The sequence below is a fragment of the Lynx rufus genome, unplaced genomic scaffold (genome assembly GCF_022079265.1).
Source record: "Lynx rufus isolate CCGP_SWC_20201006 ecotype Redwood Valley unplaced genomic scaffold, mLynRuf1.p SCAF_6, whole genome shotgun sequence".
Lineage (NCBI taxonomy): Eukaryota > Metazoa > Chordata > Mammalia > Carnivora > Felidae > Lynx > Lynx rufus.
The window spans coordinates 130,030,886-130,175,064 of NW_025814878.1; positions in this window are offsets into that span (position 1 = coordinate 130,030,886).

The following is a 144,179-nucleotide window of genomic DNA, read 5'->3' on the forward strand; positions in this document are numbered from 1 at the left end:
CCTGAGCATTTCTCTTGCCTAAGGTCCCCATCTTGGCTACATGCGGAAGGCCCCTCCAGCGCCATAGTCTGCCTCAGATTAGTTTCCTGGTACATGTTACCTGGCCGTGTCAGGTCTTGACGCCATCCTAAAGACGGTGAGATGAGCCAAGTGATTTCATCTCTCATGGCACACCTTGAGGACATTACTTGGGCACAAGCCAATTTACTGCTCACAGCCTGAGAGACGTATTTTTCCCACGAGCTGGCCTACCTCCCCCTCTTTCACAAAGAACTTCCTCCATGGGAAAGGACACACCAGAGAACGTGGAGCGTTGTAGCCAGTGGGAAAGATGCTTGACATGGGAGATGCTGTCCCCACTCCCTCCTTCCCCACCCACTCCACACCGACGCGTCAACTCAAAGTTCTTACTAACGCTTGGGTTTCACTCAAAGCTTTCTTTGCTTGCTCGCGCCCATCAACAAATATATCCAGGGAAAGAAACAGCATCAAGAAAGACTGGCCTGTGTGTGTGAGCGAGTCTTTGTTGTTGCTGATTTGCTTTGAGCGCCTGGGAGAATTTGACTCCCTGCACCCTTCGACAGAAGTGGGTGCCCCGTGAGCATGTTTCCCTCCGCCTGTGACCTGGAACTAAAGGCAGTGACGAGCACCAAGTGGCGGGAGGTGTTTGTTGGTTGACACATGACTTCAAGTCCAAGCTGAGCACTTGCATTCTTTTGGTTAATTCCACTGGTCCTTCCACTCGGTCAGTTCCATGACTCTGATCCAGGGCCCAAGGAACATAGCATCCTGCTAAGCTAGACGCAAGTGCAATACCAAAAAGGCTTGTGCTGAAGTACAACGCCAACCATCAGCCTTTTGTTAGCTGGTAAGAACGTTGCAGGCAACTGTTTTCAGGAAGTGCTGTCTTTTGTTGTTCCCCCCAAAACAGTTTTAGGGATCTCGCCTTTGGTTTTTCAAGCAGTTTTAGAAACTGTAAATCTTTTATACTTAATAAATTTTATGAAGTATGATTTCTATGCAAGAAAAATGTGTAGACTTGAATTATACAGCTTGGTGGGATTTGACCAAGTTTACACCCTATGTAAACCAAGATGTAGAACATGTCCAGAGCATGTAAGCAAAGAAGTCATGTCCTTTTTCAGCCAGTACCCCCCCGGACACACACTCTCTCACACCACCCTACCCCCAATGGAAGAGAGAGCAAAGCATTGTTCTGATTTCTCTCACCATAACTTAGTTTCGCCTTTGTAAATTGGAGTCCTACACTATGATGTGTCTTCTTTTGGGTCTGGTTAATTTTGCTCACCGGGATGTTGTTGAGATTTGTCCATGTCATTGTTTGCAAGGGCAGCCCATTCTACATTATCCCTGTGGAGTGTTCCATTGTATAAATAGATCACAATAAGTTCATCAGTTCTCCCAGGTGGGGACCACTGAGTTGTGTTCAGTTTGGCGCCATTACTAAGACTGCTGAGAACATGGCTGTAAAAGTCTTCGTGTGTTCATTTTTTTCCCCTTTCTCTTGTGTAAGTAGAACAGTGGGACCATAAAAAGATGTATGGTAACTTTGTAAGAAACTTCCAAGATTTTTCCAGAGTGGTCATATTATTTTACCCTCTTGTTGGCAATACATAAGAGTTTCAATTGTTTTATGCACAGAACTGTCAATATTTTAATTTTACAGATGCCAACATGTGGTATTTTCACTTTTCATTATTTCATCTATCTTGATTTATGTGAAGTAACATCCTATGATGGCATCATTTGGCAGGTCCTCGATAATCTATGATATTAAGCACCTTTTCCATGAGCTTATTGGGATTCTGTTCTTCTTTTGTGACATGTCTGTTCAAACCTTTTGCTTTTTTTTTTTTTTTTTTTTTTTTTTACAAACTGGGCTGTTTTTTATTTTTGTTTTTTAAAGGTATTATATATATTCTGGATATGAGCCCTTTATTGAGTGTGTGTATTACCTTTATATTTCTCAGTCCATGGATTGATAATTCATTTTAATCATGAATTTTATGAATACAAATTGTTAATTTTCATGACGTGTGACTTAGCAATGTCTTCTTTCATGATTCGTGCTTTTTATGTACTGTTGAAGAAACCTTTGCCTTTCCAATGGCTGCTATATTCTCATAAGTTTTCTCAATGTTTTATATTTTGTCTTTACATTCAGGTCTATGATCCATATCAAATAAATTTTTGTGTATGGTATGAAATAGAAAGTTAAATAGGTGTCCAAGGAGTTCAAAAGATTCATTCGAAGACTTATGTTTCCTATTAGAATGACTTGGTGCTTTAGTTGAAAGTCAATTGGTATATACATGAGTATGCCTACTTCTCAGTCTTCTGTTCTGTTCCATTGATCTATTTCTGGACACTCTGTAGTTCCACAGTATATTCTCTCAATTCCTGTGGCTTCAGATTAAGCCTGAAAATTGGTTAATGTAAGTCTTTCAACTTTTTTTTTCTTCATCAAAATTATTTTGGTTATCCCAAATCTCCCGGATTTCTATATTATTTTAGAATTGGCTTGTCATTTTCTTTAAAAAAGTCAGCTGGATTTTTTATTAAAATTATGTTGAATTTATCATCAATTTAGGGAGAAAGGACATCTTCATAGGTTGAGTCTTCCAACTTATAAAATAGTGTGTCTTCTCATTTATATAGGTTTCTTTTCTCTTAAATACGTTTTGTAGTTTGCAAAGTGTAGAGATTTGGCACACCTTTCATTGTATTTATTCCTATTTAACTTCTTGGTGACACTATCATAAGTAATGCCTTAAAATGTTTTATTTGCCAATTGTTTTATTGCTAGGGTATAATGACTTTATATCCTGCAACTTTGCTAAATTTACTTATTAGTTTTAATATTTGTGCATATTCTGTAGTGTTTTCCATGCACCAAATTGTTTTCTTTGAATAATGGTTTGATTTCTTCCTCTAGAATCCTTATGCTTTTTATTGCATTTACTTGTCTTAGAAAATTGCCACATCTTCCAGAATATTACAGAATAGGAGTAGGAGTCGATGTTCTTGCCTTAATTCCAATCCTTGAGGAAAAGCATTCAGTCATTAGTTTGAAGAATAGCTTGTAATTAGACGGGGGAAAGGTTGCTTCTATTTCTAATTTGCTGATGTCTTTATCGTGAATGATTGTTGAATTTTGTCTAGTGCATTTTCTGCATTTATTGAGATAATTCCTTTTCCTTATTCTCCTAATAAATTTATTCATTTGAATTACATTGATTCACCTGCACATGTTAAACCAATCTTGCATTTCTGGACAAACCCCACTTGGTCATGACTTTTATTTATTTATTAAAAAAAATTTTTTTTTTCAACGTTTATTTATTTTTGGGACAGAGAGAGACAGAGCATGAACGGGGGAGGGGCAGAGAGAGAGGGAGACACAGAATCGGAAACAGGCTCCAGGCTCTGAGCCATCAGCCCAGAGCCCGACGCGGGGCTCGAACTCACGGACCGCGAGATCGTGACCTGGCTGAAGTCGGACGCTTAACTGACTGCGCCACCCAGGCGCCCCTTTTTTTTTTTTTTTAATTTTTTTTTTCAACGTTTATTTATTTTTGGGACAGAGAGAGACAGAGCATGAACGGGGGAGGGGCAGAGAGAGAGGGAGACACAGAATCGGAAACAGACTTTTATTTATTAATTATGACATTTTGTGTGTTGCTGGATCTCATTTGCTAATATTTCATTAAGGATTATATATATACACATATATATGGATCTAATATATATTTAAGGATATATATAATTTTATTTATTTATTTACTTACTTATTTACTTATTTATTTTTAAGTAAGCTTCACACCCAGTGTGGAGCCCAACGTGGGGCTTGAACTCACAACCCTTGAGATGAAGACCTGAGCTGAGATCAAGAGTCAGACACTTACCTGACTGAGCCACCCAGGCACCCCAGATACATACACAATTTTATCGACTCTTTCTGCAAGTACCAACACTTCTTGAGTTCTGGTTATATTGACTATCTTTCTCCGATATATTTTTTTTTTTTTGCTTGCTTGTTTTCTTCCTTTTTCACGTGTTCTTTAATTTTAGGTTTTCAGTGTTTCTTAATTTTAGATTTAATGCTAGACATTGTGCTTTCATCAGAACACAAGAGACCCAGACCAATTATTTTACCCCAAAAAGAGGGTGTGTCTCCTCTTCTGTCAAACTTTCCGTCTAGCGGTTTGGTCGGTAGACTCTGTAGTTGAGGCGGGCTGAGGCTCTGTTGTTGTTTTAGTTCTTCTGTCCTGCTCCCAGTCTTTTGGCAGGCCATTGTGTTGCTCTTAGTGAAGTCCTGGCGTAGCTCAGAGGTACGTGTAGTTCTCCCACCCTGCCTCCGGTAGAACCCAGGAGCGCTTTGCCGGGATTCTATCAGCTTTCCTGCCCTATCTCCGGCCTTTGGCAGCTTCTGCCTTGTACTAGTCACAGGCCCCATGTATCTCATATCTCATGGGGAAGATCTCTGAGGACTGTCATTGTGCCTAGCCTTCTGTCTACCGTCCCTGTGCACAGGTGACAGCCCATAGGCAGGACCTGGAGAGTGAGTGTGAACTTCATTTGTTACTAGGGCTCCTTGAGACTCCAGTCCACCATCCCAGCCAATCGGTGAGCATCAACAGTCCATCAAAATTTCAACTGACTTTTCACCCCACCCACAGAAGACTCCTCCACTCCCCACCCTCAGCAGCACCCTCTCTCCCGAAGCTCCTTGCATTTAGGTTTTCTTGCTCTACGGTTCTCTGATAGGTTTCTTTAAGCGATAATTGTGTAGCTTGTCTGGATGTGTTTTGCGATGATCTCTTGCTTTTTATATTCTAACAGGAAGAAAATGCTTAAAAGTGGTGTTAAAAAATCATTAGGCAACTGGAAGTCTACACCACCCTTTCAAACACACACATACCGGGGCCCCTGGGTGGCTCAGTTGGTTAAGTGTCTGACTCTTGATGTCAGCTCTGGTCATGGTCTCGCAGTTTGTGAAACTGAGCCCTGCATCGGGGTCTGTGCTGATAACATGGAGCCTGCTTGGGATTCTCTCTCTCCCTTTCTCTGTGCCTCTTTCTCTCCCAAAAATAAATAAACAAAAATTAACAAACTACACACACACACACACACACACACACACACACTATCCATTTCCCAATTTCTCTTAACTCTTGCTCTACTAGCCATCCATATCACTTCCTGTCGCTCACCTCTTGTAACTCAGTGGCTCTCCATTAGGATGGTTTTGCTCCCCATGGGACATTTCTTTTTAATGTTTATTTATTTTCCAAGAGAGAGAGAACACGCGGGGGAGGGGCAGAGAGAGGGAGAGAGAGAGAATCCCAAGCAGGCTCCATGCTATTAGCACAGAGCCCAACGCAGGACTTCGTCTCACGAACTGTGAGATCATGACCTGAGCCTCAATCAAGAGTCGGACTCTCAACCAACTGAGCCGCCCAGGCGCCCCACCCCAAGAGACATTTTTGATTGTGATGGTTGGGGAGAGAGTGCTATTGGCACAGAGTGGGCAGAAACCAGGGATGCTGCTAAACACTCAACAATGAGTAGGACAGTCCTCAGCAACAAAGACTTATCTGGTCCCAAACGTTCATGTCGCTGAAGTTGAAAAGCCTTGTTCTAAAGGAATATGAACAAATGCCCGTAGCAGATTCAGACTTCATTCAGGTGGCTACCAAGCAAATCAAAGAGGAATGGAAGGGAAAGGAAGGATATATGGATTATATATGGCTTATTTCCCTAACCCCGGGAAGGTAGTGAGTGAATTTTACACATTGCCACATCTCCTGTCACAATGATACAGTGACTTACCACGGTAGGGCCAGCAATAAATGCTTGATGAATGACTACGTGGATGAAAGTGAGTGAAGTGTAGACACCACTTGCTAACTGCTAAGCCTCTTGTATGAAGTCTCTCCCTGAGCCACCCTAGTACTAGTCAAAGGACAAGGGCATTTGAAACATGTGTCCCAAAAGTTAATACATTTATGTTCTGCTTTTGGAAGTTAACTAGCCCGAGCAGCCCCTCATTTACTTTGGGTGTTCTTTCAAATATCCTCCCGTTTCTGTATCTGTGACTGGCCAACGCCATAAAGCACCAGGTTTAGCCCTGAGATAACACACTGAGTATTGCATGGACTTTGCCTCTGCAGAATCCTTCCCAGTATGTGCTGGACAGAAAGGCATGTATCCCTGAGTCACCAAAGTCATGTTCATGATGGCTATTCTGAAAGCATAGCCTCAAATACCATTTAAAAATCTGAAAAGATAAAGAGAATTGAGTATGCTATACTCTTGATTAATAAATTTAATTCGCTGAAACTCAACATTCCCCCCCCCTCCCCGATTATCAGTAGAAATTTATATTTTCCAAAATCCCTTTGGGAACAAGATACAAGCCTTAGACACAATTTACCCAGACAGAGAAGTACGATGAGTTAGACTGATGTGGGTAGCTAGTTTTTATTTATTTCTTTTTCTTTTTCTTTTTAAAAGAGAGAGGGAGTGGCTGGGAAGAGCAACAAAGAGAAAGAGAGAGAGAGAGCTGGGGAGAGGGGCGGGGTGGGGGGGAAATCTTAAGCAGATTCCATGCTCAAGGCAGATCCCAATATTTTTTGTTATTTTTGCTCTAGTTGTCTGATGCAAATATTTGGAACGATGATTTTTTACCATGCTTGAGTCCTGGGGCTTGAATAGTTAGTGAGGAAATGTTTTTCAAGTATACAACGATTGAAACGATTTAAATAAATTATGTGTGTATGTGTGGGCACGCATGTTTGTGCTTTGCAGTGTACAAGAGAGCCCCAGCAGTTTTCCTCTCCTTCTAAAAAGCTTTTCAGGCTAATCAATTATGAAAACCTCACGAAGGGATGAAACACAATTTCTTCATCTTTTGGATCATCTCTTTTTAAATTTTTTTAATGTTTATTTATTTCTGAGAGAGACAGAGCATGAGTGGGTCAGGGGCAGAGGGAGAGGGAGACACAGAATCCGAAGAAGGCTCCAGGCTCTGAGCTGTCAGCACAGAGAGTGACACGGGGCTCAAACCCCCGGACTGTGAGATCACGACCTGAGCTGAAGTCAGACGAGCAACTGACAGTCACCCAGGTGCCCCTGGATCATCTTTTTAATTTTTCCCCCCTTAATTACTCATTTGATGGTTTGATAGCTACCCTGGGTTTGTGAGATTTAGAACTCTTTCTTAAAATTCCTGTAGTTTTAAGAGTGCTGGTTCAGCTGGGGATCAGAACATGGCATTACCAGGTCCCGGGCACGGGTGAGTATTTGGGACACACTCCTGTTTCCAAACCCACCATGAGGTAGGGCCCCAGCCAGCTCGTGTTCATCACATCTTTATGTATCTGCCTCGAGTTAGGTTACTGTGGATAAAGTCCTCTTAGTGACTTGGAGTCAAAGAAGGGAAACCCATCTCACATGAAGAGGTCAATCTGTGGAAGAAGCACAAAGAATGAAAGGTACTGCCTAGTGACTTGCTTCTATGGGGCTGGAGAACTTGGCACTAGGCGTGTCCCAGGTATGACTCACGAGCATGGAATTTGTTAAATTAGCTCAAGGAGGCCACAGACAGTATTTACTATCCTAGTATCACCCTTTATGCAGCCAAGAGCCCAGCTTGCCAAACAGGACTGCGTGACTCTGAATTGGAAAGAAACGATCTGTAAACTAAAAGGCTGGAATCTTTGTTGACCTTGGTGTACCGCCTCTGCCCTGGCTCATGGGGGACTAATTTCCCTTTTATTTCTCACAAGATCTGGACTCAGGAATGTTGATATCGTCAATGGGGAATGGAGCCCACATCCATATGTCTTCCTTCCCCTCCGTCCTGGTCTCTTTTCTCCTGCACTCAGGCGGAGGGGACAGGGGTATCTGCCTTTCCAGCTGTCACTGTGTAATCATCCTAAGGATAAGGTCAGCAGACACCCGCTGAGGCTGTGCGCTTGTGGTGACTAACTGAGGCTTCACTTCTTTCTACCTCTTCGCCATTCGCCAAGGACGCGGTTAGGAAATACACGGACAGGGAAGACAGGTTTTCCCACTCCTCTGGAGGTGACCCTGCCTCTGTCTTCTCCATTGGCAGTACCCTGAGGGCAAGACAGCTCAAGGGGGCCTGTCTGTCACTTTCTGGGTGGTAGGAGTCCAGCCAGCTCCTGGTTCGAGCTTCACAGCCGAGGAGGGACCTTAGGGGTATTTCTTCTTTTAAGTGGTGTAAGAAAAAGGAATGGAAATGGGGTGGCTGATAGGAAAATCTTTAGGCATGTATTAGCTGCTGAGACCAAGAAGAGAATAATAATTCCCCAGCAGGAGGAATTACTAGGCATTCGATGCTAAGACAAAAAGAATATCGTGAGATTTGATTCCCTTGCTCTCTTAAGGAACATGATGAAGCATAAGTTCTCAACAATTCGCATGATAAAGTCAGCCTAGAGGAAGCACACAAGGCACGATTCATTCATTCACTCAGAAAAGTTAAGTTAGCACCTGCCAAGGGACAGGCGGGTGCAAGGTTGTTCTGGGGAGTACTAATTGGACCCAGCCTTTAGCCCTCATGCAGCTCAAAATCTACTTACCAGAGAATTCGGCAATTTATTGAGCCTTCTCATTTTTTTTATTTAGTGCAGAAAACCACATCCAGCAAAACTGAGAAACTAGATTTTTAACGGTTGGCATTATACGGAGAGCAGGCTAAGATGTGAGTGACCACTATGCATGGCCGCTTGCTTATTTATCTATTTATTTTTAAAGTTGATTTATTTATTTTGAGAGAGAGAGAGAGAGGGAGATAAAGAGGGAGAGAGAGAATCCCAAGCAGGGCTCGAACCCATGAACCGTGAGATCATGACGTGAGCTGAGATCAAGAGTCAGGTGCTTAACTGACTGAGCCATCCAGGCGCCCCACAGCTTGCTATTTTATTTTATTTTATTTTATTTTATTTTATTTTATTTTTTAAATATAATTTATTGTCAAACTGGTTTCCATATAGCACCCAGCGCTCATCCCAACAGGTGCCCTCCTCCATGCCCATCACCCACTTTGCCCTCTCCCCCGCCCCCCCCCATCAACCCTCAGTTTGTTCTCAGTATTTAAGAGTCTCTTTACGGTTATTTACTTATTTATTTTTAAATGTTTTCTTCATCTCTGAGAGCAAGAGAGACAGAGCATGGGCGGGGGAGGGGCAAGGAGAGGGTGAGACACAGAACGCGAAGCAGGCTCCAGGCTCTGAGCTGTCAGCACAGAGCCGGGTGCAGGGCTCGAACCCACAGACCGTGAGATCATGGACCTGGGCCGGAGTCTGATGCCCAACCGAACTGACTGAGCCACCCAGGTGCCCCTCACAGCTTGCTTTTTTAAAGATCTGGCTCACGATGAGTTTGCTTGTTGGTCCCAGCTTAGCCCTTCAGCTCCCAGGGCTGCTGCCTTGTGGCCACCTTCCCTTCCCAGCTGCATCCGAGAGCTGTGGACGGGGAGGCGGTAAAGAAGATCACGTGACAGTCAATCCGCAGTAGTTACTGGGCGCCCGGGGTACGAAGCACTGTGACCAGGTGCTGAAGGTCAGTGGGAGCTACCGATTTAAGCAATTCATCTATATTCTGCTCAGCGTGATTAGACAAATCGCGACGGAAAGTGTATATCCTGGAGCGGGACCAAGAGCAACAGGTCCCAGGTGCCCAGCAGAACATGGAGAGATGAGATCCCCACCCCTGAGAAGTTTCCGTTCTCCATTCAACACTGATATCCCTTCCCCTTTCCCCCCAGAACACTGCCGGCGAGTTCATGGGCAAAGCAAGAGAAAAGCTCAGGACCCTGGAACAAAGGGAAGGAAAGGAAGAAGAAGGTGAGGGTTTGATTACTGTTTCCAGCAAGAGCTACAGATACTTCAACTTCTATACTCCCTGTTGAAATCAGAGGCTCTTAGCTTGCCTGCAGTTTACAAAACGCAGAGAAAAACTTCAACTTCTCAGTCCCGCATCTGTAGAGTGTGGTTCATCACAAGGGAGCAGGACGGATTTCTGCTTGTTCAGGTCTATTTCCCCTACATTTGCAGAAGACAGACTGCCAAAACATACTCCGGTAACAATGGATGGTTTCTACAACACCTTAAGGGGAGAGTAGATCTTGTTAACTGAAGGGCAATTTATTTTCCAAACACTGTGGGGGAGTTGATTACGTGCTTTGTGTGAATAGAAGCTGAGGCAGTGATGAGTTTCTTTGCATGGTAGGGAGGAAAGAAGTCTTTTTTTTTTTTTAATGTTTATTTCTAAGAGACACAGAGGGTGAGCAGGGGAGGGGCAGAGAGAGAGAGAGAGAGAGAGAGAGAGAGGGAGACACAGAATCTGAAGCAGGCTCCAGGCTCTGAGCTGTCGGCACAGAGCCTGACGAAGGGCTCAAACCCACGGACTGTGAGATCATGACCTGAGCCGAAGTTGGACGCTCAACCGACTGAGCCACCCAGGTGCCCCTAGAAGTCTTAAGTCTATAAGGAGCAGGGATCTGGAAGGGAGAAGAGAGCTGTTGACCAACCAGGAGCTTGGGAGGGTGTCATGGTCACAGATGCTGTCAGCGTGGCTTACTGTGGTAATTGTGATAGAAATTGTTCCCTTCTTTAGGCATCCCAAAGGAATCTTCAGTAAAATAGATGATGGTTGATATGGCTTTGTGTATCTTTTTGAAGAACTTGAAACCCCACCCGAAATTCTGTCTGGATTGGTGGGACGAGAGGGTGAGCAAATGAGCCTTCATGGACTTCATGTCCACTAATGACCATCAACCTTGTCAGTTGCCTTGACTGTGGAAATGGGCGTCTGACTGGTCTTCCTCTGTCACCTTTGCTCTCCAGTGGCCTTTTCTCCTCCACCCAGCCTAAATGATCCTTTTAAAACACAAATCAGATTGCATCTGACCTCTGTTTAAAACTAGAATAACATCCCTTTCCTTTAAATTTTTTTAATGTTTATTTATTTTTGAGAGAGAGAGAGAGAGGCAAAGCGCAAGCAGGGGAGGGGCAGAGAGAGAGGGAGACACAGAATCTGAAGCAGGTTCCAGGCTCTGTGCTGTCAGCACAGAGCCCAATGCAGGGCTCAAACTCACGAATGGTGAGATCATGACCTGAGCCGAAGTCCAATGCTTAACCAACTGAGCCACCCAGGCGCCCTAAGAATAGTGTCCATTTCCTTTAAACAAACTCACTTTCCTAATCATGGCTGACATGTCTCCCCTTGACTTGTCTCTGGCTTCTTCAGGGGGCTTATCTCCTGCCACTTTCCTTATTCTAACCTTGCTGCAGATAATATCATTTCCTTCTTCTTGTTGCTTCAACGCGTGAAGCCCTCTTTGATATCAGACGTTTGCATTTATTGTTTGCTTTGCTGGGATGTTCTTCCTTCAGAAGTTCACCTAACTCCCTTTACTTTCCTTTTCTTTTCTCAAGTGTCATCTTCTTGTTGGTAACATCCTGTCTCCCTTTTCTTACGGAGCATCGCTCCACAACCATCCCCTCCCCTGACCTGGGACTCTTTCCAGAATTTGTACATTTGTTCATGATTTGCCCCTACCTCTTGCTAGAATGTAAATCTCATGGGGGCATAGGTTTTGTCAGCATTGTCATGCAGTGTCTCCATGCCTGGTACAAGGGAGGTAATTGATGAGTAAATGATGGACAAGTGGATGAATGGATGGATAGATGGACGAATGGATGGATGAATGAGGTTGTACAGGGAAAGACCATAGAATAAGAAGAGAAACTTGAAATAGAGTGAAAGCCTAGCCGAAAACTATGACTCTTTGAAGGATTCCTAACAAAAGTGGTGAGGAATTGTTTCCAAATAGTCCTGTCCATTTTCTTTTATTTTTGGCTTGGCACACGGTACATCGGTGATGTGTTTTGTTTTATCACACAAACCTTTTGGAGGGAGGCAGAGGAGGGGGGGGGCCTGGCCCCTTCCCTGAGGATGCAAAAGGGGCCTCTGAACAATAGAATTCTTGGCCAGGAGGCCCTGGGGGAGCAACTCAGGCTTGCTTGTCCTTCTGTGCATGGGGTTCAGGTAGCTCCCCAATCTGCTGCCTGACTAAGGGCTCTTCGGGCTGGAAGTGTAGAGAAGAAATTATAGTTGTGACAACCCAGGGAGGAGAGCAGAGAATGAGGAAGAGGGAGAGGAAAGAAGAAAGGAAAGTGGTGGAGTTAAGAAAGGATTCTGGAATAAGTCTGGGTATGTATAAAAACACGTCAGGGTAGACTAGTAATGTGGACCTAGAATTCACTCATTTTTTGCTCTACCAAGGGATAGCTACTGGCCCCCTTCTCTCTTGTCCCTCTTACTTTGTATCACCATCTGGAAGAAGCATAGCAGTGGCTTGGATCTGTTTTTGTTGTTGTTGTTTGTTTTGTTTTGTTTTTTGTTTTTGTTTTGTAGAATCAAAGATACTTGAGCTACGATATAAATGGTAAAGAATAAGACACTACAAGTGATATATGTGATAATGATAATGTCTACCAACTTTTTTTAAAGTCTATTTATTTATTTTGAGAGAGAGAGAGAGAGTGAGAGAAAGAGAGAGAGTGAGAGAAAGAGAGAGAGAGAGAGAGAGAGAGAACTCGAGCAGAAGAGGGGCAGAGAGAGAAAAACTACCAAGCAGCCTCTGTGCTATCAATGCAGAGCCCGATGTGGGGCTCAAACTCACAAACTTTGAGATCATAACCTGCGTGTAAACCAAGAGTTGAACACTCAACAGCCTGAGCCGCCCAGGTACCCCTGTCTACCAGTCGTTGAGTGTTCCCACTTATTCAGCTCAATAGAAGGCCCTTTCCATAGGTTACCTCCATTCTCACCCAGCATGGTAAGGTGGAGATTATTCCCATCGTACATCTGAAGAAGCTGAAGCTTGAGAAACACGAAGTAAATCTAGACCTTTTGGGGCATAGAAACAGTCCTCTCTGCTGTTTTCTCTCTCGCAGAAGCCCATATACAGCCCTGAGTAGAGTTGATAGTCTAAGCAGTAATGAGCTGAAGGAAAGTAGAAACCCTACCATACTGGATCCTAATTATCTTTGACAACATAGCTGTGCATAACACTGCCCTTCAACAAATGCCTGGCAGATGGGAGTTAAGAGAATGAATGAAAATCTCAAAGATGGATGAGATCAGACAGGGTAGTAGCAGGAAGGACTCACGCTCATATATCATCTCCCCCCCCGCCCCTCCACACTTTACCCCAAACCCGTGTTAGAATGGCAATATTACATGGTGAAAAGTGTGAATTATTAAACACAAAGGGACGATTTTTTGAGGAAGGAGGTTCAAGTGTTGGCACTGCAAAGGAGACCCTATAGCAAGCTTTAAAGTGGTTGCTGGAGGAAAAAAAAGGAGGATATGAGAGACCATTCCAAGGGGGCTGTGAAGAAGCAAAGATCTGCTCTAACACCCGCTCTTGCTTACTCATCACTAGGGGTCCAGAAAGGGGGAGGGAAAAGAAAAATGCAAAAAAACAAACAAAGAGAAACAAAAAACCACCCACAAACCCCACAAAACCCAATATCAAAACCTCATCTTGATTTCCTACAGCACATCTGCTTGGAAGACTGCTCAAAAGTAGCTAAATTCATAATTTGCATTTCACTTTCCTTCTCTGTCTTTCTTCTTCCTTTCCCAACACGAGGATGGACAGACAGACAGAGCCCAGATTATTCCAAGATTTTATCACAAAATGATCAGGATTTGGTTGCTTGCAGTTTGGGGAGCATAGTTTCCATTGTGTGTGTGTGTGTGTGTGTGTGTGTGTGGCTGAAGGCTGTGTGACCTATCAGGTGACCACGTAAGAAGCTAGCTAATTCCTCCATTAAAATATTTGTCAGCTAAGCAGCTCACCACATAAGGGCTGCCCGAGGCTTCAGGGCAAAGAAGCCAAAATAAACATCAGTGGGGCCCACGGGTTTGGGTCAGTGGGATCAAAGGAAAGGAAATTTCTAAGGTGCCTGGCCTGTGTTATCTCTTCCCAGGCTGCCGCTCTTGGCATTGACTGCCGTGAGGCCCAAAGACTGAGAAGTTCCTGGTTGAGAGAACCAGATCATACGCTCATCCCTCACTTCTTTTTAATTCTTTGAACCACTTACTACTCATCCGTTCAACCATCCATCTAGACTGACGTCCTCTGTAACTCTAAGAGGTGGGTCTGAAGGGAGTTTAGAGCTACCCTGAAGAGTCTCAAAGGAACTGGATTACAGTTAACATTGCTATGACTTTGAATATGAAAGACACTCTTTGGTTAAAATACCTGAAAAGTCCTTGGCAGGGGGGCGGGAGTGAATAACCTGGAAAAACCATAGCAGCTGAGGCCCCAGTTTTCACCTACTTGAGCTCTATCATACTCACGTCTAACCCCCGATTTATTTGTCTGCTTTCCACTCTGCAGTCAGCTCCTGGAGGAGAACCCAGCACCCGGCATAGTTCTTGGCAAATAGTAGGAGCTTGACAAATATTTGTTGAGTAAATTGAATGAGATTGGGCGGATTCCCATGATGTCAGCCCATGAGCTCTTTTTTCATGACATAGGTGTACTCAGCGGCTCCTCTGGAGCATTCTAGAAGGGTGAGTGAGTATCTTGGGGCCAGGGACAGCCTCTCATTCATCCCTGTATCTGGAGCACTACGTTTGCTTAAAGAATGAGTGACTGTGGTATAGCTCAAAGGGTGGGCGTGGGACAGTCTATTGGGATAGTACCACCCTATTCTCAGCTTGGAAGGTCCTCGGGAAATCAACATAGAAATGTCTCCGACAGATGCCCGACCGTTGCTGAAACACCTCCAGAGGGACCTGAATGGGGGCAATTTCTACAGGCCATGCTTTGAGTTTGTAAGCTCCTAGTAACAGCTCAGACACTCAAGGAGGTAGTCGGCAGGCAAAAGGCCAAGGCCCTGTTAGCCAACGTGGGGACACAAATAACAGAAGCCAGAAGGAATGGTTTTAGCAATAGTATTTTGTTATGACTGCAAGAAAACCACCCAGGAAACGCATACCCTGCTGTTGATAACTACAAAAACAGGAAATGAATAAAATGACAAGATGAAAGGATGAGCAGGTTGATGGGAAAAACAAAAAACAAGGCTCATACAGGTACCATGACTTTACCTTACTTAAGATCGTTCATAAAACTGAAGTCGGTACGGACTTGTGTTAAATACGAAAACGAAAAACGGATAAAACATTACAAGAAAATGTAAGAGAATTACTTTTATCTGATCTCTTGGAAGGAAAACCATTTCTAAGCACAAAAGCAAAACCAGAAAGCCAATTACAAAAGAGCAACTTACATGCCTTAAATTAGAACACATACAGAAAACTCGATTTCCTCTGTGTAAGCCGTCGTTTCCATATTACACACAATAAATGCGTGACTCCTGAAATCAGAAAAAAATAAAAACACGTGTTTAATAATTAAACCAAAGTGAACATTTTTAAATATGCATTTGTTCCATAACATCTCATGCCAGGCAAAATACCACCTTTCACCCCACCCACCCCTGTTGCCGCTTAGGTTGACTTTTTTTTGTGCTTGTTAAATTTCCAACCTATTTTCAAAAACTTGCATAAATACATGTGTGGAGGACTAGGGAAGGTTGAAAATGCACACAGCACCATCTGATTTGTCTCTGGTCCTGGGACTCTTCAAGGAATGATCTGTAGACTTAGATGTCCCCTCTCTTAATTATCCCACTGTCCCAGCGCTTTTGTCTTGAGAGACATCCTTCCCTTCATTGGACCTAACTCCTCCCCTCTTATGTTTTACGTTTATTTTTCCTCTTTCTTAGCATGGCACTCTAAACTTCTCACTGCAGATTCCAGCCACCCATAGGCCCAGCCACGCATCCCATTTGGCACATATATCCATAATATGCTTCATCTACCATTGCTATGCCTGGGGCATCCATGGAACTCTACACTTGGATGTTGGAACAACACTTGGATGTTGTTCTCTCTACTTATATTTTTGTTTTTTCTCTTTTCCACCTAACAAACTCCACTCATTCTTATTTTGAGACAGAGTGAGAGAGAGGGAGAGAGAGAATCCCAAGCAGGCTCCACCCTGTCAGTGCAGAGCGCGGTGTGGGGTTCAATCCCACACACCATGAGATCATGACCTGAGCCAAAATCAAGAGTCAGACGCTTAACCAACTGAGCCACCCAGGCGCCTCCAAACTCCACTCATTCGTTAAGAATCAAATCAAAAGTGATTTCATGCATTATGAAGCCTTTCCTAATGCCCCTGTTAAAAGGCACTTCCCTGCCCCTCAGCTGTCACAGAGGAGCACCCACACACCCTTGTGTCACTTTATCACATTAAACCCACTAGCTATATGTGGCTTTACACCCCGGATCCCACCACAAGCTCCTTGAGGGCAGAAATCATGTCTAAGTCCTGTCTAATTCAGCTTCATACCCCCAACATTCTGCATGGTGCCTGAAATGGAGTAAATATTGTTTTATGATGAATGAATGAGTGAGTGAATCAATGAATGATATTGTAAATGGTAAAATATAAACTGGTTGTTGTATTCTCCCATGAACTATTTCTTTTTTAATTTGTTTTGAAAGTTTCCTTATTTATATTGACAGAGCAAGAGTACGCACAGGGGAGGGACAGAGAGAGAGAGAGAGAGGCAGAAAAAGAGAATCTCAATCAGGCTCTGTGCTATCAGTGCACCCTATGCGGGGCTTGAACTCACAACCGTGAGATCATGACCTGAACCGAAATCATGAATCACATGCTTAACCAACCGAGCCACCCAGGCGCTCTTCGTGAACTACTTTTTAGTTCCTTAAGGCAGAATATCAAATTTGGCTCCTGAGGGAAATAATTCCCACATCAAGGCATATCTGTTTTGTGTTTCATTTTTCAACCTCCTGTATTTTGGGATCTGATACGTCTAGGGTCTGAAGCATAGGATTTACGATGAAGAGTCCATAAAGACGGTCAAAGAAAATTTCAGCCGTTGGATGCTACTCCTTGTTATTACACGTTTAAAGTTTCACGAGGTGCCTGGGTGGCTCAGTCGGTTGAGCATCTGATGCTTGATTTCAGTTCAGGTCATGATCCCAGGCTTGTGGGATCAAGGCCAGCAACGGATTCTACGCTGAGCATAGAGCCTGCTTAAGATTCTCTCTCTGCCCCTGTTCCTCTCCCACCTTGTGCTCTCTCTCTCTAAAATAAAAATAAATAAACAAATAATAACGTTTCAGGTATTTCCAGTTATTTGAACGCGAATAATAAAACCCTAGGCGTTGCAGTATTCGTCTGGGTTCGTATGTTTATTCCCATTGCCATGACTATATTATTCCTATAGTTTCAAACAGCGGCAGAAAGCTCCAGAGTCAGCATCATGTTTTTAGTAAGTAACCTGTTTACTTAGCCCCAGAAACTGGACCACTGTATGCTAATAGGCTGCTCGGTTTTCTTTCTTTCTGGAAGCCTACGTGTGAAGTCCAACCAAAAAGCTTTTTGCCGGTCTGGGGGCAAACGGGGTGAAGGCCTAGCCTGAGAGGGCCAGTTTGCTAAATGGTGACGCACAGGTGACTTTTACGGAGGGTCATCCTGAGCCAGACACTGTGCTGAGTACCTGCCGTCCATGATCTCAGGTTCAATGTTCCCAATAGCCCTGTGTTACGTATGATTATGATGGTTTTAATTTATCATTATTTTCAGGTAATGAAAGAGAGCCTAAGAGAACTTAAATCATTTGCCATAGCTCGTAGAACGAGTAAATAGACAGTGACAGATTCCAAGACTTTTTCTCTTCACTAGGCCCATTGTCTCCTGATGGTAGAAATTTCATTAAGTCAACAAGGGGTGTTAGTGGGGTTTTATCAGAGTCCTCTAGGCTCCAAAACACCGCACTCACAGTGAAAGGGCACATGGTCAGGACTTCCAGGCTTTCCCTTAGGCCAGGAAAGAGCCCAGAGGAGAAGGTGTGAACTGATGCCTATCCCCCCTCCCCACCCCTCTACCTCCCCCCCCACCCCCCGTCCCAATAGGACCAATAGCTGGTTCAATTCTGCTGCCAGTTTAGGGCTTTTGTTTTCTCAGTAGCCCCAGGATTTTCCAGCTGTCCCTTTTTCATAGGCTTGCAGTCTTTGCTGCTTTCCAAAGCTCCTTATTTGTTTGTTTCTTCCTCTTTTGCTTATTTGGGCAGGAATGAGGAAAGGCCCCGTACAGACACTCCCCAGGTGGCTCAGGGGTGGCCAAGTGACCCCTTTCCATGCAGGGCCTTCAGGGCAGAGTCTGGCTGAGAGCTAACATAATCTCCCATACCTACGGACAAACAAATAAACAGAGGAGGAGTTTTTACTAGCAGCCACGACAAAAGAGCAAACAGAGAAGCAGCTAGAGGTGAAGAAATCACCGCAAACTGCTTCTGCAGTCACAACCGGCAGCCCAGCTGGCCTTAAACCTGGAAGATTCTCGAAACAGTCCTTGAAGCTAAATTTTACCTGCTCTGGCTAAGGCCGTAAAGATGGCCCCCCGGGCACAGCAGGGAAGAACATAGGGTTTGTGTCCGGACCTTTGCCCCACACCCCTCGCCTCATCAGTGTTATGGTGTGTGTCACTTGCCAGCTGATAAGGGCTTTCCTGTGTCACTCTCCTGCGGGGACAATTTCTCTTTTGATGGTGGAATGGGGCATCCTCCCGTACTCATGTTGTGCTGTTTATTTCCTCTCATGCAGTTCTATTTCACATAGTTTTTTCTTCCCAATTAGGACTGATGAATTATTTAATCAAGCAAGCACTTAACGAGACCTCTTCCATTCCAGACACTGTCACTTGTCAACTCCAGTTGCCTGGGCATGTTTTACTCAGGCAGTTCCGGGTGGGATTCAGGTAACACCTAGAGATTCACGGGCCATTCAGACTCAAAGGAGCGTTGGAGAATCACAACGTTAACAGCGGTGATAGGATTAATAATAACAACATTTATCGCGTGCTTGCGATGGCCAAGACTTTTGCTCAATTTTTATGTTTTCTTGTTTTGTTGAAAACTCACAATAGCTCTGCATGATCTCCACTTAAAGGAGGAGAAGTGAGCTGAACAGACGGTGGTAAAAAACTTCCCCAAGCCCATATTTTGCAGCCCATTCTGGAAGAATCGTGGTGTTATCTTTCCTCATCCAGTCCCGCCCTCCTTAACAGAAGCAAGGACGTTGGGCGACGGCCTAGGGTCACAGAGAGGGTGACTCACCAAGCTGCTTCCATTGTTAATTGACCGAATAAAGCCCACAAGCCTCTGAGAATTAAAGCGATGAAGGTGTAGGGGCGCCTGGGTGGGTCAGTCAGTTGAGCGACGGACTTCGGCTCAGGTCCTGATCTCACGGTCTGTGAGTTCCAGCTCCGTGTCGGGCTCTGTGCTGACAGCTCAGAGCCTGGAGCCTGCTTCCGATTCTGTGTCTCCCTCTCTCTCTGACCCTCCCCCATTCGTGCTCTGTCTCTCTCTGTCTCAAAAATAAAATAAAACATTAAATAAATATATGAATATATAAAGCAATGAAGGTGTATATTTAGAATGATGGGTGTTACGGTTGCTATTTAGAAGTCGAGGGAAACCGTCTGTCTCCTTCAGAAATCAGACCACCTAGGTAGCACCTTCAAAACTGTTTTTTTTTTTTCCTAAGTTTTTACTTATTTGTTTTTGAGAGAGAGAGAAAGGTAGAGAGGCAGAGAGGGAGAGAGAGAATCCCAAACAGGCTCTGGGCTCTCAGTGCAGAGACTGATGCAGGGCTCGATCCCATAACGATGAGATCACGACCTGAGCCAAAATCAAGTCAGACACTTAACTGACTAAGCCACCCAGGCGCCCCACCTTCAAAACTGTTGATGGGCGGTGGGGAGCGGGGGGGAGAGATTTGCAAAGCTGATGATGCAGACATTATCAAATGTAAAGAAACTGAGAGAGAAGCAAGGAAAGAAGGGAAGAAATGAGAAGGAGCCCCAAACGCTGGGGCTGGGGGAGGTCATGTCTTTGCAGAAGGCAGGAGCAGCGAGCTTTGAGAGGGGATTCAAGGGTAAGAGGTTGGTAAGCAGCAGTAGGTGTGGAAAGGAGCAGGGGAGAAGAGGACAGGAGTTTTAAGGAGAGCTCATCGTGGTTGTGAAGTGGACCTTCCTCCTTGAAAGTTTCTCAGGAGACACAGCAATGGTTGCAATTAGTTTAAAATTTTTCCTGGTGGGTTTCGCTGGGTAGATTGGCAGGTCAGGCCACACGGAGCCCTAATTTTCAGATGATTTTCGCAACGTTTTCCCAGCACTTATCAATGTGCATTTTGTCCTAAGGATGCAAAGATAAAAAGGCAAGAGCTTGAAGATTAAGAATCTCACAAGTAGGTGTCTATCCTCCTATCTGGAATGACTGTTAGACCTTTGCCCTTGGATCGCACCCAAGAGGAAACAAAACAAAACAAAGTCAAGGTCCTTGGCTTGGGGAGGGGTGGACTGTAACTCACAATGCCGGAAGTGAACTGTAAGGGACCTTAATTCAAACCCTTCATTTGGCAAATGAGGAGAACCTGAAACCCAGAGGGTGGAGTGACTTGCCCAGGGTCACGGTGCAGGAGGACCCCAAAGGGAGTGGAGACACCTTAGCAACCGTCTCTTCCCACAGTGGGTTCTTGGGCATTACTGGGGTGAGCCCAGGGGCCTCCACATGCAATTCCATCTCACTTATCCATGTGGAGAGTGGACAAGAGTTGTCAGGGACTGCATGAGGGGCTGCACAGAAGCCGGACGCTGGAAGGCCCTTGCACATTCCCATGGTAAACGTCTGTGATGCAAGTCACAGCCCTGGTCTGTGGGGAATCAGTTTAGGAATTCCCTGAACTTGCATCAACGGAGTAACAAGGCTTAGGATGAGAGCGTCCAGAATAGGTAAACAGGGTGAAAGCGCCCCCAGCATAGAACAAAAGTGTAGGGCTGCTTCCGCAGGAAGAAAGTATCCAGAATAGGTAAACAGGTAAACAGGGCGATAGACCTCAGCAGCAGGGTGAAATTGGTAATTAGCTAAAAGAGCTAATTAACAAAAGAAAGGTGCCTTGTTGACCCTGAGGTATCACGCTCCATCTGTCTCGTCCCCTAGGCAAGTTGAGATAAACAGACACGGTGCCCCATGCCTGCTGTAAACAGCCATCTGCTAGGCTCTGGGATTTTGTTTTGTATTGACCCAAACCCCTACCACCGCATATCTTTGAAACCCCCTTTCTTTCGCACACTTGAGTTGATGATCACTGTTTCATTGTCTCTTTGCGCACGTACGTCCATCACGTCTGTAAGCCTTCCGATCCTAATAAGTACGGAACAAGGACCCTTACTCTGGGCTCTTGTCTCCTCCTGGACATTAGCCTCTCTCGTATTTAATTCTGCGTCTGCTCTCTTGCTGGACAAGAGAGAACTCCAGACTCAAAATCTGCAATGCTGGCCCAGGCAAGACCTCCTGGCTGCTCTTATGTTCCATGTCCCCTTGAATTCTGGTCTTGGAGCCCCTACCAAGCAGGTCAGGGGACTCTGGTCATTCAGTGTTACCTTTCGTTGAGGAGAGAGGGACAGAGGACTAAGAGACTCTGCCCTTTTCCAGAGAGTATTGACTTCCTGCGTGTCTCTAGAGCCTCATCAGTGGGAGGCCCACTCATCAGAGATAAATTGACCCTTGGAAAGGCCAAAGGTTCATCAGGATGCCCGTTTGCCCCAGTGATCTATCGGCCATTTGGGTTTGTTTTGGTGGGGAAAGAAACAATAGTTCTGCTTCAGATGCAACCAAAATGCCGTATGGATGGCAGTGGAGCCAAGGAGGCTGGGCGGCTGAACGTGTCCCAACCTGGTCATTCATCACTGGTGTCAGTCGTCCTGATACCTGATTTACTTGTTCTTCGGTGCGTGGGGAGGAGACATTCTACCCGGCGCGATGCTGGGTGGGCCAACCCTTCTCTGTCAGTGCAGCAGTGAGCCTGCTATCCTCCCGTGGTGCAGCTCAGTCTCTGGAGGGCACTGGGAAGACAGGGGAAGAATGAGGCTGGTGGCAGATTTCCTTGTCCCCAGTGAGTCCTCCAGGCTCTGGGTCTGTCAACGCCCGGAGGCTGGAGGGGTAAGTGGGTTCTTCCTCCCTTTCTCTCAGACGCACAGGGGCCCCGAGGCTGTTTCGCAGGGTGTTGTCCTGGAGACCTTGTGCACTGGGGCTAACCCTGGGCTCTAGACACCCCGCTGTGGGCCAGTGCAAATGACTGTGTTCCTGGCCTTTCCAACTCCCCTTCCAGAAATGCAGGCCATCCCATGAATTTACTGTGTGATCTTGAATAAGCCCTAAAACTTCTCTGGTCCTCAGTCTCTGCATCTATCAATAATGACTTCTACCCGGGCATAACAGATCGTGTGTTTTCCAAAGCGTGGTTTGTGCCCACCTTTGCCCCCACTCCCTATCAGAAGTCCTGAGCACATTTATTTAAAACGTGTTGCTGGGTCTCATGCCAAGGAATTCTGATTTAATGGTACTGGGGTCGGCCCAGGTATCTGCATTGTTACCAAACTCCCAAGGTGACATTTTAATGCATTTCGCTTCCCTCAATTCATGTCGCGCTGGCAAACTGAACCTTTCCATTTAGCACCGGATCATGTCATTTATTGCGTTGATCTTCAATTATTTCAGTGACATAATGTAGCCTGCTTTGACCAGCATGCAAGCTCCGTGAAGGCCAACCTTCTGGTCTTTTCCTTTTTCAAAATCGCCCTGCAGGTTGATTAGGATGGAAGAGGAAGGAACTTTCTAGGGTGACAGCAATATCAGGGGTATAGGTGACACTGATGTAGCCATTTGCCAAAGCCCACTGAATCGTAACACAAAAACCCTTGGCATGGAATTTCACCGCGTCTGAGTTAGACCTCAATTCCGCAAATTAAGTCAATTAACGTTGAAGAGAACAACAACGGAACACTGATTCAAAATTCCCCTCTAGATCACAGAAAGGCAGTGGGTGTGAGTCAGCAATGCGTCCTTGGGGGGTGGGGGGTGGGGGAATGCTGTCAGCAACGTTTGAAAATGTTCTGCAGCCAGCAATTTCTTTCTAAACTAAAGCCTCTCGCACCCTGATCGCCAATGGTGGCAAGGCCAATCATCGCAGGGGCAGCCCTTGGAGTGGGGGCTGGCAGGGGTTCTGGAATGACTCAGGAAAGCATCCGGAGAGGAAGGAATGCCCCGTCCGTTGTCTATTCCCTCCTGGCAACCGGTACTGAGAGGCCCTGAGATACGTGTCTGATCTGCAGCCAATCAGCCCCAGCCTCTGCCCTCTGCCCCGCCTACCACCCTCTCCAGGATAGAGCCGTGAAGGTTGCCCAGCTTCATTCCAGACGTATCTCGGAGGCTGCTTTCATACATGAACATGTGCATTCCTTCCCTCCTTCATCCTGCATCGTCGATCCAGCATCTCCGTAGCAGGCACCGGGCTGGGGGCCGCCGTCGCTACAGTGAATGAGAAGCGGTTGTCTGTCCCCAAAGCCCCACAGTCAAGGGGCCAGCTAAGTAAATGCGCGATTTAAGGGCGGGATGGGAAGCACGGTCATAGGTCCTTGAGTCTGTGACCCCAGAGGAGGGACTCGCCACTGGGGGAAGGGGCTGGTGGTGAGCTCCGAGGGCTCCCTGGGGACAGGGGGATGGCATCATTTGGCTGGGGGCGTGGTGAAAAGGGAGACCTGGGAACAGGCTAGACCACGAGCTGTCTAAAGAGTTCGGACTTTACCTCGAAGCTGCCGAGTCCTGTTGTTGTTTCTCCAATATAGGAAGGACACGCTTTGAATTTTATTTCGCTCCCCTTTTAACCCAAGGAAATGCACAGTAATGCCTGCCTCTCTGGTCTCCGCCCCACAGCGAGAGGAGCCAGGCCCTGAGCTCCAGCGGCCAGACGTCCCTGGGGGTCGCCTCCTTAACTACTGCCTTCCAGTCCTGAGGAAACACAGAGGCAGGGCATACGGACCTCAGGTTCTCCAAACCCCAGCTGAATAGCTGAATTCTGGTCTTCCACGATTATTCTTGGGGCTGTGAAACTGCTAGTGACTTCCACGCTGGCTTGTTCGATAACTGGTTCTACCTGTCGAAGGAAGCAGCTGGGATACCTGGTACCATCTCATCCATCCCGAGGTGTTCTGTCTGATAACCTCAACTCTACCAGAGAGACCTGGGAATAAAAACATTTCCAAGTGTAGAAAGTCAATGCCATCAGATCCATGCTGTAGGCACCTGTTGGCACGTATTCAGTTACCCGGTCCTTTACATAGGGGCTGATCTGTTCATGTTCCACGCGATCGGGACAAGCCTGGAATTATCCATTTCCAGCCCAGGGCAGATTAAAAGTAACAGCTCAGAGTGTGGGCAAGATCCGACTCCACAGAAAGCAGGTGAAGGGGAGAATTTATTTATTTTTTAATGTTTATTTGTTTATTTTTGAGAGAGAGAGAGAGAGAGAGGCAGAGGAAAGGGGAGACAGAATCCTAAGCAGGCTCTGTGCTGTCAGTACAGAGTCCGATGTAGGGCTCAAACTCGTGGGACCCCAAGATCATGACCAGAGCCGAAATCAAGAGTTGGACACTTACCTGAATGAGCCACCCAGGTGCCCCCAAGAGCGAGGATTTAAAAGAAACAACTTCTAGGGGCACCTGGGTGGCTCAGTTGGTTAAGCGTCCGACATCGGCTCAGGTCATGATCTCGCAGTTCGCGAGTTCAAGCCCTGCATTGGGTTCTATGCTGACAGCCTGGAGCCTGCTCTCTCTCTCAGGGATAAAGAAACATGAAAGAAAGAAAGAAAGAAAGAAAGAAAGAAAGAAAGAAAGAAAGAAAGAAAGAAAGAAAAGAAACATGAAAGAAAGAAAGAAAGAAAGAAACATGAAAGAAAGAAAGAAAGAAAAGAAAGAAAGAAAGAAAAGAAAGAAAGAAAGAGAAAGAGAGAGAAAGAAAGAAAGAGAGAGAGAGAAAGAAAGAAAGAGAGAAAGAAAGAAAGAGAAAGAAAGAAAGAAAGAGAGAGAAAGAAAGAAAGAAAGAAAGAAAAAGAAAGAAAGGAAGAAAGAAAGAAACAACCTCCTGCAGCTACGGAGGGAGAGAGAGACAAAAGTCCTCCTAAGTCCCCTTGGCCTGGGGGCACTTCTTTCCAGTGGAGCAAACATTTTCATTGCTGCAAGGAAACAATCATTTTAATAGTCATCCTGTAAAGTCTACTCAGGTTTGCTGTGCTCTGTTTAATAAGGCTGAGACATGCGCAATATACGTCAGAAAAAAATACCATCAGAATCATTACAGTATCGAAATGTTAGTGCTTCAGGGAACACGTTGCAGTTGTCTGGGAATTTCGTTCACAGGACAGCGTCACTGTCCAGTGGTACAAAAATGAATGAAGCGTTTTTGTGTTTGTAAATTACACCGAGCGAGTATCAGGCGACACAACCAAAACAGCCTTTACAGGGAAACTTACAAACAGAATTCTAAGTCTTTCCCTTCCCACAGTATCAACTTCCCTCCATGCATAACAAAGAATTTAGGAAGGGCTCCTTTACCCTTTTTTTTATCTGAACATTTTTTTAATGTTTATTTATTTTTGAGAGAGAGACAGAGAGAGACAGAGTATGAGCAGGGGAGAGGCAGAGAGATAAGCTGAGCAGACAGAATCGGAAGCAGGCTCCAGGCTCTGAGCTGTCAGCGCAGAGCCCAACGCGGGGCTCGAACCCACAAACTGAGATCATGACCTGAGCTGAAATCAGATGCTTAACCTACTGAGCCACCCAGGCGTCCCTTTCTTTCTTTTTTTCTTTTCTTTTTCTTTTTCTTTTTCTTTTCTTTTTTCTTTTTTTTTTTTTTTTTACAGTAACAAGCAGTGAAGCTCTTTGGTGCTGACTCAAGGGTCAGCAGGTTTGACGAACCTTGGGAAACCCAAACCTGCCACACCTAGACGACACCATTTCTTCCCCGCCCCTCAGAACCACACTGGGAATGGTTGTTGTCTTCGTGCCCAGCAGTACTTGTTCTTAAATCAAGGGACCAATGAATCTCATAGATGTTAGCATCCAGTGAGAGTCTGCTAGGATCAATAAAACTTTGGGTAGGTGAGGTATCGGGGCAGTATTTGGTGCAGGTGAGATTCTGACCCCCTTGAGGCTGGATAGAGCTGGGACCCTTGGCTGAAAGCCTCGAAGCTCGAAAAGCATGGTTGGGGGGAGCTATTAAGAGCAAACTTACGAGCTGTTATTTAGTTGTTTGGTAACACTTGACGCTGGTAAAAAGGTCTCAAGGTCTATTTTCTTCACCAATTATTCTTTGCAACTTATGAAATGCTTTCACATGTACTACCTTAGTTCTTACGTTCTTCCCAATGCCTCCAAAACTTCTGCTTTTTTTTTTTTTTTTTTTTTTTTTTTTACTTTGGCTTCATACTTAAAAAAAAAAAAGAGAAGGGGCGCCTGGGTGGCTCAGTGGGTTAAGCAGCCGACTTCGGCTCAGGTCATGATCTCATGGTCCGTGAGTTTGAGCCCCGCGTCGGGCTCTGTGCTGACAGCTCAGAGCCTGGAGCCTGTTTCAGATTCTGTGTCTCCCTCTCTCTGACCCTCCCCTGTTCATGCTCTGTCTCTCTCTGTCTCAAAAATAAATAAACGTTAAAAAAATAAAAAAAAAAAGAAAAGAGAAGAGAAAAGAGAAGAAAAGAGAAGAAAAGAGACAAGAAAAGAGAAAAGGAAGGAGAAGAAAAGAGATGAGAAGAGAAGAGAAGAAAAAAAAAGAAAAGAAAAGAGAAAAGAAAAGAAAAAAGAAAAGAAAAAAGAAAAGAAAAGAAAAGAAACACATTGAGAAGAATAGTTCTGGACATTGAGAAGAATAGTTCTGGGTTTCTGTTAATTGAGTTAACGAAATGGAAGCCTCTTCGATTGCATAACTTGGGGTTTTTCTGAAGTCTCCTCCTGATGAAAAATTAGCGAAACCAAAAGGGGAAGATAAAAGCATTATTTTTCTTCTTCACGTTTACTGGTATTTTCCAAATCCCTGCAGTGTTACTCCTGACAAACGGTTTACTTGGTGAGGTCTATGCTCTGGTTCAACTCAGAGTTTTGGATTTTTTTTTTTTTTTGATTTTTTAGTTTTTTTTTAATGTTTATTTTTGAGAGAGAGACAAAGTGTGAGTGGGGGAGGGGCAGAGAGAGAGGGAGGCACGGAATCCCAAGCGGACTCCAGGCTCGGAGCCGTCAGCCCAGAGCCCGACGCGAGGCTCGAGCCCACGAACCGTGAGATCACGGCCTCAACCGAAGTCGGACACTCAACCGACTGTGTCACCCAGGCGCCCTGGATTATTTTTGTTGGGTGACACTCCGTGTTTTCCTACCTTGCTTTGAATTAAATCCTAGCAGCCCGAGCAGGGAGAACACAAAGGCCAGGAATCAAGAGAAGCGAGCTAGGGCCACTTAATACCTTCATGCCTTGTCTTCCTCGACCACGGGCAGCGAGCATCGCCTCGCTCGCAGGTGGCTTGTGACCGGTGGAAGAAGACGCGTGGAGCATCTTTAAAGGACGGACCCTTAAATCCCACAGGACCTCAGTATCCAGGGCAGCAATCAGTACAGCTCACTGGAACAGAAGACGCTATTGCTACTCGTTGGGAAAGCATCACGGCTAACTTCCAAACTAGAAAATTCGCAAGGGTCCGCCGTGTGCTCGTTTGGTTGGTTGGTTTTTTCCCGGATATAATGTCAAGTTCCGTGCTTCTAATCACTTTACCCCAAAGCAGCTCTCTTGAGAAATAGTTGGCATGATGAGAATTATTGGATGTGTCACCTTAGACATCCATCCCCGGGCGTTGTCAGAAGCCAGCGTAAGGGGAGCATTGGGAAAGCCCACTTACATTTCCTCCTCACCTGGAATATTCTCTCTCTGCAGATTTCCTGATGTCAGTGCGTTTGCTGGCAAGGCAGCCAGCTGTTCCTGGTGGGAACTCCCGGGGACACTGCCGCAGTCAGGCCCACTGTGTGTAAAGACACTTTCGGCCACAGTTCTTGGTGCTGTGCAACCTGTAGCTGCTGACACGTTTCCGGGGTGGGGTGGGGTGGGGGGGTTGCAGAGCGATGGCCGGAGACCGCGTGGGGGTCTGTGGTATGAATTCCCCCCTGCTGGCACCGGTCACCTCCAGAGTCTGCGGACTGGGGAGGATGCTTTCTTTTGCCTTTATGCGTCTGCCTTTCACCTGCTTTCCCAGCCAGCTGGCATCTCGGTCGCCTTCCCTCTGTTGACTGGAGCTGGGATGTGTTTGGCTTTTCACGGATTGTGAGTAATTATTAACTCTGTGGGGTAGGTTGTTGTTTTATGTTCAGAACATTATTAGGGGGCTTTGAGATGCCGCAGCTCGATAAGGCCTTTGGAGGCTGTTCTCCTGGGGGTTCCCGGGAACCCGACGATGGTGCCCTGGCCCCACAGGGGGACCAACCCAGTTTCCCGAGAAGGAAGTGCTTTGCACTGGAGGGCAGAGAGAGCACTCTGTCATCAGCCTGGCTTCCTGATCTAATGCCAGGAACCTCAAGTTGCTAAAATCCTCCGGGAGACAAGGTTCAGGTTTCACATGGGGCTGTCCCGGTCGGTGAAGGTCAGCCGCCTGTCCACGCACGTATGTTTTGGACCCTTCCTCTGAGCCATCGGAGGGCTCCCTGCAAACTGCCTGCCACCGGCTTGCTCAGGAGAGCTGGGAGAAGAACGATTCTAGAAAGGCGCCCGCAGTCCATCGGCGGAGGTCATATATTGAGAGTTCTCTTGGGGCATTACCTCGTGGATTCTGGGAGGCAGGGAAAGGGGTTAGGGGACCCTAGAGAGAGGGAGAGAGAGAGATGTTGACCAGAGAAGAACGAAAGTGGAGCGATGCTCGCCCTCCGGTAGTGAGAACTTAGCACACGATCAGCACCCGTGCCCACGGAGCCTTGCCGGAGGCCATGCGTCACTCCCGCTGTGGCTGTCGCACACGGTCTGAGCAAGACAAACAGGACTGAACCCTTTCCAGGGAAGCTTGATGCCCTCGAGGGTCGATGCCACTTTGGACATAAAGCAGAGATCCTTGTCTGATTGGTGGCAACTTGTTCAGAATTTCCAAGCATTCAGTACTAGTTAACATGAAAGTGAGTAGACCAGTGATAATAAACACTGGTGGGAAACTGGCTTGCCCTTTCCTATGGCCTAGGCCTCACATTTTGTGCATCTGTTGACCCTTCTGGCCAGTTCTCCTTCCCCTCTCTGTAGCTGCTCGGGATTGTCTTGTCACCTTTTCTGCAGTCCCCACCTCCAGCCAAAGTCTGCTCATAGGAAAAGAGCCCACACCAAGTCTGTTCACACTGGAAAGGCCAATATATCCCCTCTTCCAATAATATCGGCATGACTATTATCCTTACCAGGAGAAAGAAGTTTCAGTCAAAGGAAATCATATCTAACTGAAGTTTTAAGAGAAGTAGAACGAGTATAAGCATTTATTGAGTGCCTACAATGGCCCAGGTATCATGCTGTGCACATGCCTCTGGGGAGACAGTCTTATATTCATTTCCTCAAGAGTAACCTCTCTAATGGTACATAGTGTTTTCAGCCTGAAATGACTCACGGACTTAATTTTTAGACCCCTCGCTCATCAGAATCCAGAAATGGAGAAGCCGAGTAAGAACAGCGAATCGAGGCCTTTCTCCCCGGCTTTGGCCAGATCACTGTCACTTGTGTTCATTTTAAATCCTGAACTTCAGGGGGTGCCTGGGTAGCTCAGTTGGTTGAGTGTCTGACTTCGGCTCAGCTCATGATCTTACAGCTCATGAGTTCGAGCCCTGCGTCGGGCTCTGTGCTGACAGCCCAGCGCCTAGAGCCTGCTTCGGATTCTGTGTCTCCTCTCTCTCTCTCTCTCTCTCTCTCTCTGCCCCTCCCCCACTAGTGCTCTGTCTGTCTCTCTCTCTCAAAAATAAACATGAAAAACTTTTTTTTTTTTTAATCTTGAGTTTCAGGAAAACTTCTGCCTTCAGAGTTCAACTAAAAAATAAATTTTTAAAATATCTTGTCTGGAGGTGCCTGGGTAGTTCAGTCAGTTGAGCGTCCGACTCTTGATTTCAGCTCAGGTCGTGATCCCAGGATCAGGGGATTGAGACCCGAGTAGATCTCTGCGATGTCTGTTTAGGATTCTCTCTCTCTCAGAGAATCAGAGAATCAGAGAGTCTCTCTCTCTCTCTCTCTCTCCTCTCTTCCTCTCTCTCTGCCTCTCCCCCGATCATGTTCCCTCTTTCTTTAAAATAAAAAGAAATAAAATAAAATGCCTTCTTTGGCAAAGAGGAATCTTTTGAAAGGATTTAAGCAGGGATATACGTGGTTATATTCATTTTTCAAACTATCACCCTTGGGCCGTGTGGAGAAGGGATAGAGCCTAGAAACAGTTCTGCAGAGGAGAGACCTAGAGGGCCCAGACAGAGGCTTAGGACGTCATGAAATTTGCAAAGACAAGAGAAGGGATGTGAGAGATGCCGAGATCGGGCTTCCAGGCCCTGGTGACTCCAAGCCTGGTCTTTGGACCGGCAGCCTCGGCACCCCCTTGGGAGGCCGGGAGAAATGCAGAGTCTCAGGCCCCACCCTGGAGCTGTTGTGACAAGATCCCCAAGTGATGCCCACGCCCCCTTGAAATGTCCGAAGCACTGCTTTAGAACTGTTTCCCTGGCCAGGGCAAATGATGAAAGACCGTATGATGACTTTGACCTGACTTTCAGGCATCACAAAATAGGTGACCTTTTGGAAGAGTGCTTTACCGCAGCAGCTCAGTTTTGACAAGGGCTTTCTGGGGCCAAGACATCAATCACTGAGTTGGCAGGTAATGATGCTGTTTGAAGACCTCATTGCTCTTTTATTCTATCCTCCTTTTCTCTGCAGGCACAGGTTTCTTCAAGCATCTAGAACCATCTCTCCCGATTTGAGGTGTCCTACTGAATTGGTTCATGGTAAACCTTTGATGCCTAGACTATTCTTGACTTTGTTTTATTTTCTCCCAACGTTTTCTTGCCTAATGTGTTTTTTTTTAATTTTTTAAATGTTTATCTATTTTTTGAGACAGAGAGACAGAATATGAGCAGGGGAGGGGCGGGGAGAGAGGGAGACACAGAATCCGAAACAGGCTCCGGGCTCTGAGCTGTCAGCACAGACCCCGACGTGGGCTCGACCTCAACAAACCGTGAGATCGTGACATGAGCCGAAGTTGGACGCATAACGGACTGAGCCATCCAGGCACCCACCTTGTCTAATGTTTTATTCTCTCTGAGCTTGCTACTTTCAGGAAAAAGTCTGATGGCAAGGTATTGTACTTCTTCCAAGAAATATTTCAGTATTAGCAGAGTCTTAACTCACAGACATTAGGGATGAGACTCTTACAAGCACGGAGTTAATGAGGTAATATTTGGAGGCCCTGGGGGGGAGGGGCTTGAAGATCTGCTAAGTTAGACAGCACGGTCTACTGTTGTTCCTCTACACATACCTTGTGCTCCTGAAATTCTTGATCTCAAAGGACTGTGCTCCTTCTTAGGTGGAATGCGATTTCCCAGCTTCCCTCATGCCTCCAGGCTGGGGTAGGTGCCCCCCACCTGTGTGGTCTCCTCGGGCATACCTCCGCCAGGGCCAGGGCGTGCAATCACTCTACACTCTGTTGGTTTACGTGTCCCTCCCTCCCTTGATCTGGGTCTTTTCATCTTTACACCCTCAAAGCATAGCAGAGTGCCTAGCTCATACCGGAGGCACAATAAATATTTGTTAAGTGAGTCAATGAAAGAATGTGTGACTGGGAAGGAGGCTGGTTTGGGGTGTAGGATGGGTTTGGGGAATCAGAACTACAGTGCATTTAGCAGTTTGGGATTAGAACTCGTGAACTTCTTGGGACGCCTGGGTGGCTCAGTCTGTTAAGTGTCCGACTCTTGATTTCGGTTCAGGTCACGATCTCACGGTTCGTGGGTTGGAGCCCCACGTCGGGCTCTTCGCTGGCAGTGCAGAGCCTGCTTGGGATTCTCTCTCTCTCCCTCTCTCTCTGCCCCTCCTCTGATTACTGTCTTTCTCTGTAAAATAAATAGATAAACTTTAAGGGGAAAAAAAAAGCAAGAAAGAACTCATGAACTTCTTAACTTATGCTGAGGTCAGGAGCTACTCTGTATTCTCACCTGGGTTTTTGAGTATCTCTGAATGACTCTTAATACCCTAATGGGCTCTTCTCGTGAACAATAATCTAGAACATTCCTTCCCACCTTAACTTTATGGGCAAGTGTAGAAACTTCTCCTCAGTTATTTTCCCTAAGGGACTTGAGTACCACAAACTGTAAGGTGGGTTTGGTCACTTATTTTTACTTTAATGGGTGATTTATTCTTAGTTACAGAGGTATTTTTAGTATGCTTTTACTTGTTGACCACTGAGAGCCCAAGGAACAATAGACTGGCATAAATTGACTCTGGCCAACTGTGTTTGTGGGGGAATTCCTGGCCTTAAGAAATGATACACTCATACCCAGTCTAGCCACCCCAAGCAAATTCCATGACAATACAAGGAATGTCAGGAATACAAAAGCAAGAAGAATACTTCTGTTCCAGCTTCAAACTTGGGGGATGCATTCCTCCCCACCTGAGCTTCATAATCTGTCTACAGAAGGAGGAAACAAAGACAGAGCCATGGGAATAAAGAATAACAGAGTATGTGTGTACATGAATGGACACGTGCTTTTGGTCATCGTTTTGGTCATCAATGATCCTCTGTTGTGGCAAGCAGGCCTCGCAATTAATCTTTCAATTCTTCTCTACTAACGATCCTCTGAACAGAGCCTACTGGCCAGTGTTTCCTAGCCCTTCATTCTTCATTCAAACACCTCTGAAATGTCATTCTCATTCTGCGTGCTCCCAACGCCCCCACACCCGCCCATGGTGGCCATCTCTTTTTTATTTCATTTTCCCAAAGCTCCATCCAACGTCACACAGTTACACATGGTGGCACGCTGGTCTTTTCTGGTCACTGTCACATGTATATTATGTAAGAACATTGAGAGAGTGTCTTTGACAACGAACCCCAAACTTATTTTCAGCCCTTTCTCCCCCGTGCCATGGAAACATTCTTTGGCTTACTCTAAATCACAAATGAGCCATCCGTCTGGATCAAGATCATGTTTCTTGCGCTCCATCACACAGACTGAGGCTGGCTCCTCTTCCCACGTTGGAGGGAAAGGCCTTAATTTTATGCTCTGATCATCAGAGTTATATAGCATGCACATGGTCAAGACTGAGACAATCTGCGCATGAATGGGGGGCTCTGGAAATGACACTTACCGAGAAGAGGAAGGCACCAAAGACCTTCTTCGCCTCTTTTCAACATTTCTTAGAGCCAATCCTAACTTTCGTTCTAGTACTTTTAATTTAAGAGACTTCACTGGATTTCCTCTTGTGTTTGCCAAAGCTTTGCCGACCTGAAATGATTAATGCTTTTTTCAAGTTTGTAAGTTGCGTTTCTTGGGTTCAAATGCAAGATTCATAATCTATTGTGAATGTAGGTTACTACTGACATTTAACCAATGGAGTTGATCGAACTAGCTTCTAATACAAAAGTGGGTGCCTGGCTTTGGCGTGATCATGGGAAAGCAACAAGTTTTCATTATGTGAACCATTTACATGCTCTATTGAATAGCCAAAAAAAAAAAAAAAAAGGAAAAGAAAAAAGGGAGAAAGAAAAAGAAAGAAAGAAAAGAAAAATGAAATGCCACGTCTAAATTAAAAATCCATTACTCAGGGGGCGCCTGGGTGGCTCAGTGGGTCAAGCGTCTGACTCCTGATTTCAGCTCAGGTCATGATCTCATGGTTCGTGGAATGGAGCCCTACATCAGGCTGTGCACTAATGGTGCAGAGCCTACTTGGGATTCTCTCTCTTGCTCTCTCTCTCTCTGCCTCTCCCCTGCTTGTGTGCACATGCTCTCTCTCTCTCTCTCTCTCCCGCTCAAAATAAATAAACATTAATTTTTTTTAAAAAAAGCATTACTCAGATCTTAGTGACAATACAAGATTTTTCTTTTTTTTTTTTTTAATTTTTTTTTTCAACGTTTATTTATTTTTGGGACAGAGAGAGACAGAGCATGAACGGGGGAGGGGCAGAGAGAGAGGGAGACACAGAATCGGAAACAGGCTCCAGGCTCTGAGCCATCAGCCCAGAGCCCGACGCGGGGCTCGAACTCACGGGCCGCGAGATCGTGACCTGGCTGAAGTCGGACGCTTAACCGACTGCGCCACCCAGGCGCCCCTCTTTTTTAACATCTGCAGGATGGGCACAAATATAACATCAGGGCCAACTGCACTTAAAGTCCCATATTGCAGAGAATATTATTTCCTAATCTAATTCAGTTATTTCTTTTCTTCTCTCTCTCTCTCTCTCTCTCTCTCCTTTTGTATGTGTGTGTCTCATTTTTTTGCTCTCTGAAAGATGGCAAATCGTATAGTTCAGTGACGTAAATTATCTGAACAATTTACTGGACAAGTTCCTGGCAGAAAAGGCTACTGGCTCCTATGTTCCCTTTCATGCTGCCCTGAGGAAGCAACGTGCCCTGAGGAGCCTGGGGTGGCCTGATTGGGCTGTATTGTTTTCATAGCCATAGCCAGCTGCTTAGGGGCCGAAGGAGTAAAGCACAGTCTCCCACTCTCTCTAAGAAGGCTCAGGCCGGATCTCGTTCTTGCCCCTTCAGTTCTGCTGCTCTGCCTCTGGTAATGGTCCGAATTTCATAATTCAGGGAAAAGAGAACACCAATTACGCCCCTGGACAATTACGGAATAGCTGTCCGTGCCATGCCAGGATCTTACCAATTCCGGCCTGCGATCGGTCCCTACCCTGAAGAATGCGTTCTGGTGTGTCTGCCACGCCGGCATGTTTACAAATAAGATATGAACACAGTTGTTAATCATCTGGCACCTTTTAGAAAGACGCAGTCATCCTGCTGTCTAGCTTTCGGTGTTGTGAAGGTCTGACATGGCAATTGTGAGGCGTTCTAGTGCTTTCCTTTATTGGCTCTAAATCAGGGATGTTCAAACGTTTGCAGACGAGGGCTCAGCCAGACCCTTGAGCTGCAAAGGCTCCTTTTACCTGGCCAGAAAGGGGTGGCCCTGCCAGTTTCTCCAGGTTCGCCCTAACTGTCTCTTTCGTATTTCTTATGGAGGGCACGTGTGGATACATGCGTTAAATGTACCTAGAAGGTAACAGTTGTGGGTAAAACAGTCTCAACTTCAGGTCGTAGCGAGCCTTACCGATTCAAGACATCTCAGGCCAGAGAACGGAATGGGATTATCCACCTTTTCCATTCGCTTTTCTTCCTCACGTTCCACATGTGTGTTTGGTGTTGCCCAAACACCAGCCACCAAACACGCCCGACGCCAAACAGAACAGAGTTAAAACCATCAGTTTCTCTCCCCGGGTGATCACCCAGGTCCAAATTTCCCATTTCTGTGACTACGTGTGATTTTGAACGCCTGGCTTTCTTCACCGGCGGAAGGTCTCGGGACATCCGCTCGCCACCCACCACCGGGTTCACAACTGGGCTGGGGAAGCAGCCCCCGATCAGTGTACCTGCGTTCAGCCTTCCTCTCTGCCCTCCCCGTGATTTCCAGAACAGGCTCCCGCAGACGCTCTTGGCAGCGCATTCGGTCACACAACAAAAAGTTCAGTCGATTACCTTAGACCTCTGACAACTGGCTTTCTTTTTGCTCGTCTCCTCCTCAACACAGCCTCTTTCCGACTCAGATGACGTGCTTGTTCTTCTTCCTCACAAGAATGGCTAGATGGTTGCCCTTAAGGCTTTGTTCAAGTCTGTCCACTAACCTGGAATCCTCTCTTCCCTACTCCCCACACCCCTGTCAAGACTGGAGCTTCTCATCCAGGAGAACACTTTCTTCAATTAGGGGGCCACTCTGATGACCTCTTCACTCTGCTTCCTCTGCCCCCGGAAGGTTTTAGTCTGTTGAAGTCTGAGTCAATGTCAAATCATTTTGACCTAATGATACGTTGCTTTATAATTACTCACAGAGGACTCCTGGTACACTTGGAACGTACCTTGTCCAAACTCTCCCCAACCCATCTGCATGGTAGAAAGCTTTTTGAAGTCAGGAGCATGTATCTATCCTATTGTCTTTTATGCCCCTCCCCCCAACAGTCATGTGTCTATCCAGCATTCATTCAACAAATGTCCATAAGCATGTAAGGGCAGCAGACACAGGAGTGAGGAGGATAGACCCAGCCCTTGGCGTTAAAAGCCAGCATGGAGTGGGCTCATAGAACGAATATCCTGGCACATAAAGGGAAAATTAGGCATCTATTTTCCAAAGGAGTAAGAAAGCATGTGTGATAGCTTCACAAATAGTGGCAAGAGAAATGGGAGAATCACATCTGATTATTTATTTTATGACACAACAACACAATTAGAAAATAATATGGCAGGCATTTACCAGATTCTGCAGACCTTCTATGTCCTCTCAAAACAGTAGGGCCAGGCTTCTGGAGTCCTAGAAGTATTCTACCTCTTGATCTGGGTAATGACTACACAAGTGTGTACAGATATATAAATCCATCAAGCTATACATATGTTATAACTCAATAAAACAGATTGTGTGTGCGTGTGTGTGCGTGTGTGTGTGCTTAAAGAAAAATGGTAAGAAGAAAAGCAGAGTAAAAACTTGGCTTGGAGCGTGTCCTCTTATTGCCATAAAAATCCCTCCAAATCAGCCCTGCCTAGATCCCTAGGACCCAGGTTGGAGATATCTTTGTGGGCATAAAGTGCACAGCCATCTGAATGGATTCTTGTTGCATTCCATGCAAGCCTTGGAGTGAATAAGTGATTCTTAGATGCTAGAGGATTGGTAATGAGCCTGAAAATCAGTGCAATGTTTCTGAACTTTGGTAGCACATTGAGACCAGCAGGGCATTCTTAAAGAAACACCGGTGCCTAGACCCCACCCTCTGAGATTCCGATTTCATTGGTCTTGGATGGGGTCCTAAACCACTACTGTTTGAAAGGTGCCCCAAGAGTTTTTAATGTGCAGCAAGAATTCATAATCCCTAGCGACTCCCATGCTCTCTTTATAGAGTTAAGGGAACGGGATTTCACAAAGTTTAAGTGATTTGCCTCCGGCTGTGCTTCTGGGCACACCTCTCAATTACCGGGGTACAGTGTGGAATGTACCCATGCCTGGGAAGAACCCACTGGCTCAAGGCTACAAAGGACAAAGTGGTCAGAGCCAGGAATAAAGTTTAAATGTTCTGGTTCCTGAACTCTACTTTGTTCTACTTCTCCCCCAAATGGAGACATGATTATTGGCAAGAGCTTTCGAAATAAAAATTTTAGCTCTTGCTTTAATCTAAAAATTTGAACTCATCAGAGAGACTCCCCCCTGGCTGGAAAGATTAGAAGGAATCTAGAAGGGTGGAATTTACTCTTTAAAAATTCTTCTTGATGTGAATAAACAATGTCAATGGCTCTCCCAAGTCTTACTTCTCATTTCCCTCCTAAGCAGCCTGTCCCCAGCCCCCGCCGATAAAAGCTGTCAGTTGGGTTCATACATTTGACATAACAGACATTGTGGCATCACAGTGGCACACTTCCATACTAAAATATAATTCAAGAAACCAGAAAAATGAGGGAGAAATTAGTCAGAAAAAGACCAATGAAGAAACTGATGGATACTGAAACATCTATTTGAGAGAGAGCATTAATGAGCTCTTTGCAAGCTAGCTCAAAACTTTCAGCAATCTATGGGCTGCCCAACTAAGATGACGTCAAGACTCTATAATGGTAAGTTGAAATCTACAAGGAGCTATTTAAGACGTTGAATAAAATGTTTTTAACAGCCTACAGAAAATTCATTAGTGAGATCCCCATTTAGAAGCAAACGTAAAGGACTTTCTCAGAAATCCATCATCTAGACAAGTTGAAAGTAGTTCATCTTCCTACGGTATTTTTTTTTATCAGTGCTTTCCTTTGAGACAATCAGGCAATTTCTGCATTCACATGTGATGACTGATTTTTTTCTCTTTTTTATGGCTTTCATCTGGATAGTCATGTACATTTTAGATGGACGATCATTCTGTTTTTAACAAGAGTGCACAGTATATTCAAACACAAAAGAAAGATACATCTATTTGGCTTTGTGTCAGTGTGGTTGGATAAATGCACGTAGATGAGAGATTGGTGTAGATCAAATCTAACTTGTTTTTAGGGTTGGAAAATGCAGGAAATAAGTGATAGTGGAGCTCTGATGTTGAATAACACTGAATACAGCTATGGTCTGATGTGGAGAAGGACAGCATGGAGAATTTTTCTTTAGGTGCTTTCATCTTTCCTTTTTTTTTTTTTAATTATTTTGTATTTTAATTCCAGTTTAGTTAACAGATAGTGTGATAGTAGTTTCAGGTGTACAACGTAGTGATTCAACAACTCTGTACGTTACCCATCGATCCTCATGGTAAGTGTGCTCTTAATCCCTTTCATCTATGTAACCCATCCTCCCACCTACCTTCCCTCTGGTAACCAGCAGTTTGTCCTCTATCATTAAGAGTATGTTTCTTGGTTTGTCTTTTTTCCCTTTGTTTTATTTCTTAAATTTCACTTATGGGTGAAATCATATGGTATTTATCTTTCTCTGATTGACTTATTTTGCTTAGCATAATACACTGTAGTTCCATCCACGTCGTTGCAAATGGCAAGATTTCATCCTTTTTTATGGCTGAGTAATATTCCAGTGTGTGTGTGTGTGTGTGTGTGTGTGTATACACACACACACATATATATATGTACACACATATATATATGTATAAACACATGTACCGCATCTCTATCCATTTATCTATCGATGGACACTTACTTGGGCTGCTTCCATAATCTGGCTATTGTAAATAATGCTACGATAAACATAGGGGTGCATATATCCTTTCAAATTAGTGTTTTCATATTTTTTGGGTAAATACCAAGTAGCAGAATTACTGGGTCATATGATAGTTCTATTTTTAACTTTGTGACAAACTCCATATTGTCTTCCACATGGCTGCACAGGTTTGTGTTCTCACCAATAGTGCATGAGGGTTTCTTTTTCTCCACATCCTTGCCGCCACCTGCTGTCATCTTTCCTTTCTGAGAGGAAGAGTTGCTTCATCTTCCTTTCCTGAACTAGACTCCTTGTTTTCTATTCTCCCTTCCCTATCCTACCTCTTCCGGGAACTTGCTACTTCAGTCTTCACTTTTTCTATTCTTTTCCATTTCTACCTCCATAAAGGCTTTATTCTTTGCTGAAAACACAAATAGTCTACTTTCATTTGAGGGGGAAAAAAAACCCCACACAGACCACACCAAACCAATAAGCTGATGGCTGGTCATGCTGACCCTTTAAGCTCTCATTTATTTCATCTCTTTCATTTGTTGTCGAATCTCCAAAGCACATTCTCCAAACTCTTTGAGTTCTCTGCACTGGTCGCTATCAATGGCCACTCTCTTCTTGAAATTCTGTTTTCTCCTGGTCTCGAGATCACCTCCCTCTTCTGATTCTCATCTTTTCCTTGTCTATTTCTTTTATATTTTCTTTATCTGTGTTGCACATTTAACTTCACTTTTGTCTTTTTCCAACTTCCCATCCTAGATTTCATACACTCTCATATCAAGACCATCTCCAGCCCTGAGCGCCCTTCCTAAGGGCTGAGCTCACTTTTTCAAAGCAGAATTGACAAACTTCTGCCTAATGGACTAGCTCAGTTTCTTAAAATCCTCACTTTGGCAGGTGGTACTGTTTTTTCCATGCACCCAGGCTCAAAACATTTGAATCATCTCGCACCTTACTGTTGCTTGATATCTGGGACCAATTAATGGCCTATAGAGTACCCATTTTTAAAGATCTGACTCTCATTTTCCTTCTATTTTGTGACCAGTGTCAGCCCCTTATTACATCACGTAAGGACTATTGTAGTAACCTCCTTGCTGATCCTATTGTCACCAGGCTCTTACCTATTAGTACCTTTTAAGCAACACAACTGAGTTTCTTTTGCCTGTTGTCATTTGTATAACATTTCTGTGACTGGACTGCAAACATGGAAAGTCTTTAACCAAGTGCACACATTTTAGATATTCAATAAATGTTTTTTCATCCGTTTATTCACTCATCCAACCAATATTATAAAGTTGCCAACTGTTTAACAAGTTCTGCTAGGTGTTAGAGTATACGTGTGAATAAAATTTAGTTTGTGACCATAAAGGTTTTATGGATTCCTTATTGAACGAATGAATATAAGGAGGAAAGCAAAAGCAAAAAGTGTCTAAGGGAATAAGATATTAGAACAATGTTGAGAAGGCATGAGGTTTTGAGTTAGGCAGATGCTCACTCAAATCTAAACATCACTTCTTACCAGCTCTGTGACTACAGTCAAGAATTCAGAGTAGCACAAACGTTCGGTAAATGATGCTTATATGACTTGGGGTTCTCTGGGAATCAAAAGGCAAAACAAGACTAGATATGACAGATTTATTGAAGAAAACACCTGTGAAGGAGGGAGAAGGAATGTGTAGGGAGAGTTCTCAGACCATGGTGTAGGTCTGATGCCTGGGAAGCAGAAAGAAAAGGAAAGGAGGATCAGATAGGGAGAATCTGAGATTCCAATGCAGTTGCAAGAAAGTCTTGGGCAATTAGATGGGAGTCTTTGAGCCAAAGTCACCCACTGGAGGAAACCTGCGTCTCACAGGAATGGCACCTATGCTTAGCCATTGGGTAAGAGCAATTTACCTGAAGTGTGGCTTCCAAGAATGTGGTCATGGATCTGGAGGGTAGCAGCTGGGGTTGTCATTCAATTATGGCTCCCAAAGCAGGACACCCAAGCAGCATATGACCACTACAATGCTTTTGACTAGAAAAAGAAAAAAGAAAATTCAACTAACAGTTGCTTAAATCAAGAGTTGAGAAGCTGTTTCAATAAAAGAGCAGATAGTAAATCTTACAAGCTTTGTGATTCATACAACTCTGTTGTAGGATAAGAGATGCCATAGACATTATGTTAATATGTAGGTATGACTGTATTCTAATAAAACTTTATTTACAAAAACTGGCAGGAAGCCAAAGTTGGCCTGTGGAGCATAGTTTGCTGATACCTGGTTTACATGGGTAAGGTGATATTTCCTCATCTGATGAGATGTCTAGAGATAAGATTACAGGCAGGTGATGCTTCAGTGACTCAATGTGACATAAGACTTTTCCATCTTTTGATCTCTTATTCTCAGCATCTTTTTTTTTATTTTTTTTATTTTTTTGGGACAGAGAGAGACAGAGCATGAACGGGGGAGGGGCAGAGAGAGAGGGAGATACAGAATCGGAAACAGGGTCCAGGCTCCGAGCCATCAGTCCAGAGCCTGACGCGGGGCTCGAACTCACGGACCGCGAGATCGTGACCTGGCTGAAGTCGGACGCTTAACCGACTGCGCCACCCAGGCGCCCCTATTCTCAGCATCTTAAAAGATAGCAATGACTTCTCTGATGCCTATCCCTTACATCAAGGATAAAATGATTTCTTCCAAATCACCGAGCATCTGTAAGCTAATTAATGAATCACATATTTATGGAGCAGTTATTTCAGATAATGTGTTATTCTAGGTGCTCCCACAGTGAACAAAACAGAACAAATCTTTGTCTAAATTAAATTCACATTCTAGTTGGGGGGTGGGGGAAGGGACAGACAGCAAATAAGATACATAAGTAACATACATAGTACTAGATGGTAGTAGATGCTATAGACAAAATAAAGGCAGGAAAACGGAAGGATATTCCATGTGGTGTCAGTGGGGAGAAATTGCATTTTAAGTGGGGTAGGTCAGTAAAGGTGTCATTGAGTAGGTGGTATTTGAATAAAGATGGTTGTTAAGAGAGTAAACTATAAAAATAAATTATGGAAAGATTTTCCAGAGGGGGGAATCTGTCAAGTGAAAGTTCATTTTCTTTTTTTTTTTAAGTTTTTTCTTTATTTTGAGAGAGAGAGAGAGAGACAGAGAGAGAGAGAGAGAGTGCACACGTGCAGAAGGGGCAGAGAGAGAGGAAGAGAGAATCCCAAGGAGGGTCTGCACTATCAACACAGAAGCCAATGCAGGGCTCTAACTCATGAGCTGTAAGATCGTGACCTGAGCTAAAACCGAGAGTTGAGGTTTAACCAACTGAGCCACCTAGGCACCCCTCAAGTGTGAAGTTCCAATGCGAGATCAGTGTGGCTGGAGCAGAGTGAACCAGGGGGAGAGGGTGAGATACAAGGTAAAAGAGGTAAGGAGGCCAGGACCCGTAGAGGTTTCTGAGCTTCCGTGATGACTTTGCTTCTACTCTGAGTGAGATGTGAAGCTATGAGGCCATTGTGAGCAGAGAAACGACATGATTTACATTTTAATGGACTCACTCTGGGTACAGTGTTGAGACTACATGAAGGAGGGGACAAGATGGAAGCATGTAGCTTCATTTAGATGCTTGAAAGCAAGAGTTGCTGGTGACAGAGCAGGACAGCCGCCGTGGAGGTAAGGAGAAGCATAGAGTTGCAGAATCTGAAGATTGATTGGATATGGTTGGAGCATGAGAAGAAGGGAGGCAGTGATGACTAAGTTCGCAGGCTTGCATGCTGGGGACAATCGAGTAGGCATTTACTTAAATGGTAAAGACGGGCAGAGGGAGGCTACACCAGGAAGGCCGAGAGGACAAATTGGACACGACGGATTGAGGGTCTTATTGGCTCCCTGGTCTAGGATGTTGTATAGGCAATTGGAAACATAAGTCTGCACTTAGACTCAAAGTCCACACTGTAGATGTAAATTTGGGAATCTTCCACATAGGCTTACACCCCATTAACTGGCATTTCGTCACATAAGCAGGCTATCCTAGCTGCAGAGAAGGTAGATAAGCGTATGTTTACCTTTTCTGTCTTCCATAGAGAAAGGCAGCAAGAGAGAAAAGGATTGGTAATGTCTGTGGGTCATTCAACTAGCAATGTCTGTACTTAATGTCTCGTAGTTCTTCAGGTACAAAATAGGGATAATGAAATCTACTTTACACGATGATGGTGAAAATTTACCAGAGGTGGGCTATGGAAAGCTCTGGCCATACTTTAATATGTTCTTTGAATGTACAAATACCCTTTCCTTTCCTTCCAGTGACCTGAGATGCCATGGTAAATTGTTAACTCAGTCTAAAATACTTATTTTTGGACTTCCTCATTTAATAAAGCAGTGACATTGCTATTTTTATAATCACTGCTATAGCAGAAGAAAGGAACTATTTCTTTCCCCCGTGACAGTCACCCACTTTCCAGCGTCGGGTTGGTTAAGCTGGGTTGTCTTCCTCTCACTCACTTTCCTTTCTCTTTTCTTAGGGTAGGGGATTTGTTTTCACTTTTACATTTCAGTTTCTGCACGTAGTAATGGCCAAAGAACTTACAAATTCTTAGCAATGATTAACCATCACAAGACAGGCACCACGCTCCCCCAGTCTGAGACTTCCCTGGAGTGTGTCTGGGAACAACATTCACAAAACATGAAGAAGTACAAGGCAAAACAAAGGGCGTCTACTTAAAGGCCAAGTGGAGGCATGTGTTTGGGCCCCTTTGCAGAACGAAGTCAGTGCGAACCCAATGGCCATCAGAAGGAAACTAACTCTGGAGAAGTTATTCTCCACTCCCACATCTGGCAGAAAAATATGTAGTAGCATTCCTAAGCGCTTTCTCAGCCTAATCAGTCCATTTTATATTTGCTTTACACCCCCTCCTCTCTCCCAGTGCGAGGATAAGGCAAAATGTTTGTGCATGTTTATACCTATAGAGAGTGGCCATAAAGTCTTGGCTTAGGTAATATTATTTTATCAGTTATTGTAGTGTGATAACAATAAACCTTTTACAACGTGTTTGTCTGCTTTTCCAGACTTTGTGGCCACTGTGTGTGTGTGTGTGTGTGTGTGTTTGCATGTATTAGTTAGCTATGGCTGCCGTAACAAAATACCACAGAGTGGATGGTATTTATTTATTTCTTCACAATTCAGGCTAGAAGTCTGAGACCAAGCTGTCAGCAGGGTTCGTTTCTTCCTAGAGCTCCCTCTTTGCCTTGCAGATGGCCACATTCTCCCTATGTTCTCATATGGTCCTTTCTCTGTGCATAGTCTATATCCTAATTTCCCCTTGGAAAAACCCCAGTCATATTGTATTAGGACCCATCCTTATGGATTTCTTTTAACTTTGTCATCTCTTTAAAGATCCTCTCTCCTGAGGTATAGGACTTCAATATATAAATCTTAGAGTAACCCAACTCAGCCTATAACAGCATGTGTTTATACATAAATATAATATATATATAAAAATACATTCATAACGTATTACATATTATATGTCACATATTATATTTATACTTCTTATGCATATACACGCATATACATGCACGCATGTATTACCCACACAGGATTCTGACATATCGTCCGATTTGTCCTTGAAACTTCCTCCTGCCTGTAGAAATACTAGTCCCCTGACTGCCTGGGACAGCTTCCCTCTGTAACTGTAGATATCTGCCAGGGGTGTGTTGTCCAGATTAGTTCATCTTTGTAAGATGCTCTGAAGGGCAGGCTACCTTAACCTTCTAATCTCACCATGTCTGTTAAGGAGGAAAGGAATTGCTTTGCTCCTGGGGCAACTTCACCTGTGGAGTCTAGGAACAGAATCTCAAAGCAAAAAGGCCTCCTTGGATGGGGAATGGAGGGGATGGGGGGGGGGGGGAGTGGACTCATTGCTTCATTGCTTTTGTTTCCCTAAAATTCCTTTAGCAGCAGGCAGGAAAAGTGACCACAGCAGGGTAGGCTTCTGTTTAGGCTGAGGAAGCAGGGAGCCAGCCAAAGACCAGGAAAAGGCCCATGCTTCTGAGTTAAAGATAAACTGAAAAGGTATTTTGAGAGCTAGCTGTTGGTCCAGTGGGAACAATAGATAAGTTTAAAGGCCTGGAGATTAAGCCAATTTCATCTCTGAGTAATTTTCTTAGGAAACTATAGATGACATAAAGGTTGGCAACAATTATTCACTGGAAAAGAGATTTTCAAGAATCTCGACTTTTCCCTTGATACATGGTCAAAACGGGCAGAAGCAGCTTAGCTATCATTGTAGCTCATACCTTCCCTCATTTGGAGTGACTTCTCTAGATTTTATTTTCATTCATGTATAGGTGCTTAAGGCTTTGCGGCTCAAAGTAGTTAAGTCTGGACCAGCAAAGTCCACACCTCCTGGGAGTTGGAGAAGTGCAGTCTCCTGCCCTCCTAGGCAAGACCTGCTGAATCAGAATCTGCATTTAAAAAGATCCCAGGTGATCTCTATTCATAGTCAAGTTTGAGAAGCAGTGGTCTAAGGGCCTCACGTACTATTTCTGACCTTTCCTGGAAGGTAGAGGTCACATACGAAAGTATCATACTCTGTTAAAGATTTGTTTGCTACAGCACTATAGTAGGCAATAAACAAATAGGTGTTTTGATGATCTACAGGTCTAACTTCATCCTGCTTTTTAGTCTGTGCATTGGTAGTGTTATTATTCACCTAGTTACACTACTTTTTAAATTTGTTTCATTTTTATTTTGAGAGAGAGAGAGCAAGAGCAAGTGGGGGAGAGGGGCAGAGGGAGAGAGAGAGAGAGAGAGAGAGAGAGAGAATCTTAAGCAGGCTCCATGCTCAGTGCAGAGACTGACTAGGGACTTGATCCCACCATCCTGGGATCATGAGCTGAGCCGCAATCAAGATTCAGATTCTCGGGGTGCCTGGGTGGTTCCATCGTTTGGCATCCGACTTCAGCTCAGGTGATGATCTCACAGTTCATGAGTTCGAGCCCCGCATCGGGCTCTGTGCTGACCGCTCAGAGCCTGGGGCTTGCTTTAGATTCTGTGTCTCCCTTTCTCTCTGCCCCCACCCCTGCTCATGCTTTCTCTCTCTCTCTCTCTCTTTCTCAATAATAAATAAACATTTAAAAAAAAAAGATTCAGACCCTCAATCAGCTAAGCTGCCCAGATACCCCGAATTACACTATTTTCATGCGGTGTTATTGCCAGTCCATTACTTGACCTCCTGTGACTCAGTTTATCTTCTGTAAAATGGAATTTAAACTAGTATTTATCTCATAATGTTCTTGTAAGCTTTGAATGAGTTAATCCCCCTGAAATACTCGTATTAGCATGTTGTGTCTGGCATAGTGTAAGAGCCCAATAAATGTTAGCTAAAAGTACAATACACCAAGACCTCCATAAATACTTACGCTGTTAAAATCTTTCCAGATGTGAATTGCTATGATGTTTTTTTGGAATGTGTTATCCGGTTTCTCCCTATGATTTGCATACTACCTTCCTGTTGTTCTTTAGGTTTCTTGAAGAAAGCATAAACGACAATTACCATCTTCCCACCAAACTGTGTAGCACGATGAGCACCATATACTAGATTCTTAGTTTTGTGCAATTATGCATGTTCATGACACAATTATTTTGATAGTTAAAACTGATTTGCCTCATTTGATATTTTCCCACTGCAGCAAATACTAAGTTGGCTATAGTCATATATGCATCGATTCCCTCATTTGACAAAGGTTTGGGCACCTGCTGTGTTCCAGATTCTGTCCTGGGTGCTAAAGATATAGCAAGAACAAATCTTTTGAAAATTCTTTGAAGGGTTTTGCTCTAAAGAGAAGAGAGAAATTAGGTGCTCATGAAGGGAGATGGGGGTGGGGGAGGGCAAGGGAAGCTAGAAACATGGAGGATGCTACAACATGTTCACATACTCATGAGAGTTGACACAAGATGATGATGATGAAAAATGGTGATGGGAGAGAGTTCCCTCTTTGGGGCAACAAAAGAGGGTGAGATCTAATGCATAAGTGTTGCAATTAGCCTTGGTTGGCAGCAATGACAGCTTAACCATAGAGAAAGGAGAGAAAGCGGAATGTATGGATGAGCACAGTTGCCAGGGGTCGGGTAGTGTGACAGTGGGAGAATGGGGAATTTCTCTTCTAATCGCTACTTTAAGAAATTGAAATAGGAAACAGAGTAGGCATCAACTCGGGAAGCTGAGTAAGAGAGAGAGATGGGAAACAGTCATAAAGGAGAGCAGGAGAAGGGGTGGGGTCTGCACACACGGAACTCCTGCCTTGCCGTGATGTGGTCCCTTGTCCATTGTGGTGGTGAGTTGAAGGTGGGACCAGGGAGCCCATTAGCATGTTTTCCTTTGATCCCTTTTAGCAACCTGGGTGCCGGTGTGGAATAGGCCAAGAGTTGCACCTCACCAGGTCATGGTTTGGCAGCAACATGCACACAGCCACTGGAAAGACTAGATGTGCCAGTTCCTTAAGAAACCCACAGAACGAGTACACTAGATACGAATTATTTGCATAATAAGAAATCATTTACTCCCGAAGAATATGCCATTCTTCCTGGTACTCTGCTCATGTTAGGTTTTTATATTCCTGTTTTTAAATACTTTTATTTCTGGGGAAGTGACATATGTTCACATATTCTTTCACTCATGTGATTCCTTGACTTCACTTAGACCCCAAGTTTACCTATGCCTTTAAAAAATTTTTTTAACGTTTATCTATTTTTGAAAGAGAGAGAAAGAGCATGAGCAGGGGAAGGGCAGACAGAAGGCGAGACACATAATCCGAAGCAGGTTCCAGGCTCTGAGCTGTCAGCACAGAAACCTATGTGGGGCTCGAACCCACAAACCGCAAGATCGTGACCTGACTGAAGTCGGAAGCTTAACCAACTGAGCCATCCAAGTGCCCCGCCCCCCCTTACCTATGCCTTTTTATGATCCTTAAAACATGGCAACCTTATTTAGTATCTACACCCTGGAATGGGCAACCCCGGACTGGAAATCTGTTGATTCCGCTTCCCCAGTAGTTTGTTGAACAGTGTGAAAGCGTTAATGCAGCTATTTCTGGGACTTTTGGTATCTCTTCTATGTCAGGATCTTGCTTTTTTTACATTCGCAATCGAAACTTCTTGTTTCTCCCACAAAGTTGAGAAAGGCCTTAAAAATAGATTTGTGTCACCCAAATTTCCTTTCTTGTCCCTTTCTCCACAATGTCGATTTACATTATTACCCAACTTCCTTGACTGTCCTTTACCTGAAACAGCAGTGTTTCAAAGAGCTCTTAAAAGCTTATGGCCCCAACAAGGAGGAAATGAATGAGCTTTCTTCTCTTGAAAATCTTTTGCAACCTCCTGTGGTGAGTGCAGGGGTTGCCCTGTGCATTCACAATTTTCTCTGGCTGCTGGACCCCTCTTGGGCAATGGGAAGCTGACTGTGCTCTGGTCACCAAATTGTCCTTGACTTGTTATTCTCTCTAAGGTAAGCATTATTGGCTGCATATTTCTTACCAAGCACAGGTGCAAGAAGTACCCAGGGGGCTTCCCCACAGCTCTGTGTCATGCACAGCTTTCCCTTGATGACATTCTGTACCCTCTTTACACCTCCCTTCCCTCAAGTCTTCCCTGATAATGCCAGGGTAGGGACATTCTGTTCCAAGCTCATTAATAAAGAATGTTACCAGACTGCCCTGAAGAGGGTTTTTTTCTGCTCTCCCCAGTTGGGCAGAAAAGCTGAACATCATGCTGTCTTTATACTGAGTTCAATTCAGGATTGCATTTCCTCACCCGTGTCCAGGCACTAAATAGATGTTCTCTTGTGACTCCAGCAAATTTACAAAGAAGTACAAATTAATAGTTATCCAGCCTATGGAAGAATTTAATGACTCCCTGGAATAGTCATCCTTGAACCCCTTCTTCCATATGGTTCAAGGTTTGGCCTCATCTTGCTGGGGAGAGTAGCTCTTCTAATGCACTAAGTTCGAGGAGGGTAATGTTTGTATCTGCCTGCAGTCACTTTGTGGGAATCTCTGGGAAAGATAAAGAGCCAAGCATTTGATTCATGAATGTTTATCAAGTGCCTACTATGTGCCGGGTGCTGGAATTTATACAAGTGATTCTCAAATTTTGCTGTATTTCAGAATCTCCTGGAGAGCTTAAAAATAATACCGATGCTCATGTTACTGCCATATCAAATACATCTCTGAGGAGGGAACCAAGGCAGCAGAATTTTTTAAAGCTCCTAGCAGATCCCAATGTGCAGTCAAAGTTGGAACCAGTGTTTTTCACAGCGTTCCTCAAATTTAATATGAAAACGAGTCCCCTAGACATCTTGGTAAAAATGCAGATTTTGATTCAGTAGATCCGGGTGGGGCCTGGCATTCTACATTTTCTTAAAGTTCCCAGGGAACACTGATGCTTCTGGTCTTCAGACCAAACTTTGACTAACAAGAAATGAAGCTCATTTATCCCTTGGCGTGTCAAAGTTTCCTTCCCTTGAGCTTTCACATAGGTTCTTCCTTTTTCTCTAGAATCATCTCCCTGGAAATCCCCAGAAAAGATATCTTCTCATCCTTTGGTTTTTCAGGTTTTCCCTGACCACCCAATATGGAGTAATCTGTTCCCTCTTTCTCTATAATTCTCTATTTCTTGTTTTCTCAATGGTCTTTCTGACTAGTCTAAGTGCCAAGAAGCCAGGAACCACCTCCATCTTGTTCTATATAAATTACACTCAGCATTTAGCACAGAGGATCTGAGAGATACTTTTTGGATGAATGACAATAGGGGACCCTGTCCAATTTCATCTATTTTTCTATTTTAGGTGAGACAAGAAGCGGAGGTGAGAATAGTTCAAAGTTTTCTAAGAGATAGAAGACAGTATCTTTGAGCGTGTCTTATCTGGCCCTTTTTTTTCTAAAAAGTGCTTTGACTGAAAAAGTATGGGCTAGTTCCAGAAACTCAGACCCCTTCCTAAAAGCAGAGCTTGAGGAAAAACACTAGGAAAATCGACTGCATCGCCTAGAGAATTCATCCCATTCCTACAAAAAAATGAATCGTCAGTTTGCCAGTATTATCTTTTCAGGTCATTGAAGCTCACTAAGATAGCACCAAGGTGAATAATCAACAGAGAAATGCCATAAATGTCTCAGAAACTGAGGTGACCTTGGGCCTGTTTCATTACTAACCTGATACCATATCGAAGCCTTAACTCACTAGGGGCAGCATCTCATCCTTCCCAAATCTGGGATGTAAGATGGTGAGTATACCAAGAATCTTCTTTAGTGCCCCATTGTATTTATTTGTTGGTTTGTTTGTTTATCTACGTTTTTTATTTTTTAGAGAGAGTATGAGGTGGGAGATAGGAGAGGGAGAGAGAGGATGAGAGAGAGTGTCAAGCAGGCTGCACGCCCAGCACAGAGCCCGATGCAGGGTTCCATCCCCCGACCCTGAGCCAAAATCAAGAGTCACACATTCAGCTGACTATGCCATCCGGGTGTCCCCAACCCCTCATTTTACGTTTAATTTTTGAAAAACAGAAAGTTGTATTGATTTCTCATGGATGGTCCAGAGGTCAGAGGTAATACCAAGGCTGTAACTAAAGTTATTTGATGGGATTATTATTATGATTCAATGCCTCTTAAGGGGCACAAAATTTATCCAGTTTCACAAAATGGGAGGAAAGGGATATTACCGTCTCCCTTACTCTTGAGAGAACTAAGACACAAAAGAACTAATTGATCACCTAAAAGTCTTTAAACAACCTGAAGTTGGGAAGGCAGGAGAGAAGAATAGAACTAGATCATCTCTCTTCCCAGTGGTGGCCTTTTTACACAGTGACACAGTCTCCCTTTTCCTAAATGTACTACAAGGGATTTATGTATTATGTTTTCTTTAATTTTCCTGAATGGGGCATGACAGAATCTCAAGCCTGTTTCAGGCATACACATTTGAAGGGTAATGAATTTTTGTGTTTGCCTTAAGTGTTTATTTAGTTTTTCATTTTGAAAAATTGGCTGTTACCACTGACCTTTTCCTTGGTGCCGAGAACACCCATGGGCTGTGTATATGCTGGTGAGTGTTTGTTAGTGATGTTACCTTTCCACATTATAGAACAACAAACAGGGAAATGGCAAGAAGATGTTGGAGCGATATTTAGGGACAGGATACGTACAATCTGTGAGTTTGGCGACACTGTCTGAATCGGTGCCACGGTATTATTTAATCTGATCCACATGTGGAAAAGGAAAGTTTTGGTAAGATGGTCCATCTCTCTCTCACATTTCCAAGGTCTGGAGTCTCTAAAAGGCCTGGAGCTTAGATATTCTGTGTGAGTACAGCCTATAGAGATCTCTATAGCAAAAATATAAATCAGTAAGAGTAGATGTATTCCAAGGGAAGTTTCTCTATTTGTCCTTCAGCCATTCAGTTCTAAATGCCAGGAAAAGAGAATGAAATTCATTCTGCTGTGGGCTCCAGGACAACCTTTGAAGAATAGGAGTTTGATCAGCCTACAACATCTCACATTGCTAGCACAGAAGAAGAAGCTGCCTTGAGAGATCATAGAAGTCACAGGGTCTCAGCACTGGATACCGAATGGATGGGTCTCACCTAATGCAAGCCTCCTTACAGAGCATCCTCTAGGCCTGGTGAAGAATGCAGAACTCAGAACATCGGGGAAAGTCATTCTTTGTTGGTTCTATTTTTGTTTTCATCACTTAAGTACCTGAGTGTGTGTTTTCCAAAAACAAAGATTTTTTTTTTTCTTACAGTGTAAATTTTTTTTTGTTTCACTGTCAGTGTATGCCTCTCCAATTTTTGACACAACAAATCCCTTCTTTTTATTTTCTTTTTTTTTAATATGAAATTTATTGTCAAATTGGTTTTCATACAACACCCAGTGCTCATCCCAATAGGTTCCCTCCTCCATGCCCATCACCCACTTTCCCCTCCCTCCAACCCCCCCCCCCCCATCAACCCTCAGTTTATTCTCAGGTTTTAAGAGTCTCTTATGGTTTGACTCCTTCCCTCTCTGTAACTTTTTTCCCCTTCCCCTCCCCCCTGGTCTTCTGTTAAGTTTCTCAGGATCCACATAAGAGGGAAAACATATGGTATCTGTCTTTCTCTGTATGACTTATTTCACTTAGCATAACACTCTCCAGTTCCATCCACGTTGCTATAAAAGGCCATATTTCATTCTTTCTCATTGCCAAGTAGTATTCCATTGTGCATGTAAACCACACTTTCTTTATCCATTCATCAGTTGATGGACATCGAGGCTCTTTCCATAATTTGGCTATTGTTGAGAGTGCTGCTATAAACATTGGGGTACAAGTGCCCCTATGCATCAGCACTCCTGTATCCCTTTACCCAAGGGATACAGGAGTGTTGGTTCTAATTTTAAAACAGGTCTTCCTTAATTTAAGTCCATGTCTGTATCACTTTAATTTCTATACATCTATCTTAGTTTTCACCTTTAAAGCAAGATCAATTCTTTTCCTGGCCATTTCATATCCTTTACAGAAACAGAGAGTTTCATTTACAAGTTTAAAAAAGAATGACTATTTCCAACAATAATCTTTTGAGCAATTAAACAAATATATTAAGACCTGTCTTATTTAATGTTCTTTTCTATACTTGGAATGTAAATGATTGATTTTTGTATATGGTTTTAGAGCCTTCATGCTAGATGTTCTTCATGCATTAATTTATCCACCAGGCAATCACTTATTCATCTAACGCTCTGTATATTTTATGAAATATATAGAACGCAAGGGGACTATTATTTTCCTTCTACCCTCAATAAAGTAAGCCCGTTGTGTTAGAATCTTTATTAGCAGCTTTTTCACATAGTCATGATCTGTTTTTAGCTCAGTCCATCTCCTTCCGTCTGTGACTGGGAGGATGTCTGTTGTCTGTCAAAAGATTTACGATAAATATCTTCCGATTCATGTTACAATGGTCTTGAGAGAGAAAGAGTAGAACTATACCAAATAGTAGCTGCTTTAATGAGACAGATAAGCATAAGTAAACAGACAAGAGAGCAGAGTGCAAAAGAAGTAGTAGGTTGCCTCGTGGGGTGAAAGCAACTTTGCCTTCACCAGAATTTCCTCAGATGTTGTTGAGAAGTGTCCCACCACTAATAGCATGAACTACAAAATTTGATTCAACGTTAGAGTCTGTGATTTCAGTGGTCCCTGTGCCTTTAGACTTCTCCATTTTTTTTTCAGTTGTTTGGTTTTGTGTTCAGTGAGTGTAGGGAATAAGCCCTCCCTCAGCTGCACTACTAAATCAACATCCCACTCTGCCCCATGGAGCCAATCATACAGGAGCTAGGTAGAGGTTGTGTCATTTACTTAGAGCCAGGCGTTGCTGGCTCTAAGAGCTTTACATGCATTTAATCTTGCTATTCTTCTAATAGCTTTATAGTTTGAACTCTTAACATTGAGGTGTTTGACCCATTTGAAGTTAGTTTTTGTATATGATACAAGGTAAGGGCCCGACTGCATCCTTTTGCATGTGGCTATTTAGTTTCACCAACATCAGTTGTCAAAGAGATTGTCCTTTCCCCATGGAATAGTCTTGGTACTCTTGTCAAAAATCATTTGTCCTTTTATTCCAAGGATTATTTCTAGGCTTTCTACTCAATTCCATTGCTTTAAATGACCGTCTTTACACCAATACCACACTCTTTTGATAACTGTAGCTTTGTGGTGACGTTTTGAAGTCAGGAAAGGTGAGATCTCCAACTTTGTTCTTTTTCAAAAATTGTTTTGGCCATTCGGGATCCCTTGAGAATTCATATGAATTTCAGGATAATTTTTTATATTTCTGCAAAAAAATGCTACTGGGAATTTAATGGGGGTCGTATTAAATTTGTAGGTCACTTTGTGCAGTGCTGACATCTTAACAGTATTTTGTCTTCCAATCCATGAACACAGGACGTCTTTCCATTTATTGGTGTCTTCAATTTCTTTCAAAATGTTTTATACTTTTTAGTCTACAAGTCTTTTCCTCTTTGGTTAAGTTTATTCATCTTTACTTTATTCTTCTTGGTGCTATTGTAAATGGAATTGTTTTCTAATCTTTCTATGAATATCCCCTTTTATAGATGAGAATACTAAGGAATAGAGACATTAAATAACCTGCTCCTCTAGTGGTAGTAATGATATGACCACCAGGATACGAAATCAGGATTTGATCTCAGACATCTTGACCCCAGAGTTGAGTTCTTAATTGCCCCCACTGCACTGTCAGCGCAGGAAGTGGACTAGACCCTCAAGGGCCTTCAGGATGGTGATTTACAGTGGAGAGTCAGGATTTCTGTGGTTCCTGACCACTCCTCCCTGTCCTTCCTTCACCCTTCCAAACTACCTCTTTCTAACAGTTCATTGCGAGAGGGAGACAAATTGTAAACAACAGACCTTCAACTTTCAAACTTTAGAGGCTTGATGAAGATTTATAGCCCATTCTCTTTAGAGTGCTCCTTTTCCTTCCTTTCTTAACTGAACTGTGAATAACTCTTATCTACTTGTGTTTTTATTTTTTTTTACATTTTACTCCAATTTCCCAGAATAAGTTCAATAAATGATTATAAACTGGTTTGAACACATAGCAATACATTTTTTTCTTAATTGAACTTTGTAGTAGTGACTTTGGCATTTTCCTTATTACGGATTTGTCTGGGTTGTACAAGGATTCCTTTGTATGACCAACCTCAATAGACCAATGGGCCAAACAGAGGCTTCATTTATCTCTGGCACAGTAGCACGAACCTAATTCAGGTCAATGACCTGAAGTATTGTGATAAACACTCTCACAAGCCCAGGTGTCAAAGACATAAAGATATATGTGGGAATACCCTAATGCTTCACCTGTTTTACTAGAGCAGCATACTAAGAACTCATTGGGGAACCCCTAAATGAAAGTACTGGAAAAAATGTCTATTCTGTAACATCCTTTATGCAATCAAATGAGGAATTAATGGAGAAAGAAAAGGCAGTGGTTCTTCATTCCTTTCTGTCTCTCTTTCCACCCAAATAACCAACAAACTCTACCCATCCTTATTTCTAAATATCCTTCCAGGTCATTCACTCTCTATTCCCATTGCCACTGTTTTCATTCAGGCTGCCATTGTCATTGGCCTAGATTTCTACTGCAGTCTCCTGACTGCACTCCTACTTTCAGTTTTACCCCCCCAGGGTGACCCTTCCAAAAAAATCTCATCAATGGATTGCCTTACCTGCAAATGCCTGATCTTCAATCACACCACTTCCTTCTTCTGTCCCATTTCTCCGTCATATTTCTTTCTTTCTTCTTCTCCAGCTAGACTTGCCTTTAGGATATGCTATTCTCTCTTCCTGGAGCACTAGCACTCCTTATCTCATGTTTCAGTCAAGGTCCACTCAGGAAAATGGAAACCACTGTAGTTTCAGACAGAAATAAAGTTAGTAAAGGGAACTGGTCACATAGATGACTGAAGAACTGAGAAAGAAAACAAGGGAGGTGATACAACTCAGATTGCCAAGAACAAGAAATAGTTACCCTTCTTTGGCATAGAGGGATAAAGAGATAAGATCGTGTTATTTGATTCCAGAATTCAGGTAGATGTTAGACTCAGAGCAGAAGCTGGGGCATGGAGAGAGAGAGAGAATATCTTGTGGGACCTGGAGGTCATTGAGGAGATGCAGCCATTGCTTGAGACCCTAATGAAAAAAAAAAAAGGAAGAAGGGGCCAATGCCAAGCCTTTCCCTCCTCCCAAAATCCACAATCCCACAGTGCTTCTCATTGGCTGAATTCACATTGAAGCCACAGGAGAAGAGGTCTGAATCCATCCCATACACAGCAAGGCAGAGGAGGGTAGGAAGAGATTTGCATATTCAACTAATTCCCTCTTTTCAGAATTCTACTTACATGTCATTTCTTTTGGAATACTTTTCCTGATGTTGCTGTGGTATCCAATTATGGTCCTTTCTTTAAGTTTATTACCTTTTATTATAGATACTCATTTAATTATTGTTTTTTGCACTGGCTAATCCATGAGGTCTCTCAGAATATCCATTGTCCCAATAACATAGTGGTATAGTAATACATATTTGTTAAAGGAGAAAATGATCTTGATAATTGCTCTTCGTAGAAGTTGTACTGGTTTACACTCACCCACATAATAAAGTGCTTATTTTCTGACATCTTCACTAGATTGTATGTAAGTAAACTGGTTGAGACTCATGGACTTGAACGTTGAAAACGGCATGTCAATGAAGATTATATTTGCATTCTTTTCATTGCAAGTGAAGATAGGAATCTTTTCATATGTTGAAGAATCTGCACTGACAATTATTTGTATTTTTTGTCCAATTTTCTTATTTGGTTGTTGGTCTTGGTCATATTGATTTACAGGAGTTTATATACCAGGAGATTTAGTCTTTTGCCTCATATGAGTTATGAATGCTCTTAATTCATTGTTCATTTTGAGACTTAGATTCTTATGGTTTTACTACACAAAAAATGTTCAAATTTGTTAATATTTTCCTTTAAGGGTTTGAATTCAATATGGCTTTTGACTTATACTTAGGTCTTCTTTATCCTAAGGATTATATATATATTTTTAATCTCCTGTTTTCTTTCAGTATTTTATACTTTTATTTTTTTTTTATGTTTAGATCTGTGATCAGCCTGGAATTTATTTTGATATAAGGTATAAAGCATAGATAAAACTTTACTTTTGGGGCTCCTGGGTTGCTCAGTCGGTTAAGCATCTGACTTTGGCTCGGGCCAGAATCTCACGGTTCATGTGTTCAAGCCCCGCATCGGGCTCTGCGCTGGCAGCTCGCGGAGCCCGGAGCCTGCTTTGGATTTGGTGTCTCCCTCTCTCTCTGCCCCTCCCGCACTCATGCTCTGTCTCTCTTTGTCTCAAAAATAAATAAACATTAAAAAAAAAAAACTTTACTTTCTTCCCTTAAATATTTTTTAGTTGTCTCGACATCATTGCTTAATAAACCATTTATTTTTTCTCATGAATTCAAAATGCTAGCTTTATCACATACTAAATGTGGATATCTCTTATTTCTCCTGTTTCCATTATGATGCACTGATTTGTCCATTGACGCACCAGTACCGTGATGATTTAAGAACTATAACACTGAATTTTGATTGCAATATTCAGATGTTCTGGTTCAATGCCTATTAAAAATGTATGAAAAATAATGAATCATAAATGGTAGCAGTGACAAAGTTTCCTCTTAGAGATTCCAAACTACACCATGAAGATTTATAAAAAATTAAATAAGCAAGACTTCTGCTTTCAGGTTGGATATAGACTAATGCTTCCACTAGAAGAAAATCTGGATTCATTACAAAAACATCATATTTTAAAAAGATACCAGGAAACTTCAGAAACAAGAAGAACTAGATATACTAATTTTTAGTAGGGGAAAATATTTCTGAAGAACACAGATAGCATCCAACTCTTTTTTTTTTTTTTTTTTTTTTTTAAGCCTTAAGGACATTTATTAACTATGGGCATAGGTTGAGCATTGGATTTCCCCAAGCAAAGAGACTCTATAGGGGAAAGGAAACCAGCAAAGCCGCAGAGCTGGTGTGTCCAGATGAAAACTCACAGGGACCTAAATGCACCACTGGATTCCCATGGAACATTTCCCGGGTTCCACTGCTTTGTAGAAGAGGAGAACTGGGACGGAAGATTTTAAAAGACAGAGTAAAACCTCTCACAGTCTTGTGTGCTTGGGAAACGAAAAAACTGCTGGGATAGCATTGACCTTACTACAAGACATCTGCCGGAGTCTGAGGACACATGAAGATGGAACCCAAGCAGGGAAGGTTTGGATCTCTTAATCCAAGAGGAAATGGAGACTCTTCAGGCTTTCAGTCAGAAGATCGGAGGTCCATGTCCTGAGGGCAGAAGTAAGCCATAGAGGAGATGATTCTCACTACACTGCAACCCAGCAGTGCCCCAGCTCAATTTCTGACTGAACTGAGTTGATCAGAACCTCACTTTGTTTGCTTAAGAGAGGAAAAAAAGGAACATTCTAGAAAACATCTTCTGGAATGGTTCCTTAGTATGCGGTATCTGGAAAAAAATTCAAAGTTACTAATCATGCAAAGAAATAAAGCTGACTGATAAACAACAGAAAAATAATATAATAGATGCAGGTCCACAGATGATCAATATATTGGAGTTAGCAGATGAGGCTTTTAGTAAAACTAAGATTATTATGCTAGAGGAAATAGAACAGGAAGAACAAAGTAGATGCAAGTATGGAAAATTTTAATAGATAAATCTATAAAAAAGAAGCTGTGGATATTCCAAAACTGAAAAACTTTAAAACTGAAAACTGAAAAACAGGATGAACACAGAGAGAACTTAGGCAAATTGTAGTCAAATTGCTTAAAATAAAAGTCTTAAAAACAACTAGAGGAAATATAAGCACATTACCTTTACAGGAACAACAGTAACGCAGTGTCTCAACAGAAGTGATGGAAGCCAGGGGCGGTGAATAACATTTTCCAAGGGTTGAAAAAAATCAAGAACCAATTTATATCCAATAAAAACATAGAATTTATATCCAGTAAAAACATCCTTCAAAAATGAAAGTGAAATACATATGTTTTTAGACAGAGTTCGAGAATTAGTCAAAAATAGACTGCACTAAAGGAAAAACTAAAGAATATAGAGCCCAATCCTTCAGTTCGAAGAAAAATGATTACAGATGGAACCATGGAAATATTGGAGGAAATAAAGAATCATGTAATGGGAAAATATATGGAAATTTAAATCTGATAGTACAAAACAATAATCTTAATGTGGGCAGAACATAAATTATATGCAGAACTAGAAATGCATGGCAATGGTATGCAACAGTGATTGGAAGTAAGTGGAATATAAAGGCTTCTAGAAATGTCAAGAAAGTGGTAAAAGTTATCATTTATATTAATAGTGTAATAAGCCAAGAACGCCTATTATAGTCACTAACATAATAATAATTTAAAACTAACAAGTTAATAGAAGGAAAAAATAGATAATAAATAATTGATTACCTCAAAAGAAAGTAAGAAAAGAAGAACAAAAGAGAAATATAAATAGATCAAATGGAAAACAAAAGGTAGTCAATATAAACCCTAATATATCCATAATTATGTAAAACATAAATGAACTAAATACTACTAGTAAAAGAATATTATTGTTAGGCTCAATGAAAAACTATGATGCTTAGGAGAGCATGAAGTTTGAAGAAAAAGAATGGAAAAAGATACACAATGAACCTTCAACTCCTGATTTCAGCTCAGGTCATGACCTCACGGTCATTAGATCAAGCCCCACATCGGACCCTGTGCTAGGCCTGGAGCCTGCTTAAGATTCTCTCTCTCCCTCTCCCTCTGCCCTTCTCCCACTTGTGCACATGCACAATCTCTCTCTCAAAGAAAATTTAAAAAAATAAAAAAAGAAAGAAAGCTAGTGAATCTATACTAATATCAGACACGTTATATTTTAAGACAAAAAACATTACTAAAGATAGAAAGACATTTTACCATGATAATGCCAAATCTATCAGGAAGAAATCACAACACTTTGATACATGAATATCAAAAACATTCTTCAAAATATATAAAGCAAAAAGACAAAAATTAAAAGGTGAAAAACACAAATCTAAAATCATAGTGAAATACTGAGGCTCCTCTTTCAATGCACAATAGAAAAAGCAAACAAAAAAAATCAGTAAAGATACAGATTATGTGGATAAGAATGTTAACTAGGTTGATTTGATTGACAATAGAGAATATTGTATTCAAAAATGATTAAAACTTTAAAGACACAAGAATATTTTCTAAAACTGGCCATATGCTGGGTTATAAAGAAAGCATCAACAAATTTCAAAAGATTGAAACCACTCTGATTGTGTTTCCTCACCATAATGGAATTAAACCAGACATCAGTAGCAGAAGGACAAATAGAAATATTTTAATGCATGGAAATTAAACACATGTTTCTAAATTATTCACGGGTCAAAGAAGAGATCAAAATGGAAATTACAAAACATGTTAAGAAAATGGTAACAAAGATACAACACAGCAAACTTATGGAAATCCCGCTAATGCAATTAATGGAGGAAAAGAACACCCTGAAGTACATATATTAGAAAAAAGAGGTGAAAATTTAAGTTTCCATCTCAAGAAACTATAAAAATAATAGCAAACTCAAGATCAGGAAAGTAGAAGGAAAGAAATAAAAAAGATACTGGCAAGTAAGAATACAATAGAAAAGAAAGCAACAGTTGAGAAAATCAAGAAAGCTAAAACTGGTTCTTGGGGGGGGGGGTACAATAAAATTAATAAGCCCCTAATAAAAATGATCAAGGAAAAGAGAAAACACAAATTACAACAATCAGTGATGAAAAATGAATATTAGTTAAGATCTTAGAGGCACCTAAAAAATAAGAAAATGTCACATATTTTATGAAGATAATGTGCTAATTTGAATGAAATATATAAAAATCCTCAAAAAATAAAACTTACAGAAGAACAAAGAGAAAATATGAATGTTTTATACTTATTGGAAAGCTTGAGTTATTTATTTATTTATTTATTTATTTATTTATTATTTTTTCATTTACTGGGGCTCCTGGTGGTTCAGTCTGTTAAACATTTGACTCTTGAATTCGGTTCAGGTCATGATCTAACAGTTAATGAGATCAAGCCTCACATCAGGCTCTTGTGCTGACAGTGCAGAGCCGACTTGAGATTCTCTCTCTGTCCCTCCCCATCCCCCAAAGTAAATAAACATTTAAAAAAAAAAAGCCTTCTCATAAGAAAATCTAGGTCCAGATGGCCTCATCTTTGAATTTCTCAAACCATTAAGGGTTAGAATAATACCATCTTACATAGAGTATTCTAGGGAGTAAAAATAAAAAGGAAGGGGGAGGTAGTAAGCAAAAGTTTCTTAGAATACACAAAATTTTAACCATAATAGAAAAAAAAAAGATAAATACAATTTTGTCAAAATTTAAAACTCTGTTTAGCACAAGATACATTAAGAAAGTGAATAACAGGTAAGAGCCAAGACGAGAATATTCACAATACATCTATCTGACAAAGAACTTGTATTTTATCCAGAATATATACATATACATATATATATGTATTTATTTTATATATATGTTTATATTTATATATTTATTTATTTTTATATTTATATAAATATATTTATATTTATTTATATATATTTGTATATTTATATACATATAAATATATATTTTTTATTTATATATATATATTTCTTTTTTAAGTTTATTTATTTTGAGATAGAGCTAGTGGGGGAAGGGGAGAGAGAGAGAAAGAGAGAGAGAAACAGAATCCCAAAAAGTCTCCATGCTCAGTTTGGGGCTTAATCCCGTGACCGCGAAATCATGACCTGAGCCAAAATCAGGAGTTGGATGCTTAACTGACTGAGCCACCCAGGCACCCCCAGAACATACTTTTAAACTAAGTCATCTAAGGTTCTTGCAATTTCCTGCCAACCAGGTCCAATAGGCATAAAGACACCGAATGTCGGTGCCAGCGTGATGTTTTGAGGCAAATCAAGTATCAGGTTCCATTTGGACTATATTATGACAAGGAACTGACATGGCCCAAAGTAAAACAGTTCAACAATAGCAGGCTGCCGTCTCTGCCATGTGAATGCATATTATTTCCCACTATTTTTTCTTCTAGAGCCCTAGATAACTTCATAAAACACAGGAGTGAAAATAACCACAATCTTCTCTAAGATTTTAATGATTTCCTGTCTCACATTTAGATCTTTCGTCCATCTTGAATTTATGTTTGTGTATGGTCTAAGACTGTGGTCCGGTTTTATTGTTCTGCATTTCAGTTGTGCACGCTCCAGTTTCCCAAGCACCATCTGTTGAAGAGACTTTTTTCCTTTAGATATTCTTTCCTGCTTTGTCAAAGATGAGTTGACCATACAGTTGTGGGCCCATTTCTGGGTTTTCTACTCTGTTCCATTGATCTACGTGTCTGTTTTTGTGCCAGTACCATACTGTCTTGATGGCAACAGATTTGTTTATAGCTTGAAATTCACAATTGTGATGCTTCAGTTTTGTTTTTCTTTTTCAGGATAGTTTTGGCTATTCAGGGCCTTCTGTGATTCCATACAAATTTTAGGATTGTGTGTTCTAGCTCTGTGAAAAATGCTGGTGTTATTTTGGTAGAGATTTCATTAAATGTACAGATTGCTTCAGGTAGTATAGACATTTTAACAATGTTTGTTCTTCCAGTCCATGAGCATAGAATGTTCTTCCATTTCTTTGAGTCCTCTCATTCTATAGTTTTTATAACTACAGATCTCTTACTTCTTCAGTTCGGTTTGTTCCTGGGTATCTTGTTGTTTCTGGTGCAATTGCAAATGAGATCATTCCTTGATTTCTTTTTCTGATGCTTTGTTATGAGTGTATAGAAATGCAACAGATTTCTGCACATTGATTTTATATCCTATGACTTTGCTGAATTCATGTATTAGTTCTAGGAAATTTTTGTGGAGTCTTTCGGGTTTTCTACATTAGAGTATCATGTCATCTGAAAATAGTGAAAGTTTGACTTTTCCTTGCCAATTTGGATGCCCTTTATTTCTTTTTGTTGTCTGATTGCTGAGGCTAAGACTTCCAGAACTATGTTAAATAGTAATGGTGACAATGGACATATAGTCTTGTTCCTGATCATCAGGGAAATGCTCTCAGTTTTTCCCCATTGAGGATGATATTAGCTATGTGTCTTTCATGATGTTCAGGTGTATTCCATCTATCCCTACTTTTTTGAGGGTTTTTATCAAGAAAGAATGCTGTATTTTGTCACATGCTTTTTCTGTATCTATTGACAAGATCATATTGTTCTTATCTTTTCTTTTATTGATGTGGTGTATCATGTTGATTGATTTGCAAATGCTGAACCAGGCTGCAGCCTAGGAATAAATTCCGCTTGATTGTGGTGTATAATTCTTTTTTTTAATGTTCATTAATTTTTGAGAGAGAGACAGAGTGCAAGCGAGGGACGAGCAGAGAGAGAGAGAGACACGGAATCTGAAGCAGGCTCCAGGCTCTGAGCTGTCAGGACAGAACCCGACACAGGGCTCGAACCCATGACCAGCGAAATCATGACCTGAGCTGAAGTTGGATGTTTAACCAACTGAGCCACCCAGGCACCCCTATCATGGTGAATAATTCTTTAATGTACTGTTGAAACCAACTCTCCTTCTTTAATATTTGTATACACTTACCATGCCTACTGCTACTACAGCTTTATAACTCAATAGTTGCAATGGTCTTCCAACATAACTCCTTTTTTTGAGTCTTATGCCTACCTATCCATCCTACCCCCTGTTGCCTTTCAAAAATGCATAGCTGAGCACATCTCATTATTGCTTAAAACTCTTCGATGTTGCTTCTTCATCAGTCTCAGTCCAAAGTCCTGAGAATGACATGAACGCTTCTTCAAGCTCTGGATCTGCCCGTTTCTCTCTTCTTTCCCTCACATGGTATCTTTGGACATACTGAATTGATTGACACTCTGAGAACCGACCAAGCTGGCTCATGTCATCATGGCTTTGTGCATGCTGATTGCTTTGCTTGGCAGGCTGTTCTCGATCTTGTCTACCTGGGAAATATAAAAATTTTTAAGACACGATTCAGATATCAATTTCTGTGTGTATACTTTCCTGATCGACTTGAAATTTATGTGGAATTTCTGGAACTACCTTACATTTGCTCTTTCAGTAAATATTTATTAACACCATATATCACACACTTGTTCCATCATTAAAGATATAGTACTGAACGCAACATGGTCTCTAGTCTCTTGGAGATGGCAATCTAGTAGAGAGATAAAGACAAATAAAAACAATTAAATATATGGTATACACTTTTGTGATTCAGGGTAGGGAATAACATGAAGGAAATTGAGAGACTTCCTGGAGGGAATGCCATATGATAGAGGATGGTCACAGCAAGTCTCACCCATTAGGTGACATTTGAACAGGAGCCAGAATGAAGTAAGACAACAAGCCATGTGGGGAACTGAAAGAATATCGTGCTAGGCGGGGAGCCCTGTGGTCTCAAAAGCCCAGTGGCAAGTATGCATTTAACACTTAAAAAGATCAACAAGGTGGCCAGTGTAGAAAGATGTGAGTGGGGTAGAGAATTGTAGGACACGAGATGACAGGGCTATGGAACTTGGAGGAAGCTTGGATTTTTCTCAGGGAATATTGGGGAATTTTAAGGGGAACGCTAATGTAATCTGACTTAGGCTTTTTAAAAAATGACTCCGGCTCTGTGCTGACAGTAGTCTGTAACTAAGCATGGGCAGGGACAAAGAGGCCAGGCAGGAGGCTTTGTAGTTATCCAGAAGATGGTCATGATGTGGACCGGTGGAGGTGGTGAGAGATGCTTCAATTCAGGATATATCCTGCAAGGAGAGCCAATGGATATACTGAAGGAGTAGATGGGAAGGAGGTAGACACACACACACACACACACACACACACACACACACACACACACGATGCATTGACCAAGGGAAGAGAGAGTTAAGAATGACTTCAAGGTGTTTGCTTGAGCAACTGAGAGGTGGGGAGGGCTCTTTCCTGCCCTGTGGAGTCCAGCAGGAGGAGCATCTTTTGGCGGGGAATGAGTAGTTCCATTTTGGATGTATTAATTCTGAGTTGCACACTAAATGTCTCCCCGGAGATCTCAGGTAGACAGTCAAATATATATACCTGGAGTTAGAGGTATGTGATAAAGACTTAGGCGTGAAGATCTATACATAGTTCTCTGTGATAATGCCTGTGATATTCTGTTGGATTTATTGCATATTGGCACCCCTAAGTAAACTATAAGCTCCTTAAGGCCAGCAACTCTGTCTGCTTCAATTTTGTATTCATTGTACCTAGACCAATGCTTCATAAATATGTCCTGGTTAAAATGATTGTGTGCATGGCTCTCATTTGCCCTCCTCTGCTCTTTCTCCTTGGCATACCTATTTTCTTAATTCTCATCTCCTTGGAGGAAGAGATATGCTGGACCCATCTACTTATTCTTAACATCCAGGACACCACCACATATGTATATGTATATATGTAATAGGTCCTCCATATATATTTGCTATATTGAATTAATTATCCAATACTCTATTTACATCTACATTTTGGATATCCTTTTGGATTAACACACACAATTATAATTCTGAGATGGGCTTCCCAGCAGATCACATCTGTCCCATATCTGGTTACCCAAGTGTCAGGCAAAATTCAACATAAGTGGAAAAAAATGAAGGAATTTATTCTGCAGTCAAATACCATTGACTGCAGGAAGCTCAAGTATTATCCATGATATTAATATATGCCTCCATTTTATGGTCTCTTATAGTTTTCAAAGACCTTTTGTACACATTTCCTCCTGTAATTCTCATAACCAACAGAGCCCCAGTGAGGACATGACTTGCCAAGTACTACGCTATTATTATGACAGGGTTTGGAGTCAAACCTGATTGTTTTTGTTTGTTTTTTTGGTGTGTGTGTGTGTGTGTGTGTGTGTGTGACTCTAATTCTTAGACTTCTTTCTCTACTTTTCTCTACACCATTTTAGCTTCCCAGTGGTCTCTATATTTTTAGTCCAAAATGTTGAGTTTTGAAACTCTCTTTTCTACTGAAGACTGTTGTAAAATGTGTCCTGACTCTGTATCATGATGACTTTTTAGAGCAACGAAGGAAACACGTACGGTGAAATTTGGAGGTGATTCCTGGCACCTGTTAGGATGGCTATTGTCCAAAGGAAAAAAAAAAAGATACCAAATGTTGGCGAAGATATGGAGAAATCAGACCTCTCTTGCACTGTTGATGGGAATGTAAATTGGTGCAGCCACTGTGAAAACAGTATGGTGGCTCCTCAAGAAAACAAAAATAAAATTACCATCTGATCCAGCGAACTCCATTCTGGGTATTTATCCAAAAGACTTGAAATCGAGATCTTGAAGAGACACGCGCACTCCCATGTTCATTGCTGTGTTACTCACAATAGCCAAGTTGTAGGAACAACCTAAATGTCCATAGATGGATAAATGAGTAAAGAAAATGCGGAGGTGCCTGGGTAGCCCAGTCGGTTAAGTGTCTGACTCCTGGTTTCAGCTCAGGTCATGATCTCACGGTTCGTGAGATCGAGCCCTGCATGGTCGGGCTCTGTGCTGACAGAGAGGAGCCTCTCTGTCTCTCTTCATCTATCTTTGCCCCTCCTCTGTGTTCTCTCTCTCTCTCTGTCTGTCTCTCTCAATAAAATAAATGGATTTAAAAAACAAAATGTGATACACACACTCACACACACACACACACACACACACACACACACACACAGAGGAAGATTATTCACCCATCAAAAAGAAGAAAATCCTGTCACATACTACAATGTGGATGGACCTGGAGGACATTATTCTAAGTGAAATAAGCCTGTCACAGGAGAGCAAATACCGCATGACTGTCTTCGTATGAGGTATCTAAAATAGCCAGACTCATAGCAACAGAGAGCAGAACAGTGGTTTCCAGGGGTTTGCTGGGGGTGGGGCGGCGGGGAAGAGAAAGGGGGAGTTGCTGTTCACACAGGTACAAAGTTTCACTAAGAGAACGTGAGAAAGTTCTAGATGTATGCTGTCCAACACTGGGCCTATACTGAACAATGCCAGATTGCACACTTAACATTTGTTAAAAGTGCGTCTCTCCAGTTGTGTTCTTCCCGCAATGAAAAGAAAAAAGAAAGAAAAAAAAATGGAGGTGATCTGTTGACCAGAATAGAAGATGTAGGACACCGCTCTCCTGGCAAAATGCTGGAAAGGTTGCCAATTTGCAAAGCTGGTTGTAAGCATTTCGTTTAGCAGCGCGGTCGCCCTGGCGTAGACCCCCTGCCCTGTGAAGGAAATGACACTGGGCGGCCTAACTGGTGATTTCTGTTTTCACATTTTCAGGCGCCTTTTTTTTAGGCAAGTCCTGGAATGGGACAGAAGCTTCTGCTTACTGAGTTATATGCTGCAAAATGCGAAGCTGATGTCATGATTTCTTCTTTTCATACCAGCCAGTGTCATTCTTCTCTCTTGCAGGGCCCCCACCTCACCCCCGTGCCCACCCAAAGCTACTTGAATTTCCTCCATCAATATTTCCTCCATGTGCTTAGAAAAGAAAAGCCCTGGAGAAGTGAATTTGACACCCTGGCCTTCGCTCTTGCTTGGACATTTGTCCTTTCGGAACCAACATTCAGAGCATTTTCTGTCTCTTTTAAATTTGTCGTGCTGCCAGACAGACACCAAAGGGGACCGTGGATTGTTGACAAGATGCAGGCACTGTAGCGTCCACGTAGGACATGGAATATCGAGTGTTGAAACACTCAGGCCCTCTTGCCTCTCTCTGAGGGCGTCCCCGTGAGTGTTTTTACTCTCTGGAGAGGCAAACACAAAGAGGTCTATGTGCAAACCATAACCAGCCTTCACACATCTGGAATGCTCCCACAGTCGGTCTACAAAGCAGCTGAAGGAGGACTGACGTACCCTGGCCATGGACCTCACGCCATCATCGCGCGTCGCCGACTCTTTCCTGGGGGAAGCCCTGAGTTGTGCACCTGCTGAAGCCACGGCTTCATCCCGTTGGGCTGCTGGAGATTTGTCCACTGAGGACTGAGACATCCTTCTTTTCATGCTGCTCCCCAGGCTGGTCCGGACTCGGGAGGGGCCACCTGGATCATTCTGGGAGCCGGGTCCCTGGTTGTAGCTGTACATCTGCCCAGCCTCTGTCTCTCTACCCCCCACCCCAAGTTTCCTCATGGGCATGGGCATGTCCACATTTGACAGCCAGATGGCGAGTCTGAATTATGACATCTGCCTGGTCAACAATGTCACCCTTCTGTCTGACAGTTTGCCTTGCTGACTCCTTTACCCAGTTTGTTCAGGTCAGGGTCATTCGTAAAGTGCTGAGCTAAAAGAACCAACATAATCAGGAAATCCCTGTGTTTTCACAAAAAGCAAAATTCAATTTTGCCTTCTCTTGGAGGCTTGGTGTTTGACGTCAGCATTGGAATGGTGTTCATTATGAAGCATCCTCTGTATCTATAATAATGTTAGAGATGTTTAGATGCTTCCATGGTCCAAACTGAAATCTAGAACCATAAAGCTCTACTGCTGTATTCATTCTCTGTATCAGTATTTCATAGGGATCTGGATGTGGCAGGTCTTATTTTTAGCTCAGTTTTTATAGAATATAAAAATTCTATGCATCTAATTTCAAATTGTCTTAATCCTCTCTTCGACTTTTATGGACATGCCTACCTCTCACTTTGGTCGGTATAATACTATTTTAGAAATGATCAAGAGGAGGGGAAGTATAGTACATTGTCGGGACATGTGTGAATTATGAGGTGTCCTAGTGGGCCGAATACTAACAAGAATTTAGGTCGTGTTGTGGTCTCTTTCTCTAAAATTGGGCAAAATTATAATCCTGTACAGTTATTGTTCTCCCAACTGCATTTTTAAACTTACTCTGACTTTAATAAAAGCCCTCTCTCCTGGTTTTTTTTTCAGGACTTGTATCTTTGCCCTGGAGGAAATTTAAGAAAAAAAAAACAAAACAAAAAAACTTGTGATTTTCCCAGGTCTGAGAAATTCACAAACGAAGCTAGTGGGATACAGAGGCTCCTTGCCTAACATTAACTACTATGTATTTTTTAAGAATCCAATGTCACCAGGACTATTTTTTTCCAATTGGTCCTTTTCAAATTTATTTTTCAGAAGTGCGTACAAATTTGTATATTCATTCCAGCCCGCATGGAAGGCGAAGGCCAGTTGGGTCAGGCTGCGGTCTTGTAAAACCGTCAATGCCTGCTCATTCTTACACGCACGTGCTTCATGAGAGGAACAATTTTGGGGGAGAGTATTAGTGTCGTCTCCACTCTAACGGGAGGAAGTGTACTTGGAACAAACCATAAATGTAAATGAATCATAAAGAGACATGAGACACCGAGAAGCCAGCATTATGAAGTTTAAAGTAAGGACAGTGGAAAGTTTAAGTCCAGTGGGAAATATCTTAGCTTCCTGTCTTGAATTTCTATACCGAAGGGAATTAATCTATTTGCTGGTCTATCCTCCATTCTTTGGCTGTTTACAGCTATTCTTAACACGTTATTCTCGTTAATTAATTTCTGACCCGTCCGAAGGAATCTTAAGATTTACCTCTGGAGATCATAGAATCCGATTCTCTCCTACTTTGCCTTCAACGGGGAGGAACGTTTCCTGGATTACGCCAGGTTATTAAACAAGTCTATTAAAAACGCTCTCTGAAACACCCTCACCCCCACCAACATATATGTGCACTCGTGCACTTATGAGCACAATTATTCCCAGGTACCAATGTGTCTCCATAAAAACATGCACCATTTCAGGGGTTGGCTGTAGGAAAATGCAGTTCTCCCCCAACCCTACCTCGCGCGATAGGCACACCCCTTGTATTAAAGCCTATCTGTTGGTGGTTCAGGTGTAGGGATTGAGAAGAGCATCGTTTTAGGAGTCTGCCCTGAAGGTGATTAAGATGGACGGTTTAACAGTCACAGAAGAGCAAGCAGGTGGCAGTAGGATTCCCACACGCCCAGTTCATTTAGCCTGTTTCACTGACTTTCCGGGGAGGCCCTGGCATCTGATTTGCAATACAGTAAAACCTTGGTTTGCAAGCATAATTCATTCCAGAAACATGCTTGTAATCCAAGCATTTGTGTATCAAGAAGAATTTCCCCATAAGAAATCATGGAAACCCAGCTGATTCGTTCCACAACCCCAAAATAGTCATATAAAAATGATTACAAGACTGTAATCTGATACAAAATAATAAAGAAAATACAAAATGTAAAGAAGAATACACAATTAGTCTGCACTTACCTTCAAGGACCTTCATGGCTGGTGTGAGGGAGACAAAAGGGAGGGGGGTAGGACGACTTTCACTATCACTAACAGAAGCGTTGCTATCTATTGGCTCAGAGGAATCTTTTTCTGCATGGGGGCCATTGTATATGCTCTCATGGATGTTGACTACAGTACAGAATTAATAAACTCTTGTCATCCACCGTATGACAATAAGGCGGCAGAGGAAAGGGTCTCTATCTGCAGGCAGCCTGACCTAGAATGAAGCAAAGCATTCCTAAGCTTCCTCTTGTATGAAAAAGCAAAGGACTGTCCATAGGTGCTTTGAAGTGACAAAAAATACACTAGTGCCAGTGTGGGCACCTTCCAACGTTCTGAAAAAAAATCACTGATTTCTGCCAAACACCGTGGCCTGAGACCGAGCACCCGAGCATGGGAGACTATCACTCCCAATCCTGCAGACAGAGAGAGAGAGACAGAGAGAGGGAGGGAGAATCATTGGCTTAGTGGAGATCATGTGATATTCGGCATCATGTACTACTCGTATTGCAATATATGGCTCATTTATCAAGTTATGATTTATTATAAATGTTTGCTTATCTTGCAAAAAAACACTCGCAGAACAAGTTACTCACAATCCAAGATTTCACTGTATTTGGAAATTTACTCCCTATCTGGACTTCCCTCTTGTAATTCCTGGCTCTCTGTATGCTCCATAGAGTTAATCTAGCAGATATATTGAGGGCATATTATCATTTATTATTCTAAGAGTTATATACTATTCCAATTTCCATTCTACTGTTGAAAAAAAAAAATGAAGAGTAGACAGGTTACTCTGGCCTCAGTCTTAGGGGTAGTGAATAGTATGCTCTTGGGTCTGTTGGACCCAGGATATATACTTCTAACCCCTATGCTAGACTGTCTCCAGAGTTCTGAAATCCAGCTTGGGCTACAAGTGCTATCTGTCCCCATCTTTAATTTAAATTAAGAGGAGAGAAAAGTTTACATATTCATTAACTTTCTCTGCGAGCCCTGGGCTAATAAATTTTCCTACAGAAAATTTTATTCAAGAAAATTTCTGAGTTGTATCAGCCTGAGATTCAATAGGATTATGTTAAATAATATAAAACAGAAACCTATGGTTTAGCACCCATCAAGAGATAGCTAGGGGGTGCTTGGGTGGCTCAGTCGGTTAAGCATCTGACTTTGGCTCAGGTCATGATCTCGTGGTCCGTGAGTTCAAGCCCCACGTCAGCTCTGTGCTGACGTGCCCAGAGCCTGGAGCCTGCTTCAGATTCTGTGTCTCCCTCTCTCTCTGCCCCTCCCCTGCTTGCACGCTCTCTCTCGCTCAAAAATAAAATAAACATTAAGAGATAGCTAAAATCCCAAGTTCCTTAGAAAATTTTCTTTGGGAGAGGTTTCCGCGTCCTTCCACCTCTCCAGGTGGCGGTCTTCTCTTACGCCTTCATGATGGTCTCTGGGATTCAGCTTTGTCCAGTGCTTTCACTCATGCCGCCACCATCAAGTTGGTGGCATTTTCTCTCTCTTTTCACATTGCTGATGATGTTGTTCTGATCCTCATTGCTTTTTTGTTTGGCTCCCTAAACTGGATGGCTGATACTCTCATACTTTTGTCCCTAGGCAACGAGGTGTATATTTTTTTTTAATTTTTTTTATACTTATATATTTATTTTTGAGAGACAGAGTGAGACAGCATGAGCAGGGGAGGGGCAGAGAGAGAGGGAGACACAGAATCTAAAGCAGGCTCCAGGCTCTGAGCTGTCAGCACAGAGCCCGACGCGGGGCTCGAACCCACGAACCGTGAGATCATGACCTGAGCCGAAGTCGGACGCTTAACCGACTGAGCCACCCAGGCGCCCCGGCAACGAGGTGTATTGAGCTCATTTCCTATTGGTCTTACAGCAATTTAGCACCTATTTCCCATTCTTTTCGGGCAAACAGGACATCTAGTTCTCCAAACACTAAATTCATGCTCCTTGAGGGCAGTCTGGAAGATAGTCTGGGTGTCGTGGCCCACATTGTATGCAAAGCCCCAAGCCAACCTCAGTCCCCTTGTCTCTCCCTCCCCAGTAGGACTCAGGCCCAGGGGTTAAGGAGCAGCCTCTCTTCCAGGAGAGCTCTGCCGCTGGACTTCAGCCTTCAGCCTTGGCATGTCTACTCACTGTGTCTTTCCTGGGACCACTTGGCCCTCCAGACAGGCTCTGACATGCCCGAATTCCTGGTGGTTATATGATTTGGGCCCTTGGTCTGGGACTTTGGCCCTTATTTTTTGGTCTTTTTTTCCCCTCTGTGTTCTTCTTCTTCCTCTTCTTCTTCCTCCTCTTTTTCTCCTTCTTCTTCTTCTTCTTCTTCTTCTTATGTTTATTTTATTTTTGATAGACAGAGAGTGCAGACAGGGGAGGGGCAGAGAGAAAGGGAGAGAATCCCAAGCAGACTCCACACTGTCAGCACAGAGCCCGACGTGGGGCTCAAACTCAAGAACTGTGAGATCATGACCTGAGTGGAAATCAAGAGTCGGATGCTTAACCGACGGAGCCATCCAGGTGCCCCTCCTGTGTTCTCATTTCAGCGATCATCTGTCAGATCTCAGAGGTCTGATACCTGGCTCCTGACACTCTGCATGTCCCCACCTCTACTCATCCAACTCTCCACCAATACGGTATCCCCATCTTTCTGTCTTTTATGACTAGTGTTTATATACTATTATCCGTTTCTAGGACACAGTTTTTTATCTTTAGGTTGAACGAGGTCATATCAGTCGATGAAGTCACATCCCTATTCTGAAGCTATGCACCAGGCAGCTGTTCTGGAAGACTCTTTTGCTCCTTTCCAGAGGGCCTCAGGTTGGGATAGTCATACCCTTGTTGGCGAGCAAGACGGTCTTGGCAGCAGAGGAAGAAAACACTGAACTACTGTTTCCATTTATGTTTTACCAAAAGAAAACTAAAGAGTAAACTCTATAGTCTCCGCTCTGTGTCTCTTGTTTTTTAATTGTTTTAATGTTTATTTATTTTTGAGAGAGAGAGAGTGTGATGGGGAGGGGCAGAGAGAAAGGGAGACACAGGATCCCAAGCGGGCTCCAGGCTCCGAGCCGTCAGCGCAGAGCCCGACGCGGAACGAGGGGCTCGAACCCACAAACAACGAGATCATGACCTGAGCTAAGTTGGACACTTAACTGACTAAGCCACCCAGGCACCCCATCTCTGTGTCTTGACACCTGCTGCCCTATGTTCCAATGACAAAAGATGCCGTGTGACCATGGTCCTTGAGGGATCCTGAGAGAAAGGGCTACTGGAGGCCTGATAGTCAGTTGGTCACTCGACGTCAGCAGAGTGGCACATATCGCCATTTGTGTTTGCCCGGTTCTGTGGATTACAGACATTATCAAGCTTTACTAAATTAAATCAGCACAATTAAGGGCATACAAAAATGGCTGAAAGAGACCGGTGATCAAGATAATATTGGGGCGCCTGGGCGGCTCAGTCGGTTAAGCGTCCGACTTCGGCTCAGGTCACGATCTCACTGTTCATGGGTTCCAGCCCCGCATCAGGCTCTGTGCTCACAGCTCAGAACCTGGAGCCTGCTTTGGATTCTGTGTCTCCCTCTCTCTCTCTGCCCCTCCCCTGTTTGCACTCTCTCTCTCTGTCTCTCTCTCTCTCTCTCTCTCTCTCAAAAATAAATAAACATTAAAAAAGAAGATAATATTGATTATGCTGACAAAAGGGGGGAAAAAACGTGAAGCTCACTCTTCTGAGTCCCAAATAAGCTCTCATTGGTCACTGCAGAGGTAAAAAAAAAAATAACTATTGAATCCGATATCAAATAAGAAGTCAAAATAACAAGAGTTCCCCCCAAAAAACCCAAAATAATTGGGAAGACTACTTGATATATGGATTTAAAGTCATTATGGTTAACAACGAGTCTGATTTAAGGATGTATATGTGTCGTTTGAGATATCAACCACTGCAATTAGAAAGACACTTAAAAACCAAGAATTCAAAACATCATCAATATTCTAGGTGAGAGCTAAAAACCATTTGGTACCATTAATATATAGAAGACAAAATTATTGGGGGACCCTGGGTGGTTCAGTCGGTTGAGTGTCCAACTTCAGCTCAAGTCACAATGTCACAGTTCGTGGGTTCGAGCCCTGCATTGGGCTCTGTGCTGACAGCTCAGAGCCTGGAGCCTGCTTTGGATTCTGTGTCTCCCTCTCTCTGCCCCTCCCCTGCTCACACTCTGTCTCTCTCTCTCTCTCTCTCTCTCTCTCAAAAATAAAATAAAACATTTTAAAAAACGACAAAACTATTAACAAAATAGGACCAAAAGAAATAAAAATAACTTTAAAAGTATCTCATTTTTATCTTAGTCTTTTAAAATGTATTCTTTATAGTTGTCATACATGATGTAGATATAAATGCATAATTTATAAATGATGAACTGTGCATATATAGATGTATTTGTTCAGTACTTTGGGGTGATAGGAACACATGGCCCCAAAAGACTCTAGAAATGGTGTCTTTGAGAGGAGAAAGAAAGAGCAGCACATTTCTACACAAACTCACATTAAGAACATTTTAGGGGCCTCTGGGTGGCTCAGTTGGTTAAGCGTCCGGCTTTGGCTCAAGTCATGATCTTGTGGTTCGTGAGTTCGAGCCCCGTGTCGGGCTCTGTGCTGACAGCTCAGAGCCTGGAGCCTGCTTCGGATTCTGGGTCTCCCTCTCTCTCTGCCCCGCCCCTGCTCCTGCTCTGTCTCTCTCTCTTTCTCAAAAATAAATAAACATTAAAATTTTTTTTTAAAAAAGACCATTTTAAAATCATTGTACAATGAATAAAAATGAATTAACTTTCCTTGTTGGTCCCTCATGGTTTTCTCTTTAGACTTTCTTCTGATTTCAATGGCATCTCCATTCTGTTTTTTCCCTTTTAAGTGTAAATGCCAGCCAGGCTGACTTCCTGTTAATATTGTAATACTGTGGAAATAAGGCCAGGCACATTACGTCCCCATTCCACACCTTCCGCTGCCCTCCCATCCACACCCCCCACAATGGACTTCAAAGTCCTTAAGGGATCCCTTCCCCACCTCTCCCCTCCCAACCTCATCAATTAAAATTGTCCCTGCCCTCACTGGTTCCCGTGTTCTTCACACATGTCATCCCCTCAGGCTTTTGTGTTCTCGGATTTCCCCAGATTTTCACACGGCTGGTGCCCAGACCTCCTTGGGTCTTTCTTCAACTATTGTCTTCTTAGTGAGCCCTTCATTGGCCACCAGATCCACTCCTGTTCATTTTCCTTGCTTTATTTATCTCCTAGACATTCATGATCATCCAACATACTATGTGTTTATTTACAAAGACATTTTATTTATAAATACGTGAACAAACACATTGTGCGCTATCCTTAAAATTAAACAAATCGCTTTATTATTGTATAGTTTAACTACTGTCGTTCTGTGACACATGGAAGGGAAGGTTTGTCTTGCTCACGGACTAGGACCTCTTGGCAGGGACCGATACTGTCATTTGGATGCATCGTATTTGACAAGAGGACAAAAGGTTTCACCGGAAATAATTTGGACTTTCAACATATAAAATATTCAACTTGGGAGATCTATACATCTTTAAAATGCCAAGAAGGTATTTAGAAGAATTCTCTTTTGACAAATTTATTTCTTGGGATATTAAAAGGACTCTGTAGAAAGTGCTCAGTAAGGGTCTAAACATTTCCTTAGAGCCCTTACAGAGGGTAAGTTCATGAATGCAGAATTGGAAATACTATACATTCAAAAAAAATGATGCCATTGATTCTCTATCGCCATAGAAACGTAACTAGAAGGAGACTTACCTATGGAGTCATCAAGATACTAGGTCTTTGGAAAAATTACATTCCAGAGGTGCCATGGAATAGCTCAAGAAGCAATATGATTGGGTGAATCCACTGAGGGAAAAAAAGACATTTTATGGATAGCAGTAGAGAAGAGAAACAACATTAGGGTAGCCTCAACTTTAGAAAGCAGTGAGCGTTGGGAGCGATTTCTTTCCTACAAAGTAATCTGTCTATCTTTTGGAAGTGGGCAGAACTCAGGGGATGACGGAGGAGTTTTTTCAGAAATGTACTCAGAGTTATTAGCAATCTGCACAGAGAATGTTCACTCTACCGGGAACCGACGGCACAGATATCTTCTTCTCTCGGGGATCAATCTAATTCTGGCCCTAAGGTAACGGAGGAAGTAAGGACTCATGGGGATGATGGTGCCTCTAAGTTATTTCCTCTGCTCTGTTAGCACCACTGTTTTATCAGCAAGAAAGGCCTTCAGGAAAGAGGTCATGTGCCAGTTATCACCAGTTACACACACGGCTCGCAGGACATTCCTGAAGCCACACATTTCCAGGATGCACTGAGATACTGCAAAAATGAACCCAATACTTACTTTCTGTCTGCCCTAAAAAGACCCCTACACAGCATTTTAGTCCTTCGGCAGCTCCCGAAGAGTCAAGTTATCAGAGGGTTGCTGAATAATTGGCCTTGCTGTTGTTTCTGACTTTTCTCAGGTAGAAACACTAGTTATAGGATACATAACCTATTCTGATAGCTTAATTGGGCTGGCAGAAATTCAACTTTTTAGGATATCATGCTTGTATTACGTTTTTGAAATATAATCTTGCCTTCGTGATTCTGATGCAAGATACCTCTACATTCTTTATCAATGGGGAAACAGGACCTCTTTTAATGGGTATTGGTAATTAGTTGTTATGTTTTGAAATTTGTTACTTGGGAAGAGCTTTCTTGCGAATTTTAAGATCTTTGCCGCTATTTGAACATAATAAAAATTTTTTTAATGTTTACTTATTTTTGACAGCGAGAGAGAGAGCATGAGTGGGGGAGGGGCAAAGAGAGAGGGAGACACAGAATCTGAAGCAGACTCTGGGCTCAGCACAGAGCCCAACGCGGGGCTCGAACTCACGGACCGCGAGATCATGGCCTGAGCCAAAGTTGGACACTCAACCGACTGAGTGCCCCTATATTTGAACATAATAGATTATCAGTACGTTTTCTTAAATGAATGACTCAATCAATACATGAAATATTGGGACACCTGGGCGGCTCAGTCGGTTAAGCGTCTGACTCTTGGTTTTGGCTCAGGTCAGGATCATATGGTTTGTGGGTTCGAGCCCTCCATCAGGCTCTGTGCTGGCAGTATGGAGCCTGCTTGGGATTCTCTTTCTCTCTCCTTCTCTCTCTGCCCCTCCCTCACTCACACACACACACACACACACACACTCTCTCTCTCTCTCTCTTTCTCTATTTCTCTCTCTGTCTCTCTCCAAATAAATAAGTAAACTTTAAAAAGATAAATGAGGGGCACCTGGGTGACTCAGTGGGTTAAGTGTCCAACTTTGGCTCAGGTCATGACCTCACGTTTTGTGGGTTGAAGCCCCACATTAAGCTCTGTGCTGACAGCTCGGAGCCTGGAGCCTGGTTCGGATTCTGCGTGTCCCATTCTCTCTCTCTGCCCCTCCCTGGCTCTCACTGTCTCTCTCTCAAAAATCAATAAACATTAAAAAATCTAAAAAAATAAAAGAAAGATGGAATTATGAATGAGTATCAGAGACCTGGTCTCTGTCCCTAAAAGCCTTAAGATGTAGGTGAGGAGACAGTACACAATCCGACAAAAATGGAGAAGCAAAGGGCAAACAGGTGGTACGGATGTTACCTTCTAATGAACTCCCGTGGTGGAAAGGCCTCTTAGCAGAAGCTGAACTTGAACTGTATGTTGATGAAAGATGAGTAGGATTTCAGCAACCGGAGCAGGTGTTAGGGTATTCCTAGCAGGTTAGCGATGGCGATAAGGACCCAGAGATGTGAGGTGTGTTCTGGGCACAGTGACGAGATAAGATTAGCAGAGGAAGCAGGCTCAGAAGGCCAAAGGAAGGAACTTAGGCTTTATCCCGTAGACAGTGTCGAACTGTACAGTTACGGAATTCATTTTGTAGACTCCAGGAGAGGTGCGAGAGACCCACGTTAAGGACGGACATTGCCACAAGTATGTCCACAAAAGCGACAGGCATTCCGATGAATGTGAGTTAGGGTTTGGCGGTTGATTCTCTCTCTCTGTCGGCTTAGCACGTGGGGCTGCTAAGCCCAAGCCCTGTCTTTCACGTTAGACATTGTCCACTGCGCTCAGCTAGAGAAAGAAAACAATGCCTCTGTGAAGAAGTGCCCCCAGATGCCCGGCTCCGGGAGCCACCTTCAGGCAATCCGTCTCACTGTCCAGTGTTTTCCCACGAGAGTTGAAATCTTACCCGACACACTGGCCACTAGACAGCCCCCAGCAGCACTAATTACCAGTGTTTCCCAAGGGCTTCAAATCTATCAGGAATCACGGGGAAAAGTTCTAAATTATTTTCCAGCTTTTAAAAAATCATAGGGAGAAGTCATCATCCTCCTTAACACGTCACACATAAGACACTCTCTTTTGGTCAAAACACATGATGGAAAATAACTAAGATTTCTTTATAGTTCCGCGACTGTGAAAAAGAAGTCCACATGCGGATTTTTTTTTTCACTGCTTTGACCCCCTTTTAGGGAGTCGCAAGAGCCAATAAGTAACCAATTTAATTTTTGGCCATGCAGAGAAGGATCACAGTGTTTTAAGAAGGAATTATAAAGACGCATGCTTTTTCATAAGTCTATAACCGCCATCTTCTAATTTTAAAGTAAGAAGAGACTGTTTAAATTTGGTTGGGTTTGTAGAGAAGGCACGGTAGCCCTCACTAAGAAAGTAACTTGTTTTAAGAGAAAATTTCAGAAGAAAAATCTGTTCAGGATTTTAATGGGGGTGGGCCTGGGGAGCTTTGTTTTTGCTAAGGCAACCTGATAATTTTCCCTGTTGAGCTGTTCAGTCTCACACCTGCGCCGGCCAACGGTGTCGTGACCTTGAATGTCGTGACCATTCTAGAAAAATCTCAGCATGACAGAACTTGGTACTAATGACTCAGGTAGCTCAGAGAAATGAAAACCGAAGAGCGTGTCCTCACACATGGCTAAAAGAGACAAGGCGACTTTCGCGTCTCCAGTGAGGTCTGGTGTTTCTAAATACGTTCAAAGTTACATTCTTTAGCCTGAAACTAATAAAAAAAATAAAGTTACAAGTTTTAAATTTTTTTTTTCAACCTTTATTTATTTTTGGGACAGAGAGAGACAGAGCATGAATGGGGGAGGGGCAGAGAGAGAGGGAGACACAGAATCGGAAACAGGCTCCAGGCTCTGAGCCATCAGCCCAGAGCCTGACGCGGGGCTCGAACTCACGGACCGCGAGATCGTGACCTGGCTGAAGTCGGACGCTTAACCGACTGCGCCACCCAGGCGCCCCCAAACTTACAAGTTTTAAACATGTGTGCTCAGGTGGTTCAGGTCAATTATTCGCAAATGCCTCCCCTTTCTGTCCTAAGGAAAACTCACCTCTCGAACCGTACAAGCAACTTCTGTTTAGAATTGACCTTGCCTGAACATCAGGTTTACATCAGCATTATCTACTTGCAGATGATTTTACCTTTTTCTTAGCTTTTCAGTATCTCTCCTGTCTGGACCTCAGATACCTGTCTTCCCAATAACCTATGACGGTTCACCTTGAATCTTTTCTTTTCTTTCCCACTCTGACCTCTGGTAACTGCAAATGCTGTGAATCTTGTAGCTTGACCACCTGAACTGATGACCTCTGACTCGTACTTGCATTGGGCCAGGAGTACCCTCTCCTCCAGCTGTCAGGTTTTTCTAGTCTTGACCTTGACTTTGATTTTCTTGCTGAAATGCCGTTCTTAGATGCTACACGGCTGTAGGACCTCATTAAGGAGGTTTGTGGAGTCACTTCCTTGGGAAGTTTTCATAAGAAAAGCTGAATAAACTTGTTTAGGTATATGAGTCTAGCCTTGGGAACTCAGAGGCATCCTTATAATTTATGATCCTTCTCAACATTACTGCTATAAAGCCACACAGCACCATGCTAAAAAGAGTTCCTGTTGATTACAAAACATTCCTGACGACGTCTCTCAGGTTCAATTTCAGGCCCCCCCTCACGTGACATGTGTCTTGTACGTGCGGGCGTGAGTCACGGAAACCCAAAAGAAATGTGGAATTATGACTATAAAAACTACAGCAAGAACCACAAACACGGAGCACTTTGTTTTCCCTCAAGTCATTAGATATTTCTAGCGAGAAATCTAAACTGACATGCCTTATCATTTATTTCACCTTCAGAAAGATCTCTGAACACTCAAAGACACTTTTATTTAAGTGGTTACGGCTTGCTTTTCTGTTCAAGGGCTCAAAAAAAAAAAGAATCAGGGCTTTCTGAGTTAAGCCTCCTCAAGTCCATCTGTAGGAAGGAGATAGCTGTGGAGCCTTCTACGGAGGGAGTCTGGCCCAGAAAGGTGCAAGACGAGAGCAGGTCTTGAAAACGTACAACAAGATGACGCCAGGCATCAAAGAGTCTGGGAAGCCTGGTTAGGCTGCTCCATTATCAACCCACAGTGGGATGTAGGGGACCCCTCAGAGGTGCGGTGAGGCAGGTAACGAGATGAGGCTGAAGGAACCCCTTCTCTTTCTCCTGGGATGTTTGTTTAGCACGCGGGGCCACAGGGCCCAGAGCCCTGCCTGCCTCCCAGGCTGGGCATTTTCCATTGTGCCCAGACAGGGAAAAAAAAAAACCAAACCAGTGGCCACACGAAGAAGGGCCCCAGACGCTCAGCCCCCCGGGAGCCATCTTCAGGCAATTCATCTCACTTCCAACTGTCCAGTGTTTTTGGATGAAAGCTGAAACCCTACCCGGCACACCGGCCACCAGACAGCCTGAGCTGGGCATTTCCTTCAGCAGTGCTAATTCCTGGTGTCTTTACAGGGGTCCTGACCCAGAAATGCATCTCAATAGGTAAGGAGTTAAAACACACACACGCACACACACAAACAAACAGGGGAAACAACCCGGAGATAAAACATTCTTGGGCTCTGGGGGAACTCAGAAATGGTATTTGGAGCACAATTCACACTTGGGCCAGCCAGCTCTGTTCACGCTGATAAGTCATTTTTGGGAAAAACAAATGAATTCATATCTGATAAACCAGCACATTGATAATACCAAATTCCTTTTGCTTTTCTAAGTCTCTATCGGGCAGGGGGGAGATAAGTTCAGGCTGTACAAGGGCTGAGGAAGGTAAGGTTGACCACAGATGCTACACAATGGAATATTTCTCAGTTTAATTGGTTTTGCAGGGACTATGGTGATAAGTGCCCTTCCTCCCAGGTAGTTAAGACACATTCATGTCCCCATACCTGCTGCTGATAAGATCTGTTTCAGGAGTGTCTGTCATTCCAATCACAAAGAGCAGCTGAGTGGATCTCAGGAGAGTTTTTCTTTTTTTTTTTTTTTAATGATTTTTCTTTAATGTTTTTGAGGAGGTAGGTCAGGTGCTGTCTAAATTTTACTTCCCGTGATACACATATACATATATACACACATACATAAAAGTTATTCTCCTTGTATATTGTCTATTCATCCGTAGCTAGCCAATCAGCGACCCTAGAAAAACGCAGGGTAAATAAATTAGAGATTGGACTGGATTCTGAATGGTGGGCCTTAAAAACCGTCTTCTGATTCTGCATCTAGCCTTAGCACTGAATTATACTTGTATTTACTCTTTGTGATGTCAAATGGCAGAACATAATTTTTTTTTTTAATTTTTTTAAACTTATTTTTGAGAGTGGGAGAGACAGAGCATGACCGGGAGAGGGGCGGAGAGAGAAGGAGACACAGAGTTCGAAGCAGGCTCCAGGCTCCGAGAGAACTGTCAGCACAAAGCCCGAGGCGGGACTCGAGCTCACAAACCATGAGCTCATGACCTGAGCCAAAGTCAGATGCTTAACTGACTGAGCCATCCAGGCATCCCCACATGGTAGAACATAAAAAGTCAAAAATGCCTGAATAATCTAGTGGCTTCTAGCAAGGCATTCACAAAGTAGAAAGCGATAGCAGTGGGAGAAATTCTGAGTCTTTCTGAGTAGGTCAAGGATTTGTTGATACAAAAGATCTTGAAAAATGGGTGGGACATAAGCGGACAAAAGGTTTTTTTTTTCCCAAATATATCTAACACAGTGTAGACATGCTTAAATACTCATTCGTTCGTTCACCAGGAAAACCTACAGAAGCATCCGGGATATGACGGTTCACAAAATGGACTTCCTTGTGTTAATCACACCGTGATGTAGCTGTTTAAGGAAAAAGACAATTATAACACAGTCTGATATAAACTAGAAAGGACTACGAGAGAAGGGCAGAGTGCTTAGCAGCACGTAACAGAATGAAGAGGAAAATTCCACACTGTGGCTCCCTCTTCGCCAAAAGGTAGAGTAAGAACTCTTATCTTCATGGTGATTTATCAAACCTTCTTCTTGGCGTTCCTTAGGGGAATTGTCTCCTGTCGTTTGGGTCAAAATATTCAGAATCAAGGCCAAATTCATCCTCCGGCTTGGCTCCCTCAAGTCCAGATTAAAGGGTCTTCCTTAAAATATGGGTTCGATTTTGTTTTCCATCGCCAAGCGGGGGCCGGGGCATATACCTTCCGGCACTTCTCCTGGCTCGCTGCTGCTGGTTCAAAGACAGGTGTCAGAGTCCCAGAGAAAGCCCTGCTGGTCCACACTGGGATGTAGACGTCCCCCTCTCTTACGGGCAGACATTCCATAGGAGACTATGCGGGCAGATGCCTCTCTGGGCCTCCGTTGTCGCTTCCTTCTAAATAAAAACCTTATTTATTTATTTTCAATATAATTTTATTGTCATGTTAGCTAACCTGTAGCAGGATTCGGGCACGGAGAGTCGTGACACCGAGGCTTTTCTTTCCAGGAAGCAACTTTATTCCTGCCGGCACCCCTCAGTTGGGTTTGTACCCAAAGAACTGAGCCCCGAGCGCCACGTGGCATAGTTTTTTGTATATTTCCCCACTTTTTTGTCACCCGTATATGGTAACACACAAACATGCAGTCTGATTAAGTTGTCTCACGTTCCAAGGTCGTGAGGGATGTTGTCATGTACGCGTATAACCAGGTTTCCTTGAGTTTTGGGTTTTTTTGTTTGTTTTTTTCCTTCTCTTAAGGAGGGGGACCCTACCACAAACATACAGTGTATACAGTGTGCTCTTGGCTTCGGGAATAGACTCGCTTACGTACGACACCCACTGCTCATCCCGATAAATGCCTCCTCCATGCCCGTCACCCATTTCCCCCCGCTCCCACCCTCCCATCAACCCTCAGTTTGTTTTCTGTATTTAAGGGTCCCTTATGGGTCACCTCCCTCTCTGTTTGAAACGGTTTTTTTTCCCCCTTCCCTTCCCCCGTGGTCTACTGTTAAGTTTCTCAAGATCCACATATGAGTGAAAACATATGATATCTGTCCTTCTCTGCCTGACTTATTTCACTCAGCATAAGACCCTCCGGTTCCATCCACGTTGCTGCGAATGGCAGGATTTCATTCTTTCTCATTGCCAAGTAGTATTCCGTTGTGCATATAAACCACATCTTCTTTACCCATTCATCAGTCGATGGACATTTGGGCTCTTTCCATAATTTGGCTATTGTTGATAGTGTTGCTGTGAACATTGGGGTACACGTGCCCCTATGCATCAGCACTCCTGTATCCTTTGGAATAAATAAATAAATGAATAAATAAATAAATAAATAAAGAGTTGAGACTCTGTTAACTCTAACCTTCTTTTCAACCCTCTTACATTCAGAATCTCCTTTTTTCGTCTATTTCTGAGGAGCTGAATCTTTGAAATCAATGGTGCTTTTGCATCATTAGAGGGCAGACTTCCCTTGGCATAGGAAATGAAGGAAAGTTTTGGAAAATTCAAAGATTTGATGTGAAGCAGTGGATCTTTTTCTTGGGGGGGGTGAGCATCAGAGAGGCAGAGACCGGGGGGAGTGGAAATAATGAAGGAATTGCCCCCTAGCCCAGAGAGAATGGTCACTATCAGATCCTTATTGTACAAGGCACTGTGTCGAAATACAGGTTTCGTTAGTCACAACATCATCTTATTGCATCACAAAGAGCATGAAAAATAAAATAAAGCAAAATAGAAAACAGGGTGTGTTTCATATGATACGAACAACACTATTTCATGAAGTTTGGCTTCGCATATACGTGTGTGAGAATGTGTACTGAATCACGATACAAGATTCATTTCAAACTGCACGTACAGGTCAAACATCTTGAGAAACATTGGTCTAAGGGACCCAATGTTACTTGTAGGGTGAGATGTTTGCAAAGTTTATATGCTAACATAGAAATCGTGGTTTAAGATCTGGTTGAAGTAGGGCAAGACCAACACTGATAAAGCAGTATTACAGACTTAATCATCGTGAAGAAATAGAACGCATTCTATTTCATTCACAGAAACTTATAACACTTTTTTTTTTATTTTCTAAGTTTTGTTTGTTTGTTTGGGTCTTTGTAGACCGTGTTATTGGCTTTGAAGTTACACCTGCGTCCAGATCCCAATCCTACCATTCCCTACGGGTATGACTTTGGGAAAATAATTTAGCCTGTTTGTGCCTTGTTTGCCTTATTTTTAATAGGATAATTGTACCTCTCACACAGAGTTGTTTTTACTCTATCAGCTGATGTATGTAAAGTGTTTAGTCCAGTCACTGGCACATAGTAAGCTCTCAATATAGTCCTCACGGTTAAAAGAGAATTGAGCATTTTTCCCTCCTTTTCTTTTTTTTAAGTTTATTTATTTATTTTGGAGAGAGAGAGTACACACGTGCACAGGAGCATGAGTGAGGGGAGGGCAGAGAAAGAGAGAGGAGAGAATCCCAAGCAGGCTCCATGCTATCAGCACAGAGCCCCCACACAGAGCTCGCTTCCACGAACCGTGAAATCATGACCTGAGCCGAAATCAAGAGTCAGATGCTTAACCAACTGAGCTACCCAGGCACCCCACAAACGTTTTCCCTTTTCAATTTAGGAAACCAAAGTGCAGAAGAAGCCATGTGATGGCTGATAAACCAACAGAGATCCACCATGAAGTGGGTTATATCTTTGTCCTCACCTGCCCCCGGAGAAGCAAAGTATTAGGTGCGAGTAATTAACTAGCACCGATAGCAAAGAAAGAAAGCCGATCTCAGCTCACACACACCTCCTTCGAACTGCTACTTTAATCTGGCTAAGAGACTGTATCATTTCTGGGCTATTTTCCAGTTGAAAAACTTCCGAACATGATGCCTCTGTTTAGGGTGAGTGGGTTGGTTGCTGACTTCGGACAATTCACTGCTCCGAATCGGATCCTACTTCTCACCTCTGCTTCAGGTCATGATCGAGAAACATAACATAAAAGGCTGTGTGTGCACGCAGTAGGTTTTAGAGTGCCCGTGACAGAGGAATCCCATATCGGTAATACAGTTGGTTTCAGAGTATCCAAGTCTTGTTATTTGTGAATAGCACCCATTGGAGGTGATAAAACTCATGTGACATTTGTGAAACATGGACTATCTTTTATCTTTCAAGTTATCTGTGCTGGTGGATAGATTGGTGGTTTGTCTAAAGCATGACAGAATTATATAATACTTTTTAAATATTTATTTGCTTATTTTGAGAGAGAGAGAGAGAGCATGAGTGAGGGAGGGGCAGAGAGAGAGAATCCCAAGCAGGCTTCCCACTGTCAGCACAGAGCCTGACTCGGGACTCGATCTCATGAACCGTGAAATCATGACCTGAGCCGAAATCAAGAGTCAGACGCTTAGCCACCTGAGCCACCCGGGTGCCCTAGAATTATGTAATTTTTGAGTTGCAAGACATTACAGAGATCATCTAGAAGAAATCCTTCATTTTACAAAAGAGGAGACAAAGCCAGACATATTGGATCATCTGCTTAATTTTCTCACGTCGTTAGCATGTGGCACAGGACCTGAACTCAGACATTCTGTCTCCAAGCCCGGTACCCTTCCCACTGCATTCTAGATTCCCAACAATGGGTATGAAGTAACGGTAGTCCTTGTAGTTCAAGGTCATGGCAGGACTACTCAGAGTGGCCTTCGCAAAGCTGGCCTGTCAGTTCTCACTCAGCCTGGTCCGGGGACAGACCTTCCAGAAGAGCCAGGAAACTAGGCAACATTTCACATTTTTCTCTAATGAACAAAAAAGGTGTGACCCCCTTTCTGAAAGGCATTTGACTAAATGTTTCAAAAGCTCGGTGAATATGCATGACTTTCAGCTTAATGATTCCACTCCTAGAAATTAATCACGGAGGCTCTGGGTAAGAGCAGAGATGTAGCTACCGAGATAACGTGGCATTGTTTCTACAACAACAAGATCTTGGACCCAGGGGGATTGTGTAAGTAAAGACGATATATTTATATATGATCATTTATTTTACAACCAAAAAAATGATGTTTTAGAAAGTAACATCCAGTAACTTGGGGGAAATGTCCTTGATGTATTGCTAAGGAAAAATGCTTTACAACAATATGTACAGAAGGATTCTAAATCTGTAACAAAAATCTATATTTGTACCTTTTTTTGTTGTTCAAAATAAGGACTCAGGTTAGATATCCCAATATGTCAAGAGTGGGTGGTAGAATGGCTGGGTCATTAACAGTTTTGCCTTTGGGTTCTGTTGTGGTTTCCAAAATTTTGAACATGGGCATACATCATTATTGTAATCACACAAAGTTATTTAAAGTTAGAGTCTGATTTCCTCCTTTCCTGTGTTTCTAGGGGTAGTCCCAATGAGCTAAAGACAACATAGGGCGGTACTCTTTAGACCTTAAGTAGAGGTACAGTGGTGGGAACAAGGGAGGGTCATACTCTGCAGATTTATTGTGTGTAGTATTTCCAGTCCTTTGGATCCTACTGTAAACCTCATGAGACACAAGATATTTTTAAAGAGTTTTTAAAATGTTTTGTTCCAGACTACTGGAAGGTAATATTGGTCTGAAACTTTTTAATTTTTTTAAGTTTATTTATTTATTTTGAGAAAGAGAGCACGAGCAGGGGAGGGGCAGAGAGAGAGGGAGAGAGAGAGAGAGAGAGAGAGAGAATCCCAAGCGGGTTCCGTGCTGTCAGCGCAGAGGCCCATGCAGGGTTTGAACTCACAAACCGTGAGATCATGACCTGAGCCGAAATCCAGAGTCAGACGCTTAACCAACTGAGCCACCCAGGTGTCCCTGAAAAGTTTTTTTAGATCAAGATCCAGTTAAGCAAGAAAAACCTACCTCTTCTGTCTATTACTTTTTTCTTTTTTCTTTCTTCCTTTCTTCCTTTCTTTTTCTTTCTTTCTTTCTCTCTCTCTCTCTTCTTTCTTTCTTCTTTCTCTCTTCTTTCTTTTCTTTCTTTCTTTCTTCTTTCTTTCTTTCTTTCTCTCTCTCTCTCTTTCTCTCTTCTTTCTTTCTTTCTTTCTTTCTTCTTTCTTCTTTTTTAAGTAGGATATTCACGCTCAGTGCAGAGCCTAACACAAGGCTGGAACTCACAACTGTGAGATCGAGCCCTGAGCTGAGATCAAGAGTCAGACACTCAACTGACTGAACCACTCAGGCGCCCTATTCCCACTTTCTATTGGTTACATAAAAATGGTGAGAAAGAAACTAAAACACATTGCAGCAAACCTCTCGCTCACGATATATAAGGATCATTTACTTCCTGTGTGTGAAAAACAAATGAGCTTATCCACATGACTGCAAGATGGTTTATAAAGCCATCTATAAACCTAAAACACACCAGGTAACGTTATTACCTTGTCTTGTTAGTAAGTTGCAAATTACTTAAATAGAACAAATGTACAATGGTACATAACACCTCGAGGTTTTGCCATCCAAGCACATTTTGGGACTTCTATCTACTCTTGCACAAGGATGTCGGTGGGTCATATTTGAACGAGAACACATGTACCTTGGTTGAGTAACTGGGAAACTATAGGGGGGAAAAAACTTGATACAAAAATTCATCACTGCACATGATAGGGCCAATCAAATAAACTACATCAAACCAGACTGGTAATAATGAAGCCAGCCAAGAGCAATTTATTATTGCAAAGCAAACATGACCGCTATGGAAAACTCTCTGCAACCAAAACAAAAATTTTGAGGCACCGCTTTGAAAATCACCTTCTCGAAATTTACGGAATTCTCGAAAATATCGGCATGTATGCCCACACGGTAGGGCCCGGGGAGTGCGGCCATGAAGGTTCCCCCCCCCCTTTTTTTTGGTAGAATATGAAAGAAATTAGAGTCTCAGTAACATCCACTAATAGACTATCCTTGGTTTATGGCTGCAAAGTTTGTGTAACTTTTGATAAGTTACTTAGCAAGTTGAGTCTACGTACAATGGACATCAGTGGCCTTGCTCTGCTCCTGACTACAAGCCTTCAGGAAAGGATCCTCATTTTGGAATCGGCACTCTGTCTGAGGGGCCACCACTGTGCCACATTAGTCCTATAGATTACCGGGAGGTTAGGGGCTTCTCGGTCAAAGGAAAGTATGGAAATGAGCGAGGTTCTGATTCATGGGTTCACCCAAGACCTCTGAACTTTGGCCTCAGAGGTCAGGGGTCAGAGAAGATACCTCTTCCAAAGCATGCAAAAACCCAGACAGCTTTTCTCCTTTTTCTGTTTGTCCTTTCCTCCTTTCCTATGTCCCTCCCCCTGCTCAAGGTCTAAGTAGTGACAGAAGATTGTTAGTGAACACTCCATGTCAGTGTTTTTTTTTTTTTTTCCTTCTGATGACTTTTCATGTTTTGCGTTCTTTCTCTTTTTTTGAATTTTTTATAATTTTTTGTTCTTTTTAAACAAGCCATCTCTCATCTCTGACATAGCTTTCCTTTACAATCGCTATGCACCTGTAAAAGGGGGAGCTTTCCAATGTTAAAAAAAAAAAAAGAGAGAGAGAGAGAGAAGTTGGAACTTCTTTAATAGCCTTCATCTTCAGGGAATCAGTAATTACGAGAACATTCCTAACAAGGCTCAAGAAGAAAACCTAGGGATCCTAAGCACTAGACAGGCACTGCGATGCCCAGGCCTTCACAGTGGTTGAGAATTAGCTGTGGTTTGTGGAATGAGTGGAGGATGTTAATTCCAGCAACTGAAAGGGCTTTGCCTAACCCCCTTCCTTTTAAAAATGGTTGGGCTTGTCAGATGCCATCTGACAATTTACATGGCTCTGGCAATTTACATGGCTCCCTCCAGGGACAGAGGAAAATGGAACAATAGCAGTGGTCCGGAGGCCTCATGATCTTATGGGCACCAAGGTGAGAAGGGACCGAGGCACGGGCTATGGATTGCACGGCCAGACTCTGAGGCTACTTACACCTGACACACTTGAGGGCACCCCTTGTCGCCCCTGCCCCGTGCAGGGGCCCTGCTGTAGCTGAGGCTGCCCAGTCAGCATGAGTCAGGCCGAGGCACTCTTGGACACCGGTGATGTTTGTGTTCCAGCTCCTCCCTCCCGCTGTCTTCTCTACTCTGTGTGGCCTCTTTGAGCTTTTCTCAAAGTTTCTTGACTCTTTTCCTGCCGACACTTGCACTCAGAAGAGGTGCTGACCTCTGCCTGACATGTGACTATTGGCTTAGGTTGATCGCTACCTTTCTGGATGGAATTGTCCATATCCCATTTTCCTCCAACGGTGCAGAGAAGGTCATATCCCCCTGGCAGAGATGGGAGTGACACTTTGAGGACTAGGAGGATTTCTCAGGTTCCCTGACATCACAGGACTGCTCCTTCCTTAGATAAAGTCTGCTTTGGGGTGGGGTTGGGGGGCGGGTAGGAGAATGGTTGAAAGGTACAAACTTAAGCTGGAAACTATCACTGGCTCCTGCCAGCTGTCACAGGACTCCCGACAACAGATCCAGATTTTCTCTCTCTCTCTCTCTCTCTCTCTCTCTCTCTCAGGAAAGAAACTGGGCCTATTCAGAAGTGCCTCGCATTGGTGGTAGAGTGGTGAGCATAGCTGCTTCCAGAAGGGCCTCTGCCGTGTCTTTACTTACCCTCTCCTGGCTATAGGGAAGTACCTGGGCAAGTGGCCTAAATTCGCTGGCCTCGGTTTTCCTCATCTATAAAATGGGTGTAATAAAAAAAAAAAACATTGTCTTTTAGGAGAGTTGGCTGTGACAATATGTGTACAAAGGCATTTGGAAGAATGCATGACACACAGAAATCACACTTGGGCCCCATGACTGGTCACCTCTGAGGCTTGAGGGATAAAGAATTACCACCTAACTTTGGAACAGTGCCTATAGTTGAGGTCGTTGTTTTTTGTTTGTTTTGAAACTGGAAGGATAAAAGTTAAGTAGCAGGCCATCTTTTCTCACTTGGTGCATCTGGGGGTCCCCACGGCAGGGGCTTATCTCAGGAAGCTTCTTTGGCTTTGAAGTGGTTCTCAGTCCAGCCAAGCACATGAACACAAGGTTGCATTTCCTTCCCTCAGCCTCTTCCAACGCAAGTACTTAATTATCTGGCTTGGTTCACCATGTACTTGTGTCTGTTTTGCTCTGTGTTGCATGTCAACCACTGTCCCAAACCAAGAACCAAGTTCTGTCTCAGCACACAATGCTAAGAGAAAAAGAAAGATGAAAGGAGAGGAGAGGAGAGGAGAAGGAAGGGAAGGGGAGGGGAGGGGAGGGGAGGGGAGGGAAGGGAAGGAATGGGAAAGGAAAGTCTTGAGGATGTGGTCAATCGGGCAACATAAGGTTAATCCAAAAATCCAAATAAACCAATGTACATTTCAGCCACAGCTCCTTGGATTGATGGGCGTCTTAGTATGGATCACGTATTAATATTGAAATGATATGTTTCTGTGTCTGTCAATCCTGCTAGACTCAGCTTCTTGTCATTTCCGGTGTCCTCCATGTATCCCTAAAGCCAACATGGAAGGTTCCAGAGATACGTTATCCCCTTAGCCAGTGATACACTTACCCTTTGGTTACTGAGACAAGTCAGGGAGGGTCGAGACAAGGGTTTCTTTCTACAGATAGACTAATGGGAAAGACAGGCCCACATAGCATCTGAGAAAAGAGACCAGGCATGTCTGTGTCTTCTGGAGCCTAGGACAGCATGGAGATCCTTCATGGATCTCCACTCCAATGTCTGTCGCTAATGTGGTCATTTCTCTGTCCACCTCTGTCTTAGTTCAGGCTGCTATAACAAAATACCATAGACTGGGTGGCTTATATACAATGGAATTTATTTCTCACAGCTCTGGAGATGGGGAGGTCCCAAGATCAAGTTGTCGGTAGATACGGTGTCCAGTGAGAGTCTGTTTCCGGGTTGCAGAGAGCCAACTTCTTGTTGTATCTTCAGCACGATGGGGAAAAATGCAAGCAAGCTCTCTGGCCTCTTCTAAGGACACTCGCCCCATTCATGAGGGTTCCACCCTTGTGATCTAATCACCTCCCACAGGTCCCGTGTCCAGATACCATCATATTGGGATTAGGCTTTGTATATATTAATTTTTGGGGGGGGGGAACCACAAACATTCAGTCTACTGCGGTATCTCATCAACTTTTACTGCTACCAACACCCTTTCATACTCTCTACCTCCGCTCTGCTAGCCAGGACCCAGGATGCCCCACCTGTGGCAACGGCCGTCTCTCCTATCTCCCGTACATTTCTAAGCAATTGCACACTCTCGGGAGTGAGAACAGGACAGAAATGTTCACCCCAAGACAAAGGCAATCTCCTGAGATACGGACCAGAACTGCAGGACAGAGGACTGCATTTTTTGCCATTTTAGCTCATCTCAGCATTTTAGGTTCAGAGTTGTATCCACTGCACAAGATGGGGAGAGAAGAAAGGGACAAGCAATCCACAAGGAAAGGACTATGTGGGAGGAGAAAAGCTACGACAAAGACAGAGAGCGGTCGATCTAAAAGTGAGGGCCGAGCGCTGAAATACTGTTTGACTCAGTAAACAGTCTGCTACTGTCCTGTCAAAATCTCCGTTTGCTTTGAACTTAACCCTGTCTCTTCAGGGATGGAGAAGAAGGCATGAGCACAGGAGGTCATCCCTCGGTGCAGTCCTCCCTCCCTGCGCCCGGCTGCATACCCCTCCCCACAGCTCCCGGTGAAAACCCATCCCTGCCGTGCTTGCCACACTATAGTGACATAGGCTCTCACTCATGGAAACTGGAGGCCACTCAGGCGTCGGACAGACTTACTCATCTTTATACTTGAGGGTCCAGCCCTTCGTATGTTGAAGCAATAAGGCTTGAAAGGAGCTGACCGATTTCCTCTGATGAAACACAGTAAAACAAATAATTTTGGCTATTTGCCCAGCTGATAAAAAATCCTCAAATTAAGGGCGCCCGGGTGGCTCAGTCAGTTAAGCATCCGACTTCAGCTCGGGTCATGATCTCGCCATCTGTGCGCTCGAGCCCCACGTGGGGCTCCGTGTTGACAGCTCAGAGCCTGGAGCGTGCTTCAGATTCTGTGCCTCCCTCTCTCTGTGCCTCTCTCTCTCTCTCTCTCAAAAATAAGTAAGCATGCCATTTCTTTTTCAAAAGCCTTCAATTAGAAGCCGCGTGTAACTTACTCTTTCTATTCCTGTGACCACCCAGAGGACGCGGCAGTCTTTTCTAGAGATGGAACAAGAAAGATTGCGCTCAGTACCTCCAGTGGCGTATTGGCAACAAGGAACGGCACCAACACGCAGGACTCTTGGGGCCCAGCGTGTCCTTCCTTGCTAGGGTGAGGTTGGAAGTTGGCCGCTCGGGGCCACCCTACGACCTCCCAGCGATATGCGCAAGAGGCACGGACGGCTTCTTGTTTTATACGACCTGCGAGAGAACCCGATCTTGAATAGCATCAGAACAAAACGGGCAGAGGGGGCCTTGAGAATTTAGCACCGTACAGCCCTCAAAACCAAAATTTATCCTGGTTTGAGGGCTCATGTTTCTTGTTGCAGCTTTCCTGACCAGCTGTCATAAAATAGTTATGGTTGGAATAAGAGTCCTGTAAACAAGTCGTTAGCCAAAGCGGTAACAACAGCGACAAAAAACCTCTCATGGTTTTTCTCTCATTTTTTTTTCAATTTTTATTTTTTAGAGAAAGAGAGAGAGCGGGACTGGGGCAGGGGCAGAGGAAGAGGGAGAGAGAGAATCCCAAGCAGGCTTCGTGCTCAACGAGGAGCCCAGGGCGGAGCTCGATTCCACAACCCTGGGATCATGACCTGTTTCGAAATCGAGAGTCAGATGCTCAACTGACTGAACCACCCAGACACCCCCCTCACATGGTTTTTAATGCAGCACGTCTAAAATCCATCTTATCTCAAATGACTGCCAATGAATAGAGGAAGTAGGGCACAGACTAGACGTTATCTTCATCTCACTGTCCCCACAGTGGCATCGTGACCCCCAAAGCTCCCCATCAACTTCCTACTGGGTCCCCCTCCTGCATTCCTGGACAGGTTCCCCCCGCCCCTTCCCCGCTACCGGAGTTTGCTTTAGGCCGCTTTCCTCTTACAAAAGACCAACTTCCGGACCTGTTTTCACAAACCGAGAGAAATCCAAAGAGGATTTTCGCTTTTGTGACACGGTACTTGCCCTGTCACTTGTGTGCCATTTCGGTGTGCGAAAGCCTTCCTAGGAACACTCTACTTTCAGACAGTGGGGGAAACCCGTATTCTTCTTCTTATTATTATTTGGCAGGGTCTGTTCTGGTCAGAAAGGCATTCCGAGTGCCTGCTTGTGGAACCGCTGACCATTGTTAGGGAGACAATAAAAGGATGTCTGATAAGGATCTCACGACAGATTTTTCTCCAGCTGAAGCATATTGGCGGCACAACTTTCCAAATTTGCATTCTACCTGTGGCTCCACGGAGCTAGCCGAGACCCCTTGCCAAGAGAGGACATTGTTCCCTTATTTCTAGAGGCCGCAAACACTTACCGGATTGTTGCACACATTGTCTTGAACTGACGAATTCTCACACGACTAACTGGCAGCTATAAATCTCTGGTTGTTCAAAGGATTTCTGAACCGTCTCGATTTTTCAGGAAAGCCTATTCTGACTGAGGAACATGCGAGCAGGTACCATTGCCGTCTGGGTTCAACGAGGAGTAGGTGTGAGCACACGTGTAAAAACTGGGATTCTTTTCGAAAAGGTTGATTGAAGATGATGCTTTGCTTTGTGGGATAGTCACAAAAAGAGAATGGGAATTTTTTGGCTATTTTTCTGTCCCTGGATGCTTTCAACCGAGGCTTCATGACTATTTTCAAGGACAGTCTAGAGAGGTACATTAATGTAGGTTGAAAACAACACCAGATGGGTTTTTTTTTTTAATGCCAGCTCCAAGATCCAATCTTTCTAGGATGCCTTTAGGTAAGAGAATCCTTACATATTTAACATACGGTTCAATTAAGGAAATTTCAAGTTACATGCCATACTATAGGAACGTCCATTGGCTGAAATAAAACCCTTGTTTATGATCGGCTAATCAACTGTATTTATTGTGTGTGTGCTCTTTTGAAGGCACTATACTAGGCATTTTGGGTAGCAAGAAACTAAATATTTGAACTGAAATATCTACTGAAGGAACAAGTCATAGGTATATAGAAAATCAATTTTTAAATAACAAATGGTTGCCAAAACTTTTACAGGTGACGCGGGTGTTCATACCAAGGAGAGAGCATTCCAGACGGTAATGCTGAGGAAATTTTTCGTTAAGGGAGTGGTATCTGTCCTGTCCTCTTTGAAGAAATTTTTTTATCTGTGTGTTCTCACCGCTTCCATTTACCTGTATCTTTGTGGTTAATCAGAAATCAGTACAGGGACACCTGGACGGCTCAGTCAGTCAAGCGTCCCATTCTGGATTGAGGCTCAGGTCATGATCTCACAGTTCGTGGGATCGAGGCCCGCGTCGGGCTCTGCGCTGACAGCACAAAGCCTGCTCGGGATTCTTTCTTTCCCTCTCTCTCTGCCTGTGTCTCGCTCAAGCATGCGAGCGTGCTCTCTCTCTCTCTCTCTCTCTAAAATAAATAAATAAACATTAAAAAAAAAAAAAGAAAGAAAACAGTCCAAAATAATAGTTCCTTTTGTTGCCTCCTATGTCATTCAGAGGATCACGAAAGTAAACAGAAACATAAGAGATAACCCAGAAGTAGATTTGCAGGGCGGCTAAAATTTTAAAAAGGTAAACAGGATGGGAGGACAAAGTTGTTTATTGACAACCCATATCTTCAAGAATCTCAGTAACGAATTAACATCTCGGTTCCATTCATTCAGTTTGCGCTGAAGTATTTTCAACAGTCACCACAAGAAACAGCTGGAGGCAAATTATTGCCTCAGACCCTCTGGGTCAGTATCAACAAAAGGGACGATGATTGCAACATTCTGAAGTTATTGAGAAGAGCTAGTGGGGTTCCTTCTGACCCAAATGTGAATAATAAGGAAGAACTTCAGGGATTGAACTGCATTTCTGTGTTTGGTAACATTTGGAAAACATAAGGCACCTTCATTTTCTGTCCACCCTATGTGCCATCTTTTCTATTCGTATAAAATTCCAACGACCCTTCAATAATCCAGATCTAGTGACAGAACGTGACCAAGATTCAGTTAATATTAAGTAGATAACAAAATTCTATTCAATCTCCTACTTTGAAAGTAAAAGAGCTTCTGCAGGTCGCTCATCCACAGTTTTGTTAGAAGATTTCTCCTTCTTGAAAACATTTTTAATAGTATAAAGTAGTATTGTTTAGAATCCAAATATTTGTTATTAACCAGTTTCATGATGGAATGATAGTTTCCACTTGGCCTATTTATTATGTTAAATAGTTTACTAGAATTAATAAGATAAGCTTCCCACTTACTTAATCTGTTCTTTTAAGTAATTGTGTTTCAATCGTTTTTTTTGGTCTTGATGTTTTGGACAAGGCAGAAAGGATCAAAATTGACCGATAATAAGCACCCAACTTCATACACTTGGGGAAAGTTAAGCAGATTACCATTATCTGTAGAGCATGCACTCAGCCCAGTGCTAATTACTTTTCTGTGTATAAAAAAGTGAGCCTTGATCGAGACCCTCAAAGTACTTCCCATCTTGCTAAGGAAAGAAGACTCCTACAAGTGACCTCATTAGGCAATAAGATCTAACTTGAGTGATTCAGGATGATAATACTTAGGGTTAGGAATACATAAATGGGGAATCAGATCCATGAGGAAATGCACAGGACAAAGTAAGACCTGAAGTGGTCTTTGAGATGGATTCCATTCTCAGCAGGCTTAAGGGCAACAAACATTGGAAAGAGGCCATTCTGTTCATAACCCGTGAGAAATGATCACTGAATCAAACAAAGAAACAGAAATCAGAATTAAAAACAAACAAAGAATATTCACAAGTGAACATTCACAAGTGAATCGAGAGCTAACATGTGGCCAGGCAAAGGTAGGCTTTGAAATGTAGACAGAAGAGTCTACAGCAACATGATGGATCTTGAGGAACCCTGGAGAACCCCCAGCTGGACAAGGCATTTCAAAACTAGTATAAAATGATGTGGTTTTATTTGCAACTGCACTACAGAAGTAAGTTAGGAGATCAAATTATTTCACTCTACATGATGCCTCTAAGTTTGTTTGTTTAACCCATATATATATATATTTTTTTTAACTTTCAGGGATTGTTGATGATTGTTTTCTAGTCTAATTCTAAAAGACCTTAGGACTCAAAGAGCCATTCAACCATTTGAAATCTGACAGCTTGCCTTTTGCTTTGTTATTTTTGAGACCGAGCTTATTTTTGAGAGAGAGCACAAGTTGGGGAGGGGCAGAGAGAGAGGGAGACAGAGGATCTGACGTGGAGCTCAAACTCATGAACTGTGAGATCGTGACCTGAGCCGAAGTCAAACGGTTAACCGACCGAGCCACCCAGGTGCCCCCTTTTTGCTTTGTTTTTAAGGAAGGCTTCTGCTTGGGCCTCTAATTTGTTACATATATTTATTACAATCAGATATGGCAGCTGTTAGGTAGAATAACTAAGAACACAGACCTTAGAGTCAAAGCAAGATTGTCTTAAATCTTAGCTCCCCCTTTTACCACTATATGACTTTCAAGAAGTTGTTTTACATATCTGTGCCTCAGTTTCCTCATGTAGAGAATGAGGAAGAGGACAGTGATGATAATGATGGTAATAATAAAAACTACTTGGAATTAAATGTCTATCTATCTATCTATCTATCTATCATCCAGCTAGCTAGCTAGCATTTAGAATAGTACTTGAACAGAAGAAGTCATCAATAGGTATTAGCTATGATTATTTTATAGTAGCAAAAGTGTCCCCAATATTATAGTGTAATTAAGTGTACAAGCATTTTATTGTACCTACAAAGAACACTCTAAAATCTGAATATTGGATTCAAAAGTTTGAGAACCACAGAGTCAAAAATAGGAAGCGATTATAGTTTTTGTTCAAAAAGTGACGTGATGAAAATATTTTTCAGGAAGACTAGTTAACTTTCTTCTCTTTTTAATGTATTTTCAGTGCCTGCATTTTACCTAAACAATCTTGTCCATCCCCATGGCTTTATATGTAGTATTTTGTATAAGCTGACATCCAAATTCTTATCTCCAAACATGACCTTTTCCTCCAATTCCTCACCTGTCTATTCAATGACCTACTAGAAACCTATTACTTCTTCAGGGAACCCAGGGGCAATGTTTCAAACTCAGCTGTTGTCCACATCTGTCACATTGATAGACACCAATGCGCTGGTTCCCAGAATGCAACCCCCTACCAGCAGTATCAGCATCCCCAGAGAACATGTCAGAAATACATATACTTGGGCCCTACACCAGGACTATTGAATCAGAAATTTGGGGGTGGATGGGTGGAGGGAAGGACAATGATTTGTCTTAAAAAAATTTTTTAACGCTTATTCATTTTTGAGAGACAGAGAGAGAGTGTGAGCAGGGGAGGGTCAGGAAAGAGGGAGACACAGAATTCGAAGCAGGCTCCAGGCTCTGAGCTGTCAGCACAGAGCCCAACGCGGGTCTCGAACCCAGGAACCGCGAAATCATGACCTGAGCTGAAGTCGGTTGCTTAACCAACCGAGCTACCCAGGCACCCTGTCATAATTGAATTTCTAAAAATGTTTATCCTTACGCATTTAGGAAGCTTGTGGGCAAATTACATAACTTTTCTTTTTTCTTTCTTTAGTTCTTAATTTATTAAGTCTCAACTATGACCCATGTATCTGCTTGGTATTGGTTATAAAAAATAAATAAAGCACTGCTTTCAAGGAATGCATTATCTAGAGAAGAAATAAGTTTACAAAATTTCATAATAGCTTTAAACAGTTAAACAATGGCCAAAAAAATGATGTTTCCTACTGTTAAAAAATACATAATCTTCATTCAAAAACATAACCAGATACTCAAGGATAACAGAGATTTTTATGAAAACCAATTGCAAGAAAGGAAGTAGTGATAATAAATGATACAAATGATAAATCGGACAGATGGCAGAAAAAAAGAGAACAGAAATATAAGGTTTTTGTTTTTACCATTTTACTGTCAGAATGACTGGAAATATGGTCTCTTAAATTATGAATACAGCTTTCTGACAAAAGGAAGAATTCAGGAAACAAAAGCATAAAGTAATATTGTTAAATAATAACCAAAATAAAAAGGCTGAAGTAAATAGGAAGAAAAATAGGATGAAAAATTTAGAAAACTAGTAAGACTTTAAAGATGAACAATGGGTCCAACATCTGTGTAATAAAAAATCCAAAAGAAAAGAGAGAAAGAAAGAAAATGAAAGAAATGATCTAAGAACTAAAAGTTGTAATTTCACCAATCTTCAGATTAAGTCCTGGACGGAATAAATGGTTGGGGGCGGAGGGAAGTAAAACCAGACACATTATATTAAAATCTCAGAGTAGTTTAAATAATACGATCATTTTAGGAGTCTGCACTCTGAATTTTCAGAAATGCAAAGATTTAGAAAGTTTAACTCCCATGCACCATAGTTGTAAAAATTGCCTGAGAATTAGCTAACAATACAAGGGAAGAATACCCAAAGAGAACACGGAGTTGAAGAGAAGGGGAGCTAATTCGGGTATACAAAAGAAATACTGGGAGGTAACTACGCAGCAGACAAAGAAAACTTTAGGTCCAACTTTCACCATGAATATTTGTTCATCTGAGAAAAAAAATCATCTGAAAATAAAAATATTGTAATTTAACTGTATGATGTAATTAATAAGTTGGGCTATCTCATTTATGTAGGAGAGGTGACTTACAGTTCTCTTCTCAGCAAAAAGAGAACAAAAAAATGACAGGCAAAAACTACAGGAAGAGGGGCGCCTGGGTGGCGCAGTCGGTTAAGCGTCCGACTTCAGCCAGGTCACGATCTCGCGGTCCGTGAGTTCGAGCCCCGCGTCGGGCTCTGGGCTGATGGCTCAGAGCCTGGAGCCTGTTTCCAATTCTGTGTCTTCCCTCTCTCTCTGCCCCTCCCCCGTTCATGCTCTGTCTCTCTCTGTCCCGAAAATAAATAAACGTTGAAAAAAAAAATTAAAAAAAAAAAAAACTACAGGAAGAACCCATAAACTAATAGTAATCTAAATATGAAGCAAAGAGACATTTGCATGGCCTAGAGGAATTTAAGTGTGATGAAAAAAATTCATATATGGTGAAAGAAAAGAGGTTTCATTTATTCTTATTTTTATAACATTTTCAATCTGAGTGGCACAGATTTAAAGGCATAGAATTTATTTTACCTCCAATCACACAAGTTTATTTTATGGTAAGCAACACTTTATAATCAAAATATTCTAAATGCTGCTTATTGATTTTCCTTTTTTATGGTTTCCACTTCTCTGCTGAAATTCTCAATCTTGTCTTTTAATTCCTTGAAAATATTGCACACGGTTATTTTAAAATTTGTGTCTAGTAACCATTTCTGAATCCCTAGGGGTATGCATCTATTGAATAGTGTTCCTCTTTTCCTTTCTCCTCCTCCTCCTCCTCCTCCTCCTCCTCCTCCTCCTCCTCCTCCCCCCTCTTTCTCTTCCTTCTTTTCCTTCTTTTCTTCTAATTCTTCTCCCTCCTCTTCCTCCTTCTTCTTCTTCCTCTTCTTCTGCTTCTCTTCTCCTTCTCTTCTTCTTTTCTTTTCTTTTTTCTCTTCTCTTCTCTTCTCTTCTCTTCTCTTCTCTTCTCTTCTCCTCTCCTCTCCTCCCCTCTCCTTCCCCTTCTCCTTCCCCTTCCCCTTCTTCTTTCTCTTCTTCTTCTTCTTCTTCTTCTTCTTCTTCTTTTTCTCCTTCTTCTTCTTCTTCTTCTTCTTCTTCTTCTTCTTCTTCTTCCTTAATCATTTCTGGTTATTTTTTGTTGTGTGCTAGACATTATTTATGAAACATTGTAGAATTAATTTGAGGCTTAGCGTGTTATGTTTTTCTAAAGAGGATTTGTGTTCACTTCTAAGGGATTGAGGTGTTTCTAGGGCTGGTTTCAGTTTTATCTTATTTCTGGTTCACTGTTTTTCCTAAGGTATACCGCTTCAGAGTCCCAAGTTAAAGTCTTAGCAGTTTACCAGGGCCCATCCAGTTTCCAAGTCTTGGTTCAAGTCATAAATCTTCATTTTACAAACTGGTGATTTAACATATACTGCCTAATATCAATGGGACTGAAACTAATGGTTTTACACATATTACAGTTATAAAAACAGTATATGAGCGTAACAACAACAACGTACCTGAAAAATTGGGGACCATTAGGGAAATAGGGAAAAGTATAAGACCTAAATCTTTGTCTTTCATAACAGTGGTCAAAAAATAATGCAGAACAGTGACAAATACCTTTACTTATAAATGTGGCAATAAACAACAGATCTAAACATAAAAGGTTAAACATGGTTATCTCTTGGGAGTGGGGATCAGAGAAACTAGTGGAGGAACTTTTCCTTTCTTTTAGATCCACTCTAAAATATTTAACTTAAAAAAATAATTCTGGGGAAATCAGTAAATGTTTTATAGAGAGGGAACACTGAAGTTTCATTTTAATAGATAATTTGTGTTTTTCCCCATACTCATAGAAAAACAGTGGTCATTCTAAACAGAGGGAGTGGCTTAGAAGGAGGCATGGACATGTACCATGTTCTATTTTAGAAATAGAGGAACATTCTATAGATCGGAGCACACAAATGAAGGAGGGGAATAGCAGGAAATGAGGCATATAAGTGAATTAGGGGCTAAAGAAGAAATGATCTTAGAAGCTCTGAAAGTTTTCCCCCACTGGTTTTTATTTTAAAGTCTGGTAGGTTGTCCTCAATTTCCTGAAACAGAGGATACTGGAGGCAAAGCAATCATATGAGGTTAAAATGAAGTGATATATACTGCATACCCTGCAATACACTCTCACTTGCTCTCTCAGGTATAGTAGTACAGTTACTTTGACTTTTTAAAATCAATTTAATTCTGGGGCGCCTGGGTGGCGCAGTCGGTTAAGCGTCCGACTTCAGCCAGGTCACGATCTCGCGGTCCGTGAGTTCGAGCCCCGCGTCGGGCTCTGGGCTGATGGCTCGGAGCCTGGAGCCTGTTTCCGATTCTGTGTCTCCCTCTCTCTCTGCCCCTCCCCCGTTCATGCTCTGTCTCTCTCTGTCCCAAAAATAAATAAACGTTGAAAAAAAATTAAAAAAAAAATCAATTTAATTCTGCTTTCTGTAGTGACCTTGATTGTTTTCTATTTCAGTCTCCATACTCTTCCTTAAGGTTGAACCAAGTTGGAGGAATAAGTTGGTCTGAAGCCTCACTGTGCAGAAAAGCACAGAGGCACAGAATGCACATATGAGGTAAGGTCGAGGGCACTGCACTCAGACCACCTGGGTTCAAATCTGGATTTTGTGCATTGGGAAGTAAACTTGGGACAAGTAAATTAATCTTTTTATGCCTCAGTTTCCTCTTTTGAAAACTTGGGATTAATAATATAAACAATTTCAGATTATTGTGAAATTTAAATAGTTATCGACTACTGCACATCACATCACCTTACCCCAAATCCAGCTGCTTAAAACGACACTAAACACTTACCATCTCACATAGTTTCTGTGGGTCAGAAATTCAGGAGTGTTCAACATGTCATCTGGGGCGGTAGTCATGTAGAGTTGAGAGGGCTGGAGGATCTGATTTCAGAATGATCATCCATCACTGCTGGCCCCTGGAAAGAGATCTAAGTTCCTCTCCACGTGAATCTCTTTCCAAGGCTGCTTGAGCATCCTAACAACATGGCAGTTGGCTTCCAAACGATCCAAAAAAGAAAATAAGGAGGAAGTTGCCCTTTTGACCGAATTGCTAAAGTCTCACACTGTCACTTCCCCAGTGTCTAATATGATCTATGCTCAAAGGAAGGAGAATCAGTCCCACCTTTGGAAAAGAGGAGAAACAAAGAATTTGTGGACTTATTTTAAAACAACCACGTGCCTTAATGCGTGATCTACATATGGCTGCGATATCAAATAAGAAGAACTGAAAAGATGTTAGCCAGTTATCCATAGCGTTGTCATGGAGGAACTGCAAATTGTTTTATAGTGGCGGCTTTTTTTTTTTTAATTTTTTTTCAACGTTTTTTATTTATTTTTGGGACAGAGAGAGACAGAGCATGAATGGGGGAGGGGCAGAGAGAGAGGGAGACACAGAATCAGAAACAGGCTCCAGGCTCTGAGCCATCAGCCCAGAGCCCGACGCGGGGCTCGAACTCACGGACCGCGAGATCGTGACCTGGCTAAAGTCGGAGGCTTAACCGACTGCGCCACCCAGGCACCCCTATAGTGGCGGCTTTTGAGTGTCTTTGACGTGTGGCAGAGAGTGAGTCTGTGGGCGCCTGGGTAGCTCCGTCTGTTGAGCATCCAACATTGGCTCATGTCATGATCTCCAGGTTTGTGAGTTTGAGCCACGCATCGGGCTCTGTGATGACAGCTCAGAGCCTGGAGTCTGCTTCCGATTCTGTCTCCCTCTCCCTCTCTGCCCCTCCTCTGCTCGTGCTCTGTCTCTGTCTCTCAAAAATAAACCTTAAAAAATTTTTTTTAAAAGAAAGAAAGTGAGTCTGTAAACTAACAAGAGATAGGTCAAAAGGGGTTGAGTATGTCGTAATATACCTTTGCCTTTTTCCAATAAGTCCTGGTTTCCAAACTGGGCTACTCCCAGGGCACATACGATAGGCAAAAGGAACAAGTGCTACTTGAAGCAACAGGATAAACACATATCTTATCTACTGAAGTGTTATTTTATTTGAAGAAGGAAAAAAAAAGTAACACTAAAAAGAAATGAGCTATCAAACCATGAAAAGACGTAAAGGAAACTTAAATGAACATTACTAAGTGAAAGAAGCCAACCTCAAAAGGCTACATATTGTAGGATTCCAACTAGATGACACTCTGGAAAAGGAAAAACTATGGAGAAAGTAAAAAGACCCATGGTTGCCAGGAATGAGGAAGGAGGTAGGGATGAATAGCAGAGCACAGAGGATTTTTAGGGCAGTGAAACTCTTCTGTATCATACTATAATGGTGGATATAGGTCATTACATATTTGCCAAAGCCTATGGAATATACAACACCAAAAGTGAACCGTAAACTATGGACTTTGGGTGATGATGATATGTCAGTGCAGCTCCACGAATAACAACAAGCATACCACTCTTGTGGGGCCACTGATAATGGAGGAGGCTATACAGGTGTGGAATCAATACATGGGAAATCTCTCTACCTTCTACTCAATTTTGCTGTGAATCTAAAACAGCTATAAAAATAAAGTCTATTTGTAAAAAAAAAAGGTAAATACATTATAAGATAGATGGCAAAGTTGCTTGGATTTTAAAAATGGAACCTTAGACAAGTGGAGTGTTGGCCTTCTGTAGGCTGCTTTGGATTATATCCCTTGATCCTGAGTACATAGTATACTTTTCTTTCCATTTGGGGTAACTTAATGGGGAAATTGAAGGATTCTGTTAGCCGACAAAGAATTACTGAAGGCAGGGTAAGAACCTGATGCTCTCACAAGATACCTCCATCAAGAATATGGAAGAAATTGTTAATAAAGGAAAGGTGGTAAATGTTTGAATTAATCCAACAGATACTAAAGATGCTTCAAAGCCTTAATAATGAAGCATTTAAAAAACTAGAACAAGAATAAAGGAACAATCCATTTCTGAGGGTAGTTGTTCCAGAAATAGATGCTGATATATACCTAAAAACCCAATACAGAACTAAGAAGGTGTTACCGATCAATGGCTGAAGGAGAGGATTTAGGGCATGTCAGGGGAAAATGGACTCTTTAGAAAAAAGGTAACTCCTAGCCTCACCTTGCATTATATGCTTAAGTAAATTCCAGATAGGTGGGATAAACATAAAAATGAAATCATAAGACACTTGAAGGGAAAGGGATTTCTAAATATGAAAGCCTTAGGACTCACCAGGGAAAAATAATGAATGGATGTATCTAAGCAAGTACTGAATCTTTATGTAACACAATAAAAATTTTTAAAACAAACCTCAAATACTCCTGGATAGCATCCATCATGTACCAGCTATTTGCCAAACACCATGCTTGGAGCTTCGTCTTAATTACTTATCCTTAATCCTCACAAAAACCACCAAGGGCTCCGTATTACTACCTCCAAACCGAGACTATAAGAGATTATATCAGTAGTTTGCAATTCTGGATGCACTCTGAATTATATAGAGGGCTTTACAAAACCCCATGTGCAGGCTCCATCCAAGCACAATGTAATTAGAATCCCTGAGTGGCAACTGGACATTCAGTGCTTTGCCCAAAGTTACCCAGTAAACACAGAGCAGAGGTCTTACTGCCTCTTAAACGTCTGAATGTTTTCTACACTGCCCAGAAGGATTTCTTTAAAATATAAACAGCTGCTTAGTTCTCAAAGTTTGTAAAACCTAAATAAAGGTTTAATTTAAAGCAGAAAAAAATTTATATATGAAGATATATTTGTTGACCCATCTGCAACATAGACTTCATAACTGTGTTCTGGGGTATTGGTTAAAAAAAAACCCATAGGGTTGGAATGGTTGATCCCCCGAGAGCTCCTTCAACGCTGTGTGCTAAAGGAAAGAAGAGAAAGTGGAGGATGATTAGGGGAAGGACAGCATTTTGATGGTCTAATAATTCTGAAACGATTGGCAATGCATACACAATGTGTAAGATGTCTGCATGCACCTACTTTCTTTGGCTTATTATTGCCATTGTAACTTCTCCATCAAGCGAGACATGACAATGTGCATGAACAATTTCATTGCATCATTTTTAAGAGAACAGGTTTTGAAAACAAATTACCTAATATAGTCCCCAAGTACACCCTTTATAGCTCTGTAATTTTAACTTAGTTACTTAACTTCCTTATGACTCAGTTTCCCCAACTATAAAATAATAATAATAATAATAATCATAGTGTCATCTTAAAGCTGCATAACAAATAACATGAAATATGATCTTTCTAAAGATCTTCTTAAGATCTTTTATGGTTTTTCTGCGTGGGAATGCAGGAGCAGCTTGGATTGGTATTTCCAGCTCAGGGTTTCTCTAGGCTAGGGCTGCAGTCATCCGAAGGCTCGATTAGGACTAGAGGATCCACTTCCAAGGTGGTTTGCTCACACGCATGACAAAATGGTGCTTACCCTTGGCAGGAAGTTTTGGTTTCGGTCCCCAGAGTCCTCTTTACTGGACTGCTTGAGAATCCATATGGCACACCATCTCACTTCCTTCAAAGAAAGTCACCCAAGAGACCAAATGAAACTTGCAATGCATTTTATGACTTAGACTTGAGGTCATACACCATCACTACTGCTGTATTTCATTGGTCATAAAGATCAACCCTGATTCCATGTGGGAGGAGACTACACCCTGGTACCAGGGAGCAAGGATCACTTGGAACCATTTTGGAGGTAGCTACTAAAAGTAACTAGTTTATAGGCTCGTTGCAAAAAAATACACACACACACACACGCATACACACACACACACACACACACACACACACATTTATTACAGAGCTTAGACCAGTAACTTAGAACACACTTAGAACTTAGGCCAAGGAATAATATATTGTATGTGTGTATATACATACGTTGCATTTAGAACAGAGCTTCGACCATAGTTAATATTATATAAGTGAATCAGAAGTTCTGAGGGGAGTCCGGGCAGTAGTATTAGTAGCTTAAAACTCACCTCGGGTGGTTCTAATATGCAGCTAGTTTTGAGTTTCATGATCGTATTCCAATAATTCGCTTCATTATGATAATCAAAACTGAAGCCCCAGCTGAGAGGCGTTCTACTCCAGCTGCACAGCGGAATCATCTGGAGAGCTTTAACAAATCTAGATATCCAAACTGCATAGTGGTCCACTTATACCAGAATCTCTGGGGCATGGGACCCAGGCATCAGCATTTTTTTAAGCTTCCTAGGCCATTCCAACGCACAGTCAAGTATGGAGACGATGGAGACCCACGACTCCAATTATTTAACTTAGATGATTATATTCCAGTCTCCCCGTTTACTCTCTGAGCTGAGCTCTAACTCGGCATTTAAATCCCGGAGACCTAATTTCACTTGTTGAAAACAAAGAGAAGACCTTTGACTCACCCTAACGTGCTGAAGATGGGTGGGAACGCACAGCATGGCGCCAGTTGTTCTCTGTCTGTAACTCTGTGTGTCTGGAGGATTTGAGCCTCCAGCGTGTCAGCCAGGCTCCTTTGGCCAGAATTCGCCTTCACTCAAGGAGAAACCTCCCAGGCATGTGATTGCCGGGCCAGGAAAATGTCACCCATTGCCAGAGAAAAACCAGCCTTCCACAAAATTAGAGTGAATGGCACATGAAACCAATTAAGCCAAAGTGGTTGGAGACGCATCAGAAGCATTGTGAGATGGCCATTCTGGAAACAATGCCTACAAGATGCACCTGGTAATGTTTATAGGCGCTGTTCAGGCACAGAACACGCCTCAAATTCAAGAACATGGAGCTGCCTATTTTCTGCTCTCCGAGTCTGCTTTTGTCAACGAGCGCTAGCATGGCGTAGAAAGCAATCAATTACCATTTGGGGAAGACAAGTGTTAGAGTGCAAATGGCAGCTCTCTTTGGGCCGGAAGAACACCAGGTGAATGGCAATTTCTAGTGAATGATGCCATCACACTAGACACAGAACTTGCATTCTGGAAAAATCAACCCTTTGTGCAAATATTTGGGATTGAGGGAAGCTCTTAACAAACTTTACCCATAGCTCTCTCCCCACATTTAAACCTATGTTTGTTTTAAGTAAAGCTTAATCCTTGTGTTTCTGATTCCTTTACACATAACTCATCAGAGTCTTTAGTTTGAAAAAAAAAAATCAAACAACTTCTTAATGTCCTACATGACTTTGCTTTTTGGCCTTTTAAAGCATTTTCCCATTCTTTGACAAGGGGCTCAAATAGCATGTTTGCAAATTTAGAGCCCACTCAACTGTTGTGAATGCAGAATTTTGCCACTGTTCGGGATTTGAATTTCTCCACATTTGCCAAAAATGTGACTTCCTGTTTGTTTTTCATATCCAAATCCCCTTTCAAAATTAAGTTTGAGACTCTCAATGAATTCTCAATACAGTGGATTTGCCCGACTGTAGATTCTTTTTCTCTCCCTAGTGTGGAGCATATTGATGCATTCATATTACAATCTTTCTGACCCTTGGGAACAATTTTTATTTGTGTTGCCTAGTAATATAAGAAAAATATTTTAACTTTTGATAGAACTTCTTATCAACGATCTTAAAGCTGGCTTTCAAACAGCTTGTAAACATGGGCACAGAGCTATGACAACATTAGTCTCCAAATACCCCCATGATGAATGCAGCTCTTGATTTGGAGTAATGAGAAAATGAGAAGTAAGAATGTAAAAGAAGGACTGTATGGATGGAAAGGAAGCTAAATGGACCATTTGGATCCCAATAATTATTTTCTCATACATCACCTAAGAAAACTAGTTATTTCTGTTTTTAAATTCTTAAGAAACTAGTGGGTATTTACCCAAAGAAAATGAAAACCCTAATTTGAAAATATATATGCATATTTGTGTTTATTGTAGTATTATTTACAATAACCAAGATATGAAAGCAACCCAAATGTCCACTATATATAATGGATATTATATATATATATATATATATATATATATATATATATAACGGACATTATATATATATATAATAGACATTATATATATATATATATATATATATGTAATGGAATATTACTTAGTCAATAAAGAATGAAAGCTTGCCATTTATGACAACATGAATGGACTTAGAAGGTATTATGCCTAATGAAATAAGTCAGAGAAAGACAAATACCATATGATTTCACTTACATGTGGAATCTAAGAAATAAAACAAATGAACAAGCACACACAAAAACCAGACTCGTAAATACAGAGAACAAATTCGTGGTTGCCAGGGTGGAGAGGAGTGGAGGTGATGAGCGAAGTAGATAAAGGGGATTAAGAGATATAGACTTCTAGTTATAAAATAAGTAAGCCACTGAATGAAAAGGAATAGGAATACAGTCCTGTATTCCCTGCATAGGGGGGAAGACAGTCAGTAATATTGTAATAATTCTTTATGATGGCAGCTAATGACTACATTTGTGGAGAGCATTGAGTAACGTATAGAGCTATAGGGTCAATATGTTGTACACCTGAAAACTCATATAACATTATATGTCAATTATATTTCAATAAGAAAGAAAGAAAGAAAGAAAGAAAGAAAGAAAGAAAGAAAGAAAGAAAAGAAGGAAGGAAGGGAAGGAAGGGAAGAAGGAAGGAAGGAAGGAAGGAAGGAAGGAAGGAAGGAAGGAAGGAAGGAAAGAAGGAAGGGAGGAAGGAAGGGAGAAAGGAAGGGACGGAGAGGAGGAGGGAAGAGGAGGGAAGGGAAGGGATGGGAGGGAGGTAAGGAGGGAGGGAGGGAGGGAGAAAGAGAGGGAGGAAAGAAAGAAGCAAGCCTAGGTAAGTGTCTCTGTTTCATAACCTGTTTCGTAGAATGAGAGGAAATGAGAACTGACCATGTTAATCAGATTAAGCCAAAGTTGGGTTCAAATAATGCAGATCACCTAATAAAAATGAAATAAATGTTAGTCAGCTACTCAGACATATTTATATCTGCATAATACTGTATGCTCTGTGGTTTGGAATATCTTTTTCTTTATTAAAATTTTAAATTATAGATGCTTGTTTCAGGCAATCAGAAACAGGGAAGAAATAAAGCTCAAGAAAATTGTAATCAACTATTGCAAAGAAACTGAGATAGATATTGTTTTCATAGATGCTGTAAACTGATATCTAATTTAACCCCCAGGTGAGTTAGTTGGTCAACTCCATCTTTTATGGTGACTGTTACTTGGTAACATGGAACATTTGTACAGGAAATGAAAGTCATAGTTCTTGCCCTTGAGGAACTTACAATTAGAAGAGTTTATAAAATTTCATTATCAAATATCAAGTGCAAAAATAAAGGATTAAGCTACAGCAATGAAGATGTTCAAGCAACGCAGTCCTTGGGGAGGTGAGGAGGACAGAATATCAACAGAGACACTTGAGTGACCAGATCTAGGAGACGTACCACGCTTTGACTGCCAGGACACCAACAGTAAGTATGGTTTTCCACACAATAAAAATTCATTTTTGAAAAAAACAATCATCTAAGTCATTCTATTTTATACACGTGGTCTCAAGTTTGATATTTAAAGAGAGGACAAAATTGAATATTGCAGTGGAGAAGAACATACCTTAATAATTACTATTGGCAGTTTGAGTCTATTTTCTGTAACAAGGTCATATCCACTGTATCTGTTTAATATAACCAACTGGGCCAAAGCATGTGTTATTATAGTAATCAATTTTTAAGTGAATATCATGAAGACCATTCTTCAAACTGGTTATATATTTGATTTAATGTATAGGCACATTTTCTTATTTTATTTTATTATATTTTGAGTGTGCAGACATTTTATCTCAGGGCTGGACCCTTAAAATGCCAGTGGTTAATGTAAACTGCACTTGCCTCTTGAAGATTATACCATCTTTTTTTTATTAATCAGGAAAAAAAATTAGACATTTTCGAGGGAAGCTTTGAATTTGTTTTCTTTGGGTGGCTAACCTTCATTCAGTAATTCAGTTTGTCTCTCAGTCTCTTTCTTTCTTTTTTCTTTCCCTTTCTTTCTTTCTTTCTTTCTTTCTTTCTTTCTTTCTTTCTTTCCTGCTTTCTTACTTTCTTCTTTCTTTCCTTCTTTCTTTCCTTATTTCTTACTTTCTTTCATTTTCTTTCTTTCTTTCCTTCTTTCTTTCCTTCTTTCTTTCTTTCTTTCTTTCATTTTCTTTCTTTCTTTTCTTTCCTTCATTTTATTTCTTTCTTTCTTTCTTTCTTTCTTTCATTTTCTTTCTTTCTTTTCTTTTTTTCATTTTCTTTTTCTTTTCTTTCTTTCATTTTCTTTCTTTCTTTCTTTCTTTCTTTTTTCTTTCATTTTCTTTCTTTCCTTCTTTCTTACCTTCTTTCTTTCTTTCTTTCATTTTCTTTCTTTCTTTCTTTTCTTTCTTTCATTTTCTTTTTCCTTCTTTCTTACCTTCTTTCTTTCTTTCCTTCTTTCTTTCCTTCTTTCTTTCCTTCTTTCTTACTTTCTTTCTTTCTCTTTCTTTCTTTCATTCTCTTTCTTTCTTTTCTTTCATTTTCTTTCTTTCTTTCTTTTCTTTCTTTCATTTTCTTTCTTTTCTTTCTTTCACTTTCTTTCTTCTTTCTTTCTTTCTTTCTTTCTTTCTTTCTTTCTTTCTTTCTTTTGCAAAGTACAGCTATCATTACTTCCCAGAAAAGAAGTGAGGGAATGAGTCAAGGGTGAATGCTTGAAAAGGACATTTGGACTCCATAGTTATAAAAACCATCATTCCTGGGTTTCTGAGAAAATAGCAGAGTAGTAAGCATGAGGCATCTGATTCCCCACCTAGACAAAAATTGTACTGGTAGAGTCTGCCTGATGTAACTCTTTTGGACCTCTGGCGTCTATTGAAGGATTGCAACTTTCAGGGGGAAGACTTGGAGCTACATGTGGTTAATTATGATCAATTTCAGCTCTTAGCTCAGTAGCTGCTACCCCTCCCCCCACTTCCAGCTCCATATTAGGCAGTTGTGTGTGTAATCTCAGCAGCAGCTAACATACAGCTTGTAGGAGCCAGGGGGGGTATGCTAATCAGGCTTATCCAGAAAAAAAAGAACTAATCATCAAATTTTCAGACGACACAGAGAGACAAACGACAGCAGGAAGAGAAAAGTGATTTCCTCTCTACAAGCGATCCTCAATAAGACTACCAGCAGATTTCTCAACAGAAACCTGGGAGGCCAGAAGGAAGTGAGCAGATATATTCAAAGTGCTAAAAGGAAAAACAAACAGACAAAAACCTCTCAACCAAGAATCCTGTACTTGGCAAAAGTGTCCTTCAAAAATGAAGACAGGGGTGCCCACGTGGCTCAGTAGGTTGAGCATATGACTCTTGATTGTGGCTGAGGTCACGATGCCAGGGCTGTGGGATCGAGCCCCACATTGGCTCCACCCTGAGTGTGGGGCCTATTTAAAATTCTCTCTCTTTTGGGGCACCTGGGTGGCGCAGTCGGTTAAGCGTCCGACTTCAGCCAGGTCACGATCTCGCGGTCTGTGAGTTCGAGCCCCGCGTCGGGCTCTGGGCTGATGGCTCGGAGCCTGGAGCCTGTTTCCGATTCTGTGTCTCCCTCTCTCTCTGCCCCTCCCCCGTTCATGCTCTGTCTCTCTCTGTCCCAAAAATAAATAAAAAACGTTGAAAAAAAAATTTAAAATTCTCTCTCTTTCTCTCTCCCTGTCCCTTTGCCCCTCTCTCCCATTCGTGTGCACTCTCTCTCTCTAAAATTAAAAAAAAAAAAAATGAGGGAGAAAATAAGACATTCCCAGGTAACCCAAAGTTGAGGGAGTTTGTTATCCCTGAACATCCCTGCAAGAAATTCTTGAGAGAATCCTTCCAGTTAGGATTAAGGTAACCCAGAGCTGTATGAAGAAATAAAGATCTAACTAAAAGTTAATATATAGGCACTTATAAAAGGTCATACTATTGCAACAATAATTTATAACTCCACTTTTTTGCCTCTGCATTATTTAAGAGACTAATACATTTAAAAAAATTATTACTGTGGGTGTGGTAGGGTCCCCTCCCTAAGGAAAGAAAAAACCTCAAGGCAACCTGGCTATAGGCATACGTGAAAACATCCCTCACAACCTTGTAACATGAGACCACTTAATCAGACTGCATGTTTGTGTGTTACCATATATGGGAGACAAAGAAGTAAAAAAATATATAAAAAACTGCCATGTGGCATTCGGGGCTCAGTTTTTTGGGTACTGAACCCAACTGGGCAGTGCCGGCAGGAATAAAGTTGCTTCCTGGAAAGAAAAGCCTCAGTGTCATGACTCTCTGTGCAAGAACCCTGCTACATGGGGCACCTGGGTGGCTCAGTCAGTTGAGTGTCTGACTTCGGCTCAGGTCATGATCTCACTGTGCATGGGTTCTAGCCCAGCATCAGGCTCTCTCCTATCAGCTCAAAGCCCGCTTCAGATCCTCTGTCTCCCTCCCCCCTGCCCCTGCCCCGTTCACACATTCTCTCAAAAATAAACATGTAAAAAATTATTAGTGTGGAAGTGTTATCGTCACTTTGGTTTGTAACTGCGCATGTTGTCTTCTACATAATTTAAGAGATCAGTGGATTTAAAAGAATTATTAATTTATGTTTTGGGGTGCACAATGTGTAAAGAGGTAATTCTGTGACAACGAAAAGAGGGAGACAAAGCTGTCAAGGAGCAAAGTTTTTGTGTTTTATTGAAATTAAACTGATATAAATGCAAACTAGAGTGCTGGTAACGTGAGATTGGCCATGGTAACCACAAAGAAAATAGCTATAAAATACACACAAAAGAAAATAAGAAGGACATTTAAATGCTTCGCTGTAAAAAATCAATTAAAAAGAAATGAAGACAGTGACGTAGGAAATGAAAGAGAAAGAAAAACTATAAATCTGTTCTTATCAGCAATTACTTTAAATGTAAGTGAATTAAATTCTCCAAACAAAAGGCAGAGATTGGCAAAATGGGTAAAGAAACCAGGCACACAAAGACAAATATTGTCTGATTCCACTTATGAAAGGTAATTAGTCAAACCAAAGAGATAGAGAGTAGACTGCCAGAGGTTGGGGAGAGGGAGGGGACAAGGAGTCACGGTTTAACGGGGACAGAGTTGCAGTTTTACAGAATAAGAAGGGTTCTGGAGATGGATGGTGGTGATGGTGGTACAAAATTATAAATGCTTTTTTGGGATGAGCACTGGGTGTTGTATGGAACCAATTTGACAATAAATTTCATATATTGGGAAAAAAAAATTATGAATGCTTTTAATACCACCGAACCGTATACTTAAAAGTGGTTCAAGATGGTTACATTTTATGCTATGTATATTTTACCACAATAAAAAACGAATAAAAAAGAATCATTATTTCTAAAGAACCGGTTGCCAGTTGAGTGCTGCATTGTCTGGCAAGACGAGGGAAGTAGATGCATCTGGCTTAAAACACCGAGGAGTGAAAAAAATGTCATCTGCGATTTGCTTGACTTCTCTAGGCCTTATGCTCAGATTACTCGACCACTTCCCCGTATGGTGCCGGCCACATCTTAACTGAGAGACATTAGGTAACTACACATGCCCAGCAGTACATTAGGATCTGCTTACTGGAGTGGGGTACCATGTTTTTGCACCCAGAGCCTCACATGTAGACGCATTTCAGCATGTACATCCCACAAGAAAAAAAATGGTCATCCGAAAGAGAAAGATAACATGTCAGATTTGAGGTTTGGTTTGCATCCACTCAAGCGACCAACAAACATTTATTCGGCATGCACCAGCCACCAAGCGCTAGCCCAGGTGCTAAGGGCTCATTGGTGGGCAAACTTTCATTCCCAACGAAATGAAATGATTTTTTTTTCCGCAATCACGTCTGTGTTGGAGGAATATTGCACCACAGCGAAGTCCTAAAAAATTTTTGGCTAAGTCTGGAATCTTTCAATTGTTCTGTTTCCTTGTAGACATTACATATAAAATCATCACATAATGGGGCGCCTGGGTGGCTCAGTCGGTTAAGCGGCCGACTTTGGCTCAGCTCATGAGCTCACAGTTCATGAGTTCGAGCCCCACACGGGGCTCTGGGCTGACAGCTCGGAGCCTGGAGCCTGCTTCGGATTCTGGGTCTCCCTCTCTCTCTGCCCTTCCCCCACTCATACTCTGTCTCTCTCTCTCAAAAATAAATAAACATTAAAAAAATCATCGTTTAATAAGAGACATGTTGCAAAGTGCTCTCATGAATTATAAGTTAAAGTTAAAGCCATGTTTTAAACTACGCCGTGTAGCGTTTTGGACTTATTGTAGTCCCCAAAGCAGGACCCAATTTGCAGCTTTGCTCAGTGAATTATGTAAGCCATGTAACACCACCGAACCTTCCCCTTCATGGTAAAATGCTGATAATTCCTGCCCTTCTGCGGCAGATAGTGTTGACTTACTGTTCTCATTGTCTTTTCCCTGGGCGACCTCCTCTATAGTCTTTCAAAGCTAAATCCGAATTTTCCAGCAAGTCTTGCAGCTAGAAATGGTTGTGTCATGAAGCAAGTAGAGGTAAGTAGAGGTGTCAGCACCCCATAGGATTCCAGTAGATCCCTGCTGAGATAGGGTGGAAAACTGTGGAAAACATTTACTTCCCAGATAGAATGGCACAGACGTGGCTGGTGCCACTTATGCTCATCTCCTCTCTTCCTTGAATGAAGCCGTGATATCCAAAGTGTGACAACCATGCTGTGACGAAGAGGCGACCAGCAGCGGACCAAAACCCAATATGCTGAGGACAGCTGAAAGAAAAACAGAGCCTGAACCCTGGAAGAAATTACCGAGCCCCTGAGTTGACTTCAGCAAGAGCTAACCTCCTGATTTCCTGCTGCAGAAGGGAAACACCGAGCACCCTCAATTTCTTTAGGCCTCCGTTAGCCAGGGATTCCTTCCCTTGCAGCCAAACACATTGCTGTGTGGTGACTCTTGTCTGCCTAAGCTTATTGTAAGGATTTTGCACGGAAATGACATCACGTGTTTATTTTCCATTATTGATTTCGTATTCTCATTTTTCATACGAAGAAGCCGAGACTCCAGAAGCATAAGTAACAAAGCAAAACTAACCCAGGTCCGCTAGCTGCATTTCTTCTGTCCCTTCCCACCCCCCACCCCACCCCCTCCTTTGGGACTAGCAAAAAGCCCTTATTGTAACCGCAACCAGGATAAACAAAGCACTCCTATTGGCCAACTTTCCGGACAGAGGAAGAGCCTCGTTAACACACACCCACTCCCCATCCCCACACGACTTTTATTCTATTTCTTACCCTTTGTATTCTGATAGCTGAGCCAGCATACGTTTAGAACGAGACTGAGAGTGAAGGTAGCCCACCTTGTTACGGATCAGAAATCTAAAATACTCACCTGATTACTAATATTTCCAAGAGTTTGAAAATTCCTATTATTCCAATACGTTGCTCACGTTCTGCACCTCAGACAAAATTAGTATTTATCTACAACCATCTTGGTTGTCCCGCTGCCCTATTTAGTGTGTGAACTAACCTGCGAGTCGTCTCTCACTGCATCTCTCATGATCACGCCATGCCTCGCATCCTTTCGAAGCATGCAGAGTGTACGAAAGCATTTTCTAAATGGTGTCATCGTTTCCCTTCACGCCCTCTGCTGCTGCTCGGCTGGGCAATCCTGCCATCACACTGAACGGTTGGTTCTCCCTCACTGTCCCTTTTTTCTCAATGGGTCCAAGCTCTTTCTTTGCTTCATGTTCCTGCCTTTGTCTATGTCCGCACATCTCTTGTAAAATCCTATTTCAGTTCAGTGGGGTGTGTGACCACCTCAGTGCAGACTCCAGCTTGTCTGAGGCCGACGAATTCTGCAGCTCTCACTAAAGAGGCTGTCTTCTTGGCCAAACTCACTTACTAGGGGGAAAAAACGCTTATGGGATCGGGCATGAAATGTGATCGGAGCCAGTCCTGGCCAGGGACAACTTTGACAAAGGTGGTGCCTCTGATTCTGGAGGAATTTCACCTCGCTTTTTTTTTTTTTTTTCCTACCAAGCGTGTGTATGTAGAGGAACTTCTTTGCCTCATTGGAGCTAACCTGGTAGAGTCCGCCCTTTGTACACCGCCCCCCACCAAGTTCGTGGCTGTAAAGTGATAACAAATGAAAAAGCAAACACCAGTTTGTTGAAAGACATTCTATGCTTAGTAAAACATGGCCATCCAGGGCAGACAGGGAGCTAAGGAGTAACTCTACGTAAAATCTCGCCAATGAAGTCCTGCTTTGCCAGACATGGCCCCAGGACCAGCATTATCAGCGTTACCTCGGAATTTGTTAAAAATGAGGGATCTCGGGCTCTCCCCCAGACCTGCTGAATGAAAATCTGAATTTTAACAAGAGCCTTTGGGGATGCGGATGTGTGCTGAAGTTCCAGAAGATTACCGTTGAAGCGCTGCCTATCGCGTAGTTGCGTCCGTTACGGGGCGGGGCGCGCGGATCAGGGTTTGCCAGAGTCTGTGCGTTTGCCGTCTCTTTTCTATCTTGCTTACGGTGTCTGAAGAATTTCAGTGCACATCCCTCGGCCCACTAAAATGGGCCTAAAATGCACATCCCTCGGCCCACTTCCTTTTATTACTGAAAAGTGCAAGTTGGTCTACTAATACGGTTTTATAGTGAGTACTCTTGAATGCATCCACGTGGCACACTGGTGGATTCCCACCATTGTTTGTCCTCTCCGGTTGGATTTGGACCAACATTCATGACTGAATTCCTGAGATCTTACGGCTCCTCGAGTACCACTCCAGTTTGCAAAAGCGGCCGTACAACGTATGTGAAGGCAGGCAGTACGGTGCCTATAATAGCGTGGTGTGCAAAAAACGATGCCCTATTTTTGTCTGATGAATTGGATGATAACTGTTGTTTGGATTTGGGGGCCCACACTTAGAGGATATGGGGAAGCTCGCATCCCACGGTAGATAGGGTATCTGATGCATCTTGAGTGAAGTGTGATGCGTGTGAAGTGTATGTATGAGCATGTGTGTAAATGGTGTGTGTGGTGGATACGTATGAGGTGTCTTCGTGTGAGTGTGATTGGTGTGTGGGAATGGGTGAGGTGATACGTGTGCATGAGTGTGCGAGGCGTGTGCACACCTTTGTGTGTGTGTTGGAGGAAGAAGTGAGAGGTCTTGGGGCGCCCGGGGTGGCTCAGTAGGTTGAGCGTCCGACTTCGGTTCGGGTCACGATCTCCCGGTTCGTGGGTCTGAGCCCCGCATCGGGCTCTGTGCTGATGGTTCAGAGCCCGGAGCCTGCTTCAGATTCTGTGTCTCCCCTGTCTCTGTGCCCCTCCCCCACTCATGCTCTGTCTCTCTCTGACCCTCTCTCTCAAAAGTGAATAAAGATTAAAAAAAATTAAAAAAAAAAAGAAGAGGTCTGACTACAGATGAAGCTTTCTGGAGGTAGCGATGTCTGAACTGTCTGTATTTTCAACTCCAATCAGGAATTCTTACCATGCTCCATTTTAATGACTCTTGCCACATTCTCAGACCAAACCTAATGCTCCAGTCCCATACTTCACCTTATTCGCTCCACTGAATTCCCATGTTAGTAAATGGCACCTGCTTCACATAGATCCTCAGAGAGTGAACCTAGGAATTATTCTAGACTTTCTTTCCCTCTCGCTGCCCAATCCATCTACGAAGCCTGTTAGCACCTTAAAATACCCTAGAATCTGAGCACTTCTCACAACCTTTGCTGTACCAAAGTCAGTACAGGGTCGGTCATAGTTGGAGGGGGGCGAGAGGACATTTTGTGCTTTGGGTCTGGCCATGGATAGCCTTGTTTAGAGGTAAAATGATTCGTTTCGTCCTGGATGTTTTGAATTTGAGGTGCCAGGGAAGCTTCGAGTCTGAGACGTCTGGTAAGCAGGGGATAACACGTGCCTGGAGCGAAGGGTGGGAAATCTGAGCTTGAGACGATTGCAAGAAGTGGCTGGAGCCATGGGGGGAGAGTGGGATCATCCAGTAGGCAGGCCAGGAGTGCAGCCACCCCTTCCTGCTGGTTCATGTGGCCACTCAACGGCCCCACGAATCTCGTTCCCAGAGCAACGAATGTAGATTGGCCCTGAGTTAAGTGCTGGTGGCGGCAGGTTACAGGGCCTTTAGAATTACCTCGAACCCTCTGTACACCCCCAGAAAACGCCCCATTTATGCTTCAACCCACCTGCCATGAAACTGAGTGCTCTGCTCTTCTCCATTGGGATGTGTAACACAGCAATCACTCGTTCCTGTTACAGCAATTCCCCTGTCTCGTCACTGCCCGTTCATGGCTGCAGTCCCTTCACGGGTGGCTTCGGGGCCTACAACTCTACTGAAGCTGTTTTCTGAAGGCCTTTAATACCACAGGCATAATCCGTGTGCATCTACATGTCCCCTGCCCTTTGCTGTTGCTGACATTTGACCCTGTTGATCACATCCCTGGCTGTACGGCCTCTCCTGTCTCTGGGAAGTTAAGGACAGTCATTCTTTCTCCTCCCCCGGTTCTAGATCTTTCCCTGTAGGCTCTTTCCAAATCACATAACTTGGCCTTCCCTTGTTTGGTTTTCTGCTTTCTCTCTGGGACCTCGGTCAAATACACCCCAGCTTCACAACTCAAATCTGTCACTCCATCTCCGACTACGCTTCTCCCCCATGATCCCTATGTGCCTTATGAATATATGAGCTCTCTGTTTCCGGCAGCCCTCTGAACACTGCCATTGGGTATCAAGCTTCATTACCATGACACTAACGTATTCTGAAACTGAACTCACCATCTTTGCCTACCACACGGGCTCCTTTTTCTGTCTTGCTTATTTTCATCCACGGGAAATCAAGGTGCTGAATTGCAAAATTACATTTAATATTCTGCTATCTCTCAGCTATTTAACTAACCAGCCACTAAACTGCATAAATTCCTCTTTTTTCATGCCTCTTCTATCCATATTCCCCTTTTTCTTTCATTGTCATCCCTGTGACCCGGGCCTTTAATAGCCCATGCCTAATTAATGTGGGGTAGAGGATAAGAGCACAGGCTCTGAAGCTGGCCCGCTTATGTCGGACTTCCAGCTCTACTCTTTACTCTGTCATTTTGGACAAGTCATATCATCTCTGTGTGTCTCCGGTCCTCACCCATCAAATGGAGATATAATGCTGTCCATCTCATACGCTTGTTGGAGGATTAAATCAGTTGATGTAGGTAACACACTTAGAATAGTCCTGTCACATTGTAATTATGCACTGTTATCGGCCCTGGGCATTATTCTTTTCATCGTCTTTGCATGACTTACTAACTGCTTGGCCTTCCCAGTACATCACCACCACGTTCCTAAAGTACTTCCACCATTCCCTCTTGCTCGGGGTCTATAATGATTGCCGTTTCCTCCCATTTCCAAGAAAACTGTTCGAGTTGCCTTTCAAGGTTCCCTACAACCTGGTGCCATCCTGGCTGACCACCTTATTCCTTACCTCCCCCAAACACCAGCTGAACTTCATTCAGCTTTCATTTCAAACACAGTATGTGGAGAGATTTGGGGCTGTGAAAAAACAAAAATAAGAGAGAAGCACGTCTTACTTTTTTCACCAACCGAGTTTAAGCCTCAGATCTAGTTTCCAATACCAGCTCTGTAACCTGGAACAAGTAACTTAATCTCTCTGAGCCTTCGTTTCTTTATTTGTAAAAACTGGAGTGATAGCGTTGTTATGAGTATGAAATAAAATGATGTATGTTAACTGCTCAAGGACTCATTGGGATTTGTCTGCATATAAAGAAAATACATTATTTAAATGACGTATTGTGAATGGAATGTAAAAAAACCGGCTTAAAGTGGGTGCTCAGGGAACATATGCAGAGTCCCTGGAAGTCACGCAGGGTTAAGGAATGGATGTGAGGAGTCGACATAAATCAGACTAGTTCATTCTCATCCTTTGGCTTAGTTAAAACTGCTACTTACTTACTCATCTTAACCTTCTCTGCCTTCCCATCTTTAAAAAAAAGTTTAACTCCTGTACATGTAATGTACAGTGTTATATTCATTTCAGGTGTACAATACAGTGATTCAACAGTTCTATGCATTTGTCTCAGTGCTCCTCACGATGAGTGTACCCTTAATCCCCTTGATCTATTTCACCCATCCCCCATTCCCCTCCCCCATGCCTTCCCATCTTTTAAGTCCAGCTCCGCTCTTTGCATTTGGGACCTGTTCTCTTTCTTCCTTATAATATCTGCACCACATATCATCCAGTTTGTTAATTTAGGGTTTTCTATGAACTGCCCCGCATTGTCAGTTAAATTTTTACGTTTGCATGTTGGCTCTATTCAGCGAAACTATTTGTGCTTCTTGAGCACAGAAACCACGTGTTCATGTTCCCTCAGCGTGTAGAACAGGATTTTACAAATAGCAGACCCTCAGGTTTATGTTTTTAATTTCATGTGCCGGGTAAAAAGGACCATTTGCCGTGCTGACTTGTCATGTTATGGGAACGCCGTGGACTCAGGGCATCTCTCCTCCTCTGTAGAGGAAGTGCTGACCACCCTCAGGCCTGCCGGGTCTTTGGAAGCCATATGGCAAAAGTGCACTCTTTCCATCTCCAGTACGTGCTCCTCTGTAGAAGTCTGGTGTAGACGGAGGCCCAGTATGTGAAATCTCGTTGTTCTATACGCTAATTGCAATGGCTTTCTCTCTGGTGGGAGCATTTAGATCAGGCTTAGAAGAAAATAAGATCCAGCAAGAGCAAGTCTCACCATAAATAATACAGAAAGCAACTTTTAAACAATCCCTAGAAACAGTTGCCTCTTTCCTCATCTGGCAACTTTGATTTGAGTTTACACGAATTTTATTCGTTTCAAATGAGAGGTGTTCATAGAACCTTAACTTGCCTCGTTATTTATTTCAAAGTGCAGAGCACAAAGATTTTGATGTATTGTAAGTAATCCTATTCTAATGTTTAGGTGGTGGCCTGAGCTAACTCAGGCTTTCTGTCCAAATGCATTACAAAAACAACCCCTTCCTCAACAAAAGCTTTAAAGCTGACATTGGTGCTGTGGGCCACAGTTCCAGCATAGCCCATTAGAGAGTAAAAGAGGCCGTTCTTGACATGCTTTGGACATTTATTCTATAATGAGGTTCAACAGCCATTTCAAAGAGCCCAGGGCCATGTGAGGGGATTTTGATCTACAGACTAAGGAACTTGAGCAGAACCCCTGTCTCCAATGCCTTGTTACTCAGCCTGGGCAAGCACCCGATTTCTGGCATAGCCTCACATGCTGATCAGTCAGTTGAGGGCTCAGCATTTTACCTACTGGTTGGAGAAGTAACAAGACTAGCATTGGTGGATCAATAACTCTAGAAAAATAGTGGCTCAGTCAGTTGAGCTCAGCTTTGGCTCAGGTAGCCATGTCATGGTTCATGAGTTTGAGCCCCATGTCGGGGCTCAGAGCCCGCTTTGCATCCTCTGTCCCCCTCCCTGTTGGCCCCTCCTTTGCTCATGCTCTCTCAAAAATAAGTAAACATTTAAAAAGATTATAGAAATAGTGTTCTTGCTAACTTACAGAGCAGCGTACTGAGCGTTTTATATATTCTATCTCATTCTACCTTCACAGCAATCCCTACAAGGTAGGTGGAAGACTGAAGTCAGGTGAGTGACTCAGTTTTTAAGTGTCAGGGATAGTATTTGAACCTAGGTCTAGCCTGCTGCAAAGTTTCTTAGGTCAAATATTATACTGCCTAAATGAAGATGTTTCTTTTTTATATATAATGTGGTTTTATTAATTTTATTTATTTTAACAGAGAGAGAACACACGCAAGTATGTATGAGTGACAGAGGGGCAGAGAGAGAGAGAGGGAGAGGGGGAAAGAGAGAAAGAGAGAGAGAGAATCCCAAGCAGGCTCTGCAGTGATAGTGGGAGGCTCTTACCCATGAACCATGAGATCATGACCTGAGCCAAAATCAAGAGTCAGACCCTTAACCCACTGAGCCACCCAGGTGCCCCTAAATGAAGATGTTTCTTGATGTTGTAAATGTTTTGGTGGCTGAGTCTGAATTACTGGGGACAAATGAATCTGTATGATTTGAGAAGTGTGTTTCTTTTGAAGAAAATATATCAGTAATACCTAATAACAAGAAGGAATTTAACCACATGGTAGAATCAGTGTATAAATCTTTGAAACTGATTTTAGAATGTTCTGACTGTGAACTGATTACCTTTCTGTGTGTGAGAGTATTCAGTAGAGAGCAATTATTGACTAGAAAGGGGCACAGGGAGTTGGAAATGTTTAATCTCTTGATCAACATTTGCATGGGTGCATATCTATGTAAAGTTTTTTTGAGCTGTATACTTAAGATTGGGACACTATATTTGTAAGTTATATTTCAATAAAGACTTTTGAAAATTAAAATGTCTTTAGATATTCTGACTTTATTGTTATTTGGTGGAGGTTTAGATCATTAACTTTAGACCTTTCTTCTTTTCTTTTCTTTTCTTTTCTTTTCTTTTCTTTCCTTTTCTTTTCTTTTTAATTAATTTATTTATTTACAGAGAGAACACAAGAGTGATTTGGTGAAGGGCAGAGAGAAAGGAGAGAGAGAGGATCCCAAGCAGGCTCTACTGCTGTCAGCACGGAGCTGGACACGGGGTGCGAATCCACAAACTGTGAGATCATGACCTGTGCGGAAATCAAGAGTCGGACACTCAACCAACTGAGCCACCCAGGTTCCCCAGATCTTTTGTTTTTTCTAATATGAATATTTATGCTACAAATTTCTTCTAAGCATTACTTTGGCTGTATTTTCTACATTTTGATATATTGTGTTATGCTCCTTCAACTCAAACATTTTCTATTCTCTCTATGAATTCCTAATTGACCCGTCAAGGAGTTAGTAGTGTTATTTAACTTTCATATACTTGGAGATGTTTCTGTTTATAATTTCCAGTTTAATTCCACTGTGGTCAGAAAATATATTCTGTATGCTTTCAATTCCTTGAAATGTGTTGTATGGTCCAGAAAGTGATTTATGATCTATATTATACGTGCCTAAAAAGAATGTATATTTTCCTTTTGTTGGATGGAATATTCTATAGATGTCAATTAGGTCAAGTTGTTGATAGTGTTTTTCAGGTCTTCTATATCCTTACTGAACTTCTTCTGACTTGTTTTTATCAATTAGTGAGAGAGAACTATTGAGGTCTCCAACTACAATTGTGTATTTGTGTTTTTCCCCTTATACTTCTACCAGTTTTTATTCATATATTTTCAAGATATGTTAATAAGTATAGAGGGTTATTATGTCTTCTTGATTATTTTAGCCCTTTGTCATTAAGAAGTGATCTTTATTCCTGGTAATAGTCTTTGCTCAGAAATCTACTTTGTATGATATAAACATAGCCAAGAGTGCTTTCTTTTGATCAGTATTACCATAGTGTATCTTTTGCCATCTTTTACCTTTAGCCTATTTTTGTCTTTATATTTAAAATGAGTTTCTTGAGATGTGGTTTATATATACAATGGAATACTACTTGGCCATGAGAAAGAATAAAATCATGCCATTTTCAGCAACATGGATGGAACTGGAGGGTATTATGCTGAGTGAAATAACTCAGAGAAAGACAGATGATCATATGTTTTCCCTCATTTGTGGATCTTGAGAAACTTAACATAAGACCATGGGGGAAGGGCAGGGGAAAAAAATAGTTACAAACAGAGAAGAAGGGAGGCAAACCATAAAAGACTCTTAAAAACAGAGAACAGGGGCGCCTGGGTGGCGCAGTCGGTTAAGCGTCCGACTTCAGCCAGGTCACCATCTCGCGGTCCGGGAGTTCGAGCCCCGCGTCAGGCTCTGGGCTGATGGCTCGGAGCCTGGAGCCTGTTTCCGATTCTGTGTCTCCCTCTCTCTCTGCCCCTCCCCCGTTCATGCTCTGTCTCTCTCTGTCCCAAAAATAAATAAACGTTGGAAAAAAAAAATTAAAAAAAAAAAAAACAGAGAACAAACTGAGGGTTGATGGGAGGTGGGAGAGAGGGGAGAGTGGGTGATGGGCATTGAGGAGGGAACTTGTTGGGATGAGCACTGGGTGTTGTATATAAGCCAATTTGACAATAAATTATATTAAAAAATAATAAAGCGAGTTTCTTGTAGGCAGCATATAGCGGGTCACACTTGACTATTTAATCTGACAATGTCTGTCTTTTCACTAGTATGTTTAGCCCATTTACATTTCATGTGATTACTGATATGATCAGGAATAAAACTGCAACATTGGTTATTTGTTTTCTAATTGTCTGATCTATTCTTTGTACCTTTTCTCCTATTTCTCAGACTACTTTTTAATTGCGCATTTTACGATGAAATTTTATCCCTGCTTTGGGTTTATCACTTATAGGTCTTTTTTTAAAAAGTGTCTGCTGAAGCTTTTATACTATACATGTTTCATCAATTATAGGTTATCCTCAAATAACACGGTACTGCTTCAGGTAAAGTGTAAGATCCTTATATCAATGTATGGCTGGTTCTGCCTTGCATCTTCGGTGCTCTTATTGTCAGACGTTTTAAACCTTAGATGGTATAAATCCACAGTAGACTTCTACTATTTTTCATTTAGACAATAATATCTGGGGTCCCTGGCTGGCTCAGTCAGTAGAGCATGCAACTCTTGATCTCGGGGTTGTGAGTTTGAGTCCCATGCTCAGTGTAGAGAGTACTGAAAAAAATAGACAGTAACTTCTTTTAGAGTGATGAGATACATGAAAAGATATTTTCTATATTGACCTTCATTTCAACCATTCCTAGAAATCTTCATTTCTTTGTTTAGATTCAAATTTCTGCTATCATATTCATTTTTCTTAATTAACATTCTTTAACATTTCTTGTAAACCAGGTTAGTTGAAGATGAATTCTCTCAGTTTTTTGTTCGCCTGAAAAAGTCTACTTTGCCTTCATTTTTGAAAGATATTTTCACTGAGTGAAGAATTTTAGATAATTTTTTTTTTTCCTTTCAAGTCTTTAAAGATGTCACTTCACTGTTTCCTGGCTTGTGTGGTTTCTGACAAGAAATCTCTGGTAATTCTAATCTTTGGTCCTGTGCTTGTAATGTGTCTTTTTTCCTCTGGCTGCCTTCATGTTTGCTTTTCAGTTTTGGTTTTCAGAAGTTTTCATCTAACGTGTTTAGCTATGTGTGTCTGTTTGTGATGGTTGGCAATTCTTCTGCTTATAGGTCTTTGAGATTCTTGGATTTGTGGTTTGATATCTGTTGGTATTTTTGAAAAAAATTTCAGCCCTCATTTTCTCAGCTACTGTCCACTTTCTATCTCTTTGGAGAAGCCTGTTTCTCCTTAGATATCAGGCCTGTTGGTTGCCTTGAAATCTCAGCTCCCTGAGGGACTCACGGGAAATTCTAATATTATAGTTTGCCTAGGTTATTCTTATTATCAGAGTAGAAGCAGCACTGTTCCCTAGAAGGAAGTGGAATTCTCTTTATTAGACACTTCAAATAAGTATCTCTTTGTTATATGAAACTTTCAAAACATTGAAGGGTTTGAAATTTTACTCTACTTATAAGGTATCTAGGTAGGCTGCCTCTCTTTCTTTCATGGATGGTGGCCAAAGACACAAGTCAGAAAAGGTTGATTTGTTACTCATAGTAATAGGGTTAAGCATCATCATTTTAGTGCCCATCCCCAAGCATAATTCCCATAGGACAGTAACCAGAGGGTCAGGTGATCCCTGCACATGCAGTGGGTTGTGTTACAGGGGAGCCCAGATCTTCAGGAAACCAAATATTTTATAACGGGCAGTAAGTTTTACCAGTACTACTTTTCTATTTCATTGTGAAGACTCCACTTTTAAGAGGCTTGTCTTCATAAGCAGATGTGCCCTTTGCTGCGAAGGAGACACTATTTCTCTCTTGTGTGCTGTACAAATATCCTTGAAGAGATAGTCCAAAACAAAGGGAGTCAGTACCTCTTCTCCCAAGGTGTACAAAAATCCAAGAGACTTATGGAGAATTGGCTCCCAAAAGAGATAGCATCTCGAGCTGATCTGTTTTCTCAATCCACATTCTCAATCCAATTGTAGCAGTAACATAACCCTGTATTCTGTGTCATAGAGCATTTATTTCCATTCATTTCAGTGATATTTATTGGGGACCTCTCATGTACTGGCAAACGTGCCGGGTGCCGAAGATATTAAAGTGAATAAAATAAATACGGTCTCTATTTCTCTAAACCGATAAATAGGATAATTGAAGTTTTTTAAAATCCTGAAAGCCATACAAAGTCTTAATGAGCTAAACCACCAGGGATAGAAGACTTAGATATTCAGACCATAATTTCACACGAATGCCACTTACGTTTTCGCATCTCTAAGCTTGTCGGAATTCTTTTCTATTATGCACATCACCGTAGGAACTTTAATACCATACTGTGAAGTTTCTCAAAGCAAGAAATGCATTTTATTATGCTCTGCTTCGCTGTAATATCTCAGAGGCTTTATTACCACATAGGAGACATGAGAACTTTCTGTGTGAATGTGCCTTTAAATGTGTTTTCTAAGCCTCACATGTTATTTCATTAGAAAATAATACTTCATCCTGCTTTTCAATAGCATGGTAAAATGTCCACCTAATTTTTACCTGGATGTTTGCCACGTCAAGAAGCCTTGAATCATTGGGCATAGCATGCAAATTCTGATATTTTGTCACCAGCAACCTTTACACTTCATAAAATAGATTTGATGCTTCCTATTTCTGTATTTGAAGGTAAGAGATAAAATTGAAGGAAGTTTGCACTTGCAAATGACTTGGAACCGCATCTTGAACGCGATTTTTTAGCACATGTCCTTTTCAAAACAGATATAAAATGTATTATTTTTTTCTTTGTTTTTTTTTTTTTTATTGCCAGGAAGAGGAATAGGACGGTATTTCATTTCTGATAAAACATCACAAGTTCACCTATTTTCGCCAAATCATGCCTTTGACTTAGTCACAACGAGCCAATGTGTTTTTTTCATGTTTCCTCCTGGATTTTTAAATTCTGTAAATGTGTAGGTGTGTATACCGATGTGTCTATGTCCCTAATTTAAACTATCCTTTTTATTCATTCATGCTTAATTTACATGTCTTGATTAGATGTTTCCGTGCATGAGGTGTCTTGTCAAGACAGCTTGGTAAGTGCTGGCCTTTGAACCTAGGAATTATGTTTTACCAGCACTCAACTGTAGAGAGGCCAAAGTTCAGCTCTCAACTCTGTGTGTGCAGCTTGATTTAAATGTGAAACTTGGCACTGCGTGTCCTCCTGTGCCTGGTTATTATTCTTGGAATGCAAAAGGTACATGTTTTTGTGATTCTCTAAGGAACTCCTCTATAGCTTTTCCAGAACCTAAGTCAGGTTTCACTTTCAGGCTATGTTCCAAGTCCTAAAATTCATTTTTGAGCAGCTCTCAGACAGATGGGTGCTATTTTTGAAATCTATACGGCCTTTCCTGTCTGCTAGGGTCTATTTAATGGTCTACATTATTACTACAGCAATAGACTTACTATATTCGTTCTTCCCTTGTGGCATTGAGGGCTCTAATTTCCATCCAAAACACTGAAGCCATCCTGGGGAGTAAAGGGAGAGCAAACTCATCCGTAAGTGAACTTTGGTCAGCATTTCTGAACTTCCACAGCTTCTGTTTCAACATTTATTGGAAACTTCAGGCATTAGCAATAGTAAGAGTATGATGCCTATGGCTAACTTTGCAGCCTGGGAGAAGGAAATAAGTGAAATATACATATGCATATGCTATGATGTTAACAGCTGGTAAATTCTTAAAAGATTATGCGTAGATTAAGTCTTAGGGAATTAAATTACATTTTAAAGGCAATAGGGGAGCTTCTGAGAACAACATTCTATAAGTAAGCAATCTTCTGTATCTAAAGGACCACTGTGGGGGAAGGGGGTCGTGCCTGGGTGGCTCAGTTGGTTAAGCGTCCAGCTTCGGCTCAGGTCATGATCTCATGGTTCGTGGGTTCGAGCCTCGTGTCGGGCTCTGTGCTGACAGCTCAGAACCTGGAGCCTGCTAAGAATTCTGTGCCTCCCTCTCTTTCTGCCCCTCCCCTGCTCATGCTTTGTCTCTCTCTGTATCAAAAATAAATAAAACATTTCAAAGAAAATTTTTAAATAAATAAAGGATCATTTGCTGTCCATTTTATGAGCCCTTGCTTTTGGAACTATGACCTTACCCATCTGAAAACCATGCATCCTGTAACTGCCTCCATTCAGAACATAACCCAGAGTCACAGAGTAAGCCAAAGGTGATGTTGTTGCAAGCGAAAATCGGTATCTCAGTGTTCATGCACGGAAACCCAGGAACTTGACTCATAGGCAAGCCCTGCATCGAGATCTATTGATTCATAGTTCACGCACAGTTCTAACACCTATCTCTTATCCATTTTTTTGTTTGTAAAATTTGGCTAGGGCCGTCATAATAAGTGCCACAGACTGACTAAACAAAAGAAATTTGTTTTCTCAGTTCTGGAAGCTGGGAAGTCCAAGATCAGGGAGTCGGCAGGACTGGTTCCGTTCTGAGGCCCCTCTCCTTGGCTTGCAGATGACCGTCTTCTCCCCGTGTCTGCACACCTCTGCTCCTTCAGACGTGTGCATAATCTGCGGGTAAATTTCCTCTTTTTACAAGAGCACGCGTCATATTAGATTAGGACTCACCCTTAAGACCTCACTTAACTAATCACCTCTTGTTTCCAAATAGGTACATTCTGAGGTACTGGGTGGGGGTTACGACTTCAACATCTGAATTTGGGGGGGTTACAATTTAGCCCATAATATTATTCATAGCAGCTTTTGAAGCAGAAAATAGACACAGTGATGATAGAAAGATATGACCTTAATCAGGGATACCTGATAGTAGCAATAAGCAAAAACACAAGGGCAAGAAAGAAGATAGCAAATTTATTTTAAAAGCTCATGTAGGTACATTGAAAAGCACAAAAGTCTGTTGTGAACATCCTTCATCTCTCAGCACGTCCTGGATCATCTTGATATAACCGCAGAATTATAACCGAGAACAGGTGACGTGTTCATCGAATAGAAGCAGAAATCTGTCATAGAATGACAGATGGGAGTCTAAGTCCAAACAGCGTCACTTGGACAACCCAACTTAAACTCTCTGAGTATTTGTTTTCTCATTCGTATCTTGAGAATAAAATTATTTGTGCAAATGCCAGAGATAAGAAGGCCATGTGTCGGTAAGTGCTACAGAAACTGATAGGCATTCTACCAGGAAGAAGTTCTTAGATCCAACAAGAAGGCCTAATAATTTGTTTTAGGATTAAATAGGATCTTGATTTACATGTCAAAAGGCTCAAGGAGGGAAATGTTAAATTTTTAACGAAGCACAAGCTAAGTCAATTGCCAAGAGTTCTTTAAACTACTGATTTATTGCAACGGACTTTTGTAAGACAAAGCATAATTGCTTGTTAAAATAACCAGATGAGGTCTTTCTGACTATATCGTCCTGTGTTCCAATTCAAAAAATCAAAGCTGTAAGAAGTAATACGATGTAAGAGAAAGAGTTCTGTTCTGTAACTAAAAAGAATTGGATTGTGATTAGAATGTTGTAAGTACCTTAAACTTCATTTGTTTTTCTGGGTCAGTTTCGACATATTTAAAATAAAGGACACCCACAGGGTTTGCACGATGTCTTCTAATAGTAGAATTTATGAAGACCCGTTTTGTTCTCACTTCATAGAACTGGGAAAGATCTAAAAGAGAGACAGCTTCTGGGGCATCTGGGTAGCTCAGTCGGTTGAGCCTCTGACTTCAGCTCAGGTCATGATCTTGTGGTTCGTGCGTTTGAGCCCCCCATCAGGCTCACTCCTGTCAGACTGTCAGTGCAGAGTCGGCTTCGGTTCCTCTGTCCCCTTCCCTCTGCCCCTCCCCTGCTTGTGCTCTTAGAAATACAAATAAATATTTGTTTAAAAAGAGATAGCTTAGGGGACACCTGGGTGGCTCAGTAGGCCAAGCGCCTGACTTTGGTTCAGGTCATGATCTTGCAGTTTGTGAGTTCGAGCCCTGTGTTGGGCTCTCTGCTGACAGCTCAGAGCCTGGAATCTGCTTCTGATTCTGTGTCTCCCTCTTTACGTGTCCCCTGCTCAGGCTCTGTCTTTCTCTCTCAAAAAATAAATAAGCATTAAAAAATTTTAAAAAAAGAGACAGCTTCTACTTATCAATTCTCCTACACATCCCCACCCCCAATTTGTGGAGATAAGAATGGTGACAATATGAATTACCAGGAAGCCTGGTCTCCACCTCCTCAACCACCTGTCTTCAACCTTGACTCTTTTTCTTTAAATATTTTTTCATGTTTATTCGTTTTTGAGAGACAGAAAGAGACAGAGTACAAGCGGGAGAGGAGAGAGAAAGAAGGGAAACACAGAATCTGAAGCAGGCTCCAGGCTCTAAGCTGTCAGCACAGAGCCCCACGTGGGGCTTGAACTCACAAGCTGTGAGATCATGACCTGAGCCAAAGCTGGACGCTTAACCGACTGAGCCACCCAGGCGCCCCAGCAACCTTGACTCTTTGAGTGTTAGAAGTCTGTTCCTTATATAGGGACTTCCAGCGCAACACATGATTGTCACGGCTGTATCTCATAATGGGTAAGGTGCCATTTTAAGCTGCTAACTTCTCTTCAGCAAGGTAGAGCCAGACTCTGCCTCATCTGTCAGGAGTGTTAATCTCTGCCATTCAGAAGAAACCAAATAACCTGACAAGTCACAGCATGTATGTAGGTTATGTCAAATAAAATGTGCCTTTAAATGCTGTCAATAATTTAGTCACTATAGGGGCGCCTGGGTGGCGCAGTCGGTTAAGCGTCAGACTTCAGCCAGGTCACGATCTCGCGGTCCGTGAGTTCGAGCCCCGCGTCGGGCTCTGGGCTGATGGCTCAGAGCCTGGAGCCTGTTTCCGATTCTGTGTCTCCCTCTCTCTCTGCCCCTCTCCCGTTCATGCTCTGTCTCTCTCTGTCCCAAAAATAAATAAACGTTGAAAAAAATAATAATTTAGTCACTATAGAAAGCTCAGAGCCCACAGCTTCCTCCTTCTCTAAAGTCCTAAGAAGAAAGCCCTTGTCTTGGATGGAAGCATGTCTAAGAGTATCTCTTTGCTTGAAGACAGTAAGAATTCGCCAGATGTTAAAAATAAACTTTTCAGTCCCTCTACCTAAAGCAGTTAAGCATTTGGGGACAGCGGCAGACATAGCAAGCAAGCACTTTCTCAGCTCTAAGTGACACAAGGGTGCACATGAGAAGATAAACTTCACTGGGCTCATGGTCTAAGAGAGAAAGAACAATGTAAAATGCTAATACCAGGGACTTAGGAAATAGGGCAATGCTTCTGCAGTAGAACATGCAGGGATACAGACTCTGAACTCCCAAAGACAATTCAAATGGAATATATCAGCCACCAAACTCATTTTCCACCACTCCTTCAAACCAATTCTCCTAAGTCACCCAAGCAAGAGTGTAACCTCTTGTACCTAACCAGTAACTAGGACCTACTGACTCCATCTCGTAAATATTTCTGAAATCCATTCTGTTCTCCTGTTTTTATTACTATTACCCTAGCTAAATGTCTGTCTGCCTCTGGTGTTACCAACCTCTAAATCATCCTTTACGCAACCAACAGATTATCTAAATAAAATGCAAATTCAACTGCAATATTCGTCTGCCTAAACGCCCTGAATAACTGCCCATTTTCTTCAGTACAGGTCCAGCTTTCTCAGAAGGGTATATAAGGCCTTCTGTCATCTAATCTCCTTTCATATGTCCACTTCATTCCCTTCCTTGTCCATTGGCCATAGAACATGTCAATTCCAGTCCATTTGTAGTTCTTTACACATTGCTTTCATGCACTCCATCCTAGAAATGCAACATAAATGTGTTCATTTCATAGCATTAGGTACCTTATAATAATTTTATTGATTCTCTGGAATGAACAAGTTTTGAATAAGTTTAAGTGGTAAGAGACATTTTCTTCCACTGGATCATCAATCTAAGCTGAGAATCTAGGTTCCAGGACTTGACAAGGAAAGTAAAACTCTAGATTTTTTTCCCCAAATTTTTATTTAAATTTTAGTTAGTTAACATACAGTGCAATATTGGTTTCAGGAGTAGGATTCAGTGATTCATCACTTACATACAACACCCAGTGCTCATCACAAGTGCCCTCCTTAATCCCAGTCATCCATCTAGCCCATCTCCCAACCACCTCCTTCCATCCACCCTCAGTTTCTTTTCTATCTTTAAGAGTATCTCTTGGTTTGTTTCTTCTCTCTTTCCCCCTCCCATATGTTCATCTGTTTTGTTTCTTATATCCCACATATGAGTGAAATCTTACGGTATTTGTTTTTCTCTGACTTATTTCACTTAGTTCCAACCATATCGATGCAAATGGCAAGATTTCATTCTTTTTATGGCTGAGTAATATTCCATTATGTCTCTCTCGTCTCTCTCTCTCTCTCTCTCTCTCTATATATATATATATATATATCTCACAGCTTCTTTATCCATTCATCAGTTGATGGACATTTGGGCTCTCTCCATAGCTTAGCTATTGTTGGTAATGCTGCTATAAACATGGGGATGCACATACCTCTTCGAATCTATATTTTTATATCCTTTGGGTAAATACTTAGCAGTGCAATTGCTGGGCCATAGGGTAGTTCTATTTTTAACTTTTTGGGGAACCTCCATACTTTCTCCAGAGTGGCTGCACCAGTTTGCGTTCCCACCAACAGTTCAAGAGAAACCCCAGATTAAAAAAAAAAAAATAACAGCCACCTTCATAAGCCTATTCTCTAACCTATTCTCCACTATTACCTTTTCTCCATTCCAGGCAAAGTTACAGTGAGTAAGATAAATCGATTTACAGAATTCAAATTTAGAAACAGTGGGGAGACAATGTAATAGTCTTTTGATAAGCATTGTTTAGTATAAGGCATCTCTCGCCATAGGTATAAACTAATATTGAGGCGGGAGGAGGGTGGGGTGGAAGGAACATGATCTACTGTCCATGGTCCTGATACAAAAATACACACTATGACTTGATTGTTCTTCGTGTGCCATGTGCCTCCTTCCCCACGTCTGTCATCCTCCAGCATCCAAGAGTTCTATCAACACTGCTGGTTGCAATTTTTTTGAGTGAGCCAGTGATTTAAATGAGTACTGTTATAGGTTGTATCCTCTTAAAAGATATACTGAAGTCCTAACCCCCAGAACCTGTGAATGTGACCTTATTTGGAAACAGGGTCTTTGCAGATGTAATATGGTAAATATGGTAATGCCTTACAAGTGAGGGAGATCATATTGTCAACACTAAGTTAGGCTTCAGGTCCGAGTTCCATGATGCTTCTCTATTTCTGCTTCAGCTCAGGCAGCGAGGCAAGTACACCTTTCACTTAAAGGAACAAAACAGCTCCATATTATTCAAAGTTAGTGGTGACTCACAGGTAATTTATAAAGATTTTGCTTTTCAACTTTTCTTTTGAATCTTTAACGCTTAAGTATTTCTCTGAACATTAGCAGTGATTAGCATGTCTACTTGCTGTTTTAAGACATTGTTAGGTAAAGAAGAAAATGTGAATTATGTCTCAAAATGTCTATTTCCTTAGGTCTCTTTTGCACAAGATGGGAGACTGGTGAAGAAGTTGTCAGAGAGAGAGGGTGGCATGGTGGACATAGCTTGCTTTAGAAATGATAAACGTTCCTTGTGACTTGGTTCCTCCTGACTAAAGTGATTCAGGTTATTTTCTCCTCTCTGCCATGCATACATTCAGTGGCCGAGAAGGCTATCTTTATTATTCCTCTGCCTATAAATGCCATTTTGTTGCCGATGAGGACACAGAAGCATTCCTACCTTCATTACTTTCTCATCTGGGGTGTGTGTATGTGACCAGGGGGCGTGTGCTCAATACTCTGCTTGCTGATGTTATCAAGATAACCTATAGAGCATACTGTTGGAGAGAGTTTCCTGTTCCTTCAGAACAGAACAGCCAGACTGGGTTTTCAAACAATGTACTCTGGGTGGACGATGCTGAAGGCTGCACGTTAACTCAGAAGAAGCCTTTGGCATGATTGGCAAAATGACATCTGATTCTTAGATTGTTTTTCTTCTTTTCTTTTTAAGGGAGAGATCTTTTCTCATCATAATTTTCCTCTATATTTCAAAGCACACTGTGTATCCCAGTGTAAACAGCCTCTGGGGTGGGGCGGGGGGTGGTGGGGGCGTCTTCCTGAAATGGATTTTCTTGGGTGAATTGTGGGACTGGCATCTAAGTATGTTATACACACAAACTGACTTCACTGGGTTGCTTTCAGATTGTGGCACTAGGTTACTAGAATTTGACACACCATTAGAACTTCTGTGGGATTCATTTATTTTATTTTGATCATTTGCAACTAAACACAGCAAAACTAAGAACTGTATTTCAGGATTGGTTTCACTGATGTTAAATGAAACAAGCAGTAATCTTACAGATAATTGGTTTTAACTTGTGAGATGTTAGGCCAGGCTCTTGCCCTTCTTTTAGGCCTCTGTGACCAAGTGAAAGAATTACGATTTACTTGCCCAAACTGTTGGCCAGGTGAACTAATGATTATTTAATGAAACTACTCCTTTGGTTCTTGTTCGAGCATGGTGTCACTGTTGACCGTTGTAGGATTACAGCTTTTGGATTAAGCCAAAAGATCTTGCAGACTTAAGAGCCATAAATTCTGTTCTTAGCATTGATCTGTCTAAAACACACAAACAAACAAAAAACCTTACTATTACATTCTTCTGCTCAATTGTTGGCTCAACTATTGAAATACTTTGTCACTTACATCTCCCTCTGTTTGATTGTTCTCATCATTCAAACAAGCAGCAGAATGCATAGTATTTCTTGTGTTAAAAAAAATGACTCTTCCCAAAGTGAAAACACTTTGTGTGCAGTGACATGGCTCTGGGAGGAGACAAATAAGAAAAATGAATCCTGCCTAAATTCCAGAAAAGTTGAAAACTGACTTACTTTATTTAGTAATTGATGGAGCGAGCTAATAAGTTCATCATGGGGTAGATATTTAGAAGATTCTGTTATGATGTGAATATTAAATTTTAGCAACACATTTGACAAAATCTTGTAATATGCTTACGGACAAGATGCACAGTGACAGCTGTACAAAGTACTTTACAGTTAAGATGCGTGAAAAGAAATATAAAACTCCTACCAAGGTACCTACTTGTCCCACCCAGATCTGGGCTCGTCAGGACTCCCTCGAAGCTGTGGGCTCAGTTCTGGGTGTTAGGCCTTCAATAAGACAGTGGCTGTATAGAGTGTATCCAGAGAAGAGAAGCTAGAATGACGTAAAGAGTAAAACTCGAGTCATTTGAAAGAAAAGCCGAATAAATTCAAAATATTTAGCTTGGATGAGAGGAGACATGGGAAAGATATGAAAGGCTGAACAATATGGTGGGCCAGTACGTCGAAGAAAGGCTTATTCTGTGTGGCTCCTTGATTTAGAGAGGCAGCAGGGGATAGAAAGGAAAGATCAAGAACTTAGGAGTCAAAACTGGGTTTGTCACACCATTTTCTAGCTGCGTGGGGCTGGACTATTTTTTTTAATCCTGTCTGCATTTTAATCTCATGATCAGTAAAAGGAAGATAATTATAATCACCTTGAGACGTAACAACAACAACGTGGATGGAACTGGAGGGTACGATGTTCAGTGAAATAAGTCAGTCAGAGAAAGACAGATATATGTTCTCACTCGTATGTGGAACTTGAGAAACTTAACAGAAGACCATGGGGTAAGAGGAAAAAATAGTTACAAACAGAGAGGGAGGGAGAGAAACCGTAAGAGACTCTTAAATACAGAGAACACACTGAGGATGGGGTGGGGGGAGAGGGGAAAATGGGTGATGGCCATTGAGGCGGGCACTTGTTGGGATGAGCACTGGGTGTTGTATGTAAACGATGAAACACGGAATCTACCCCCGAAACCAAGAGCACACTGTATACACTGTATGTTAGCCAAGTTGACAATAAATTGTATTTAAAAATAAATAAAACAAAAGACAGATATTAAAACTGCCTGGCATATTGTAGATGTTACGGACTGTGTCCCCTCCCTCCCAAATTCATATGTTGAAACTCAAGGGTGATATGCTGGCATTTGGAGGTGCGATCTTTGGGAGGTAATGAGGTTTAGATGAGGTTCTGAGAGTGGTACCCTCATAACAGGATTAGCATTTTTATAAAAACAGGAAGAGACGTGAGAGCTCCCTCTCTCCCCAAGCCCACTCACCAAGAAAAAGCCACATGGGGACATAGCAAGCAGGTGGTCATCTGCAAGAAAAAAGGGCAAGAAAAAAAGCCCTCATTGAGAACTGAATCTGCTGGTGCCTTGACCTTGGACTTCCTAGACTCCAGAATTATGAGAAAATGAATATCTGTTGTTTAAACCCTCCAGTCTATGGTATTTTGTGATAGCGGCCTGAGCTAAGGTAGCAGGTACTATTATTTCAAAGAATTAGAAGTAATATCTAGAAGGTCCTGGGAAGTGGTTTTGCTTCCCTATAAAGAAGGGCTTTCTTGTATTCTAGGCATTCTACGAAGAGAGTGGGGGAGTGAATTCCTTCCTGCTGAAGGAATCTAAACGAGAACCTGACTGATCTGTGTAACCTTTCCACCCACCCGCTCGCCCTTTGCTGTCTGCTAGAGAATCTAGGCCCAAGAAAGTGAGAAATCATATAAAGGGGAGGCTGATTGAAAGAAGATCATCCCTAATTCTTATCAACTTCATGGGTTTGTAATTCAACCTTCTTGAAAGAATTTGTTCATTTATTTCTGACTTGGATGCGTTCATTTATTTCAGCCAGTTGTACCTGCAAAATTATATCTTTTAACACAGTATCAGTTACTTCTATCCAATGACGTCGTTATGGACTTAAGAAGACTGCTCATTCTCATAAACTTGGAACTCAGAAATGAGTGTTAATTGCTCCAAACCAAACATACACTGCTTTCAAATGGGGAATTGTAGACTCCGAAGAGAATAAAACTAAAATGCAAGAATGCATCATTTTCTATTTTCAGAGACAAGATGGAAATTCAACTACCATATATTCCCTGAAAGAAATATAGAAATGACCCTCCATAAAGCACAGAGGGTCCCAGTGGAACACTGGATCTAATTTATGGCACCGTGAAGGCATGTTACTGTAATTTATAACCCACTAATGATTCTTACATGAATTTCATTAATATTAAAAAGTAAATTGTTGCTATCTCTGTGTGGATAAACTATATTTCTTTGGTGGCTTTTGAAAACAATTCTGGGTGCATAATGGGAACTATCACGGGAACTGAGATTCTGCGCATAAAAATTAGTATGCATATATCATCCCCTGTTGGCAGCTCAAATTATCATTCAGTGTAACATATATTAATATATTAAAGCTGCATGTATCTAACTAATGGATTAAAGAGAGGCAGCATTTTTTTTTTGAAGATTTTGTTGTTGTCGTCAACTTTATTAAATGCAGTAAGAAGGAAGATTCTAAACATGGCTGACATTAGGAGTCATTCAAATCTGAAGGAAAGGACATCTTAAGTTTCTTTCTGGACCACAAATTTGATCTCCAAATATAAAGTGTATTTTAAAATGTTTGAGTACCTTTTCCAGAAATCAAGATAAATTCATCAGTGTATTCTGTTATCAATTATATGAGATGGGTAAAATTAGATGAGTTTTCTCTGTAACAGGGAAATTCATCATGTCTCCCCAACAAATAGGAATTGATTGAAAAATCTTTTGAGACATCCCTTGGATGACAAGTTGGCTTTTCCAAAGACATTTTTAAAATTCTTCAAGATTTGGTGAGCCAGGAACCTCAAGTGCCTCAGGTAAGAAGAATCACTCTTAGGTATGAACAGATAAAGCAACTTACGTATTAACCTGTCCAACCTACCGTGCAAATATGCCAATCATTTCCTGAGAAAGAAAGCATTTGACATAGGAAAACAAATTCTTGTGAGCATTATGTAAAACGATTATATCCATATCCATACATGATTTGTCTCATCAACTTCCTCACAATTTAATAAAAGTTATTTTCCTCAAATCAAAAGAGGAATTTTGCTCTTGCTTTCATGAGTGCCTCAGGGAGCTACAAGTGGCTCACACTGAGCCTTTTGAATGTGCATAACGCTTTTCCAAACTCAAAAATGATCTTAAGTTTAGAGAAGCTAAATAGTTTCCCCAAGTGTACAAAGATGGCGAGTGGCAGATCTGGGACTCAGACCCAAGTGAGATCGTTTAGAAACACGGGCTTTGTTTTTCTCCAGACACCACTCTCTCTTCTTGGAAAACCTTTCCAGCCCGTTGCTGACCTCATGCCCTCCCTTCAACCTCTGAGGAGCTGAGCTCCTTGGGACCCTGGACTGGGCCTCCTTCTTTCAGTCTGCTCTTTACCTGGACCACCCCATCTGTCCTCACATGCACAACTATCACTTGCAGGTGGACAACTCCCAATTCCCACCTCTGGCTGAAATATGTCTCCTGCGTCCTCGATTTATACACCGAAATGCCTTATGGTCAACTCCATACTTAAAATGTCAAAAGCTTGCTTTCTCTACAAACCAAAATGCACCGTCTCCACTTCTTCCAACTCAATAAGTGGTACATCCTCCCACGCATTTGCTCATGATGTGAACCAAGGAGTTACCATTGATTTGTCTGCACCACCCACTCCCACACCCCCGCCCCCGACAACCTACCTCCTAACTATGTTCTAAATATTCTCAATATCCCTTGAGTCCCTTCCCTTCTCTCCATCTCCTGGGGATGACGACCAGGAAAGTGGCTAGTGAATCAGAAAACCCAAGTTGATTTAATGGCATAATAAAGTGGGTTCTACTTGTTTTCTGGAAAACTATGGTCATGCATTTGCTCATTTCTGTAAGAACTTGCCTTCCTTACTTTGTCAAAGTTTGAACTGTCTTTAATTTTATGAAGGCAAAAATAATTCATGATTTTTTTCCTCACCTCAATGCCTCTTTTCCTCTTTTCCCTATGTGGCATGTTTTGTGTTTTCTAGAAGCCCTTCCTATCCCAACGGGGGTCTTCTTTACTCAATTATTCCTCCCTTTGTCTAGTCAGTTCTCAAATCCTGGTTCCACCGGGACTGCTTTTTTATTATTGTTTATACATTAACATATTTGTATAGCCAGGCACGTGAAAACATTTTATTTCAAGGTTTTCCTCATTGTCAAAATATTATAGAATGGGATTTTTTTTTTATTCTAGAGAAGGGAGAAAAAGAAGAGATATATTAGCACTTCTAAGTCCCAAGATTTTGCCACAAAAGGAAAACACTGTAATCAAGTTTTTGAAAATATCACCCAAGTTCTCTCTTATCCCCATCAACACTCAACCCTTCGGGTAGCATTTCATGCTTAGAGAGCGGTGTGCGTGACAAACACATCTCACACATTCCTGATAATAACCTAGTGTTTTCTCCCAAAGGAAGAGCTTCCCAAAAGGAAGAAAACCCAAGTATTTTTTTTTTACTTTTTTTTTAATGTTTATTTACTTTTGTAGGAGAGAGAGAGACAGAGCGTGAGTGGGGGAGGGGCAGAGACAGGGAGACACAGAATCTGAAGCAGGCTCCAGGCCCTGAGCTGTCAGCACAGAACCCGACGTGGGACTTGAACTCACAGTCCGTGAGATCGTGACTTGAGCAAAGTTGGACACCCAACGGACTGAGCCACGCAGGCGCCCCAGGAGAACCCGAGTCTGAGTTGCTGATCTGAGACTTGACAAGATAGTGGTCTTGTTTCTCCTCAAACACCAGTCTTCGCCCTACATTAGCTGAGCTCACTTTTTTTAGCAAAAAAGGCCACCTTCTGAGAACAGAAAACAAGGCCGAACATGGATTTCTATCGAGGTCTTCAGGCGCAGTCTCGATGTTGTGAGAACTGACAGGAGTCACTGAGTGAAAAAATAGATGTTTTGTGGCTATTTTATATGCAACAATATCTCTAACAAAGTTCCAGTTAAGCCTACTTCTTATCTATGGGTAGTTAAATATAGTCCAACATTATTGCATAACTCTCGTGTTCCAAATAAGGCAGGAGGATTTTTTTTTTCTTTTAAAGGAAAAATTATGAGATTTGAGAGTCAAAATTGTAGAACCAGAAAGACATAAAATGAATACTGCCAGACTCAGGCCAAGGAAAGTCGAATAGAGGGTTTTGGACTCAAAGTCCTGCTTTGCCACTTGCTGGCTGTGTGAAATTGGCCAAATCATTTTAGCCTCTTTCCTCTTATGCAAGATGGAGATCTGTTTGTAATTCAGTAATATTCACTGAGCATTTATCAGGTGCCAGCAACTATCTTGGATTGGGATGAGGGGTGGTTAGGGAGAGAGAGCGGTAAAACAAAGAAACCAACAACAACAGCAACAAAGACAAACACACAAACATGTTTCCCGCTTCCCAGAAGCTTCGTTTAGTGGTAGGAAATTTTAAACAGATAATCAAGAAGACAAGTATGATTGAGTGAAGCATCTTGAGATTAGCCAGGATTATCCAGATAGGCCCTAAATGCGATCACAAGCGTCCTTATCAGGAGGCTGAGGGAGATTATAATCAGAAGAGAAGGAGGCAATGATGGAGACCGCCACAGCCAAAGAAGGCTGGAGCCACCAGATGGTGGAAGAGACAAGGATTGGATTCTCCAGCAGACCTCTGCAGGGAGCGTGGTCGTCCGGGCTCCTTGATTTCAACCCAATGAAACGGATTTCGTACTTCAGACCTCTGGAACCATGAGATAATACATGTGCGTTGTTTTAAATTTGTGGCAATTTGTGTTAGCAGCCTCCGCATGTCATAGTGCTTCTCAAGAGCAGGCACAGTGCCTGGACTATTGCAAACCCTGTTTCCATTCACTGCCATTACTATCTAAACCACCCAAGTTAGTGGGATTCCGTCCTACCTTTAATGATCGTCCCCAAAAAGAAGAGGTCTTGCTCCTCAGAGAGAAGGAGAGTCTGGCCAACCCTGTCGCTCACCAACCGATGGCCATCATTTAGACTTTGTTGTGCACAAAACGGTCTGGAGGGTTTAGTTAATCATGCCGTTCTAAGGAGAAAGTATTCCCTTAGGACACGATTTTTGCTTTCAGCATTTTGGTCTAGCCTTCGCTACAACCCTTCTTTTCATGTTTCGATTTATTTAAATGGACGTGTCTGAATCACGAAGGTGGGGGGAGGGGCGGATCTCTGCAATTTGGTTCTATATTCCCAGAACAGAGCCGAGTGTCTGGCGTGCGGTAGGTATTTCGTCACGAATGATGAATGATGGACTGGCTGAGCAGATTCATACTTTCCAGTTCATTTCATTATATAGAAGTCCAGGGTGGTGGAAGAGGGCCACACGGCAGACAGAGCAGCGAGCGCCTTTTCGGAAGGAGCACGTACGTGCAGCAAGGAAGGCTGAAAGCAAACTACTGCGCAGCCTAAGGAAGGCCCTGGTTCCCTGCTTCTATTTTCTTCTCTACTAAGGATCAGATCAAATAAAATAAGGGATTGTAGTGGGTTAGACAGTTGAGTCATTCAAACGGTATTTATTGAATACTTTGGCCAGACGCTCTTCTAGGACCTGGGATAATAGCAATGAAAACAATAAGATCTTTTATTTCATGGAGCTTAAACACAGTTTCTCTAAGAGAGAAACAAATACAAACACGTTAGGTAGTGCCAGTGATTTCGAAATCATTAAGCTGCATAGTACGATAGACTTTTAACAAAAACCTAAATGGCAAGGAAGTCATGCAATGATCTGGGGATAATGGTTCCAAGCGGAGGGAGAAACCAGTGCACAGGCTTTAAGATGGCGAAAGCTTTGCATCTTTTGCACAGTGGAAAGAAGGCAAGTGTGGCTGGAGGGATGGGGCAGAGACAAGGATAGCCCAAGATGACAGCAGAGAGGCTCCAAGGGGCCAGATCATGCCGGGTCGTAAAGAGCCACATAGGGAGCTTGTAGAATTTTTATTCTTTCAAGCACTGAAGGGTTTGAAGCCGGGGACTGACTTCACTTGGGCTATTTATTTTTCAGGATCACATTTTGTGAGAGTGGGCCGCAACGAAAACAAAACACCAGATGGCACGCCATTGCAAAGTCTGGATGGGGAAGAATGCTGACGGCTTCCATGAGGGTGTTAGAAGTCAGATGGAAAGAACTGGGCAAATCCGAAATCCTTTTTGGTAACCAAGTTGACAAGACCTTCTTCTCTGTTTATCGGACACAGAGATAAAAGAAAGAGGATTCATGAATGACTCTTGGGTTTTCATCTTCAGTCACTGGGTGAATCACGGGAAATTTATTAAGATGAGGGAAAGTAAGAGACAAGTCAGGTTCCAGGATGGGCATGATGATTTCCATTTTGAGATTCCTGTCAAACATTTAGTGATATGTCAAGCGGGCAGTCAGATATGTAGTGTGGGGTCCAGAATCAGTGAGGGAAGGAGATCATAATTGGGAATTAATATTATACAGATAAAGTCTGTGTTACCGGAGGTTGACTTTACAACCAACAGAAGTCAGATACAGGAGCTCTACTCTCTGCGAGGTGAGAAGGGCTGGAACTGACCTCTGACTGGAGCAGGGGCCCACTGTCCTCTGTAGCACATCCTTTGACACATCTCTGATCTGGGACCAGTAAACAAGCCGGCTTGTTTGAGATATGATGATGAAAATGAGTGGCGGCTCTTTTTGGAATCCTTCGACTTCCTTCAATTGGTGTGCTGGGTGAAGCGAAGTCATTCACTGAGAATGAGTCAGGAGGAGGGTGTGTGGGTGATGTGAAGGGAGAAAGGTGTGAAAGACATTATGGAGAGTGGGAAAGTGACCATACTAAGGACATATACTAGGACTGCTGTAAGATTGCTTCTAATTGGGTTCCATGATTCGAACCTATGATAGCTGGATACACCCACACAAGGGTGCTCTCAGAGTCTCTTATGTAAAAAAATATTTTAATGTTTTTATTTAGTTTTGAGAGACAGAGAGAGACAGAGCCTGAGTGGGGGAGGGACAGAAAGAGGGAGAGACACAGAATCTGAAGCAAGCTCCCCGTCTCTGAACTGTCAGCACAGAGCCGGATACGGGCTGGAACCCACCATGAGATCGTGACCTGAGCCGAAGTCGGATGTTTCACCGACTGAGCCACTCAGGCGCCCCTCTCAGACTTACTTATTAAAACTGATTTGTATGCATACCTTAGGTATCAAGGATATTGGTATTGGCCGATTATCATGCTGTTTCACTTCTTACAGTCCACTGTTTGCTCATTGATTTTGTTATGATTTTTTGGTTTTAATTTTCCATGTTGTCAAATCTCATCCTTCCTTGTGACTTTTCCCATTATCCTTATGCATAGGAAGTCCTTGCTTTATAAGAACCCTACCACCGGTTTTTCTTGTTTCTTAATTAATTAATTTATTTGGAGAGAAAGAGAAAGTAGGGGTGAGTAGGCTGAGAGGGAGAGAGAGAATCCCAAGCAGGCTCCCACGCTCAGAGTGGAGCCTGACACGGGACTCGATCCCACAACCCTGGGATCATGACGTGAGATGAAATCCAGAGCTGGATCCTTAATCAACTGAGCCACCCAGGCGCCCCACCACTGTTTCTGCGTCCTGTTAAGTTGTCACCGTTTCTAAGGCGTTCCTGACTTGTGACCCTCTTGCCTATTGTCATGCTCATCATGGTCCTAGCTCGCAGCCACGTCTACAACGGAGTTTTCGGTAGCTGAACTACATGACTCTGGGCTGTGCAGTTGAAGAGTATGGAAAAGACACAGAGCCAGACCTCGAACGAACAATCAAGTATTTTAAGCTCTTTATTTTTCCTATAACTGAATATTAAGCTTTCTCACATAGACTACTCAAGTTTTTGGCCAAGACTCAGTGGAATTAGGAGTGGGCAAAAACGAAAACAAAAGTAAAGCAGTAAGTGGAAAGAAG